Source organism: Cucurbita pepo, chromosome 5 (genome assembly GCF_057944985.1).
Source record: "Cucurbita pepo subsp. pepo isolate OVF chromosome 5, ASM5794498v1, whole genome shotgun sequence".
In the NCBI taxonomy this organism is placed as follows: Eukaryota; Viridiplantae; Streptophyta; class Magnoliopsida; order Cucurbitales; family Cucurbitaceae; genus Cucurbita; species Cucurbita pepo.
The window spans coordinates 16343554-16447149 of record NC_141802.1 but is presented as its reverse complement, the minus strand read 5'-3'; the positions used below and the strand labels follow the sequence as shown (position 1 = coordinate 16447149).

General features: G+C 36.4%; 11 protein-coding genes, 1 long non-coding RNA gene and 9 other non-coding genes across 31 annotated transcripts; 5 read left to right on the top strand and 16 right to left on the bottom strand.

The window, feature by feature from the left end:
• Positions 1 to 7963: 7963 nt before the first annotated feature.
• LOC111794549 (la-related protein 6C) lies at positions 7964 to 10915 on the bottom strand. The gene is made up of 10 exons (XM_023676581.2): positions 10203 to 10915; positions 9666 to 9747; positions 9469 to 9563; positions 9306 to 9377; positions 9143 to 9222; positions 8967 to 9045; positions 8832 to 8879; positions 8677 to 8745; positions 8461 to 8592; positions 7964 to 8376 (listed from the first exon to the last, which is right to left on the bottom strand). Exons 1-10 carry the CDS (start codon positions 10551 to 10553, stop codon positions 8134 to 8136), a joined length of 1251 nt encoding a protein of 416 aa, XP_023532349.2. The 5' UTR covers positions 10554 to 10915; the 3' UTR covers positions 7964 to 8133.
• Positions 10916 to 14690: 3775 nt separating this feature from the next.
• Positions 14691 to 17287, bottom strand: LOC111796126 (transcription factor HHO6). 2 transcript variants are annotated; one of them, XM_023678825.2, is made up of 5 exons: positions 16989 to 17287; positions 16593 to 16801; positions 16090 to 16486; positions 15404 to 15483; positions 14691 to 15296 (listed from the first exon to the last, which is right to left on the bottom strand). In XM_023678825.2, exons 1-5 carry the CDS (start codon positions 17200 to 17202, stop codon positions 15012 to 15014), a joined length of 1185 nt encoding a protein of 394 aa, XP_023534593.2. In that variant the 5' UTR covers positions 17203 to 17287; the 3' UTR covers positions 14691 to 15011. The 2 variants fall into 2 exon arrangements, with proteins under 2 accessions (XP_023534593.2, XP_023534594.2); XM_023678826.2 differs by having other exon boundaries at positions 15404 to 15480; positions 16989 to 17286.
• A 3973-nt stretch (positions 17288 to 21260) lies between these two features.
• LOC111794388 (THO complex subunit 7A) lies at positions 21261 to 26356 on the bottom strand. The gene is made up of 3 exons (XM_023676359.2): positions 26199 to 26356; positions 25500 to 26117; positions 21261 to 21512 (listed from the first exon to the last, which is right to left on the bottom strand). The coding sequence occupies exons 2-3, from the start codon at positions 26091 to 26093 to the stop codon at positions 21381 to 21383; spliced, it is 726 nt and encodes a 241-aa protein (XP_023532127.2). The 5' UTR covers positions 26094 to 26117; positions 26199 to 26356; the 3' UTR covers positions 21261 to 21380.
• Positions 26357 to 27379: 1023 nt separating this feature from the next.
• LOC111795377 (histone acetyltransferase MCC1) lies at positions 27380 to 30772 on the bottom strand. The gene is made up of 6 exons (XM_023677761.2): positions 30642 to 30772; positions 30350 to 30563; positions 30122 to 30266; positions 29065 to 29164; positions 28746 to 28974; positions 27380 to 27885 (listed from the first exon to the last, which is right to left on the bottom strand). The coding sequence occupies exons 2-6, from the start codon at positions 30454 to 30456 to the stop codon at positions 27699 to 27701; spliced, it is 768 nt and encodes a 255-aa protein (XP_023533529.2). The 5' UTR covers positions 30457 to 30563; positions 30642 to 30772; the 3' UTR covers positions 27380 to 27698.
• A 2821-nt stretch (positions 30773 to 33593) lies between these two features.
• Positions 33594 to 38773, bottom strand: LOC111795378 (uncharacterized). 3 transcript variants are annotated; one of them, XM_023677764.2, is made up of 8 exons: positions 38581 to 38773; positions 38012 to 38042; positions 36983 to 37253; positions 36810 to 36871; positions 36341 to 36530; positions 36160 to 36256; positions 34450 to 34532; positions 33594 to 33787 (listed from the first exon to the last, which is right to left on the bottom strand). In XM_023677764.2, the coding sequence occupies exons 2-8, from the start codon at positions 38036 to 38038 to the stop codon at positions 33780 to 33782; spliced, it is 738 nt and encodes a 245-aa protein (XP_023533532.2). In that variant the 5' UTR covers positions 38039 to 38042; positions 38581 to 38773; the 3' UTR covers positions 33594 to 33779. The 3 variants fall into 3 exon arrangements, with proteins under 3 accessions (XP_023533532.2, XP_023533533.1, XP_023533531.2); XM_023677765.2 differs by having other exon boundaries at positions 36341 to 36533; positions 36983 to 37263; positions 38581 to 38770; XM_023677763.2 differs by having other exon boundaries at positions 36341 to 36533; positions 38581 to 38770.
• A 664-nt stretch (positions 38774 to 39437) lies between these two features.
• On the top strand, positions 39438 to 41600 carry LOC111795509 (binding partner of ACD11 1). Its single transcript, XM_023677979.2, has 5 exons — positions 39438 to 39597; positions 39966 to 40075; positions 40219 to 40294; positions 40685 to 40783; positions 40869 to 41600. The coding sequence occupies exons 1-5, from the start codon at positions 39592 to 39594 to the stop codon at positions 41322 to 41324; spliced, it is 747 nt and encodes a 248-aa protein (XP_023533747.1). The 5' UTR covers positions 39438 to 39591; the 3' UTR covers positions 41325 to 41600.
• A 90-nt stretch (positions 41601 to 41690) lies between these two features.
• Positions 41691 to 48614, bottom strand: LOC111795510 (uncharacterized). Of its 2 annotated transcripts, none has more exons than XM_023677980.2 (8): positions 48475 to 48614; positions 47541 to 47846; positions 47374 to 47432; positions 43326 to 43385; positions 43168 to 43237; positions 42771 to 42840; positions 42656 to 42682; positions 41691 to 42028 (listed from the first exon to the last, which is right to left on the bottom strand). In XM_023677980.2, exons 2-8 carry the CDS (start codon positions 47745 to 47747, stop codon positions 41979 to 41981), a joined length of 543 nt encoding a protein of 180 aa, XP_023533748.2. In that variant the 5' UTR covers positions 47748 to 47846; positions 48475 to 48614; the 3' UTR covers positions 41691 to 41978. The 2 variants fall into 2 exon arrangements, with proteins under 2 accessions (XP_023533748.2, XP_023533749.2); XM_023677981.2 differs by lacking the exon at positions 48475 to 48614 and adding an exon at positions 48011 to 48133.
• LOC147792720 (uncharacterized) lies at positions 43884 to 48762 on the top strand. Its single transcript, XR_015421159.1, has 2 exons — positions 43884 to 44559; positions 48358 to 48762. It is a non-coding gene; the product is annotated as an uncharacterized LOC147792720 (long non-coding RNA).
• A 6569-nt stretch (positions 48763 to 55331) lies between these two features.
• Positions 55332 to 55403, top strand: TRNAG-UCC (transfer RNA glycine (anticodon UCC)). Its single transcript has one exon. It is a non-coding gene; the product is annotated as a tRNA-Gly (tRNA).
• A 181-nt stretch (positions 55404 to 55584) lies between these two features.
• Positions 55585 to 55656, top strand: TRNAG-UCC (transfer RNA glycine (anticodon UCC)). Its single transcript has one exon. It is a non-coding gene; the product is annotated as a tRNA-Gly (tRNA).
• Positions 55657 to 57022: 1366 nt separating this feature from the next.
• SIC (hydroxyproline-rich glycoprotein family protein) lies at positions 57023 to 60703 on the bottom strand. Of its 6 annotated transcripts, none has more exons than XM_087123684.1 (4): positions 60405 to 60703; positions 59909 to 60023; positions 59359 to 59703; positions 57023 to 58014 (listed from the first exon to the last, which is right to left on the bottom strand). In XM_087123684.1, the coding sequence occupies exons 3-4, from the start codon at positions 59696 to 59698 to the stop codon at positions 57266 to 57268; spliced, it is 1089 nt and encodes a 362-aa protein (XP_086979810.1). In that variant the 5' UTR covers positions 59699 to 59703; positions 59909 to 60023; positions 60405 to 60703; the 3' UTR covers positions 57023 to 57265. The 6 variants fall into 6 exon arrangements, with proteins under 6 accessions (XP_086979810.1, XP_023533683.2, XP_023533681.2 ...); XM_023677915.2 differs by having other exon boundaries at positions 59909 to 60013; XM_023677913.2 differs by having other exon boundaries at positions 59359 to 59735; positions 60405 to 60702.
• A 764-nt stretch (positions 60704 to 61467) lies between these two features.
• On the bottom strand, positions 61468 to 61589 carry LOC111796269 (small nucleolar RNA SNORD14). Its single transcript, XR_002815316.2, has one exon. It is a non-coding gene; the product is annotated as a small nucleolar RNA SNORD14 (small nucleolar RNA).
• A 68-nt stretch (positions 61590 to 61657) lies between these two features.
• Positions 61658 to 61780, bottom strand: LOC111796268 (small nucleolar RNA SNORD14). The gene has a single exon (XR_002815315.2). It is a non-coding gene; the product is annotated as a small nucleolar RNA SNORD14 (small nucleolar RNA).
• A 280-nt stretch (positions 61781 to 62060) lies between these two features.
• On the bottom strand, positions 62061 to 62148 carry LOC111796287 (small nucleolar RNA R11/Z151). Its single transcript, XR_002815332.2, has one exon. It is a non-coding gene; the product is annotated as a small nucleolar RNA R11/Z151 (small nucleolar RNA).
• A 432-nt stretch (positions 62149 to 62580) lies between these two features.
• TRNAG-UCC (transfer RNA glycine (anticodon UCC)) lies at positions 62581 to 62652 on the bottom strand. Its single transcript has one exon. It is a non-coding gene; the product is annotated as a tRNA-Gly (tRNA).
• Positions 62653 to 63753: 1101 nt separating this feature from the next.
• TRNAG-UCC (transfer RNA glycine (anticodon UCC)) lies at positions 63754 to 63825 on the bottom strand. Its single transcript has one exon. It is a non-coding gene; the product is annotated as a tRNA-Gly (tRNA).
• Positions 63826 to 64537: 712 nt separating this feature from the next.
• On the bottom strand, positions 64538 to 64609 carry TRNAG-UCC (transfer RNA glycine (anticodon UCC)). The gene has a single exon. It is a non-coding gene; the product is annotated as a tRNA-Gly (tRNA).
• A 245-nt stretch (positions 64610 to 64854) lies between these two features.
• TRNAG-UCC (transfer RNA glycine (anticodon UCC)) lies at positions 64855 to 64926 on the bottom strand. The gene has a single exon. It is a non-coding gene; the product is annotated as a tRNA-Gly (tRNA).
• A 2064-nt stretch (positions 64927 to 66990) lies between these two features.
• On the bottom strand, positions 66991 to 71708 carry LOC111794934 (cellulose synthase-like protein D3). Its single transcript, XM_023677134.2, has 4 exons — positions 70918 to 71708; positions 69864 to 70771; positions 68965 to 69775; positions 66991 to 68875 (listed from the first exon to the last, which is right to left on the bottom strand). The coding sequence occupies exons 2-4, from the start codon at positions 70730 to 70732 to the stop codon at positions 67118 to 67120; spliced, it is 3438 nt and encodes a 1145-aa protein (XP_023532902.1). The 5' UTR covers positions 70733 to 70771; positions 70918 to 71708; the 3' UTR covers positions 66991 to 67117.
• Positions 71709 to 74810: 3102 nt separating this feature from the next.
• On the bottom strand, positions 74811 to 80293 carry LOC111794933 (cellulose synthase-like protein D3). Its single transcript, XM_023677133.2, has 4 exons — positions 79843 to 80293; positions 78568 to 79464; positions 76876 to 77686; positions 74811 to 76781 (listed from the first exon to the last, which is right to left on the bottom strand). The coding sequence occupies exons 2-4, from the start codon at positions 79428 to 79430 to the stop codon at positions 75024 to 75026; spliced, it is 3432 nt and encodes a 1143-aa protein (XP_023532901.1). The 5' UTR covers positions 79431 to 79464; positions 79843 to 80293; the 3' UTR covers positions 74811 to 75023.
• Positions 80294 to 82839: 2546 nt separating this feature from the next.
• Positions 82840 to 87948, top strand: MEE50 (ARM repeat superfamily protein). 2 transcript variants are annotated; one of them, XM_023678827.2, is made up of 4 exons: positions 82840 to 82946; positions 85733 to 86404; positions 86483 to 87379; positions 87538 to 87948. In XM_023678827.2, exons 2-3 carry the CDS (start codon positions 85810 to 85812, stop codon positions 87376 to 87378), a joined length of 1491 nt encoding a protein of 496 aa, XP_023534595.2. In that variant the 5' UTR covers positions 82840 to 82946; positions 85733 to 85809; the 3' UTR covers position 87379; positions 87538 to 87948. The 2 variants fall into 2 exon arrangements, with proteins under 2 accessions (XP_023534595.2, XP_023534596.2); XM_023678828.2 differs by having other exon boundaries at positions 82842 to 82946; positions 85768 to 86404.
• Positions 87949 to 103596: the final 15648 nt, after the last annotated feature.

The window sequence follows — 103596 nt, the reverse complement described above, 5'->3', positions numbered from 1 at the left end:
TGAGTAAAAAGGAAGTATAAGAGACTTTAGCCGAGCGAACGCCGAGCGAACCCGTCGCATTGGCAAATCAAAGCGCAACTTACAGGAATTTTTAGTCAAGTAGAAAGAACTTCCAGAAGAAGAAATCAACTCGAAACGTGACGAAGACCTAAAGACAGCCGCACCTCAGATTGCAGAGTTCGAAGAAATGAGACAGTTGACAGGGATGTCAACCAATTAAGTGGGGGAGGATGTAACGGTCATGCTTGTCCAAGGCATGTCGCCCATGGCCGCATGCCCGTTACACGCCGAAACCCTTTGCCTTGTACTACTTTACCGCTTTCTTTTATTGCTTTCATGTTGTATTATTTCTTTCTTGTTTTCTTTAAGAGTGACATTTCGATATCAAGACGAGCGAGTGAAGGAAATTTCTAAAAAGACCCTTGCTGTTGACAAAAGGAAGGGTAGGTTAGATGGGTGGCCCATTCAAGAAATAATGTAACGAATGGAAAACCTAGAAACAAAAACTACAAAGAAAGGTGGTTTCGAACGAGGAGACAGCTCGACAGGCTCTACTAGCCTGATTGAGGAGCGAGTCGATGGCTTAGACAGGTCCCAAAAAGCGATGTTTCAAATGGTCACTGAGGTATCTAAAGATGTGAAGGCAGCCCTCGACGTTGTCAGGGTAGAAATGGCAAACATCAGCGCCAGAGTAAACATTGCTGTAAGGGCGGTCGAGAATCAAGCCCCTACCCGGAGGACAATGCGACCCAACAAGGTTAATCTTCCTGAGCCCAAGCCCTCCTCTGGGGCTCGAGATACCAAGGCCCTAGAGAACTACATCTTTGACCTTGAGCACTACTTTAAGGCGACTCACATTGAGACAAAGGAAGAAAAGATCACTGTGGCCACCATGCATCTAGTTAAAGATGCGAAATTGTGGTGACGTTCGAAGTATGTGGACATCCAAGAGGGTCGATGCATGATAGACACTTCAGAGAGACTAAAGTAGAAGGAAATGTCGAGAAATGTCGAGATCATGACCAGAAGGAAATTGCGAGATCTCAAACACACAAGTAGCACTCGAGAGAATGTCAAACAATTCTTGTTACTCATGTTGGACATCCGACAGATGTCCAAGCTAGATAAGACCTCTCCATGGCCTACGCTATGGCCGAACGTCTGTTCGATCTGAACAACGAGCAGTCCCAAGACACAAGGCGAAACCAAGTCTCCTCGAGTGGAGGTAATCACAACCATACGTCTAATCCTCCAAGGATGGGAGAAGGGGACAAACCGAGGACCGGAGGAGGAGATACAAGACAACCCCAACAGGGGACTGGTGTCCTAGGCAAGGGGGCCTCACAATGAGAACCACTTCAATCCGCAACCTCCCTCTTGTTTCCTATATAGAGGGAACCATAGGGTATATGAGTGTCCAAAGAAGGTGTCACTATAGGCGTTCCAAGCCGCATTAGACGCAAATGCAGACTCAAATCTAACAGCATGAAGCTGAAAAAGCGCTGAACATAGAAACTCCTCGGATGGGAGCCCTAAAGTTCCTATTTGCAGTCCAAAAGAAGACTGGAGAGCAAAGAGAGCCGATTGAAAAAGGTCTCATGTATGTGGAAGCATGGGTGAATCACAAATTGGCGAAGAGTACAATGGTCGATTCAGGAACCACCCCTAACTTCATGACCGAGACGGAAGCCAATCGGCTGAACATCAAATGGCATCGAGATTTGAGAAAGATGAAGGTCGTTAACTCTGTGGCCCTACCGATCCTCGAAATAGCGAGAAAAACTACCATCAAGTTTGGAACATTGAGTAGTCTAGTGGACTTTGTGATCGTCAAAATGGACGACTTTGATGTGGTACTCGGGATGAAATTTCTATTGGAGCATAAAGTAATCCCCATGTCTTTGGCTAAATGCCTGGTCATAATAAGATCAACCCCTACTAAACAACCTGATGGATGTTAGATAAATCCTTCATACCTTCTCTGTCGTATCAACTTGGCTCAAGTGGTTAGAGTATCGACCTAACAACACACAGGTCTCAGGTTCGAGTAGAAGAAAATGCAAAGGGCGAAAATAAGGGCGAAAATAAGCACATCGTGGGGAGTAGAAGAAAATGCAAATGGCGAAAATAAGCACATCGTGGGGTCCATCTCGAGTAGGTTGACACTCGAACTTGAGACCTGTGTGTTGTTAGGTCGATACTCTAACCACTTGAGCTATTCAACTTGATTGTTGATAGGTTGGCTCTTCTGTGATGGTATACTACCGATCGCTTCAACGAGGCTCTGTACCACTTGTTGGATTTCGATAATCGGCCAGGGAAATCCTTTCTTTAAAATAACAGGGAAGAGCATCACAACCACATGCGGTTAGTTTTCAAAAAGTTGAGAGAAGATCAACTATATGGGAAGAGGGAAAAATGCGCGTTCGCGCAACAATAAATCAACTTTCTTAGACACGTGATAGAAGCAAGCAGGGTAGGTAGGGGAGAGAAGAAAGTCAAAGCCATCAAGGATGGGAAGACCCCCTCTTCAGTGACAGAAGTGCCCTCTTTCCTTGGGTTAGCTTAAAGAACGCCATGATGGAAGGGCCATTTTTGGGGATTGTCGACGTGACAAAACCCTTCGAAGTTGAAACAAATGCGTCATACTTCGCACTAGTGGGTGTCCTATTGTAAGAGGGACACCTCACTGCATACGAGGTTCGGAAGCTAAATGAGGTAGAAAGAAGGTATGCAGCATCCAAAAAAGAAATGCTGGTAATAGTCCATTGTTTACAAGCTTGGAGGTAGTACCTCCACGGAGCTAAGTTTGTAGTCAAGACATACAACAATTCCATATGTCACTTCTTTGGCAAGAATGTGTGGCTGAATTCGAATTTCAATTCAAACACAGGCTATGTAAAGAAAATCAAGTTGCAGATGCCTTGAGTCGGAAGAGCGAACATGCAGCCCTGTGCATGTTATCTCATCTACAAGCAAGTAAGCTGAGCGGAACGATACGAGAAAGTATTGAAGAATACCTAGCCAAAGACCCGGCCGCCCAGGCCATCATGCAGCTAGCGAGAGAGGGGAAGACTCTCCAGTTTTGGGTCGAGGGCAATTTACTCTTCACCAAGGAAAATCGTCTTTACGTTCCCCAGTCGAGAAACCTGAGGAGACTCTTACTTAAAGAATGCCACAAACACCATGGGCAGGCCACAACGGGTGGCAGAGAACCTATGCCCTCCTGAGGAAACTCTTACTTAAAAGAATGTCACAACACACCATGGGCAGGCCACAATGGGTGGCAGAGAACCTATGCCTCCTATAAAGGGGTACTATTGGTCGAACCTCTGCGACGATGCGACACAGTTTAATAAGACTTGTCTTATCGGCCAACAAGACATGGTTGAACTAAACAAAATTTCAAGACTACTAGAACCTTTACCAGTCCCTTCCCGACCGTGGAAAACTATTTCTCTAGATTTTATGGCACACCTCCCCAAGTAGGAGAAATGGAGTCCATATTGGTCATCATCGACAGGTTGTGGGGCATTCTCACTAGCATTATCAGCAACCACGATCCGAGATTCACAGGGACCTTTTGGACCGAGTTGTTCAAGCTATTGGGGGTCGAGCCTAAACGTCTCTTCGAGTTATCACCCCATACTAACGGACAAGCTGAAAGGTTCAATAGTATGCTTGAGGAGTTCTTACGTCATTTCATCGATGCGCGACAGAAGAAGTGGGTACAGATGCTTGATGTTGCTCAGTTTAGCTTCAATTGCCAACAAAGCTCGTCGACAGGAAAAACCCCTTCTTGAAATTGTATGTGGTAGATTGCCACTTATGCCCCATGTTATTGACCACTCCTATGCTGGGAGAAGCCTCAAGTGTACAACTTCACTAAAGAGTGCTAGCAAACCTCTGAAATAGCACGAGCGTACTTGGAGAAGTGGGCAGACCAAAAATGAAGATCATCAGAGTTTTAGGCTGGTGATCAAGTTATGATCAAGCTGAGATCAAAACAATTTAGATTCCGTGGGAATCGGGACCAGCGACTAGTGCGATAATATGAGGGACCAATTGAAGTCATTGAGAAAGTCGAAAGGACTTCATATCATCTCCAACTACCTACATGGATGAGAATTCACCTCGTCATCCATGTAAGTAACCTAAAACCATATCATCCAAACGACGATGACCATCAACGCAACCAAGTGACACGACCTCCAGTGACGATGATCGACTCGAGTAAAAAGGAAGTATAAGAGATTTTAGTCGAGATAACCCGTCGCATTGGCAAATCAAAGCGCAACTTACAGGAATTATTTTTAGTTAAGTGGAAAGAACTTCCAGAAGAAGAAATCAGCTGGGAATGTGCCGACGACCTGAAGACAGCCGCACCTCAAATTGCAGAGTTCGAAGAAATGAGACGGTTGACTAGGACGTCAACCAATTAAGTGGGGGAGGATGTCAAGGTCATGCTTGTCCAAGGCATGTCACCCATGGCTGCATGCCCGTTACACGCGCAAAACCCTTTGCCTTGTACTACTTTACCGCTTTCTTTTACTGCTTTCATGTGGTATTATTTCTTTCTTGTTTTCTTTAAGAGTGACGTTTCGGCGAAAACATAGCTACTCCTGGTAGACATGAAATGCCTCAAAATGTACTATAGGGGGATGCGACTAGTTGTCTAATTCTCCCTCCTCGAAAAGTTATATACTGTTTAAGTCGTTATTGTTGTCTTTCTACTCGCATGCTATATAACACCATTCTCAATCTCTCTCATTCTTGCTTTCAAAACTCTTTTTTCTAAACCTCTCTCTCCCGTTTTCTAAAATCTTCTCTTCAAATCGGGGTCCGAGGTTTGAATACACGTTGCCCGGCTGTAGGCAACGTGATCCGAAGTTGGCTAACTCACTCAGTGCTAAGAGAGAGTATCGCACCATCGCCAAATCCGCTCCCAAAAAAGGCGATTATGACACTAAACATACCTGAGAGGAGTTTGATGGTGCCAAGATTTTTTTTTTTTCAAAATTATATATCAAAATTTTTATAATTTAGAACGATTTTGTAAGTGAAAGTAATTTTAAAAAAAAAAATAACATCTTCTTAAAAGTACATTACCGAGTTGAGAAACATGATATCGTTGTTCAGTGACCAAAAATGTTAAAAAAGAAAAATGAGAACGAACCTATAAGGAATAATGGAATGAGAAAAGTTAAATATACATCCATCTCAAAATATAGAGACCAAAAATGTATTTTGATTTTATGATCTATGACTTTTAAAGTGAGAGAAATTAAGAATTGGAAAACCTAAAGTTTGGACATTCAAATGAAAAGGTTGCATGAAAGGAAAGTTTCATCGGCCTAGTTTACACAACTTAAAATAGGAAACGAACAAAAGCAGTTATTAGATAAGTTACCGAGAGTCCTGAGAATACTGCGAACCATTCAAATTTATTTAAGTAAAATAGGAAACGAACAAAAGTAGTTTTTGGATAAGTTCCCGAGAGTCTTGAGATTACGGCGAACCATTCAAATTTATTTAGGTAAAATAGGAAACCAACAAAAGTAGTTATGGGATCAGTTCCCGAGAGTCCTGAGAATATGGCGAACCATTCAAATTTATTTAGGTAAAATAGGAAACGAACAAAAGTTGTTATTGAGAAAGTTCCCGAGAGTCCTGAGAATACGGCGAACCATTCAAATTTATTTAGGTAAAATAGGAAACGAACAAAAGTAGTTTTTGGATAAGTTCCCAAGAGTCCTGAGAATACGGCGAACCATTCAAATTTATTTAGGTAAAATAGGAAATGAACAAAAGTAGTTTTTGGATATGTTCTCGAGAGTCCTGAGATTACGGCGAACCATTCAAATTTATTTTGATAAAATAGGAAACCAACAAAATTAGTTATTGGATCAGTTCCCGAGAGTCCTGAGAATACGGCGAACCATTCAAATTTATTTAGGTAAAGGAAACGAACAAAAATTGTTATTGAGAAAGTTCCCGAGAGTCCTGAGAATACGATGAACCATTCAAATTTATTTAGGTAAAATAGGAAATGAACAAAAGTAGTTATTGGATAAGTTCCCGAGAGTCTTGAGAATAACCATTCAAATTTATTAGGAAACGAACAAAAGTAGTTTTTGGATAAGTTCCCGAGAGTCCTGAGAATACGGTGAACCATTCAAATTTATTTTGATAAAATAGGAAACGAACAAAAGTAGTTATTGGATCAGTTCTCGAGAGTCCTGAGAATACGGCGAACCATTCAAATTTATTTAGGTAAAACAGGAAATGAACAAAAGTAGTTATTGAGAAAGTTCCCGAGAGTCCTGAGAATACAATGAACCATTCAAATTTATTTATGTAAAATAGGAAACGAACAAAAGTAGTTATTGGATAAGTTCCCGAGAGTCCTGAGAATACAGTGAACCATTCAAATTTATTTAGGTAAAATAGGAAACGAACAAAAGTAGTTATTGGATAAGTTCCCGAGAGTCCTGAGAATGCGGCGAACCATTCAAATTTATTTTGATAAAATAAGAAACAAACAAAAGTAGTTTTTAGATAAGTTCCCGAGTCCCGAGAATACGGTGAACCATACAAATTTATTTTGATAAAATAGGAAACGAACAAAAGTAGTTATTGGATCAGTTCCCGAGAGTCCTGAGAATACGGCGAACCATTCAAATTTATTTAGCTAAAATAGGAAACGAACAAAAGTAGTTATTGAGAGTTCCCGAGAGTCCTGAGAATACGGTGAACCATTCAAATTTATTTAGGTCAAATAAGAAATGAACAAAAGTAGTTATTGAATAAGTTCCCGAGAGTCCTGAGAATGCAACGAACCATTCAAATTTATTTAGGTAAAATAGGAAACTAACAAAAGTAGTTTTTAGATAAGTTCCCGAGAGTCCAGAAATTACGGCGAACCATTCAAATTTATATAGGTCATCGACATATTGCTACATATAACACTACTTTCTTAAACTGTTTTCAAAACGTTTTTTCCAAAGTTTTCTTTCACTTCATTTTTCAAAACATATTTACAAGGAAACTAAATCATACACTATATGTGTCATCAATAGCTAAGTTAAGTCTCGAACATATTACAAGGAAACTAAATCATACATTATTTGTGTCATCAATAGCTAAGTTAAATCTCGAACCTGAAACTAAATCATACACTATTGTGTTATCAATAGCTAAGTTAAGTCTCAACATATTTACAAGGAAACTAAATCATACATTATTTGTGTCATCAATAGCTAAGTTAAGTCTCGAACCTGAAACTAAATCATACACTATTGTGTCATCAATAGCTAAGTTAAGTCTCGAACCTAAAACTAAATCATACTATTGTGTTATCAATAGCTAAGTTAAGTCTCGAACCTGAAACTAAATCATACACTATTGTGTCATCAATAGCTAAGTTAAGTTTGGAACCTGAAACTAAATCATACACTATTGTGTCATCAATAGCTAAGTTAAGTCTCGAACCTAAAACTAAATCATACACTATTGTGTCATCAATAGCTAAGTTAAGTCTCGAACCTAAAACTAAATCATACACTATTGTGTCATCAATAGCTAAGTTAAGTCTCGAACCTAAAACTAAATCATACACTATTGTGTCATCAATAGCTAAGTTAAGTCTCGAACCTGAAACTAAATCATACACTATTGTGTCATCAATAGCTAAGTTAAGTTTGGAACCTGAAAGTAAATCCTACATTATTTGTGTCATCAATAGCTAAGTTAAGTCTCGAACCTGAAACTAAATCATACACTATTGTGTCATCAATAGCTAAGTTAAGTCTCGAACCTAAAACTAAATCATACACTATTGTGTCATCAATAGCTAAGTTAAGTCTCGAACGAGTGCAATTGTGACCCGTCAACAATCAACACACAAAGAATCCTTCATCCTGAATTCATGATATCATATCTGCACTTTGAAAAATATAAGGGCTAGAAAAATAGAATGATGGGCAGCGCCACATTATATAAACCAAAATCCTATCAAACATATCCATTATTACCAAAAAAAAGACACAAGCATAGGTAGCAGCAAAATAGTCAGTTTTTTCCACCCTAATTAACAACAACCAAAGAAAGGTTTCCCTACATTTCTCTATTCATTCAAAATACAGGTTTAGAGCTCAATGGCTTGCCTCGTCCCATGGTGAACCCTTTCGTCCCATCAGGCATTCTCGGACTCTTCGTAGTGAGTTTGGAAGATGCTTCACAAACAACCTGACTACTTGATTGCATTGCTGCCGCCGGCAAGCTACAGCTACGATCGAGATGGCTATGAATTCGTCCACGACCCTTCCCACAGCCTCGTCCCCAACCCTTCTTAGCTGATGTAGAGTTCTCCTCGGACTAGTAAACCAGATATTTCATGTCATTTGAGAATTACAAACCATTGAAGCAAGGACGAATAAGTTTTAGAAACGAAATACGTACACTGCAATCGTTTATCAGTTCAGTGATATTTGGATGAGAGGACTCTTGTTCAGTGGATACAGTAGATGGTGAATCATCTTCATCCAGAATACAATCAAAATCGGACTTTCGAGTCTTCAGAACCGATTTCGGCTATCCAGAAATAATAATTAGAGTTGAACTAAGCAGGAGCATGTAAATAATGAAAATACAGGCACATCATCTTATTACACTTACCGAGCGTCTGAGCAATAGCCTTACTCGGAGCCCTTTCCTCCAGTTTCTCTCATCATTTAACTTCTCAGCCTAGCAGGCACAAAAAACGTGGAAAAGACAATAAAAAGATTGAATACAAGTAACTCGATCACCTATAGCGTACAATAGATGCATACCGCTCTTTCAGCCAACTCTGCGGTCTCGTATTCCACAAGTGCATGAAGCTTCAAACAAATGAAGTAACAATGAGAAAAGGATTTTAAGGAGAAGTGCCTTGGATATACATTATAGTAAAGGATGATTCACAATACCTTGTTACTGATGAACAATTCACCTTTAGAGCAGCACGGATTCGACTCTGGGGGATGGCAGATTCGGACAGTCTTCACACTGGTCAGATATCATCAATGAATGAAGCTCAGTGAAGACAGTTTAAACATCTAATAGAACAAGGAATAAGACTGAGTGATGATGTTAATGAAACTACCTCCCAATGACGCTAAATATCTTCTCAAGGTTGTGGTGTGAGTGATTGTCGGGCAAATTCTCCACAACGACCGTGCGGGACTGCAAATCAATGAACAAAAACATTACACCTTACTCAGCTAAAGATAAATGTTCTGCATCATTTGTACAATGGCTGATCTTACCAGCAATTCCTCTTTGTCCTTGTCCGTAAAGGGATGCTTACGCTTAACTTTCTTCCCATCAGCACTAACAACCTTCAGAAGATCAGATATGAATCACATTAAATCAAGAGTTCTTATTTTTCCAGAAAGAGTGGAAAATTGAGTGCTTAACTTAAGAACTTACAAGCTTTGAAGAGGAGCGGAGAGCTTGAACTATCAAATTGTTGTTGGTTGAGAGGGACTTCACTTTTTTGGTGGACGAAATAACAGAAATTGGAACTTCATAAAGGGAAATGAAAGAAAGACAAATCATAATTCAGTTAAGAACATATCGAAAATTTGAATTGACACATCCAGGTGATAGACTTCCAAAGATTATACCATAACCATCAGGATCTTTGCTAATGCTTTTTGCAAGAGATTCATTTGCAAGAAGACTCATGTCACTGAACTGATATTCTACCTGTAAAATTGAAATCATTCATAAGATGCTGAACTGATGTTCCAACTATGAACAACATATATGGGATTATAGTCATAGAGAAGAACTTATGCATATCAAACCCTTTAAGTTCAAAGCATAAAGAAAGAGAAATCAAAAATGTTATGAAGGAATCCAAGGAGAAAACTAATGGAAAAGAAGTGTACCTTAAGAACATTATTATAGATAATCTTGATGTGACAGACAAAATGATAACATGAACTAGTTACGAGCATGGCACATTGATCATCCAAATACAGAGTTCTAAAGGACTATCATATATTTACCAAAAAGCAAGAAGCATACATATAATCATGGTTAGGTGATTGATCATTCAGATGAACACAGAACAGGAAGCAGGATTATGGAATCAAACGATGAAATATAAGAGAAATCGAGACAAAAAAGGAATCAAGAACAGAATGAAACAAGGTTACCTGTTTGACGAGTTTTTGGTGAATATCATCAGAACGGGGACTCTTAGAGAAATTAGGGAGGGGAATGGTGGGATTAGGGATCAAATAGGTGGGTTCTTGATCGCCAATAAAGAACCAGTCGGAAGTAGCAGGAGCCCCACCAAGAAAATGGAAATAAGGATGAAAATAGCCGGTAACAGGCATCTGAGTTTGCGATCTAGGGAAGAACTCAGGCGCTTGGGCATTGAATTTGAAGGAAAGATCACCATTGCTGGTACTACTACCAACACCAGCATCGCCATTAACAGCTTGTTTGACGACCTCCATTTCAGGGTTCTGATTCACCTTCTTTTCCGGATTCGCTTCCGCCATATCTTCTCCGATTCCCCTCTTCCACTTGCGTTAATCCGAAGAAGAGTTTGGAACGCATAAGGGTTATGGAAATCTCAGTGTGTGTGTGTGTGTGTGTGTGCGCGCGCGCGTAAGATTTAGCCTGAAGTTTAGTAACTGAAATCTGCAAATCGACGCAGATTTCGCGCCCAAATATATGCATCTGGGGGTGGATTGAAAGGAGGGTAGGATTTTGTGACAAAGGGCCGTTGGATTTGAGTTTGACTGAGGATTTCGAGGTGGGAATTTCGCCCAAGTGGCTCTCCATTTTGCCATTTCTCACCAAGAACTTCCCTCCTTTCTTCCTTGTCGTCTCCTCTCTGCTTCAACGCCAATGTTTCTTTTACGGTCTCCCTAAAACGTGGCCTACAATTATTATTATTATTATTTTTTTTTTTTTCACGGTTTGAATTACAAAATTTAAATATTCTTCATAGAAGATTTGATTAACAAAAACATATGATCTATAACCCCATAACTAAATCAAATCAATTTAACCCGTTTAAAAAATATTTGGGGATAATTATAAAAAGGCAATCTAACTCTCAGAGCGAACGAATGGGATGAACTGAGATGATAGATAGAACGCTTAACTTGTTTTATGATTTAGTTAGGACTGGAACGGGACAACGCCCATGAAGCTCTGGCGGAAAGGGAAGGCTTGCCAAGCCGTATGTCCATAGATGCAGAATTCTTCGAAAAAGCGTTGGCTGACTCGGACACCTAGAACCTTGGCTTAGCAACGAATGAAGGGGAGCTCAAAGAGTTTTCTTCCTCAGCGGCTTATGTAGTGGTGGACCTTAAAGAGTTTTCTTCCTCGACGGCTTATGTAGTGGTGAACGGCACAGAGCTCAAAATTTATATTTTATATTTTGCTAGTTAAATATTTAATTTTAATTTTGTTATAATAAAATATTATAATTATTATAGTACATATATTTGAATAACGAAGGAGATGGAACAAAGATCATAATAAACTCGTAAAGTGAAAATGGAAATTTTGATGAGTATGGACTATCCAAAGCCCAATTAATTTATTAGGCCCAATTAATTTATTAGGCCCAATTATTTCATTTTTATAAGCCACTAAGGTTTGGGCCTTTTAGAGGGTATTTATATAAGTCGATAATTCGATCAATTCGGACTACCTAACCTAACTTGATTGGGTTGGTTTACATTTTCTTTATTTGGGTTGGATTAAAAAAAAACAACACGAGAACTTCGAAAATAAAGGGTTGGATTGTGAACTTTATTCGAGTTATTTAGATCATCAATCCGGGTCTCAATTGCGACTTCGACATCAACTCTTTGTCAGGTTCATGCGTTGAGGATTTGGCCCTAGCGACAATAGTCATCATAGATGCAACTTCTCAGCGCATCCTCATAAGATCTACTCGACAGGTCGACAATCTAGAGCTCCTCTCACCGATCATCATGGATTCTTGCCTCAGACTTTGTTGTACACAACAACGCTACAATCTTTTGATTTTTTATTAAGTTCATGATGGGCTTTAATGGGTTCAATTGATTTTTTTGTCGCTAAAGAAGAAAAGAAACATAATGAGATGACTTGATTCAAGTCCATTTAGTATGATGATTCAAGCCTATTCGAGTCACGAGTTCAAGTTTACGTCACGGTTGGATTAGTTCTATTGGGTTCAAATTGGTTTAGCCAAATTCAACAATCAACTTGAAAAGTTTATGGTCAACGATTGAACTTAAATTTTTTTGAGGCACGGGAAAGAAAAGGTATTCTAGTTGATTCGACAATTTAGAGACTGATTTCATTCACACTTCCTTCACAAAACTTACTCGGGACATTCAAGCTGAACATTTGGGTTGTTCAAATTCATAAAGAAATGAGGAAGATCGAGATGTAAGAATTTCGAGTTTTTAGTTTTGGATTTCCTTCCGAACTACGAGATTTTCTTTGAAATTAGATTCCAAAATTTTGATAGGTTATTCTTGAAAGGATTTTTCACAATTTCTGTGTAGAAAGCTGAATCTCGAAGTAAGAGGTCCGATAAGCCTCAAAAATTATCTTTTTGTTCCTTTGACCGGTTGTTTCCTTTCCATACCTTATCTAAAGGCATTGGATCCCTATAAGATCCAAATTTTACGGGGTCATTGAAATCTCTTACTTACATTATTTGTCCTTGCATGAGCGTCTTAGTCATATTGGGCTCTTACAATTTTGAACGACTCAAATGTCGAGATTGAATATCCTCACAGTTTACCGAATTAGAGAAAAATTGATGGATACCCTCTTTTCCAACTTTCCTTTGTCTATCTTCCTTATTTCTTTCCTCTACCTTAACCCCCTAATTAAACAACTTTGGGTGAAAATGACCAAAATACCCTTTTTAGGGTTGATAGTTTTTCTAAATATGTTTTAAAATGACCAAAATACCCTTTTTAGGGCGGATAGTTTTTCTAAAGTTTTACTATTTTTTAAATCGACATCCTCTCGAAAATAAAATTCCTAAAAGTTAGAATTTTATAGGAAAGAATCGATAAATTAACATTTTTACATTTTTTATATTCAGGAAGAAAAAACAAAAAAACCTTAAATTTTAAGATGCAAAGGAATATTCGATCCTCATATGTATCCAAATAACATCCGACCAATTGAAGAGATATAAGAGATATGATTATGTATGAACATAGGAATCTCAAATTGGAATTTGTTCTCCATGTGAGCACCAAACTACACACACTTACCCACATTTCCATGTCACAAGGACACACAAATTTCATAACACAACCACAATTATTATTATTATTATTATTATTATTATTATTATTATTATTTTGTTTTTTATTTCAAAAATGTAAACAAAACATTTTATTAAAAAGAAAATTCCATGTGGGCCCTTTCTCATTAAAGAGCCTATCAAATTCTCTCTATTATCAGAAGGACTTTTTTGTCATTTTAGAACAAAAGTAATGAGTTTGAAGTTGAAGAATAATAATAATAATAATAAGTATTTTATTTAAAATATAGAAAATAAAAAATATTGTTGAGTAAGATAAGTGAGGATCTTTCGTTTTGTCATTTTGCAGAGCCAACCATTTAGATCCATTCATTTGCAAATGCATAGAATCTGACAACTAATTTCAACACAATCCCAAATAATTTCATACAAATTTAGCTATCTTCTTATATTCACAACAACTCATCTTTAGGATTTCTTTTATTTTCTTTTTAATATATAGTTTTTATACCATTTTTTATGCAAATCATCTCTCAAGAATCCGAGGTTAAGTTTGGAAATAATATAATAATTAGACTCGAATTATTTTCAACATTATATTTCAAAGTATATTTTGGAAATTTATTATTATTATTATTATTATTATTATTTTGTTATAAATTGTATTTATAGAATAATATGATTTGTAAGAATATTTTTTTTAAAAAAAATATTTTAAGTTGAAATTTATTTTTTAAGAAAAAAATAAAGTTATTAGTATATTTTCACCCTAAAAAAAGATAATAAAAAAAATGAGATTATTATAAAAAAAAAAAAAAAAAAAAAAAGAATATAAGATAAAAACTTTATAAAAATAACTTTAAAGTTGAAAGATTTCCGTGACCCACATTGGTTGGAAAGAAAACAAACCACCTTTTACAAGGGTGTGGAAACCTTCCGCAGACACGTTTTAAAGCCTTGAGGGTGAAGCCCGAGAGAATATAGGGTGTGAAAACCTTCCCCTAGCAAACACGTTTTAAAGCCTTGAGGGGAAGCACGAGAGAATATCTGCTGTGGAAACCTTCCCTGGCAGACATGTTTTAAGGGGAAGCCCGAGAGAATACACCTTCCCCCTAGTAGACATGTTTTAAAGCCTTGAAGAAAGCCCGAGAAAATATCTGGTGTGGAAACCTTCCCCTAGCAGACATGTTTTAAAGCCTTGAGAGGAAGCCAAATATCTGCTAGCAGTGGATATGGGTTACATTTCTTAATATATTTTAAACAAAAAAAAAAAAAAAAAAAATCTAAATAACTATTTACTCAATTTTGTTTTTGAAATTTCCTTTTATACCCTTGTGTTGCATTTATGTTTTTTCACAATTAATTTATAATTAAAAAGTAAAAAAAAAAACAAAACACTGAAGGATGATAAGACATTAATTATCATTTAAAAGATCGATGGTTCGATTCTAGTTTTAAAAAAAACATAATCACGTGAAGAAATTATGTTTTTTTTTTTATTTATTTTTTTTTTTTATCGAAGATGAACTTGATATGTTCACATAAACATAGGTTTCTACAAACAATTTGTACCATTTTAACAGTGGTAGACATTAGTAGTCTTTCTACTAAAGGGGAAGGGACTCTCTAATCCTGCAAAATTTCATACCCTCTTGCTCTCTATCTCTCTCTCTCAACACCCTTTACCTTTCTTTTATGTACCTTAAATACTTTTTTTTCTAACTTCTTATGCATCTTCCTTTCCTGTTCTTTTACTTCGGCTCTTCCAGCTGTAGCTCTCTGATTTTACGTCGTTGTCGTCGTCCTCCGTGCTGTCTCCCCCTGTGGTCGACGTCCCGCCAGTCCTGCCTAACTGAAGGGGACCTTGGGGTGACCCAGATTGAGAACTGCAAGCTTTCGATGACTCGCCGAACTGATCTTCGGCCACCAACAATCCCCCAAGAACGACAATGGATTGGTTCGTAGGGGTAACTGTAGATGCTGGAAGTCTTCTCGTGTGAAGTCGGAATTTCTGGATCAAGCGAAAAACATCATTAACTTCATCGTTGTAAACGAGCCATCGAAACATTAAAATGCTAAACAGATATCAAAAGTAAGTAAGTAAGCTTTGGAGCTTGCCTGCAGATGACTCTTCACTTCATCGTTGGTGAGGCCATCCACCTGCATAAGCTCTCTAATCTGCTTCGGTGTGGCCACTGCTAAAACAAATAATTAAAGTTTGAATCAGAAAATTGATATTAACAATCAAGTTCATAGCTCTTGAGCTTAACCATGATGAAAAAAGTCTAGTTTTACATGATTTCAAGCCAACAATCATTTAGACACAAGGAATCTAATGACCCAAGCCCACCGCTAGTAGATATTGTCCTCTTTGAGCTTTCCCTTTCCGGCGAACGCATCTGCTAGGAAGAGGTTTCCACACCCTTATAAAAAATGTTTTGTTCTTCTTCTCGGTTAGAATCTCACAATCTACTCCCCTTCAGGACCCCACGTCCTTGCTAGCACACCGCCTCGTGTCACCCCTCTTCGGGACTCAACCTCCTTGTTGGCACAAGGGCCAGTATCTAGCTCTAATACCATTTGTAACAGCCCAAGCTCATCGCTAGCAGATATTGCCCTCTTTGAGCTTTTCCTTTCGAGCTTCCCCTCAAGGTTTTTAAAACTTGTCTGCTAGGGAGAGGTTTTCATACATTTATAAAGAATGTTTTGTTCCCCTCTCCAACCGACCGACGTGGGATCTCACAGGAACCTCATCAGTTAACAGATATGTAATCTTATATTTAACATTGAGCTTCAATTCTTACCCTGTGAGCCTCCAAGTTGCTGCAAGGCGCTAACAAAACGTCGATGCAACTCTGGTGACCAGCATCTCCTTTGCTTACGAGACAGCTGCTGCTGCTGCTGCTGCTGCTGCGTTCCGGTTTGTAAACTCACCGGAGCAGTCATAGCCGAAGAAGAAACAGCTCTAGTCCCGCTTGATCTCGAACCACTAGAAGCTGATTCCTCTATCGGATTCTTAATTCCCGGAGTGCAAAGAGAAAGCCCATGAATTGGAAATTCCTCCTTATCCTCCTTCCTCACAGCCATGGCTGAAGGGAACACAGAATATGCCTTCAATGGCACTTGGCTCCTCTCACTATTCTTATTTCTACAGAACTGCAATGAAACTTGAGTCACTACAGGGCCTCCTTTCTCGTTTATCTGTGACAGCAAATTCCAATCTAATTATCATCTAATTATCATCTAATTATAAAGAACACAAAATGCACAAATTCCTCTGTTCTTATTCTTCGAAAAATTCTTATACCTTAGTTTCGAATTTGGAATCTCGTTTACTATCATCCGAGTTCCAAAGCTGAACCGACCTCATCCAATTCTTCTGATCTCTATAATTTTTTCCATTTCTAAAATCTTGTTCATTAAATTCTTTTTTCAGAGATTTGAACTCTTCCAAAACCGGTTGAGTTCTAGAAACGGAACATTGCATTGACTCCTCTTCTTTCACAGCTAAAATGGCTGAAGAACAAATATGAACAATCCATGAGTGCAAATTAGGGTAAACAACAAAAAAAAAAAAAACCCCAAAAATCACTCGAAACGTTTCAATTTGAATGATATTCAAAGAGATTCCCCAAAATCCAAATCTCAGAAACAAACAATAGGACATCGAATCAAAAGCTGTAATTAGAGAAGAAGAACTCACCATCTTTCAACAGAATCATACAGAGCGGAAGCTCCCGCTTGAAGGCATCGATCTTCCTCATTTCATCCTCCAACCTTTTGACGAAATCGTTAAGTTTGATGACCCTATCGGACACATTATCGATCATCGAGACCTGTTTGAAGAAATCGGAGATCGATTTCGGCACAAAAGTGGATCGAAAATCCAAACTGAGTTCAGGAGAGAGCGAACCCATTATTGATCTCCGCTTCTCCTGGTTTCGATTTTTTGGATTAAAAATCGGAAGATAAATGAAAAATAAATTTCAACATGTAAATATAAATATATATATATATAGAGAGAGAGAGAGGAACAGAAATAGGGAATTTCAAAAAGAATAAAAATGGTGTGATATGCGGAGATTCTGATCGGCGAGTGCTCCATTACATCGCCGAGTTTTGACTGAGTTATCAAACTCATGTTCGTGTCCTCGCGTATTTGATTCTCACAAACGAGTTAACTCGTCCTTTTAACTAAAACAAATAATTTATTTTATTTTAAAAACTATAATTTTTTTTTGGTGGAATTTTAAATTTTATTTTATTTTAAAAGTTTAATTTTATTCCATAATATTCCTATTAAAAAATTTTATTTTGTTAAAATTTTTTATAATTGGACTTTTAAAATATTTTATTTTATTTTCTAAAAATTTAATGTGCAATCATTTATTTAAGTAAAAATTAATTTTTTTTTTAATTTAAGCTATGTCGTCACTCATAAATCTTCGTTATCTCTTAAATTCTCTAATTATTTTTACATTAACGATGATTTCTCCATTTTTATAATATGTTTGAAACAAAATTTCATAATTTCTATCTCGAAAAAATATAATATATTTTTTAAAAAAATAAATTTCAATATTATAATATAGTCTAATTTTAAAATATATATCTACATGTATTAGAAATGTCTATTAGGTTGGAAAAATAAATTTTTTTTATTTATTTTGTGAGGATAAGATCTTAATGATTTTTTTCGACTTATAATATTTTAAATGAAAATAACTATTTGGAGTTGAAACTTGCTGTAGATAGAGGAGACGATAGGTCAATTTGCATGGCTATCAAACCGAGTACCTTCACAATCTTAGTATAATCAACCGTTAAAATTGAAGTTCATTTAATTTATTATTATTAGTATTATTATTTTGCATTGAAAATTAGAAACATGGTCGGGACCAACACGAATGCTCAAATTCGAGAAAAAATATCACTTTGAAATAGTATTTTAAAAAGCCAGTAACAAAGTGTTTAATGGTTTGACCTAAACCACAAAATTTTGATCAATCGAGCAACAAAATTGAAAAAGATGGTGAATTAAGAAAATGGAATCCTTGGTGTATCTCGTGGAGAGAAAATTATACTCATTTTACTCGAAATAATGCAGAAATACATGAAATTGATATTTACCATGCAAAAATCTCAACAATGAACAACAAATTGAAGAACTCGAAAATTTTGATAACTATAATTTTTTATAAAGGTAAGAGGCATGATTACACGTTTTTGTTTCGACATTTCAACGTTGAAAAAAATATTTAAAAAAACTTTAATTATAGAAAAAAAAAAAAAATATATATATATATATATATATATATATATATATATATATATGTGGCGTGGTAAAAAGTAAAAAGTAAAAAATTGTATGACAAATTCCAAAAACTGAAATAGCAGTTGGGTCAATGTCAGTAATTGGTTTAGACTTTAGAGATAAGGAATCTTTAGTACGTGGGTCCCAATTGTACTGAAATTTCTATTTATAAAAGATTCTTTTTTTTTTAATTTAAATAAAAAAAAAACAAAAAAACAATGTTTTTTTAGTCTTTGATTCCAATTTCTTGTCCCACCCCCTCCCATTATTAATAATTTGTTATAATTCCAATCCAACACTATTAATATATATTTTGTCCTCATTTTCTCAAAATAATTATTTATCTATTAAATTATAAATTTATTTATTTTTTTAATTTTATGTTTCATTTTTAATCTATAAAAATATCCCAAATAAAATAAAACGTTATCGATCCGTTTAATATGTTCTTTGTAAATTTTTAATTTTGTGTGTAATAAGCCTTTAACCTATTAAATTTTTTTTAGAAAATTAAATTTTTTTTTTAGAGTCTCACTCAAATAGAAAATTTAATTTTATATCAATATAACAACTAATTTTCTAAAATTTAAATTTGTTAAAAAAAAAATTAAACAGTAGAAGTTGAAACAGATACTTTTTGTTATTAACTAAACTCGTGATTTTAAAATTATTAATTAAACTCGTAATTTAATTTTTTTTAATATATAATTTATTTTTGTCTCATTTTATATTTTTAAAATTTCTATTAAATTTATTTTGATCCTCAAGTTGAAAGGAATGCTTTATTCTAGTGGTTATAGTTAATTTGTTAATGGAATAAAACAAAATTTTATAGGACGAAGCCTACAAAACCGTCCTTCTAATACCTTACCTGTTTGGATTAAACGCATGAGAATAAAGATAAGAATCGAGGACGGATATATTATTCATTATTCGGTATACGAGTTGAAAGATGAGACATGAGAATAAGTTATTCGCTCGCTTTCTTTGTATCAATGTATAATGTATAAGATATTTGATGCCGTTGCAAAAGTAAAGATTTTCTAAATATTTTTTTCATTCTTTATTTTTTTAATATATTATTTTATTTGACATATTAATAATTCTTAAAATGGTTAAATTATTTTATATGATAATAATGTATTAAATTAGAGTACTTTGATTATATTAAATTAATAATAATTGATTTCTTAGTATTATTAATGAATTGAAATATATACTTACTTAATTTTGATTGATAAGAATAATATAAGTTAATAGAGCTAAATATATTCTTGAAAATATTAATTAATTATATTCTATTATTTTAATTAATTAAATTTAGTTTTTAAATTAATTTATTGTATGGGTTTTTAATAATCATAATTAGTTATTTAATTAAATTTTCAATCGTTTCTTAAACTAATTAAATTATATTATTATATTTTAGTACCTTAATTGGATTATATAATTAATTAAACTTAGTTTATTTATCAAAATAATCTTTAATCAATCTATCAAAAATTAAATAAATTATTATATTAGTTTCGTAATAAAAATTACATTTTTTTTCTATAAAATCAAATAAATTAAATCTAAAATTTGAAAGAGGGTTTCATGTATGTTGAGAATCTCTATGCTCACATTGAGAGCGGATTATGAGATCCTATGTTTCTTATGAGGGGTAGAAACATCTCCCTAACAAATGCGTTTTAAAATCGTGAGACTAACGACGATACGTAACAGGTCAAAGCGGACAATACATGTGTGAGATTCCAAATCGGCTAGGGAGGAGAATGAAACATTCTCTACTAAAAGCATTTTAAAAACCTTGAGGGGAAGCCCGAAACGGAATGTCCAATGAGAACAATATCTACCTTTACAACTTGCTAGTGATGAGCTTCGGCTGTTACAACTGGCTAGAAATGAGCTGGTTGAGCTCGGTTGTTAGAACTTGCTAGAAATGAGCTTGGGTTCTTACCACAGGCTAGAAATGAACTTGGGTAGTTACAACCTACTAGAAATGAGCTTGGGTTGGATTGTAGTTACAACCTACTAGAAATGAGTTTGGGTTGGGCCGTTACAGGGGTTCTTACCACAGGCTAGAAATGAACCGGCTAGCTATGAGCTTTCTACTTGGAAAAAGAGTACAACTAAATGCATATTCCAAAATGAAAATGGTATCAGAGCCCGACATCAAGTGATGTGCCAACGAAGAGGCTAAGCCCCAAAGGGGGAGTGGACACGAGAAGATGTGCCAGTAAGGACGTTGAGCCCTGAAGGGGGTGGGCGAGGACGTTGGGCCTTGAAGGGGGGTGGATTGTGAGATCCACATCGGTTAGGGAGGAGAACGAAACATTCTTTATAAGGATGCGGAAACCTCTCCCTAGTAGATGTGTTTTAAAAACCGAGAGGAAGCCCAAAAAAAAAAGTCCAAATAAGATAATATGTGCTAGCAGTGGGCTTGAGCGTTACAACCTGCTAGCGATGGGATTGGACGGTTACCCAAGCAATCGTCCTACTTGAAAAACAAGTACAACTAAATGCATATAATCCTGCATAAGGTCCAAAATTTCACTCATGCCCCTTGCAAAGCTGCTCAATTGCATGTCTTTCACGTATAATGCCTAAGAATAAAGAACAAGGTTCTACTTGATTTGATTGGCCTAAGAGGAGAATATATTGAAGATCCAACTCCATTTGCATTTTCATTTCTCAACTTGAGCAAGATTTCCAGATAACATAATAGCTTTGATATTGAGCTGTAAAAAAAACTAAGCATACAAGTTTTACAGAATGGTCTCAGTCGACAGCCATGGCTTCCAGGCCTCCACTAGCCTCGTCTACACCGATCTTATTCTCCTCACTTGTGATTCTTATTTCCTCCATTAAACTCTTCTGTTCATCCTCTATGGTATTTTGCAACTCATCCACCTGCACCGATATAGTTGAGCATTTCAAGCATCAGCTACAAAGTTTGTGAACAATCAAAGCCAGACAACAATCATTTAGCCACAATGTTCAGTTGTGTGACAACAATTCTACTGATAATTAATGAAAAAGTACACGCACACACACAATTATTGAAAAAGAAAAGGGGGAAATTGCGAGATCCCACATCGGTTGGGGAAGAGAACCTCTCCTAGCAGATGCGTTTTAAAAAACCTTGAGGGATAGTCCGAAAGGGTTCCGAAATGGACAATATCAACTAGCAGTGGGTTTAGGCTATTACAAACAATGTGAATCCTCGTTATGTTAAGATCCAAACTATAAATACGTCATGATAGAAGTCATTTCCTGAAAAAGAAAGTTAGAAACACAAACAGACATTGCCCTGGAAAGCACCGGAGCACTATGCTTCTCTTTTCCTCCAAAACAAATAATTGAAAAACCAACTCTTTTTCCCAAATCCAGGAGCAGCAGGGTGAATTTTCCTTTTAGTTGGTAATTTCTAATTTCATGACAGTCCCTTGTTGGATGCATGTTCCAGAAATCTTCATGTAATATTACATCATGTGAAGCCCTTGGGTCAAAATGCAGCAACAGTTCGTTTTAACCCTACGAAGGAGCGATTAATACATTCTAGAATGGCTAGCAGTGGAACAGATGACCATTGGATCTATTTGAAATTGGCTGCAGATATAACACTCAAATAGATGCACTTCAAGGGGTTCAGGACCTCTATGGTAGACAAATGCTTCATGAAAATCCTCAGTTGGAAGTTCAAACATGTGTGGTATTTCTTTCTAGATTTTGGATTTATGGACCTCCTACTACAAGGTTTTTTTTTGGTTTTTGGCCCGACTGGGAAGCTCTCTTTGGTCTTTGTTCATATGCTAGGGTGAAAAAAAAAAAGAATCATGATGCAGGCTATGCAGCTGGTGGCCATTAGAGAAATTTTCTAGGTGTTCCTCTTCTACCTAACCAGAAGTACGATCCACTTAAATAGGCTGATTTATGATCTCTCTTTGATTGAACTTTCTCTAGTGGTCAACTGACTTGCACCAATCTGAGGGAGAGGGCAGCACTTTCTTTGTTGGCTTCCAAAGGAGTGGACAGAAAAATTTTAACCCCAGAGTTAGAAGCCTTGATAGACCCACCTCTTTTTTTTTTCTTTTTTTTTTTCTGAAATGGAAAAAAAAAAAACGCCTCGATAGACCCCCTTCCAATCACCTTCTCATATCACTTGAGAGGTCGGAAATTCCAATGGTTGCCCTCCTTTCAAATATGAGCTCACTCTACTGCAAGTAGGAATATTGAGGTGCTTGGTGTCACGATGGTACTTCTTCATGTTGAGGATTATGGAAAGTAGTCCCAGATTGGCTAATTAGGAGGAAAATCATGAGTTTATAAGGAACACTATTTCCATTGGTATGAGGCCTTTTGGGGAAACCAAAAGCAAAGCCATGAGAGCTTATGCTCAAAGTGGACAATATCATACCATTGTGGAGGTCTGTGATTCCTAACACTTCAACCGTGCAGCCACGACAAGTCTTAAGGAGGAACTTGAACCCCATTCACATTTTTTTGTCCGGCTTTGTGGCTTTGTTGGACCTTAGGCGAGGTTTGTTTCGCCAACTAAACATAACCTACTAGGAATCCAAGGTTGTTCGGCCACACACGCCGCTCGTGCGTGCATGTTCAATTGTTTGCAACTCTAGCCGACTTACCTCTACACTGAGCCAAGTCATCCAGCTTGACCTTGCATCTACTCTAGGCCAGGATCTCTCTTAAGCAACGTCGCATCTCATCGTCATCTCGACTCCCAACAACATGACCCCATGCATCATGATGTCATTCCATACCTTAGGACAGCTCGACCATCTTGACTTGCTTGGACACATCTGTTGGGAACTGACCCAGATCATCTCATCGAAATATCTCAACATCCATCCATCTAGGTTCTCATCGAGCATTGGACTCTTCCGTGTCCATGCTAAACCATTTACGGCATCCGTTCCGAATAACGGGTGCATAATCCAACCTCCGACACATGGGCTGGAGCGCAATACTGGCACACCCATGTCGTCCAATACTATACTTGAAAAAACCCATTTCAAAGAAAGATGCCCGAGACACTTGTCTCGCAACACTCGACCTCACTTTGACACACACATGTGCCACGGGGTAGCTCGCTTAGGCCACAGGGCTTAGAGGTGGTGGAGAGCTGACACCACTCCTCCCCCTATAGTACATTTTGAGGCATTTCCAACCTTTCTCGAATAGATGTCATTTTGGTGAGTGGTCATACGGCCCCGTATATAGCCTGTCGAGTATCCGATCGACACCAAATTTGGTGAGTTTTCATCTTTCATATAAACTGAATTAACTCCAAAACTGCATGTCGAAACTCATATTGAAACCCCAACTTCTGAGGTTATCTCCCGGGGCCCTACCCGACCCTTTTCAAGCTTGTCTTCGACACTCATGTCGTCTGTCCATCATGGCACTTCTCAATCTTGACCCTCACGTGGTCGGATGGGCGCCACTTGAAGGTCACCCCTTGACTGTCTTGCGTGTGGGGATCACAACCTACTTTCTCTCAGTGAGGTCGTGACACTTGACAATATTGCAGCTTAAAGGATACCTTGTTCTTTGTATTCATATGTTGGATGGTAAGGAGAGGTAATTCGCCTTTCTCCTGTGCAAAGAGGCTAAGGAAAGAAATACGTGACTCACTCATTAGGATGAAAACTTATTTTTCATCGTTGGATGCATGATTGAATGATGCTGAAGGTAACAAGGTGGGTGAAGTCATTCTTTGCAAGAAATCTATTTTAGATCAAATGCAAACTTGAGTGACTTAACGAAGGAGGATAAAATTTCAACTTTTTGTCTTTGGGTCCGCAGCAGAAGGAAGAAACTATCATTTCCTTAGTAATCTGCTCTAAATGACTAAGCCTAGTCAATCATTTGGAGTTGGAAAGGGAGTTCATCAACTAGAACCAAAAGCTTAGTTCATGTGAGGGGTGTTCTATGCCCACATAATCCATATATTTAAACTTCATAGACAAGAGAGTTCAGAGGTTTTCAAATGCTATAACGAAGGTCATAACTTGAATTCAATTTCTAATATCGATCTCATGAGACCCGTCCACTAGGGCTAGGGAACATACTGTGTAGACCTCTCTCAGGATATGCCGATCACTGCTGGGTCGGTTGGTGAGTCACCCACCATCCATTTGCTTGGACAAGCCCAGACTTCAAATTCTTAAATCATGTGATCTCTAATACATATCGGTTAACCTAGCGTTCTCACTCATGTGTCTTCTAGAACTAGGGGTCTTCACCAAGTACTTTATTATTAAAATCGAAATTGTCGCTCAAGTCCAATATAGATATACGACGAATATTCGTCCACTTACTATACGTTTTGACTTCTTTCAATTAGTTATGAAACTAGTGGAGGGCCCCTTCCGGGCAAGGTTCCTTAGGCTCCGTCCCACCCCCCTTTCCATTCTTCCTTCCCCTCTCATTCCCACTTTTGGGCAGATTGCTTTGAATAGCGTGGTCACTCGTTCCTCGCTTGTTCCAATCCTACTAAAACAAAATTTTCAACTTCGGGTTGCTTTTAGATTTAAATATTATCAGGTTATGGTGGCAGACATTTCCAAGTAAAAGAATCCTAGCTGTTGGAGACTGAACACTAAAAATTACAACCAAATCAATTTTTCCTGTTGTCCCATCACCAAATGTAACTAGCAAACACAATTAATGGGAGCATTCTCATCCTTCCTTAAAGCCATTGTTTGGGGGTTCCATAGATATCTTAATCTTTTCCGTGCAGCAATCTACCTAAGAATCTCAAGACAACACAATAGTGCAAAAATGGTGATGGTGGAGAACCAAAATCTAAACTAATGAAGCTTCAAATCAAAAGACCCTAATATAACTATAATAACTTTGATGATGGAAACATACCACGTGCAACAGAAGAGCAAATTGTTTCTTGCGAAGCTCCAGCATCCTAGAACTAGCTGTGTTCTCCGCATCAAGTGCCGCAATCTCTTTCTCTAACTCCATAATACTCTTTTGTGTCACAGACCTGGGTGGCTGTGCTGCTATAAGCTTCCTAATTGCCTCACACTCCTCCTTGTGTTTCCTCTCAATTTTGCTTTCTTCAAGCTGCTTCTTAAGATCTTCAATATCACCCTGAGATAACAAAATTTGCCTGTTTATCTCATCCTTAAACTCATGGAAGCTCTCTTTTTCCCTAATGTTCGCATCGACAACTGCTTTACTCTTCAGCAAAGGAATTTCAAATGTGGACAGCTCTTGTAAGAAAGCTCTGGATAGCTTCTCGCAGTCATCGTAGTTATTCCCATCCTTTTCAATCTCAAGAACAAAGGAAGTGAACTTCTTCTGGAGCTTCTTCAATGGAGGTTCCCCCCTGGTGGTCGTTGTCCGGGTGAGAAGCCTGTGTTTTATGATAACATCATCTTCGAGAGGTCCAAAAGCATAATTTGCCGCCATTGATTCCCCTCGAGCAGAGACTTTTCTCCCTCTCAGCGCCATCACAATCTACTTTTCACTCCGATCCTGAAACACAAATAAAGAAGATTGAAAACCTACAAATTCAATGGAAATATGATTATCGGGAAATTGAAATCGAGAACCGACGTTGAGTGTGGAACGGAGTAGCAGTTGGGCAGATCATGGAAAGCGAAATTCAACTGTGAAGGGAGAAATCGATAGGGGAAATATTGGAACCCTAGACTCACGATGGCACTACTGGCAAGTCAGAGTGAATAACCCTAATACTAATACGAAAAATTTGACAACTGGTTGCATCTCCATAAAATTTGACAACTCGTATTATGTGCTAACACTTTGCACATCAACTCTGTCTCAAACTTCGTGCTCAACACACAATTCAGTTTTGTCATGTAAAGTATAGGTTGCATTAGCCTTCATCGTGAGGTTGTGTTTCGACGCATCTGTCTTTATCAAGTTGTCAATTCGATTCACCTTTTTGGTCTTGCGTCTTTCACTATCATGATTCATGTCACTTGTTTTCTTAAGTCACCTCGTTTATAGATTGATGTTGGTTAGTGAGCTTCTCTTATGATCTCTATTTTGATTTAGTTTTGGTCCTTCGTTTAAGTTGATTTTATCGTTTTTTTTTTTTTTTTTTTTAGTTCCATCGTTGTAACGTCACTTTTGTGTACCACCATTGTCTATCACGTTGTTGTCAATATAAGAGTTCCTCGAAGGTGTAGTCACTTATTCGGTACCTTCTTAATCCATTTTCTTCATTATTTGATCACTTTCTCCATTTCTCCTCTTAAGAACAAAAGTAGATTTATCGTTTCAGCATGCCCAAACAAAAACATAAAAAATTTCACACCCAAATAGTCAATTTCTACGAATAAACCATTGAAAACAACTCATATCAATTCTCGGACAAATATGACCTCAAACTTAAGTTTAAATAAAAAAATTTACAAAATTTCAAAATAAAAAATCTCCAATAACAAATTAGTGGATGAAAAAAGTGCAGACAACCGAATATTATTTTTTATCAAGAGGAACTATTATTTGTTATCAAGAGGAACCAAACGACATGTTGTACTCAAAATTATGACTCAAATTCTACGTCTCTCTTTTGTGTATTAAACCCAAACGACATCTTGAACTACTATCGTACCTTGGTTCCATTATAACATATATATATATATATATATATATATATATATATATATATACTTAGATTGAGGGAGGAATAGGGAAGTTTTATAATTAAAGACATTTTTAACTGAATTTTCAAAGGTAAAGGTTTAGTGCAAAAGTTTAGAGGCATGTTCAATCTTCCAAGGATTCAACAAGGAATTCTTTCAATGATGAACTCAGCAGATTGTCACAGAAGGCTTTAAGAATTAAGAATACAAAACCCTCACTTTCGTTAAAACACCACCAAAGCTCATTACATCGAGGATAGAATATTATCAATCATATCATCATATCATCATATCATCATCATATTATCATATAGGGTTTAAACATCAAAATCGAGTCAAACACATTCATATCCACTGCTCTCAACTGCCACATTCCCCTTGCTCGGCGCCATGGATATAAGGCTATCATATTATCATATACGGTTTAAACATCAGAATCGAGTCAAACACATTCATATCCACTGCTCTCAACTGCCACATTCCCCTTGCTCGGTGCCATGGATATAAGGCTATGAGATTCTTTACATTTCGGCCATTTCGACACCTTCCTTTTTTCATTCTTCCTCAGCCTTGAACTTACACACTTGATACCATCCCTTATATAACTCACCATGAAACTGACTATCTCTCTGCACGTACACGAAAACACCGATTAAAAAAAGAACAAACCTAAGCTTGAAGGTTCAGAAGATCTCTATCCTATGCAGACTTATCAGTTCAGAACATGGTAGGTATCCACATAAAATGAACTGAAACATACATTTTTCAGAGATTTCAGATACTGAAACATCAGAATGATAATAAAACAAGAGATTCCAGGTCTTTCTAGCACTCCCTCTCTTAAATCTCTTCTTTATTGTTCAGTTTCTAATGTAATTGATTTTCTTTCACCTGATTCTGTCCCTTTCGTCATTTTTTTCCCCCTTCTATCTCTTCTCCACACTCCAACATGTTCTTCATCCAGTTATTCCCTCCTTTCCAACTACCCAAAAGTGAGACCTATACTGCCAACCACCAAAAGTTTCCATGCTAACATGAACTTCAGATTTGTCAGTCTGATAATCAGTTTGAATAAGATTATTTCCAAAATTTAGGAAACAGGTCGAGATAAGTTGTTTCCTCTACGGTTAGCATGTTTCAGGTCTTTTTTAAAAGTCAACAGATTGTTGTTGAGGTCTGTAACCGCCCAAGCCCAAGCCCAAGCCCATCGCTAGTAGATATTGTCCTCTTTGGACTTTCCCTTTTGGTCTTTCTCTCAAGGGTTTAAAACGTGTCTACTAGGGAGAAGTTTCCACACCCTTATAAGGAATGTTTTGTTCCCCTCTCCTACTGATGTGGGATCTCACAAGGTCTTGGTCACTATAAGAGGCAAAGAGAACTATAGGTCCCACGTTACGTAGCATGCCATATTCAAAAGGCATGCGACCATGTAAAAGAACCAAGTAATAAAAGCCTTGTGAATTTAAAGGTAGTTGATATTGATACTTACAATAGAGAGCATGGAGATCGACCGCCATTCACATAGTAGACGAACAGGTATGAATCATAACGCTGGCCATTGATAAAGTAAAAGCTCGGCAGTCTTTGTAGGCACTTGAATGACATTTTAGTATAGAAATTGATAGCAGTACTATTGTATGAAATTACATGCAAATAAACTGCTCGGCAAGTTGGCATGCCTGAGGCATATTTAACTACCTTTCGAACAAGTGAACTAGCTGCAATTCAATACACCAAATTCCTGATGATTAGTAGACATGAAATTAGTGTAAAAAAAAAAGCAGATATACGCTATAACAAGCTTGTACCTATTCCAAGGTTTCTGTAGGCTTCCACTACCCCCAGTGTAAGAATGTATACTAGAGTTTGATCCGTGCTTGATGAATTACGCTGAAGTAAATCACATATCTACAAGGCATTTAAGAGGTATAAATTATAGATACCCAGTTTTGAGCATCCAAGACAAGTGATTTCAGCTGTCAAAGTAGCTAAAAAAACATTGTTAAGAGATCAGTGTCAAGCCAATTCTACAACTACTTAATGCTGGCTTGAAAGTACTTACAACTACTTAATGGTAACCCTGGCACAACTGTTAACAAGAATTATTCACCAAGTACACCTGAAGCTAATCATCACATGGCAATTTCTGCATTTCGAAACACTTTATCTGTGTTTAATCATATCAATGGCAGCTAATTACAGTTGAACTCAGCAAGCTATAGCATCCACCCCTTGATTTCGAGGCCACTGATTTAACCAACCATTTTAATTTCTCAACATTCTTTTAACCAGTCCATGAACTCTATTACTCTTCCCAGAAAAGGATGAAAGACCAGACTGCAAACGAATATGTTCGTTCACTTACAACCAATACGTTCTCGAAGTTGTGGAACCTCTCAAAGACAACCAACCATGTGTTCGTACCAATGAATTTAAAGTCCTAATCACTTGCACTTAAGTACAATGTTTCATATGTTTAAAGAACTAAGAAGGCCACTATAAGAATTGACACAGGGTAACACTAAGATTTGAAGATCTCCTTCAGTTCGTTCTTCAACAATGAAGACAATAGACGAACTATGAAGACATTAGATCCAAGGAATTGGAAATCTAAGAAAATAAATGATGCTTTTTCTTTAAACAAGATAAAGATTTACCATCATGAAAACATTATTTTCCAACAAGCATGATGGATTAAAAGAACTGTACAATCAAACCTGTAGAGTCAAGATGTTTAGATGAAAATCAGTACAAAAACTATGAACTAAAAGAAATCCTGTTCTAATCCAGAAACCTAAGGAAAACAGTTGATGCATAAAGGTTGAGTCACAGATTAGAAATATACAAAACATAAGCATAACCCACCTCACTGTCTTTTGCTAGAACAATTCGCGCAGTCACAAATCCAATAAGCTCATCACTTCTGCCATCTGGTCTATTACGATCCACCGCCGCCCAGGACACAATTTCACGTCCATTTACAACATTATGGAAAAACTCCGACTCATACCTAAGAAATTCGTACGCATAAGCCGATTTTACTAGCACATCACGAAATCAAAACGAACATCACGCTGAATCGAATTCACATACCTGATGGGAAACAAATTACCATGGATTTGCTCCAAAACTTCACGGTCTGAGGGTTTGATTGGTCGATAACATATACTTGGACAATCAATGGCTTTAGGTTTTAACATTGCAGAAGATTTCAATCCCCAGCAAAGAATCTATACGCTCGCAAAAGCTGACCTACAAATTCACTTTCCATTTATAAACATCAGCCTCAAACGCTATGCAATTATTCCTGTGCAAATCGAAAAAGCAAGCATGATCGTCAAGAATTCCCTCGCGCTTTCATCGGAATCAATGAAAAGTAACTCACCGGAGAGGAATTGATGAAGCTCTCAGTCGCGAAGAGAGACGGCTTCAACATTGTGGTCAATTGGATGACTTTCAACGCGCCCATTTCATCTTGTTCAACCGATAATGAGAAGATAGATTACTTTGTCGGAGGATTTATTTAAAATATTCGACAATAAAATGTTTTATATATATATATATATTAATTTTTTAAAAATTTTAAAAATACTAGAAACCGTTAATATTTTGTTTAAAAAATATTATTGGACTATAAAAAGTGTTTAAAAATATTCTTTAATCTTTTTAAATATCTTTAAACTTTTTTAAAATTAAAAAATACTTATGTTTCAAAAATAGAAAATTAATATAACTTAAAAGAAATTAAAGTTACTAATTATTTTCTCTTTTTTAATTTAATGGTATTAATGAAATCTAGTTTATCATTTTTAAAACATTTTTGAAAGCTTAATTGTATTTTATAAATAAAATATAATAATTTCTCAGAGTAAGTGTTTTTTTTTATTTTTTATTTAGACATATTATACCAAGGTATTTTTATTAATTTAACTGGTTTGATTTTGGCTCAATTTTATTATATTTTATTATATTAGTTCATGGTAGATAATTTATTATTAATTTATTTTTATTAAATAATTTTAATCAAATAAATTTTATTAAATAACATGTCTTAAATTTTAATTTTCTTTTAGTTTATATATCAATTAGTACAATAATAAAATAAAATGATTAATTATATCTATTATATTTCAAACACTTTTAATGGTAAATAATTGAATATTGTTTTGTGCTATCTAATTTCAATAATAACGATCTTGCTTTCATTTTTTAAAGTACTCGAAGTTTGGACGCTCCTTTCTAAATTTTTTGATGTTATAGTAAGAAATGCAAACTAATTAAGTAAAAAAAAAATGCATTTAAAAATTTATTATTTAAATAAATTTGTTTTAATTAATTCAAATTACTAAAACAATAGATTTTTATTAAAAAAAAAAAAGCCATTTTAATAATAATAAGAAATTATTAAGAGTACATAATCTTTTTATTAGAATTGATTTGTACATATTTTTAAAAAAATATTATTTTTTTTTTAGCATCTTAATTCTCTTCCAATTTTTTAAAAGAAAAACAATTTTTTTTTTATACAAATTTTGGTTTAGATTTTGAACGTTCTATAACATTAATTCGGTTGAGAGTTTTAAACAAAATTCATAGTAACTGATCGGATTAGAAAAATCAACCAAATTTCAAAAAGAAATAATATATATATATATATATATATATATATATATATATTAAAGTCCTGTAATAGGCATAAATACTTATCACAATATTATTTTATTTTATTAAAACGATAAGAAATTACTTGTTTTAAATATATATATTTTTTAATTTTCTATTTGAAATTAGACAGGAATAAAGCTACTAACGTTCATAGAATCATTTTTGGAATGTCGTTGTAGTATACTGGTGAGTATTCCCGCTTGTCACGCGGGTGACTCGAGTTCGATCCCCAGCAACGGCGCTTTTTTTTATACTTTTCCATTTTTAATTTGCTATTTGAAATTCCAAAATTCTATTTTCTCAGAAATAAAAGTTTGATATTGTTTATTAAATTTTCTTTAATCAAATGTCGTTGTAGTATAGTGGTAAGTATTTCTGCCTGCGGGTGACCCGGGTTTGATCCCCAGCAACAGCGCTTGTTTTATATTTTTTCCCTTTTTAATTTGCTATTTAAAATTCAGTTGGTTTTTCTGGGACCGGGTCTTATGAATTTGGTCTCCATGGCCGAAGCTCTCAACCGGTTTTTTATTTTCTTTTTAAAAGATACTTTGTTTTTTTATAAAATAAAATTTAAAATAACCTTATTTGATAATAATTAATTTTAAAAAAATTAAGCTCATAAATATTAACTATAATTTTCAATTACTTTGTTTTGTTACCTACTTTTTACGGTATTCAAAATTTAAATCAAAAATTTGAAAATTCTAAACAAAAAGTAGTTTTATAAAAGACTAAAAATTCAAATATCTCAAGAAAAATATTTGGGCTTGGCTTAATCAGAGATTCAATCTTATGAACTTTAAATTGAGAATATAATGTTTTGATTAATTGAATGATATATTGTTGTCGTTAATAAGTAAATGGTAAAGTTATCGACCACACATAGACCAATTATTAAAGAAAAATTTGTAAAATATAATAATAAAGGGAGGAAAATGACCAAAAAAAAAAAAAAAAAGGAAAATAGAGAAAAAAGAAGGAAGATGTAGAAGAGTAAGAAAAATAGATGTCACTAGGTTGATTTATTCTATCTTAGAAGCATTTACATAATCTTAGCCAAGAGATAGAAGCCTTACAGGCATGTGGAACAAATGAATGATTCGAGAATCTAATCGATCTTGATTATCCAACAAGTTTTTCAAGTTGGATTGAGTTGAATTTTGGAAAACCAAAAATTCGAGTTAGTCGACATTTTTTTTGTTGGGTCAAACCGACCAACTAAAAAATATGGTTACAACGATGTAACAATGCATTGTGACTCATAAATATTTGATATTAAGTTTTATGAGATTTTAGTTGACGATAATGTGATTTTCTTTAAATAATTTTTTTAAAAAAGAACAATCCAATAACCCAACTGCAAAAATATAGGGTTGAGTGGTGAAGTCTATTTAGATTGCATAGATCACCCACTCTCGAAATTAATTCTAAAGTTAGAATGAATAATAATCTATTAACAATATTAATCATTTGAAAAAAAAATGATTTAAAGAAATAGAAAAATAAATTCAAATATTTTAAAAAGAAGTGGCATATAAATTTCAAAGAATTGAAAGTAAACAAACTTAGAACAATTGAAGCCTGCTACACATTGTAATTAAATATCTCACATATTTGTACATTTTTAGTTAATTTTGAGATTAATTAATTATTTATTTATTTAAAGAGCATATTATTTTATATAATTGCCTATATTATTTATGAATAATTTACAGTAATTGAAAGAGTAATGAAATGATACAACCCTCAGATTGAAGTTTCATAAAACTAAATCCATGACTGTTCAAAACTTACTAAATCTTCTTCATCTTCTCCTTCATTGGCCTTCCATTACTGCAGAGTCTCTTAATGCTTCACTTCATTTACCTATTGAAACAGATGTATAAAAAAACAAGAGAAAGATCACAATTTCAGAACGATTCAAGTGATTATGGTATTAAGAAACAATAAGAGTGTGGAAACCTCTCCTTAGGAAACGCGTTTTAAAAACCTTGAAGGGAAGCTCGAAAAGGAAAAGTCCAAAGAAAACAATATCAGAGCCAGACACTGGGTGATGTGCCAGCAAGGAGGTTGAACTCCGAAGGGTGGTCGACACGAGGCGGTGTGCTAGAAAGAACGCTAGGCTCCAAAAGGGGGTGGATTGGGGGTTCTACATCGGTTGGGGAGGAGAACAAAACATATGGAAACCTTTCCCTAGCATACGAGTTTTAAAAACCTTGAGGAAAAGCTCAGAAGGAAAAGCTCAAAGAGGACAATATCTGTTAATGGTGGGCTTAGATCATTATAGAAAATTTTGGAATCTGAGTCGTTTAACTCACCATCGTAAGCGAGCACTTCTAAAATTCAAGACCCAAGCGTAAGAACCTTGTTTACACAATGGCTATGCTAGCCAAATGACTTTCAAAAATTCCAATACGAGACAAAGCTGATATCTAAAATAGTAAAAGTTTAGAACTGAAAGGCTACTTCTGCTATCAGGTCTCACATGATTTCACTAGAACTTATTAAAGCAATAGCAAGTAACTCACCGTAGTTTTGCCGCACCATGGTAAACTTGTAAATGGCTTTTACCAGGGAACCATACTTCTTGGACTTCAATGGTCCCATGTGTCTGCAACAAAATATAAATCAAAGATCATATAATCTCTTCAACCCCAAAAATGATTACAAAAATGTGTGGATTTTTTTTTTTTTTTTTTTTGGTGAAGTTGGAATAAGCATATTAATACATATTTGTGTTGTTTTAGATGCATAAATTAATTATTTCAGAAGTGAAGATTCCACACAGCATCATAATAAGCTTACTAGACCACTAAAGGAAAAATCAAAGTTTATCTTCTGTAAGTATATCACTCATACAATAACAAAAGATGTTCAAAATAACAAACAACATTACTCTATTGGAAGAAAGTATTTATTCTACTACTGGAGGAATGAGAAGAACCAAAGCACAGAATGATCATACAGTGGATGGGTCGTATTCTACTCCTAGCATAGGACGTGTTGGAGTAATAACGAAAAAACTCATTTGCAGAGGGATTTGAGAAGTAGCTACCAGAAGTCCCAAATAGACAGACAGACCAGGTTCATCCTTTGATGTCTATTGAGGTCAGTGCAAGTCTGTTTATGATTAAGAGTAACGGTGGTGTTGAAGCTGCTCATTCATGTTAGCTGTTCATATATCGAAAAAGCTTGTGAATATAAGTGTCCATATCCTCTCCAAGGTAGCATTGTTGGTGGCCGATCCCTGTCTTGTTTATCCAGCTAGCTTTTCCCCGTAGTACCCAAATTTGATTTGTGAGAGTTTGGGGATTTCAAAACAAAAACAAATGGACCTTAAGCATTCTCAATAAAAATGCCTATCTATAAAGCTAATCGTGGATAAGATATTTGGGAGGAGGTCCTGAATTAAAAAGTCTCACAAGAAAGAAATTGGTCTCTTTTGAGGAGAAGCAGGTGGAAAAGTAGTCATCGTTAAATTTTCTCAAAGTTCAAACCTCGTCTACAGAGGTTGGCATCCTGCAGAAAAAGGCCAAAAACACTAGGAAAAAGAGAGAAAGAAAAGGAAAGAAGAAGAGAAGTAGACAAATAGATCAAGCTCAAGAAGTCAGAGGGAACTGAAAATTTATGTTATAGGATGAATTGTGATAAATTCCCATACATGTGAACATTAACATGCAAGTAAGGGCTTTAGGGAAAATGGGTGGAGTTGAGAGCTTTTTGAGGGACTTGCAACCTAACATTCTATTGCTGCAGGAGTTCAAAGATGAGAGGCATTTCTTAAATCCACTAGGCCTTTTAAGCATACATGGTTAGTCTTTGTTGGAATCTTATGAAGCATGATGGCCATTCTAATTCAATTCCATTGTGGACACTTCCTAGTGAAGAGCACAAAGAAGTTGGGGTTGCATCAGTCCCTACCCTTCGTTACAAGCTGTTGATAGAAAGAAAGAAGAGATTTCTCTTCTTGTGAGATCCCACATTGGTTGGAGATGAGAACGAAGTATTCCTTATAAAAGTGTGGAAACCTCTCCCTAGTAAACGCGTTTTAAAACCGTGTGATTGATAGCTATACGTAACGGCCTAAATTGGACAATATCTGCTAGCGGTAGGCTTGAGTTGTTACACGTTTAAAGCAAGGATATAGAGGATGCTTGGGTGTTTGTACACTTAGAGCATCCATACCAATAAAAAATGTGATTAATTATCGAAAAAATATAATAAACAAAAAGACTCACATAATCTCTGTGTAGCGGATTCTCCAAGCAGGAAACCCTAAGTGACATCTTGAAGGTCCGTATACTAAAATGAGGTCAGGATCAGGCCCTCCACAGCCTAATGACAGAGTACCCGGAAGGTTAATTTACATTTAAGTAAATAATACTCTGAAACTTTCCAAGTATAAGCAAGAATACAAACCAACTGCTTTTAGAGCCTCAGTCATCTGAGATTCAGAAAAGCACTGATTGGAATCTCCACTCATGTTGGTTTTTCTCCACTTGTCTTTGAGAAGAAAACTAGCTGCTCTCGCCACGGCTTCCTTTCCATCCGACGCTGAAATGAATTCCAGAGTAAAGCCCTTACAGTTCAGTTGGAGAGGTTCATCGGTCTCCTGAATGCAATGACCAAGTTAGACGAATAATGCACCTTATTATTTCCCTTCTGGGCTTCCCCTCAAGGTCCAACATCGGTTGGGGAGGAGAACGAAACATTCTTTTATAACAGTGTGGAAATCTCTCCCTAGCAGACGCGTTTTAAAAACCTTAAGGGGAAGCTCGAAAGGGAAGGCCCAAAGAGGCCAATATCGGCTAGCAGTGGGCTTGGGCTATTACATCATCACTTACTGAACCTGTAGGTTTAAATCAATCTTTATTACAGTTGCATGTACCTGAAATACCGACGCATTCTTTACTTTCTTCAATATGATTTCCTTGGATTGTTTAAGCACCCCTTGAGCATAAATACATTCAAATAAGCATATAATTCATTGGAAAGACATTCATAAGAATTTGCAACAGTAAAAGGGAGCTCAGAATTCTAGGATGGACCCAAAATCATTACCTTCAGCATCATACAAACAAACGCTTCTAATGCCCATGGATTCTAACCATTGCAAAAGTTCAATAATTTTTAAGGTATTATAAGCTTCATCACTTTCAACAACAATGGCAAGATATTGGACCCTGTTGATATCCAGATGATTGTACTTGCGTAGGAATCCACAAGAGATCAAATAGCTTTCGAGTGTCGTGGCAATACTAACCAAAAAGTAGAATGAACTAACAATAAAGTGTAGGAAAATCCATATTAGCTGAAGCCCAAGAATTCCAATCTGTACACGCCTTGAAAAGAAAATAAATAAGAATCTAATTCATGTACAAAGAAACACAACATAAAAATCAACTTGCCACAATACAAGTTTGAAATGATTCTGAATAAAGTAAATTTGAAGTCCATAAAAATTCAAATTAGGTGGTCTACTGTTTTACCCACTCCAACCCCTCCAACCCCTCCAACCCCTCCAACCCTCCGAATAGTCCTATTTTTCCTCCAAGTCGATAAGGGGCTAAAAGATCTACTACTTCAATTTTTGTTTTAAAAATATATAATTTTGTATCTAACAGTATAAAAGCAGGGGTGGATCTATGACTAGGAGATGTCGTGCGAGTATCTACGGAACCCAAATTGTCAATAGGCTCTCCAAGCACATTGAAAAGTCAGCCGAGAGTTGCTCCGCCGACTGGAACACTTAGAGGTGCTCTCGTGTTAACCACTTACAATCCTCTCATTAGGCCATCAGTAGCATTCATAGCTACAACTCTAACCCGATTATTTTCTATTAATTGCTATACTTCACAAGTCACATTAATTTCTTGACCGGCTGTATCTTGACCTTTAACTATCAAAGCATTTGCAAATATTAGGCATCAATGCTATCTTTGAGATATTGTTTAAAGGCCCCAAGAATTCCCCAGGATCCTAGCAAGAATTCTGCTTATACTCTGATAGAATCTTAAACCTAAATGATAAAGACAGTTGAACATAATGAAAGCAAAGCCAAGCAATTCCTAGAGCAGTCCAACACTATACCTTCTGAAGCTCAACCTTGATGGTCATGGGTCTGCAAAAAGAAAAAACACAAAGATAATGATGAGAAATCTAGACCATCAAAACTCAAAAAATGATTTCTAGAAGAAAATGTTTAGAAAATTAAAAGATAATTTTAAAGGGAAAAACAAATCCAAAACAAGCAAAACAGATGATTTTGTTGAACAATCCAGCCATAGTTTCCAATTTTCATTTAGCGATAGATTTTGCTTTATTCCACAACTGGAAGTATCACAAGGATTAAACAAGATTCGCGAATAAGATATTAACAAAAACAATCCAGGATCTCAGTAATGGCGTTTGCCACTCATCTTTTCGCTCATATTTGAACTAAAATTTGTAATGGTAATATCTCAGAAAAGATGAAGAACAGCATAACAATCATCTGCATAGGCTTAATAATCAGTTACCGATGATTTCCCCATCATTCTAGCATCAACAAACATACAGTAAAGAGAGAGAGAGATAAATCGACAACAAAATTCTAAACCAGACAAGAACGAAAGAAAGAAAGAAAGAAAGTTTGTTGATCATAAAGAAAGAAGAATTACCCGAGGAGAGAAAGCGATGAAGTGAGCTGCGAAACTGAAGAAATGGGATTTAATTGGTGAGATTGTGGAAGTAATCGAAAGAGATGTGAGTTAAGAAATGGGGTTTGAACTCGTTAGTAGTAGCAATCGTATGAACTTGCTACTCATCCATTAATAAATTTTGCAATTAGTTTCAAGAAAAAATAGGTTGGGTCGAGAATTTATAGATGCCGCCCACCCTACATCCATCCAGTTTTCTCGGTTTGGTTTGGAATCGAAGTTTTTTGTTTTTTAAGGATAGAATCTAACGATGTCAATTACATCGGTCCAATTTTCTCGATTTGGTCCGGAATCGAAGTTTTTTTAAAATCTAATGATGTCAATTACACTGGTCCAGTTTTCTCAATTTGATCCCAAATCGAAGTTTTTTTTTGTAAGGATAGAATCTAATGATGTCAATTACATCGGTCCAGTTTTCTCGGTTTTGTCTGGAATCGAAGTTTTTTTTTCAAGGATAGAATCTAATGATCTCAATTACATCAGTCCAATTTTCTCGGTTTGGTCCGAAATCGATTTTTTTTTTTTGTAGGGATAGAATCTAATGATGTCAATTACATCGGTTCAGTTTTCTCGATTTGGTCTAGACAATTTTTTCAATTTGGTCTCGAAGTTTTTTTTAAGGATAAAATCTAATTATGTCAATTACATCGCTTTGGTGTTGGTAGATATTGTCTTTTTTATTTTATTTTATTTTATTAAATTTGATATAAAAATATATGGGCGAAAATTTAATACCAGTAAATTTGATATAAAAACCATTTAACTATATAATGAAAACTTCTTTTAAAAAAATAAAAAGAAAAGAAAAGAAAAAAAGGACTGAGTCAGTTTCTTTCTTTTGCCATCTGTATTATTTGCGAACCTAAACAACCGCCAAGCCACAACGCACCTCTCAATGTCATTCTTCCTCTGTCTCTCTCTCTCTCTAAGAACTTGGATTTGGAACTTCTCCGGTGGATCAGACGGAGCAGCATGGCGGTTGGTGTTCAATTTTTCCTTCTTTTTCTGTTCATTTTGCTCCTAATCTGTTTGATTTCGGGCGATTTTATTACCTCAAGTTTCATTTTGTTCTGAGGCGTGATTTTTTCTTCTTATTAACTACTTAATATAGGTGAAACAGCATGTTTCTTTGTTTTTTCCTCCCGTAATTTTGATGAACAAATGCGTGACTCGTACTCAGGAGATGGAGAATGCGTACTTCCGTTGTAATTTATGGCATAGTATTGGAATTTAATGTTTCGAACAAGAAATAAGGAAATTATTGAACGCTCCGGAAACGTCTAAATTCGTCTTTGATTTTCCAGAAACTGACTTGATTTTGGTTGTTTTTTGTTTAATCGTTACAGTCGCAGGTGAGAACGGTGAGAGTTACCAATGTCTCGTTGAGCGCGTCGGAGAAAGATTTGAGAGACTTTTTTTCTTTTTCCGGTGAAATTGAATTTGTCGAAATGCGAAAGTAAGTGTTCTTTACTACTGTCTCGAAATTGTATTTTAGTTCGTCAGGGATATGGTGATTGGCAGTAGGATTGTTACTTTTTTCTTCTCGATCAACTGTTAGTTCGTATGCGTTTTCATTTACTTCATTTTATTTTCTTGTAGGGACAATGAACGATCTCAAATTGCATTTGTTACCTTCAAGGATCCGAAAGGAGCCGAGACATCGATTCTACTCTCGGTTGATACAATTCTCTATTCTTCCCTTCATTTCAATTGTCCTTAAACTTAAGATATTCTGAATGATTTCATTCAAATATGTGCTTATTTACTTAAGCTTCCATTAGAAACTGTTTCAGGAATGTAGAACCTCTCTTATGTTATGAAAATGGCTCTAAGGTTTGGCTATATGTTTTGAAAATTACTTAGAACAGAGTTTCATTCTTCAGATAGAAGAGGTTCAACAGAGTTCTCATCCATTTATTTCTGTAACATGGGAGAATGTCTTCAATACGATTGCCATGATGTGTTCAAAATGCATAGTTAACTTGATTTCTATGTCTCATTACCAAGTGATTGTTTCTTGTTTCATCTGTTTTCTTACCTGATTAAACTATCTTGCGTTACTCAGGGAGCTACAATTGTTGATCAGCCTGTTAGCATTGCTTCTGCTCCAGATTACAGTCTTCCTGCTGTACCTGCCAGTGCCCCTCTACCAGTGTCTTCTCCAGTATTTTCTTCGATCTTAAACCTACAGTAATTTTCAATCTTGTCTTTCCAATTTCTGACATGAATGAACAAACATGTTTCACCAGTCTGCAGAGAATGCAGGCTCTGGTACTGCTGGATCTGCAATGCAAAAGGCCGAGGATGTTGTGAGCAGCATGCTGGCTAAAGGCTTCACTTTGGGCAAAGATGCCCTCAATAGGGCAAAGTCTTTCGACCAGAAGCACCAATTGACATCAACAGCCTCATCAAAAGTCCTTTCTCTGGACCAAAAGATTGGCCTTAGCGAGAAGATTAGCGTTGGCACGACAGTGGTGAATGAGAAAGTGAAAGAAATGGATGAGAAGTTTCAAGTGTCTGAGAAAACCAAGGCAGCAGTGAACAATGCAGGAACAGCCTTAATGGCTAACCGGTACGTCTCAACCGGGGCTTCCTGGGTTACCCAGACGTTTCAAAGAGTCGCAAAAGCAGCCGTAGAAGTCAGTCACAAAACAAAGGAGAAGGTTTTAGCTGAGGATCAAGCGAAACAAGAGGGAAGATCTTAATTCATCCAAGAATCGCTGCAAGTCCAAACTTGTGTAGCCCTGATCATACCCCAACATATATATCATATGTATTTGGCCAAAACAATGTGAGGAGTGAGGACCTATTCTTCTTAGCTTGCTATTTTCATCTCGGTTGATTGACATATTTTCAATGCCTTGTTTTAGTTTGTTGTATCAGGGAGTACACACAAATAAGCTACATGCTTATGTTGTAATTCAACCGTAAGAAAAACATATATGCTATGTGATTAAGTGTCCAGAAATGATCTTTATAGACATTATTTGCATACGTGTCGAAACTTGGACGAACCAAATGGAACTTGGTTTGATTGAATATAAACTCTAAATCCTTAAGACAATGCAATAGAAACAAATTAAATAGAGAATAAACTGAAATATAGATAGTTCAAAAGCAAGGTAATCCAAGAACTTCCCTACTGTTTCTATTGCATAAGAAATACGTTAACTTAGACATGGTCATCATTGTCATCATCAGAAATGGTAATAGTATTTAGAATCGCGATAGCTTAGCGCTGCGTAGATCGGTTTCATACCGTGTTGTTGGTCCAAGCATGGATGGATTTTGCAGAGCTTTCTGCTACAGAACTGAAGTCTTCAAGAATTTTGAGGTGGTAACAGTCGAGAATTTAGAAACTACAAGAGTTTCAACCCACCAGTTACATCATCAACCACTTCAACAGGACCTGCAATTCGTGAAGTACGAAGTGTATTAGTCTATACACTACTGATGTACTAATATCTCATTGGATGAATCACGTTAGTTAATACTAATTCGGGGTGCAACGAAAAACTGACAAAAAATATCACTTTAACTGACCGAAACCGATGTTGGTTTGGTCTGGAACTGGTTTGGTTTGCATACAAGGAAAACCAATTAAATTCGGTCGGGCTCAGTTTTGGCAAGGTGAACGGAGTCCAACCAAACCAGCTAGTTTCTTGGAGTTATTGCAAATGGCTAACTGCCGGATCAAACTGGCTAAACCAATGGTGAACAGTTTGGGCAGTTTGGTTATGCGTCATAGAACGGTTTGGTTCGGCTCGGCTCGGTTTTTCCATTTTTCTTTATATTTCTCGTGGTTCAGTTCCAATTTGACACTCAAATTGAAACGATACGAACCAATATACCCCAATACTAATTCAAGTAGGAATGCACCAATATGAAATTGTTCAGTAGATCCACCAGCTAAGCTAACCAAACATGAGTTAGAACAAAAACGCAAAAGAACAAAAATGTGAAAATGAGTGAATTTGATAAAGAGAAAACTCCTTGATTAATATATAATGGTTGCATGGAGAAAAAAATCACTTACCAAGAATTGCCATCACCGTTCTCGAATCTAGAAGAACAAAAATGTGAAAATGAGTGAATTTGATAAAGTTGGTATTAAAACGTCGACCCATTTAAGTGAATTTCATATAACTTACTAGGAGCAATTTGAGTTCTTCCGGCATCAATGGTAATATGAGTTGGTAGCTTCAATGATTTTGCCCTCTCCTGATGTACAATAATATATAAAAGTTTGAAAACTAAAAGAACTAAGATCAACACCTAAAAGTATAAGAATCAGAGGGAACTCAGAAGCCTCAAAGAATAGAAGAAATATAAAAAAGATCAAGCTGTATAGAATTGTCTCAGATATTATGCAAAATTAAGCTTACATCACTATCATAAATACATATGCACAAACTAGAAAAACTAATAAATATCAACCAACTGCAAATGTGATATGCTTTCGACATATACGGATAGCAAAGAATCAGCTAGATACCATAAAATCACAGTGGAATTCTTAGAAAAAGGAAATCATAGTGGAATTGTTACTTGCAAAACTAGCATGTCTTCCTCACTTTCTATTTTTAGAACCACCTTGGGTTGTGCACACATCTCCCATCTGCATGTAAATAAAATCAAATACATGAGCCGAGAACGAAGTATATGATGCCCATTAATAAAGGGAGGACTATCCTGTATATACATACCTATTCAAGGCTTTCGGTGCACGATAATGGAGCTTCTTGTAGAGACCCAAAGTTGCATGACTAACAAAAGCAAGCAAAGTAGATTAAAAGCTAGTCGAAATTCAATTTACAGCATTGAGAAACTGGGAAGTTCACAGTGCAAAGATTTGAGAAAATTAGATTACCAGTAGTTATTAAATAATGTGAAAACTTGGCCTCTCAAGTAGTAGTAATATAAATGTTTGTGTAGAATTGATGGTTCTTTCAGTAAGTATCCGCCACAAAGTTAGCTGATAATTGCAATTATGTAATAAGGGTTTTCTAAAGACGGCAGAACAAGAAAGTTAAGTCTGGTTTTGGTCCATATTATTACTTTCTTCAAGAAGAAATGCCTAAGTATTATTAGAATATGTATTTTGTATGCTTGAAAAGTTTTGAAATGAATCAAACCACTAATCATTTGGGTGTATTTGAAGTAGTAATTACGCAAACTAAAGAAGATTCAAGAGGTCTTTACGTTACATTTCCAAAAGCTAGCTAATATACAAGTTGAAACAAAAAAAAATTTAGCCCAAAAATCTTTATAATATTAGTATATCAAATCAAGTAAGGAGGAGAGTGACAATAAACATCACTTGACATTGGGAGGTGATCGGAAGACTTTTTGTTACCATTTAAAACTATTTATGTCATATCTTATTTTCTTCAATTTTTATTTAATAGGCTTTTATTGGTAGTTGGTTGTTGGTAGATGAATTACCATAATATTTGGATTTCTTCAATTTTTATTTAATAGCATTTATTGGTAGTTGGTCGTTGGTAGATGAACTACCATTATGTTTGAATTATCTTTTTGGTTTGGTTTATTTAAAGACATGTAATATTCAAGTTTGAGGATGGAATACAACAACCTTGTGTTTTCTTGAAAACCCGTTGAGTTTTATTTTTCTTTTTTTTTTTCAAACCTTGCTTTATGTTTGAAGTTAAACCAATTCATTGGATTAGTCTTGATCAAGCTAATTCTGAAATGAGTCGTCTTGAGATCTAAGAGTGACCATCATAGATTTCAAGTTTGATCTCTGAGCTATTCATCCATCTAACCAGTTCTTGGTTGGAATCATTTATTAAGTTAGCTTCATTTGTGAAAGTTTGCAAGGATCCTAGAAGGACCTCTAGCTTTGCAAATCCAGCCGTTGTTGGCGCTTATCACTTGGTATCAGAGCATTTGGTCGACGTTCTTTGGTCGGCTCTAGAGGTAAAATATCTTTACTCTATGTTATTCTTTTTAAGTCAATTTTTCTGAGTCTTCCCGGATTATCAAGGAAATGCCTCAAAGTATTCAGTTCTTGTCATTAATTTGAGTCTTGTTCAAAATTTTCAAGCTATTGATCCTAAGGATGAGATACTAGTCTTAGCTCGTGAGAGTTAATCGTTGAATTGGTTATAATCAAGCTTTACACACAAAAAAAAAAAAAAATCAAATGTAAGCGCCAACCATTGATGGATTTGCAAAGCTAGAGGTCCTTGCAAACTTTTACAAATAAAACTAACTTAACGAATGATTCAAACCAAGAGCTAGTTAGAAGGATGAATAACTCTTAGATCGAACTTGGAATCTATGATGGTCAATCTTATATCCCAAGAGAACTCACTCCAGAATTAGCTTCATCAAGACTAATCCAATAAATCGGTTTAAGATTTGAAAAAAATAAAAATAACAACCAAAGGATTTCAATAAAACACAAGTTTTTGTATTTCCCCATGATTTCCAAACTTTATTACATGTTTTAAATAAGCCAAAAACACAAGTTTTTGTATTTCCCCATGATTTCCAAACTTTATTACATGTTTTAAATAAGCCAAAAAGATAATTCAAACATAATGGTAGTTGAACTACCAACTACCAATAAAAGCTATTAAATAAAAATTGAAGAAAATAAGACATAACATAAATAGTCTTAAATGGTAGTTCAACTACCAAAGACAAAGTCTTCAAATCACTTTCCAATGTCAGGTGATGTTTATTGTTACTCCATTCTTTTCTCGATTTGATATACTAATATTATAAAGATTTTTGTTCTAAAAAATCTTTGTTTCAACTTGTACATTAGCTAGCTTTTAAAATGTAATGTAAAGGCCTCTTGAATCTTCTTTACCCTACTTCTTGTAATCGCTACTTCGGGTTCATGCAAAGGATTAGGGATTAGTGTCTCTTTAAAAAGATTTGACCTCAAATCAAGGTGTTCATTCCCTTCTTGATAATGCATGTCCTTATGAAATTACATTTCTTTATGTAATTCATTAAAGAAAAGGAAAGGACAATGGAGTAGATTTGAGGACAAATCATTTTAAAGAATAGGGGATGATATGAATCTAACCATTGATCCTTTGCATGTACCCGCATGTACCCGGAGGAGCGAGGCCTTTTCATTACATCTTGCTAGCTAATGTACAAGTTGAAAGATTTTTGGACTCAAAAATCTTTATAATATTAGTATATCAAATCAATAAAATAATGGAGTGTCAATACACACCACTTGATATTGGAGAGTGATTTGAAGACTTTTTGTTTTGTAGTTGAACTACCATTTAAGACTATTTATGTCATGTCTTATTTTCTTTAATTTTTATTTAATAACTTTTATTGGTAATTGATTGTTGATAGATGAACTATCATGATGTTTGGATTATCTTTATGGCCTATTTAGAGGCATCTAATATTGATCACGGTGGAATACAAAAACATTGTGTTTTCTTGGAAACCCTTTTGATGTTATTTTTCTTTTTTCAAACCTTGCTTTAGGTTTGAAGTTAAACCGATTCATTAGATTAGCTTTGATCACTAATTCCGGAGTGAGTCGGTTAGAGATCTAAAAGTGACCATCATAGATTCCAAATTCGATCTAAGAGTATTTCATCCTTCTAACCCGCTCTTGGTTGGAATCATTGCTAAGTTAGTTTTACTTGTGAAAGTTCGCAAAGATCCTAGAAGGACCTCTAGCTTTGCAAATCCAGCATTGTTGACGCCTATCAAGTTGTCACTGATCTCGGAAAAAATGCAAAATGGAATCTGCAAACTTCATGAAGATCTTTTACTCTAGGGAAGATTATTATACTTCCTTACCAAGTAATTTTACTTTATTAGGGCTTCCTATGGTTCATTTGGAATGAGTGGGTACTTGGAAACATCTCAAACAGGAATGGCTTAAGAAAATCACTTAACATTTCCCAAAAAAGAAGGCCAATCCATTTTCAAAAATCCCATTGGCACATGAATGAATTTCTACCCCCTGATGACGGCCAAACAACAATTCTCATAAACCATCCTGATGACATACGAAGATGCCCCAAACGAAAAGCCCTAGAATCATGGCGACCAAGCTTGAGGAAGAATTTATGGATTGGCTAATACAATAATTAAACTAAGGAAATTTCGAGCCAACCTCAAATGTGATAAAGAAAGAGGAAGGACTTGGTGAAAATCCTCATCTTCCATGAAAATAAAATCCCCTTCTAGACCAATACAAAAGAACAAATCAAGAACCTTACAACTACGAACCACCACCCTGAAGCAATGGCTAGATCAGAGGGAGACAAATTTGGATTAGGCAGGATGGTAGAAGGAGGCAGGGAGAGAAGGGAGAGATGAGAGAGCGTTACAAGATTGCTGAAGTTATGTAGATTCCATGCATCAATAATTTTTTTCGATTCTAACAGTGCCAAATTTCAAAAAAAAAAAAAAAAAGGAGCAATATTATCATCCAAAATTTTGCATTATTTCAACTTCTACTTCAAAACTACTATTATACAAAGCCTCTCATGTTATTATAGTCATTATTCTAGTAAAATTTGTTATAGGCATTTTGGGAAGTTTACTATACCAGGTGTGCAGTGCATTGTTAACCTAAACTCCTAAACACTATATGCCCAATTCTTGGGACTAGTTTTAACAAAAAGCTACTCGGGCATGTACATTATGCAAGCAGCAGTAAAATTCAAGATTTCTATGATTGTTAGCATTCAAAACATCAGGGAATGAAAGAGAAACCACAAGGTGGTAAAAAAGTACCTGCATTGGGCAGCAATTTTTCCTTTTCCCATTTTCAAATCATTTCTCACGACTAAAACCTGCAGAGATACATGAAGTGTTATTGCATTTTTTGAGTGAAAGAGAGAGAGAGAACGCCTTAGAATCATCAGAGAGAAACAGAAATAGACAGAGACTCAGAGACAGACCATCTTGAAGTCCTCGAGAATGTCAGCCAAGTTTTCAACCTCCAGTGGCTCTTTAGGCTTACCCTTCTTCCCACTTCTGCTGGATTCGTTGCTTTTGGTTAATTTGGCTTTGATAAAGATGCGAGGAGGATACTTCGAACCAATACAGTATCCCAAAACAAGGCAGCCGGCCCCAACTACAATGGCACTCAGCCATGTCAGATCCATCCAATTTAGTCTCCAAAATGCACTCCTCCAGTATTGAAGTCTAGCAAGGATAGATAATGCTGGACCAGATACCAAATTCTAATTCAAGCAATAAAAATCCTACATAGAACAGGAAAGACCAAAATTACACTCAGAAACAGTAAATACAGGAAGAAAACACCAACCAGAGGAAAGAAAAAAAAAAAACCCAAGACAGAGTGAAAGAAATAGCAGGAATTTTCTCAAATTATAAGTACAGCAAAAAAAAAACTACCAATTTTTACTTTATTTTGCTATGCAGATAGCATTAAAAACAATATGAATGTCATTTGGAAATCCAATTTTTCTGGAACGCAAATATAGTAATAATGCCAATATCTGATCAACCTAGCAAATAGATCATGAATATACAAATAACTAACTGTAGGGCATTTTCTTACACAGTAAACGTAAAAACTGCTTCAAAAGTAAGCAATCAGATTCGAAAGTACGCTTCACAAAAAAAGCTAATTAACTAAGTCAATCCAAGATGCCCTCGCATCAAAACAATCGTACAATGTCGATTTCTCAGCAAACATACATACAAACAAACTTAAAACCCTAACATTCAGCTTTAAATTAACCAATCCAGGTCCTCCATCGCATCGCAGATAATGCAGTTCTTGATAGAAACTCACGAGACGTTTGTCAAAATAACATTCTTTTCAGGAAATGAAGAACAAAACAGGTGAAAAAAAAACAGCATTACCAGGCGTTGAATGACGAAGAAGCTTTATGATTGCATTTAGCTGACGATCGGCAGCCAGAATCTTAGATCCGACTTCAGCATAAGTCCGCCATCGCTGAAGGCTGTGTTCGAGGAGGCGAACCATGCGCTTTCTCTAGTGCTCCTGCTCGAGTTACTTCTCAAAGTGCCGAGGTTTTTTTACCCATTCCCAGAAAACTGAGGATTTTACCTTCAAATATTTTTGCATAAATAGCTCTCTTTTTGTTTTTTTAGATTTCTGTCTTTTTATAATAATAATAATTATTATTATTATTTGGAAATTTTCAATTTCCCAACGTATATTAATAATTTAATTTACTCACTAATTTTAACTTAAATAATCACTAATTTCAATAAAATCTATAAATTAAGTTTAATTAATAAATTGAGTGGTCCGAGTGACTTACTTTATTTTTTATTGCACTATATAACCCGAACCAAATTTTATACCAAGTTTTTGGTACTGTAGTCGAGGATTTTAATTTATTACGTTGATATTTTTTTTTAGTATTATTGAATGTAGGTTGTGAACGGTAAGCCGTTAAGCCACATCATGGAGCAAGGTATAATGCACTTGGAGTAGCCTAGGCACGATCATATTATCGTTTAGTTGTATTCCTCTTGAATGTGCTTACGCGACTCTGCTCAAACAGACTTGAGTTTAAGATGCAATTCACCCATACGGTTAAGTACTAATACATCTTTGTTTATCTTTGTAGATGAAAACGTTGAAAGATTATTCTTCAAAATATCACGAGTTACTTCTCTGTTTTTTCAAACTGCTATTTTATAAGTTTCAAGATGTCTAATGAAGACCTCATCTATTTAAATATAGGGTGCGGAGTGACACAATCGCACTTTCGAAGGCAGCGGACTAGCGATTGTGCGGCACTCACTTTCCAGCGACAAGTGAGTTAAGCCAATTTGTTCTTGCGTCGCCTACGGCCAAGCGACGTACGGTCGAGCCTCTAGCCTCGGTTTTAAAAGAAGGTTTTAGAAAACGAGGAGAGAGAGAGATTTTTGAAAGAGAGATTTTAGAAAGAGACGTTATATAAGCAAGCAAGAGAAAGATAACAACGGCTTAGCATATATAACCTTGGGTAGGGAGAAGTTGACGACTAGTCATATCCCCCTATAGTACATTCTGGGCCATTTTAGTTCTGGCAGGCCTAGACATGATTTTCTTGAGGTGTCATACGCTCTAGAATTACAAAGGGAAAACACTAGAATGAAAAGACATGACAAGGGTTTGGCTTGTCATGGGCATGCGGCCATGGGCAACAGGCCCTGGACAGGCATGACCGTGACATCCTCCCCCACCTAATTGGTTGACGTCCCCGTCAACCGACTACTTTCATATCTTGCGATGTGGGTGGCGGCGGAGTTCAGATCTTCGGCGCGTTCCCAGCTTGTTTCCTCTGTAGGGAGATTCTTCCATTTGACAAGGAATTCACGAATCGTCCGTACAGGTCTTCCTATCTTCCTAACCCTGTCGGCTAGGATCTCTTCCACTTCCTTTGTTTCTTTTTGTTTCAGATCGATGCTCGGTCTTGTGGTTGTATTTCGATGGTCGTCGTCTGGATCAGGGTGATAGGGCTTCAAGTTGCTCACATGAATGACGGGGTGAATTTTCATCCATGCGGGGAGTGCAACTCGGTAGGAGGTAGCCCCAATCTTTTTAAGGACTTCAACCGGGCCTTCGTATTTACGAACTAATCTCTGGTCCTTTCGGCTACGAAATCTGATCTGTTCTGGTCTCAGCTTGATAAGGACTTGATCTCCTGCACGGAAATGAAGGGGGCGACGCTTCTTGTCCGCCCATTTCTTCATATGCTTGGAAGCCTTCTCTAAATATGCTCGGGCTATATCTGTCGTCTGCTTCCATTCTCTTGTAAAGTTGTGTGCTTGAGGGTTTTTTCCTGCATAAGGATGATCAATAATATGGGGTAAGGCCGGTTGTCGTCCACTTACAATTTCAAAGGGACTCTTCCCTGTAGACGAGCTTGTTTGACAATTGAAGCAAAATTGGGCGACATCTAACAATTGTATCCAGTTCTTTTGGCGAGCGTCGACGAAGTGACGTAAGTATTCTTCGAGCAAGCAGTTGAACCGTTCTGTCTGTCCATCGGTTTGAGGGTGATAACTCGAGGAGATGTTCAAGGTTGTTCCCAAGAAAGCGAATAACTCAGTCCAGAATGTCCCAATGAATCTGCCATCCCTGTCACTGATGATGCTCGACGGAATGCCCCATAACTTTACGACGTGTTTGAAAAACAGTTGGGCTGTGAGTTCCGCCGAACATAATTTGGGAGTGGGGATGAACGTCGCATATTTTGAGAACCGGTCCACAATAACCAAGATGGCGTCATATTCCCCGACTTTTGGGAGGTGTGTTATGAAGTCCAGAGATACACTTTCCCAGGGTCTTGTTGGCACAGGTAGAGGTTCCAAGAGTCCAGAGACTTTGGCTTTCTCGACCTTATCCTGTTGGCAGATGAGGCACGTCTTGGTGTATTGCATGATGTCGTCTCGCATGTTTGGCCAGAAGTACCCCTTCTTTATTAGGGCGTATGTTCTTTGCCATCCCGGGTGTCCGGCCCATAAGGTGTCGTGACATTCTTGAATGAGCTTCTTCCTCAGTTCCCCCGTTCTTGGGACGTACAATCTGTTTCCTTTGGTTATCAAGAGGTCCCCCTCAACCCAAAACTGCCGTGTCTTTCCAGCCTTAGCTAGTTCGACAACGGCTTTGGCCGATGGGTCTTTGTGTAGATGTTCCTTGATGATGTCGCGCATCGATCCGTCGATCTTACTTGAATGAATATGGGCTAACATGCACAGGGCCGCATGTTCGCCCTTCCGACTCAGCGCGTCGGCTGCTTGATTACTCTTTCCCGCTTTGTGTTCGAACTTGAAGTCGAATTCAGCCAACGACTCCTGCCACCGGGCTTGTTTTGCTGTTAATTTTGGTTGATCGAAGAAGTGGCAAGTGGCGCTGTTATCCGTCTTCACTACGAACTGCGATCCTAAGAGGTACTGTCTCCAGACTCGAAGGCAGTGGACTACAGCCAGCATTTCTTTCTCGGAGACAGTGTATCTTCGTTCGGCATCGTTGAGCTTTCGACTTTCGTAAGCGATGGGGTGGCCTTCTTGAATAAGGACCCCACCGAGAGCAAAGTCGGAAGCATCGGTTTCCACTTCAAATGGCTTTGTGACGTCAACCAACCCGAGGACAGGACCCCTCGTCATGGTTGTTTTCAGATTTTCAAAGGCCATTTGACAATCATTCGACCACGACCAAGGGTGGTCTTTCTTCAACAGCTCTGTCAATGGGGCGGCTCGTCGTGAAAACCCTTCGACGAACCGCCTATAGTAGTTGGCTAGTCCTAAGAAGGACCTCAACTCAGATACGGAAGTAGGAACCTTCCATTCTTGGATAGCTTTTATCTTGTCGCTATCCATACTGATTTGTCCACATCTGACGACATGTCCAAGGAAGTGGATGCATGTTTGTGCGAATGCACATTTCTCCTTCTTCACATCCAGCTGATTCTGCCGGAGCTTGTCAAACACTAACTTCAAGTGCACTTTGTGTTCCTCGAGGGTTGTGCTGTAAACAACAATGTCGTCGAGGTATACTATGACGAACTGATCCAGGTATTCGTAGAAAACCTGGTTCATCAACGTGCAGAACGTAGCTGGGGCGTTTGTCAAGCCAAAGGGCATTACTAGGAATTCGAAGGCCCCATATCTTGTTACGCACGTCGTCTTGGGTTCGTCCCCTTCGGCAATACGTACTTGATAATATCCCGATCGTAAGTCCAATTTCGTGAAGTACTTGGCCCCGTGAAGTTGGTCGAACAAGTCAGATATTATCGGCAGAGGATATTTGTTGCGTACTGTCACCTTGTTTAAGGCTCTATAGTCTATGCACAGACGCAACGTCCCATCCTTCTTCTTCTGGAATAGTACGGGGGCTCCATAAGGGGCCTTTGCCGGGCGAATGAATCCCGCCTTCAGCAACTCGTCTAGTTGTTTCCTCAATTCGGCTAGCTCGGGTGGAGCCATCCGATATGCATTCTTTGCGGGCGGCTTAACCCCGGGGAGGAGTTCGATTTCGTGGTCAATGCCTCGACGAGGTGGTAGTGTTTGTGGTAGACTCTCTGGCATTATGTCGGTATAGTTGTCTAATACATCCTTGATTTCCTCTGGGACAGTCTCTTCGGTGGTTGCCTCTTCTATCAGTGGTATGGCCATGAAGGTAGGTTCCTCTCGTGCGAGTCCCCTTTTCAGCTGTATGGCCGAGATCATCCGAAGATTACCTGGTTGCTTGATGCTTGCAGGTATTACTGTGGGGTTACGGTCGGTGATCACCAAGCATTTCGCCAATGGCATTGGGATGACTTTGTGTTCTAGGAGGAACTCCATCCCAAGTACCACATCGAAGTCGTCCATGCGAACCACGACAAGGTCTAGCTCTCCAGTCCAATCCCCTATTTTGAAGGGGACTCCTTTGGAAACTCCCACAATAGGCAAGGCCTCGGAGTTGACAGCTTTCATCTTCCCCGGGTCTTTTCCTACGGTGAGTCCCAATCTTCTGGCTTCTTGATCAGCAATGAAGTTGTGGGTTGCTCCAGAGTCTATTAGAGTGCTCTTGCTCAGTCGAGAGTTTATGGTGGCATCTACGAACATAAGCCCTTTCTCTATTATCTCCTTCGGTTCGACTTTCCGTTGGAGGGCTGACAAGAATTTGAGTGCGCCCATTCGGGGGTTGTCGTGATCTTCTTTCTTGTCTAGCAAAGTCTCGACTCTTGCCTCATTGCTCTCTTGAATGGACACTTGGAGTGCAGTGAGAGAGGCCCGATGAGGACAGTAGGATACCTTGTGGGGGCCTTTACATAGCATGCATTGCAAAGGCGTCGTCGGGTGGTTCTTTTGGTGGTAAGGCCCTCGAGATGTCCCCGCTTGATTGTTCTGAGGAGGTCTATCCGTCCATCCATTCGATCTGTTGGGGCTTCCATTTCGATGGCCTGGTGGTCGGTATGGTTTGCCCCCATTGTTTGGGGCTGGTGTCGCTCTTCTTTGGGATCCTGCTTCGTTCCCACAGTCCACGAGTCTTTCGGCACAGGCCATTGCGGCAGCTAGGGTTTGGACCCTGTTCTCATGTATCTTTGTTTTGGCCCACGGTTGTAGACCATTTATAAAGAAGAACACCTTGTCCTTCTCTGCTGTACCCCTGATATCCAGCATCAGGGTTGAGAATTGTCTGACGTAGTCCCGTATGTTTCCAGTGTGTTTCAGGGCTACTATTTTCTCCATTGCTATGTGTCCTGCGTTCTCGGGGAGGAATTGTTCCCTCAACTCTCTCTTGAGGTCCTCCCATGAGTCAATGGTGCACACTCCATCCTCGATGTCTTGCACCTTCGTACGCCACCACAGTTTGGCGTCGTCTACGAGATACATCGCAGCTACAGTCACCTTCTTGTCGTCGGTACAAGCCGTTGTGGCTTTGAAGTACTGTTCGACGTCAAAGATGAAGTTCTCCAACTCTTTGGCGTCCCGATTCCCTTTGAAGGCTCTAGGGTCTGGGAACCTTAGTTTGTTGGATCCTGCATTAGTTTGTCCAGCCGCGACACCTTCCACGGCTTTCATGGTAACTTCAATTCGAGTGCTCATGGCGGACATCCTTTCTTGGAGGTCGTCGACTGTTGATCTGAATTCATCAGCCAATCCATTGAACAAACTCATCATTGTGTTTTGTAGTACGTCGAACTCTTCGCCACGTCCCTCTTTGTGTGCGACAGAGCTATCCGGACTATCAGACGGTTTTGGGCTGCTCGTAGGAGCAACTCTTTCTTCGAGCGAAGTCACTCGAAACAACAGTTCTGCGATTGGCAACCCGTCTAGGCGGTTGCCCATTGCGTCGACTTGGACGACTTTCTCACTCAGTTCGGTCACCCGTGTTTCCAGGAAACGGAGGGTGTCAGGGACTTCTTTGAGGAACAGCATTTCCTCCTCTATTAGCGTAAGCCGATCGGCTTGTGCTTTGGGTGTCGACTTTGTCGTCGACATGATTTCGGTCTGTATGACGTTACGGAGCTAACAAAGCTCTGATACCACTTGACACAATCGCACTTTCGAAGGCAGCGGACTAGCGATTGTGCGGCACTCACTTTCCAGCGACAAGTGAGTTAAGCCAATTTGTTCTTGCGTCGCCTACGGCCAAGCGACGTACGGTCGAGCCTCTAGCCTCGGTTTTAAAAGAAGGTTTTAGAAAACGAGGAGAGAGAGAGATTTTTGAAAGAGAGATTTTAGAAAGAGACGTTATATAAGCAAGCAAGAGAAAGATAACAACGGCTTAGCATATATAACCTTGGGTAGGGAGAAGTTGACGACTAGTCATATCCCCCTATAGTACATTCTGGGCCATTTTAGTTCTGGCAGGCCTAGACATGATTTTCTTGAGGTGTCATACGCTCTAGAATTACAAAGGGAAAACACTAGAATGAAAAGACATGACAAGGGTTTGGCTTGTCATGGGCATGCGGCCATGGGCAACAGGCCCTGGACAGGCATGACCGTGACACGGAGCTAGCACTGCACGATGAAGAAAGATAGGACAGTAGAATATCTGTTTTGTTATGCATTAGTAACCACGAATGTTCAAGACTCCTACGTTTGTCTTTGTATGAATGTGCTAAATAGAAGTGAATATGCGTCTATTGAATGTAGTCCTCGTAGTTAGATCACCAAGGTGAGCATGTTAAAATGAAAGTAATTGCATCATACAATAACCTTATATTAAGTTTATATTTTAAAAAATTTACCACCTTAGACAAATAGCGTTTGTAGTCCAACGGTTAGGATAATTGCCTTCCAAGCAATAGACCCGGGTTCGACTCCCGGCAAACGCATTTTTTTCTTTTCTCTTTTTTTTAAAAACCATTTTCTTTTAGGGATCAGATTATAAAATAATCTTGACTAATTCAAATTTAATTTAGTTTTCATGTAACTTAAATTTTAGATTTATTAATTTATTTTGTAATAAGTTTTAATAATAATTGTAAATAAATAATTAAAAAAATGACATATCTAGCGTTTGTAGTCCAACGGTTAGGGTAATTGCCTTCCAAGCAATAGACCCGGGTTCGACTTCCGGCAAACGCATTATCTCATTTCTTTTTTCTTTTTAACCATTTTTATTTAGGGATTTCTTTTCATTGTGTAGGTCCTTTATGTAATCCTAAAATTTCACATTTTGAATTTATTCAATCAGAATATAAAATAATTTTAAGTAATTAAAATTTAATTTTAATTTTCATGTAACTTAAATTTTAGTTTTTTAATTTATTTTGTAATAAATTTTAGTATTATTCTTGACTGATTAATTTAAAAATCAGTCCAACTATTGTTCCAAACAATATTCTAAAGTTTGACTCTCCCCAAATGCATTGGGTTTTCATTTTGTTATTTTATAAAAAAATTGTTGAATGTCGAACTTTTTGAAAATAATGTAGCTCGTAGAACTAAAGTGAAGCGTTTGTAGTCCAACGGTTAGAATAATTGTCTTTCAAGCAATAGACCCGGGTTAAACTCCCGGCGAATGCAAAGTGCGTATATTTCATAAGTGCACTTCTTGAATTCAAATTGATTTGATTGCAAAGTATAATGGTGTAATTATTTAGATTTTTTTTTTTTTTTTTTTTTTTTTAAGAAGAGGGTAAAGAACTTTTAACAAATGTAGAGCAATGAATATATTCCAATATTTTCTATGTATTTTATAGAGATTTATGTCAACCTATTCATTTAGGCTACACGTTAACCGCTCACATTTGTAATCATCAAAGATTTGATACTTTCAAGCTTTATATGTACGCTCACTCTAGGCCCGAGAAACAAAAAAAAAAAAAAACATATGTATGAACAAGATATACTCTAAGAAAGAGGAAAATTATTGAATAGAGGAACTCTCGAACATTTGACAATCTACCATGTGTTGATATTAATGGTGATTCATTATAAAGCCATTATAATGAATCATACTTTGGACACAAAAAGGTTATGTAAATACATACTCAAAATTTCAAAGACCAGGTTCCACCGTGGAAGACAATATTTTTCGAAAAAATTCTTCATGATATATCTAATCCATGCATAATATCATGAAAAATGGATACAAAATGTTGGTTGCTACTTACTATTGACAATAAGTCTAAAATAAGAATCTAAAAATAAAAAATGTAGATATTTGTGACTTGTCTTACTCCCCGACATAATATATGTTTAGAATAGATTCTATTTTGAGAGAGTCGAAAAGGCACTGTCTCATTAAAAATGTTCTATACATTTGTAAACTCCGTAACATAAGTTATTTTAAAAAAATCTAAATCTGATGTTGGATTGTGGAAAAGCAGACTAACCCTGCATATTTTGCTCCTCCTCTTGTGGTTAGTTCCCAACTTTCACCATTTACTCAAAATATCAAATTCAGCAGATACGTTCCACATTAAGAAGATGATGAAACAGAGCAATATTATTTGGAACATAATCCTACTAAATTCTTTATAAAGACGAGCATAGCTAAATCATGTCCATCAGTCAAACACGGTCCACAAAACATATAGCTAACAGAAAATAGGTCATAGAACTCACAAACTAACATGGAGAGATATAACTGTCACTCTACAGATTTACCTTAAATATTACCATATTAAACCAGCGTATGGAGAAAAATTAGGCTGGGATTTTGAGAATCCCTAGTTTCAGACTTACAGTTTTACTCACCTGGTGTGTTGTTGGCTGCTTCGTTGAAGGAAGCAGCGAGATACTCGGCGAGGCTGGGTTGAGAGCTTGACCTGCCAGAAGAAGCATCTGAAACTCTTGCTTTTTTCGTATTGAATTTCGAAATCCAAGATTCTGAAGTGTTGGCAGAACTTCTCAATGGAGCAACTGGCCTCCAAATACCAGGTTGCAGAACCTTCCAGGGATCTTCAAGCATGGATGGATTGTAAAACTGTTCTGGTCTAGATGATTCGTCTGATGAAAAACGACGACCATGAGAACCAAAACCTCGTCCCGAGCCAAATCTTGGACTAGGAGTCATATTGCCACGATGACCATGGCTGCCTCCACCAGGACTAGAACTGCCTTGATACCCAGGACTAGGACTTGGACTGAGGTGATTAACCATGTCTTGCGTTTGATTAGGGTAAGAATTACCTCTTGGTCCAGAGACAAAGCTGGGTGAGATCATATCCCTTGGTAGCTGGCTAGGGAATTGGTTGACAAAAGGGCCTCTGGGGGAGTTCATCCCCCTTGGGGGAGGGCCGGGAAAGTGGTTGACATATGGGCTTCTAGGTCCACCCCACATATTAGGACTTCTTTGATCCATAGGAAAAGGCCTGGGCATTGCTGGGCTACCATGGCCACCAGATCCACTATAACCTCGTGCATAGAATCTCTGGTCAGGTGAATGTTGATGGAATTGATGAGGCGCAGAGGGAGACATTTCAGGGTTTCTCATTCCTACAACACAATATTATATCTAGATTTGGAGGAGAAAAGTGATTCCCTAACTACAAAATGCTGAAAGAACATACTCATGATGAGAAATAAAATAAACCACAACAAGCATTAAAAAAATTTATAGCTGATCGCCATATGAGATACTTCCCAATTCTCCCAGTAACATCACATAAACTTTAATGTAAAATATTAGCAAATACTAATAGGATAGATGTGAAATATTACAAAACTCATGTCTTTTATCATTTAGAAAATACTGCTTTCACGATTGCATGGCATCCAACCATGGGGAGGAATTAGAAAGTTTGAATTGGAAACAAAAATCAAACAAAAGAAGCATATTTTGCACAAAAGAGTGCTATGTAGCATTTATGTTAAATATATACATTTACCTCCCCCATCAAAAGCTTGCAAAACAAACATACATTTAATTCCAAACCACTAATAGAAACACATCTAATTGTATATCCTTAATACTCTAGACATTTAACAGTCATGCTCATCAAACCAAATAAGAACCATAAAAGGAAGAAAGACTAACTTTTATCATTAATTTTCTCAAAAGTATATGACTAGCTTTTATAATTGATTCTCACTACGTTTCTCTTAGAATCCCTCCCATAGTGGCTCGAATTAAGAAAGCGACAAAGTGTTTTATATGGGAAAGCCTGACATGAATGATGGCAAGCCACCTTTTCCTAGTTGGAATTTTCTCCAACACGCAGAAAATCTCTCCTTTCCTCTTAAAAAGGTTATGGAGAGTTCCATTGAAACAATAGCTTGTGGATTTTTTTTCCTTTTTGTGTGAGGAGCCAGGCAAGTAAAGTTATAAATGTCCCGTTTGTTTCATGGATTTTGAAAGAATTTGGTTTTAATCACAGTAGTAGAGAGGATACACAAGCTATTCTTGAGACTCTGGTTTGTTTCTGCACTGCTCCATGATGCAGGCTCTTTGTTCATAACCAGAAGGATTTCATATTCCTAATAACATCTCCCTACAGCCATCTCTATATTCAGAAGCTCTCAAAAGGTTCAAACTAGAAAGAATCGACAGTTTTTTGTGACCCTAAGTTCATTTTACAACCTCAAGTTGGGAGCACCTTCTACTAGATTTTGTTTATAGATTACATGTCTGTATTGATTTGAAAGCTTCTTTGTAACATTTTTCTATGGAGGGGAACATAATAACCCGGCACATTAGGCCATTTTTGACCCAAGTATTCGTAATTGGACCCTTTTATAATGAAGCATCCACCATCAAACAAGTAGCTCGATATCCTATTCCCATTACATGATCCTTTATTTTTTTCCATCCACAAATTATTTAAGAAAACATAAAATTACCTGGAAAATTTGATGGAACATAAACATCTGGAGAACTATTGAGGTGGGAAGGAACATAAGCATCTGGAGAACTATTGAGGTGGGAAGGAACATAATCATGAGACACAGTCTGATTCCCTCTCTTCTTGCTAGAAGAAAATGCAGCCATAGGGTTTGTGTAATAATCAAATCTTGGGGCGGTACATGGTTCTGATTGCCCTAGCATGTTAGCTGAGGACTCAACCAATGGATTTGAAAGATGATTAGGCAGAGAAGTTTCGACATAATTGGCGACATCAGCCTGCGAAGCTTCCATTCGCATTGCTCTCAGTCGCTCCCTCCGTTTCTCGGATTCTTCCATTTAACCTAATATCGTCAATTCTCAATCACTGTCATCACTGAAAACACACAACAGACTCGATCACAATGAAAATTAAAGACTCCTTCATGAACAGGAAACAAAATTCTCATAGATCTATAATCCCTACTTGGAGGTTACAAAAATGCACCCCGATTGAAATTAATTACAAAAAGAAGTAAAATTACAGAATGCATCGGATAGGGAACTTACAACAACGACCGAAGATAACTGAAATTACGATTCCAAAGAACAATTGCTGTTGAAAGAAATCCCTAGCTACTTCCTTCTCTGTGATTAACGACGAAATCCGTAGTCCTATAATATTCTTCAGCAAAGTTTCGGGTGTAAGGAGAGAAATTTCTACAAATAGATAACTTCTACAAATTATACCTATATCTATATTTTATGTAGCATCTTCGATCTTTCATATAAAAAAACATGTCAATTTCAGCCTCTAACGAAGACGAAGAATTGTAAGAATTGTAAACCCCAACGAAGAGCCCAACACAGCCAATCAAGACTCTACGACAAAGATAATAGTTCAAGAAAATCTTTAAGCAACAACGAGGTCGAGCAGGGATTAGGCTAGGAGAATGAATTCAAACTCAGCGAAGATAGCATGAATATCGGTAAGGATTTTCATGAGAGATGTAGTTTTTTCTTAGTGTCAAATGCTATTCCACATAGATGGAAATTGGAATAATACCTGTTACAACAATGGAGTCTATAAAACCGCTGCGAGGAGGCTGCGGTAGCGGCAGAGGCGGAAGAAACCACGACGGCGACACCGAACTGCTGAAAACGGTGAAGAGTCATGAAGAAGAAGAAGCATTATGGGGCGAGTTTTGTCTTTCTCAAGGAAAAAAGTGGGCTGGGCCTTTGAAAATGGGCTTTATAATTATTTTATTTTTCATTTGTTATATTCTTTTCTTAAATTAAATAAATATAAAAGTTTAATATAAATTGTATATTTATATTTTTTACTTCAATTTTATTTTAGTGTATCAAATGACCAATAATGATTATGTTATTCTCAATTTTATTTTTAATATTTAAATACCCTTAATACTTGCATATAACATATTTATTATTTTAGTTCCTTTTTTTCCTTAAAAACAAAAAACATAACAATTTTCATATTTAAAAAAATAAATTATGGGCTTGTTGCCTTATTTCTGTTTAAATTTTAAAACCTATGAATTGTTTTTTTTTTTTTTATTTGGAAATAAAATTGATTTCCAAATTATTTAAATTTATTTTTTATTATTGTTGTTAAAAAATATTTGTTTAAATTAAGTCTATTTTTACAAGTTATCATATAAACATTAATATTTTCACAAGTCTATCATCAAATAATATTAAATTATTAACAAAACAATTAATTAATTAAATTTTAATTTAATATTGATTTGTTAATAAATATAATAAATTTAATCTTTTGAATGATTAATAATTACATTATAAAAATAGGACATTAAAATTAGCTTAGTATGTTTATTTAATAAGCAATTTTAATAATTATTCTCAACTAAATAGTCTTAATAAATTTATATAAATTTCCATTATAAATAATTAATTCAAAAAAAATTAATTATAAAATTAACCAATAGCCGATAAACCATCACTATTGTAAATTTAAATCAATTAATTATATTTCAATAATTTAATATTTTAATGATGAATGAACACTAATTAAATTAATCCAATGTTTATAAATTATATTTTTCATAATTATTAATGGTAATTTGGCAAGGAGAAGATGATTAAAAGGACTCAGACATCCAAGGAAGGATAGAGCAGCATTAGCTCTCAAGCCCGGCGAAGGCGAAAGCTCTTAGGCGGCCACTGCGAATGTTTTGAGAAACAAGCCTTACAGATATCATCATTGTTGCCACAATTTTCAAATGAAGAATATGATCGAACAAACGAAAACAACAGCTATCTTAATATGTTCACAAGAGACTCAGACATCCAAGGAAGGATAAAGCAGCATTAGCTCTCAAGCCTGGCGAAGGCGAAAGCTCTCAGGCGGCCACTGCGAATGTTTCTGAGAAACAAGCCTTAAGGATATCATCATTGCGAATAGATTTTCAAATGCTAAATATGACACGAATTAAATATGAAGAAGTTAGAAGGTGAAGATCTTCAATCCGATAACGATCAAAATTTAAGTATGAAGAAGTTGAAAACAAATTTTTTGTAATCGAATCAAATCAGAAATTCTAACAAAACACAAAGAATTCAGCCATATCAAAGATTCATCATCCGCTAAAAAAACTATACGTACGAGAACACAAAAACGAATCGTCGATCAGAAAACAGAACAATACATTTGAACAAATCTGACCAAATCAAGTAAAGTAGGCTTTCAGTGTGTGTAACAGTCAGATCATTGATAGTAAAATCTCACTGAAATCCGCTAAGATTATTGGAAATATCTTCATAAGCCTATAGAATCGAACACGCAACTCAAAAAAAAAAAAAAAAAAAAAAAAAAAAAGAATCCAAACAAGTCAAGAACCGACTCCACAACTCAACCAAATTCAAGAGGATGCACAAACAACGAACATCAAAAAAGAAAAAAAAAATTAATATGAGAATTAGAAGTAAAAGGTGGAGAAAAATGCACAAAAATCTTCGGTTTTCAGAGGAAACTTGGAACTAGAGAAATGAAAGCCAAGTATGGAGGAAACGACACATTGGAAAAGAGGGGTCGAATTGTGAGTTTATAGGCCATCGACTGATAAATTAGGGTTTTTCCTGTTTTCTTCCCCGCAACTTTTGGGCTGGGCCGCAACATGATAAAAGTATATCTACTTGTCAGATGTAAGCTAAGCCCATTAAGAAAGGCCCACATACCAAAACTCCAAAAGAAGTTCGGTTGCGTTTGCCGGGAGTCGAACCCGGGTCTATTGCTTGGAAGGCAATTATCCTAACCGTTGGACTACAAACGCTAGATGTCCAAAATTATATATTTTTATTATTATAGATATTAAAATATTTATTTTCCACATAAAAAAGAGTAATTTTTATTTTCTTTTCATTTAAATACTTTTATGAACCTTATTATTATATATGTGGGATGCAATTACTTTCGTTTGGGCTTATTCACGTTATCTTTCTTAATGGTGCAGTGCTAGTTCCACACCCTATATTTAAATGCATAACGTCTTCAATAATTTGGCAAAGAAGACATGATACTACCTGAACGAGTGCATCTACTTTCAGATGTTGTACGTGTATCTCTTCTTTTCAATTTCTGACGGGTCCATCCATGATTACAGTTGGCTCATCATCGCTCGTTTTCTCCAATCACGGACACCTTGAGGTTTAGTGACATGTTCTTCATTGTCCTCTAAGTTATATGCCACCACATTATTGGATAATTGTTTAAGCGATGATGGTCCAATCATCATAGTAAGATACAAAATTATGAGGTGTAAGAAATATTTTGTCATTTGTTGTATGAGACAAATGTATTGCTAATGGTATTTCTTGGCTTATACGGGAATTATGTGGATATCGGTGAATATGGAAAGTTAGGTACTCTCATATACATATTATTTGATACTGTGCATGAAATGAGAAATGAACGAAATCCTTAATTACTCGAAATATGTAATTTTAATGTATACGTCAAACCCTCTCAATATCCCACCTTCAAAATCATTTTCACTCTCTCATTCCACACAGCAGTGAAACATACTTATATGTGAGATATTTTCTACACAGTAAAAAATATACATAAGAAATAAAAAAATTGTTATTTTTTGAATAAAAAATTGCTAAAACTTTGACCCGAAAAAATTAAGCTAGGTTGAAATCGAAACAACTTAAATTATGGCGAGAAAGCAATACATTCTTATACAAATATTCCATGATTAATATATGTATTAATTAAAGTGAATGAATTAGCATAAAATAAATAAAAAGGTTAAAATTCTACTAGTAAAATTGAAAAGTTTTTTTATTTAAGAAAATTTTAATTCAAAGGAACAAAAACAATGAAAATAAACCCTTAAGAAAAAGTAAAAAAGAAGAAAAACAAAAAGAATTGCGTTTGCCGGGAGTCGAACCCGGGTCTATTGCTTGGAAGGCAATTATCCTAACCGTTGGACTACAAACGCTAGATGATTCAAGCTTTGAATTGTTTTTAAGTACAAATTGTATTTATTTGAGGATATTAAAACAAACGGCTTTCACACAGAAATAAACTACGGGCGTTTGGGCGGGAAAAAACATGGATTTTAAATACTTTTGTTTATATTTTTCTATTTCTTTTTATTTTTAATTAAATTAATAAAAATACCGCTAAACTCTTAAAAGTTTTAATAATATTTTTAAACTTAAAAAAAATTCTATAAATATCTTTACATATAGATTGGGATGAATGGAAATCTGATTGAAAGTATAATTTAAATTTTAATGTTTAAAAAATTAGTTGAACATTAAAAGGTTTTATTAAAACTCTCAACTTTTTAAAAAAGTTTAAAAATACACGGATGGTTACTATTAGGTCTAAAAAGTAATGATGAGATTTTATGTATTTTTTAAATATGATTTGTATTTATATATATATATAATTTTTTATAAAAGTTTAAATGGGTGTGATTTTTTTTTTTTTTAAGTTTTCGATAAAACTTCTGAAAATTTAAAAATATTATTATTTTTTGAATCTTTACAAAGGCAAATTTCTATTTATAATTAACCATAAAAATATTTTTGATTTAGGGTATTAAAACTTCTAAAAGTTTCAAGATATTTTATTTAGACAAAATGCAAAATTTTATTAAACAACAATAAAAATAAAAAATAAAAAAAAAGAAATAAAAAAACAAATGCGTTTGCCGGGAGTCGAACCCGGGTCTATTGCTTGGAAGGCAATTATCCTAACCGTTGGACTACAAACGCTAGATATGAGAAATTTCTCATTGTATCCTTAATTATAGTAATTACAATTTATTATAAAATAAATAAAAAAAATCTAAAATCTAAGGTACATGAAAATTAAATTAAATTTTAATTACTTAAATTTTTTTATAATCTGATTTAATATAAAAGTAAACTTAAAATGAAATTGAAACAATTCAAAATGTGAAATTTTAGGATTACGTAAAGGACCAACAACAATGAAAAGAAAATGGTAACAAAAAAATTGCGTTTGCCGGGAGTCAAACCCGGATCTATTGCTTGGAAGGCAATTATCCTAACCGTTGGACTACAAACGCTAGGTATACCAAATTGTTTTAATTAAATATAATTATAATTTACATATTTTTCACAATTTTGGAGAAACATTAAAAAAAAGATTCCACGTGGAAGAAAAGGAATATTTAAATTTTAATTTCATCCCATCCCGAAAATTGAATATATAATATATATATTATATTTATATAATGCAATAATATTTAAAAGAATTGTTGATCTTTTTATTCTTTTTAATGTAAATACTTTTATTAATCTTTTATTTATATATATATATATATTTAAAAAATATTCTATCAACATCAATATTTAAATATTTGGTATTCATTAAGTTTCAATTTAATTTATCATATCATTTTTATCAATAATTATTAAATTTAATTAATGGTAAGTTTACGTGGCATAATATCGAGCGAATTTTAATATAGTTATAAAATGATTGTAACTCTTATTTCTAAAATAATTATAAAACAATTCAAATGTCAAGTTAGGATTGGTTTGCTATGTACATATTGAAAGTCATTTAAATATGTACTGATTGATTGTAACGATCCGACTTCTAATTCTTAACTTAAGTCGCTACTATATGTATGACGTGACGTTAACCTAAAATAAGGCATACACAAATCATTCAAACGGTTTTTTTGGGATCTCGAGAAATACCTTTAAACGAAGGGAACATGATTTCATCATTTAGGAGGAGTATCAAAGTATTTATCCAAAATAGTCACGTTCCTTCAACCAAATGGATCATGTGTTATGATTCTTATCTGCGGGACCTCACGCATATGCATGATTCTAGAAAAGGAAATTTTGAAAACTTTACGATATGGCCATGAGGGAGAGTGGTTATACGCTCCCTATGTTTTAGTGGCAACATGACAAACAAAGAAAAAACGAACAATGGCGTATGAGACGATTCATAGTTCCAGTAATGGAGCCGTGAGATTAGATTATGTATAGCTTCTGCTTTGTTTGTATAATTTTCTATATGTTTTGTGACACCCAAGTAAATGAGCAGTACATGAATGAACCAATATCACGTTTAAATTAAAGCAATTTTAAAGATAAAATAGTTAAGAAAAACTTAAAATAATTGAAAGTCACTACCTATACCAATAAAGTGCACTTTCCAATCACATGAACTCTATAGCTCAATCACAGGAATTCTATAGTTAAACATGCTTTGATTTAAGCAATTCTATATTGGGTGGCCTCTTGAAATTTTTAATAAAATGCATGAGTGAGAACAAAATATATTGAAACTTTATGGTTATTTCTCTTTTACTCGGGTGTCACATTTGCAAATAGAATGCACATGAGTGGGAACAAAACATGTTGAAAGGACTCGTGTTGGATTGTGAGGAAAAAAATGTCAGGAAGATTCAAAAAATATGTCAACAACAGAATTCTAACCTACGCGAATAAGAGCTTAATTGATTTCAAACCTATCGCATTAGACAATCAAGCATATCAACATTTTAAGAAGAACTATGTTTAATTTCATAAATTAAGTAAATGTCAAATGTTTAATTTGACTTATTCTTTTGTGGAGATTAAAAGGGGATCGAGAATAAATCCCGTCCACAAACGTCTTTTGTCGGGAGACTATAAATACCCACGATATGTTATGTAAAATTCAGATTCGGATGAATGTAATTCAGATCTCAAATTGAGGCGTTTCCCTTAGAAATTGTCATTTCTAAGTTTCAAACAATTCTTGTGGTAGAATTGATTCAATCAAGCCTTGATCAAGTTCGACTGTGGAGTGACTCAATTTAGAACAAGGTTTCCAAATCTTGCTTCTAGATCTTCGATCATAAGAGGTAATCTAATTCTAGCTCGTACAAGGAGGTGTTAATTACTTTGATCCGAAGGTTCTTGCTCCAACAAAAACTTGAATGGTTAGGCTGGAGATTAGGGTTGACTCATCAATAATTCACTTTTAGAAAGTGAGGAGTAGATAACCTAACCATATTGCTGGGCCATTGGGTGCCGAACAACCTATTATCATAGCTTTGTGATATAGATCGTACATCTCTCTTTTAGTCGGGTGTCCCATTTTCAAATACAACGATACCCAAAAGTTACCCAAAAATGAATTATTATAGATGGTAAAAATTTGCAAGAATTACAACAGAAGAATGTACCTAATTCAAGTTTATGAAGTGAAAGAATTTTGGGAGACAAAAAAAAAAAAAAAAAATTAAGTGTTTAAGGGAATGTGAATGAACCTCCAATTTGGTTAGTTCCTGATGGAGGACTAATGGCTACCCAAAGAAGAGATATGGTGATAGCAATAAGCCCTGACCACACAAAAACAATGGTAGGTGTCCTTCCTCTTCTTCCCATCAGCCCTTTGGCAAAGGGGTAGAGATGAGCCAATACCCAGAAGCTAAAGAAAACGCCACCGATCAGTCGGCTCCATTGCGGTATCACACTGTATATCGTTCGGCTAAACCCGACTGCTATTGCTATTAAGTTCGTTATCATGATCGTGATTGGTGGTATCATTAGAGATGTCCATTTCACTATGTAGAGATCAGCAAACTCGTCGTCTACGTCGTCACCTCCCGATTTCGATGTCAAAGTGAACGATATTTCGATCCCAGCAACGACTTTTAGCAGACCCTGAAGTACAGCAGCAAGATGTGCACTTGTACCACCAATCAACCAGAACTGCTCATTCCTCCACCACTCTTCTAATTCAATACCAGACCATCGGATCTCGAGCACCGCAAGCATGCACAACGTTAACGTGATAACCAGAAGGTATGTAAGGAACGTGACGTTAAGCGTTTGGACGATGAACTGACCGGAGAACAGCGACAGTGCTGGTAGAAAGCAATATACTATGAGGAAGATTGAAGTGAATGGATATATCCCCACGTTTAAGTATGCTATTCTTTGTAGAAGTTTCATTCTTGGACTAGCTAGGATGGCGTTGTTGCGGGAGAAGAAGATCTCGACTGACCCGGTAGCCCATCGGAGGACTTGATGCAGCCTATCTGTTAGGTTGATCGGAGCTGTCCCACGAAAAGCGTCTCGTTTCGTTACGCAGTACACCGATTTCCATCCTCTATTATGCATCCTATATCCAGTGACCACATCTTCAGTAACAGATCCGTAAATCCATCCAACACGGTTACCCCATTCGGTCTTGTCTTCGTACCAGCAAGAAATGACACTGATTGCCTCTGCAACTGTTGAAGCATCGAGGAGATCACGAGGGATCGTAAGAGCACCCGGTGGACGTCCGTTCTTCACGGCAGGGTGATCGGCCAAGGGGCGGCCTTGAAATTCAGCAACCGGGATTGAATCAATAAGGAAAGTAGAGTTCCCAAATCTCTTAGGAAACAAAGAGAGATTCATTTCTTCATCATCAGAATCACCCATTCTCAAAGCTCTGCTCTCTTCCGGTGTGCTCGCGACGGATGTATGCTTTTTTCGTCCGCCACAACAACAACTACAAAAACCAGGGTGATGCTCTTTCGATCGAGGTGGATCGAAACCATATAGGGCAACCCTTCGAAAGAGACATCCTGTTCCGACGTAAACTGGTCCTTGAAGCCCATCAAGAGCTCGCATGTTAACATCGAAAAACACAGTGTTGTGATTCGCATATCGATCGGAAGGATCAATGCCCTCGAACCTTTGAGGGAATTGGACATAGCAAAGGCGATCGCCTCCACGATCCATCATGAAGCACATTCCTTCTCTCATTGCCTGAGAGTTGTAGATATAGTGGTCACAATCGAGGTTGAGAATGAACGGACCATTCGACATGATTGCCGAGGCTCGAACTAGAGCATTCATCGCTCCTGCCTTCTTGTTGTGGTCATAGCCTGGTCGTTTCTCTCGAGAAACATAAACAAGTAAAGGAAGACGAATATCGACCTCGGAAGTGTCGATAAGTTTCTCATCTTCAACATTTCCATGAAGAGGTTCATCACTAGGTGGCTTCAACATCACCTATAACAAAACAAGATAGACACCTCAGTGAAAAAAAACGATCGAAATCCCTATTTAAACAATGATCTTCGAGTAGGTTCGCGTCGTACCTGTATGATACCGGCATGGTCACCCTTCGAGTGCTCAGATGATGGCTGCAACCAAGTCCCTGGCCAATGCGTGCCATCAGCCATCCATGTCGCTTTAGCGATTTTCACACTCTCTATCGGTTCATCAGCACCAATGTTCTGTTTCTGAAGCTTCATAGCTTTGATTTCTTCTCGTGCATGATAAGCATCCGAGCGACGACGAATAGAGTCAGGAAGTCCATTAATACGAACTTTGAACTCGTCATACTCACGCTTAACACGTCTACGATCCTTAACAAAGTCTGGCTTAACTTTGTTCTTGAATGGATCTCTTTTCAAACTAAAATAAGACTCGGGATTGCGCGGTTCGATGCCATGTTTTCGACAGAAAGGAACCCAAGTATTAGCAAAACTTGCAGCTTCAGCCATGGCCTCGAAAGTTAAAAGCGCACCTCCATCATCAGAAACATAACAAGCAAGCTTTTCAACCGGGTAGTCTGCAGCTAGAATCGAAAGGATCGTGTTCGCAGTTACAAGAGGCGGTTCTTTCTCGGGATCTGCAGTAGAAACAAAGATATCTATGCCCGGTAGATCAGATTTTCCGGTAGGATTACTCGGACTAGGCGTTTCGAATTTCTCCGTCAACACGTTAAGATCAGTAGCTCTATTGATTGGGCACAACTTTGGCAGCTGATCAAGCAGCCAAGAAAAAGCAAACCAAATCTCACAAACTATAGACATAGCCCACAACCAGTACGCATCAGTGTTCGGATGGCTCACTCGCCAAGCCAAGAAGAACCCGAGCACGACCATTCGAACAACGATCAAAAGTCTGTCACAACAATGTTATTCAACAATAAGTTGGGTGAAATCCCATAGCATGCTAGAATATCAATACCACTTATAAACTAAGAACATACCGATACGGGCTAAGAACAGCAGCAGGAATCTTCAACTTTCGAGTTAGGGGCCGCCACGGTTTATTCATAAACTCCATAGGCTCGACTTCATCAGTATTACCATTTTCAAAACCCTCATCCTTTGGCCATATAGCATTCCCATATCCATAAGTTCCTCTCGTTTCGAATAGCCATTTATTATGATCAAATTCTCCAACCCCCGTGTGGCTTCGCATCAATGCAGATTTCGTCGACTTCATCAACGATAGCCTCCTCTCCATCTTCGACATTGTGGCTGGTGGAGGAAGCGGAAGCGGTCTTCCATGTTCAACAGCAATTTCATCAAGATCTGTGTTTTTATACGGTTCTTTGCAGCCTGGACAAATCCCACCACCTAGTTTAACAGCATCGACATAGCAATCTCGACATATCTTGAAATCGCATTCACAAGGGAGTATATCATTTCCACGTTCATCGCTCATAACCTTTGCATCACAGCCAGGTATAGAACACGAAGATCCTTTCGTACCCGCCATTTGAGGATGTGTTGCTTCAGATTCAATCACTTTATCCATTAAATGAGCTCGTGTTATGTTATTGAACCCACCGGTAAACAGCGAATTCGATACGTATTGTTCTTCAACCTTCTGTGAGATTGAAGGATCCATTGGTTGATTATCAGGCGTTGGAGGAATGTGCACAGTATAGTTCATAAAGTCACCACTCCCAAGCTCGCTATCGAGATCATCCCTCGAGTAGCTAATATAGCGACCGGAGGAGGTTCTCCGACCGAATGTCACAGTAGGTGGAAGAGGAGGCTTCTGTGCTTCAGATGCATCAGAAGCTGTTGACAAATTTGAACGGTTTGGCTTGAATGACTTTGACGCCATTGTCAAACTCAATACAAGTTCTTAAGTTAAATCCAGCAGCTGCATAACAAAAAACAACATCTAATGTCCGAAAACGCCACAAACAGATCAAAATCAAACAACGATGCATAATGCATTGTATGATCGAACAATCTCAAACCCCAAAAGGAAACACATGTTTATGAAAGAATTCAATAAAAACATACCTTCTCAGCGACGAGTAGAAGAAACCCACTTCAGAGAAGCCTAAAACTGGATCAATCGGAGCAGATTGCCGGAAAAATCTTACTCCAAATGGATAGATTAGAAGAAACCCACTTCAGATAAGCTAAAAACTGGAAGAATCGGAACAGATAGCAAGAAAAATCTTGCCCAAATGGATGGATTAGAAGAAACCCACTTCAGAGAAGCCTAAAACTAGAACAGATAGCCACAATCGGAACAAATAGCAAGAAAAATCTTGCCCAAATGGATAGATTAGGAGAAACCCACTTCAAAGAAGCCTAAAACTAGAACAAACGGAACAGATAGCCAGAAAAATGTTGCACCAAATGGATGAACTCAAGGGCTTCACCATTGCCCCATTGAGAACGGAAAAGCAGAGAAAAAGAGAATGAGGGTTGATCGTGAGGAGGACTAAGAGCACTAATAGGGCATGATTGAAGGAAAAAGAAGAAATAGTCAAGATTGCCAACACTAATCGACCATGATTCCAGGGTATCCTTGAATTATTCCATTCCCATATCAATTTTATATACAAAAAATGAGAAGAAACGTCACCGATGGAGGAAGCTTCAGGTGGGCTCAATGAAAACAGAGGTGATGCTCTGTTTTTTGAGAATTAAGAAACAGTAATGGCGGAGATGAGTTTGATTCGGGTTCGAACCATATGGATTCCGTGAAGATTTGGGTTTGAATATTAAATTAGAGGAAGGTAGTGAAGGAGGGCATGGAAGAAGTCGTGAGGTTTCTCTATCAATGGTAGGTTTCACTGTGATGCAGACAACGTGGAGAGAAAAGTGGACTTTTACTACGCGGAGGGAGAAACAGAGCAAAGGAAAGAACAAGAAAAAAAAAAAAAAAAAAAAAAAAAAAAAATGCAAATAAGGAAGGCGAACGAACACAGGCGGTGGAAAATCTTTAAATTTTCAATAATTTTAATTTGGAAAATTAATCATTTATTTTATTTTGTTTCCTTTTTAGATTAAAAAGTGTTCATATCATTTACTTTCACCATTTTTTTTCTTTTTTGAATTGGTAGCCTTCGAGTCCCGATCTTCGCTTGGGTCGATTTTGAAGTTTTTTTTTCGCTCACATCTTCAAGAGAGGGGCCGAGTACATACACGAAGCGGTCCCGAAAATTGCCAAATCTGTTCTTTTTAGTTACAAATATTAGAGTATATTCAAACTTTGATTTGTTTGTGGGTTCAATTACGTCAAGTTGAAATGCTATTCGAGTTGTAAATGTGTCAACCCTAGACAACACTTATATATTTATTTTTAAATATTTAATTATAAATTAAACACAATTAAAAAAAATTAAGAATAAATAATAAAATCAATTATAAATATAAATATAAATTCAACGAATAAAATTTTTATTTAGATTGAATTAATCAAATTTTTTTTAACACTCTTACTTTAGAAAATAAATTATTAAAATAAAATATAGAAAGAATTTTAATTAGTCCATAAATTTAAAAGTTATTTCTAAATCTACCAATAAAGTTATTATTATTTTTTTTGGTTGAAAATTAATTTATAAATTTAGAAAGTAAATTAAAATGAAAATAAAATAATAATAATAATTGCATTGCATGTGAGGAAAGAAAATAAAAAGAGGGAGAAAAAGAAGGAAAAAAATGGGAAGCATGATGACTAATGAACAGGTAATAATTTAATTAATTTATTATTATTATTATTATTATTATTATTTAAAAAAAAAAAAAAAAAAGATTGTCAGGAAACCGTGTCCATTCCATTGGCCTGTGTGAATGCCAGCTGTTCCATTGTCAAAACATGCTTTCCACCCTCCATCTCTTTTATTTATTTATTTATTTATTTTTAAATAAATTATTTATAATGGTTTAAATTATTTTTTTTTATATTAAATTCGTGTCCAAGTTATTTTGTGATGGTTAAATTGTAATTTAAATACTATAATAATAAATATTTTTAATCTAATAATTTATTATTTAATAATACGTAACAATCCAATTTGATTTTAATTATGTTCGTGTATTTTATTTGAATTTGTGTGAATTTTTGGAAAGTAAGTTCGGGAAAGATAGTTGGCATTGTTAAATAGCATCGTAGCCTTTATCGAGTGAAAGTCAATTCATGTTACGACGCTTTCGATGATTTTTTTTTTTTTTTTTTTGGTGAAATTTGTCGACTCTCTAAGTATGTTAGAAATATTTATCCTAACGGGCGTGACAAATCTTTAGACCCGTTTTCATTAATTCATAGTGATATTTTGAGGCCTTTCTAAAGGTCGTTGGCTTGTAACTTTTACTAATGACCATACAAGCTAACATGAACATAAAATATACGTGCATGCTTGTGTGTGTAAGATCACGATGTTTCATTTTTCTTTCTCCAACACGTCCAAATACTGGATTTGATGTCAGCATCGTTAGTCAATTTATGCATAACTCTACAAAGAGCCTAGGGAGGTTGTATACCAAATTAAGAAGACTCTCGGGAACTGAATATTTCTTATAAAAACTGATTCGAGAAATGTTGAGATTTATATCGATGCAAACCCGACATGTGATATTACAGATCAAATATCTACTTCATGCTATTGCTCTTCTATGGGATAATCTCGTAACATGAAGGAGAAAAAAAAAATTAGTATGTGATTGCAAGAAGTAGTGTTCGAAGAGAATTTAGATCTTTTGCTCACAGAACGTGTGAAGACGTGTGAAGACATGTGGATTGAGAGAGTCGTACGTGAGTTGGGTGGAAAGAATTCATTTTATCATGATAAGACAAAACCCGTTAAAAATTGATCAACACTTCATCTTAGAAAAGGCTAATAATGAAATAGTTCGACTCGGTTGAACTATTCTCACCAAACCGTTGCCAATACAAAATTTCTTAAATGATAGTTAATATCGAGTAATATAGACATGCCATTTGTGACGGTTTCTTAGTTGAAACTTTAAAATAAAAAATTTATCGTGTTGGATTTTCTTTTTGTTCAAATTGACCGTTACTTGTTTTTGTTTGTGTTCATACCAAATGCTATACCTAATAATTTTGAGATATTGAAATAAGAATTGGTACATTGTAAAATTAATAAATAAATTCACAAGAAATTGACATTTGAAATATTGGTAATGCTTATCTTTAATTTATTAAGTTTGATGATGTATATCCCAAAGACATCATACAGATAAATAAAATAAAATTATACGACAGTTGTCAATTTAATATAGGGGAGTCGTCTCATCCTTCATTGCTCAGAGTTTCATGCGGTTTTACAAGGCTTTACCTGTTCCCGACATGGATACGGGACTTCTGTAAGAGAACAAGAAATTCTCATCACAAGAAAACGCAAATCACGCAAAGCCCACCCAAGTTCATTTTCTGTAGCTACTAGCTAGTCATCTCAACCCCTCTTAGGAAACGAAGGTGAACAAAGCACGTGATGTAGAGGGGGCCCACAAGCACCCGATTTGCTCATTCCTTCTTCGGTAAATTCGACCTCCTTTTCACTAGTGTTGACGCAATGCGCATGTAAATAGGAAAAATCAAGTTCTTAACTTTATGTGAGATCCTGTATGAGTTAGGGAGGAGAACGAAGCATTCTTTATAAGGATATGGAAACCTCTCCCTCTCCCTCTCCCTAGTAGAGGACACGTATTAAAAACCTTCGAGAAGTCTGAAAGGGAAAAGCACACAATATCTACTAGCGATAGGCTTGAGCGGTTACACTTTAGCTCATAGCTCATTGAAAAAAGATTAGAAATTCGAATTTTTTCGAGTATAATCTCTCAGTTATCAAAGTTATATCTAACAAGTCCAAGTTTCTAAACGCAACCGTGCAACGTTCAAGAAACAAACTTATATTGTAACCCTAATCACTCAAGGCTATATTCATGTCCTCTAGCATTTACTTGATCAAAATGGTAATTCAGAGGCTAAATCAACAGAGAACAAAAGAATCAAATGGACGTAATAATCTATCACAGGCTGCTCAAAATCCAAGACGCTATCAAAAAACTTAGAACTACCCATCAGAAACAGCACATGAAGAAGAACTAAAGAACATTGCTGGATTGATTGATATCAAAACAAACAGCTCTCAAGGGAAAGAGAATGAACCTCCAATATCATTTGCACCATTTGGGGGATTAATGGCTACCCAAAGAAGAGATATGGTGATGGCGATAAGTCCCGACCACACGAAAACAATGGTCGGTGTCCTCCCTCGTCTTCCCATTAGCCCTTTGGCGAAAGGGTAGAGATGAGCTAGAACCCAGAAACTGAAGAAAACACCACCTATCAACCGGCTCCACTGTGGAATTGTACTGTAGATGGTTCGACTGACTCCGACTGCGATGGCGATCAGGTTGACCATCATGATCGTGATGGGTGGAATCATGAGGGACGTCCATTTCACAATGTAGAGATCGGCGAACTCGTCATCGACGTCGTCACCAGCTGATTTCGATGTCAAAGTGAATGAAATCTCAATCCCAGCAATGACTTTTAGCAGACCCTGAAGAACAGCAGCAAGATGAGCACTGGTGCCTCCAATCAACCAAAACTGTTCATTTCTCCACCATTCTTCTAATTCAATGCCAGACCATTTGATTTCAAGAACAGCAAGCAGGCATAGAGTGATGGTGATGACTAAAAGGTACGTCAGGAAAGTAACATTGAGAGTTTGAACAATGAACTGCCCAGAAAACAGGGATAGTGCAGGGAGAAAACAGTAGACTATTAGGAAAATGGAAGTGAACGGATAGATTCCGACGTTAAGATAGGCGATCTTTTGCAAAATTTTCATTCTCGGACTAGCCAAAAGGGCGTTATTTCTAGAGAAGAAAATCTCGACTGACCCGGTAGCCCATCGGAGGACTTGATGGAGCCTATCAGTGAGATTGATAGGAGCGGTTCCACGAAAAGCGTCACGTTTCGTTACACAGTAAATCGACTTCCATCCTCTATTATGCATTCTGTACCCAGTGACCACATCTTCTGTGACAGATCCATAAATCCACCCGACTCGTTGTCCCCATTCGGTCTTGTCTTCGTACCAACAAGAAATGACACTGATTGCCTCTGCAACGGTTGATGCATCGAGAAGCTCACGAGGAATGGTGAGAGCACCAGGCGGGCGTCCATATTTCACAGCTGGGTGATCGGCTAATGGGCGTCCTTGAAACTCTGCAACTGGAATTGAATCAACTAGAAAAGCAGAATTTCCAAATCTTTTTGGGAACAAGGATATGTCCATTTCTTCATCATCAGAGTCGCCCATTCTCAGGCCTCGATGCTCTTCCGGGCTACTCGCAATCGATGTATGCTTACCCCGTTTACCAAAGCAACAGCTACAGCAACCAGCATGCCGCTCTTTTGATCGATGTGGGTCAAAACCGTAAAGGGCAATCCTTCTAAAGAGACATCCTGTTCCAACATATACTGGACCTTGAAGTCCATCGAGAGCTCGCATGTTAACATCGAAAAACACAGTGTTGTGATTGGCATATCGATCTGAAGGATCAATGCCCTCGAACCTTTGCGGGAACTGAACATAACAAATACGATCCCCTCCACGGTCCATCATGAAACACATTCCTTCTCTCATTGCCTGGGAGTTGTAGATATAATGGTCACAATCAAGGTTGAGGATAAATGGCCCATTTGACATAATAGCTGACGCTCGAACTAGAGCATTCATGGCCCCTGCTTTCTTGTTGTGATCATAGCCAGGACGTTTTTCACGAGAAACATAAACAAGAAGAGGAAGACGGATGTCAACCTCAGATAGATCAATTAGTTTAGTTTCTTCGGCAGTTCCATGCAGTGGTTCGTCACTCGGAGGTTTAAGCATCACCTGCATATAACCGATTATTAGCAAGCCTCAAAAATATCAGGGAACAATCAGCAAGCAGATGGAATATAATATTGCAATGAGCTGAAATACGTACCTGTATTATACCAGCGTGATCGCCCTTGGAGTGCTCGGAAGAAGGTTGCATCCACGTTCCAGGCCAATGTGTTCCGTCGGCCATCCATGTTGCTTTAGGGATCTTTACACTCTCCACTGGTCCGTCATCAGCCACATGTTGCCTCTGATGCTTCATAGCTTTGATTTCCTCCCTTGCATGATAGGCATCAGATCGACGACGAATAGAATCAGGAAGGCCATTTATTCGAACCTTGAATTCATCATACTCACGTTTCACACGTCTCCGATCCTTAACAAAATCTGATCGTACTTTATTCTTGAATGGATCTCTCTTCAAATTGAAGTAAGACTCGGGATTTCGAGGTTCAATATTATGTTTTCGACAGAAAGGAACCCATGTGTTAGCAAAACTTGCTGCTTCTGCCATGGCCTCAAAGGTTAGAAGCGCACCTCCGTCATCCGAAACATAGCAAGCAAGCTTTTCGACAGGATAATCAGCAGCTAAAATCGACAAGATAGTGTTAGCTGTGACAAGAGGGGGTTCTTTTTCTGGGTCAGCAGTAGAAACAAAGACATCTATTCCTGGAAGATCAGATTTTCCAGTAGGATTACTAGGACTAGGTGTTTCAAACTTATCCTTCAGTACATTAAGATCTGTGGCCCGGTTAACGGGGCAGAGCTTGGGCAGTTGATCAAGAAGCCAAGAAAAAGCAAACCATATTTCACAAACAACTGACATTGCCCACAGCCAGTATGCGTCAGTGTTCGGATGCCGAATCCTCCAAGCCAAAAAAAATCCAAGAACAACCATACGAACAAGAATGAGAAGCCTGTGAAGAAGGGTATTGCAAAATAAAAGTTAATCGGTCATCGTGGGAACGGAGTAATGAATATGAAAGTTACAAAATATTACAAATAAAACGAGATAAACAAATTACTTGAGGACCGAAAACAAAATTTCAAATCATAATGCGAATCGAAACCAAAATGGGTAGTCTAACTGTGAGACCTCATATCAGTCGGGAAAGAGAACGAAACATCCTTTATAAGGGTTTGGAAGCCTCTCTCTAACATACGCGTTTTAAAAACCGTGAGGGGAAGCCCGAGAAGGAAAGTCCAAAGAGGACAATATCTGCTAGCAGTGGACTTCGGTCGTTACAAATGGTATCAGAGCCAGACACCGAGCGATATGCCAGTGAGGAGGGTGGGGTGACATGAGGTGGTGTGCCAGCAAACACGCTAGGGCCCGAAGGGGAGGGGGTGGATTGGGAGGTCCCACAGATTGGAGAAGGGAACAAGTGCCAGCAAAGACACTGGGCCCCGAAAAGGGGTGGATTGTGAGATCCCACATCGATTGAGGAGGAGAACGAAACATCCTTTATAAGGGTGTGGAAACCTCTCCCTAGAAGACGCGTTTTAAAAACTTTGAGGGGAAACCCGAAAGGGAAAGCCCAAAGAAGACAATATCTACTCGTGGTGGACTTGAGCCATGGATGACTGATGCACTACTCGTTACCTGGACTACTGTCACAGGCCATCAGCTGACCATATCAAAGCCACACATAACTTTCCTACTATATTCGAATCGGGAGCTTCTTCGATTTCAAAATTTATACAAAAGTTTTGGCCTCGACTCCAGAATCGAGAGTGAAATTACATATTCTATAAGGTATAGAATGAAAGAGCAATCAGTAAGAAACAGAGATCATACCTATACGGGCTGATAACAGCAGCACGAATTTGAAGTTTTCGTGTCAATGGCCTCCATGGTTTATTCATAAACTCTTTCGGCTCGACAACCTCATCGTCTTTATCATTTCCATTTCCAGCAACCCCATCCTTTGGCCATATAGCATTGCCATATCCATAAGTACCCTTTGTTTCAAAAAGCCACCTATTATGATCAAAATCTCCAACTCCCCTCATGGACTTTGTCGATTTCATTAACGACAATCTTCTCTCACTCTTCGACATTGTTCGTGGGGGAGGAAGTGGCAATGGTCGCCCATGTTCGACGGCTATTTCATCCATTTCTGTGTTCTTATACGGCTCCTTGCAGCCAGGGCAGATGCCATTCCCTGATTTAACAGCATCGACATAGCAATCTCGACATATCTTGAAATCACACTCACAAGGAAGAATGTCATTACCACGTTCATCACTCATAACCTTTGCATCACACCCCGGGATTGCGCATGAAGATCCTTTCGTGCCAGCCATTTGAGGATGGATTGCTTCAGATTCAATTACCTTATCCATAAGATGAGCTCGTGTCATACTATTAAACCCCCCCGTAAAGAGCGAATTCGAGACATATTGCTCTTCAACCTTCTGTGATATGGATGGATCCATGGGCTGATTGTCAGGTGTTGGTGGTATATGCACTGTGTAGTTTGTAAACTCACCACTCCCCAGTTCACTATCAAGATCATCCCTCGAATAGTTAACGTACCGACCAGAGGACGTTCTCCGAGCAAACGTCACAGTCTGAGGCAATGGTTGCCTTTGTGCATCAGACACATTAGAATTTGATGACAGATTTGAACGGGTGAGCTTAAATGACTTTGAAGCCATAATAAAACACTAAAAATGATTCTTCCTTGAGATTCTACAGATCAAAAATGCAAAAAATATAAGCCAAAACAAGAATCATCACAACCAAGAGTTAGATCCTACCACTCAACAACTAAGAACACAGATATAAAAAACATTCTCCACCACATCATAACTCAAAATCACAATAAAAAGTAGATCCTCGATCGATCTATTAAAGCTTCTTAGAGAATCTCACAAAAAGGGTCAAGAAAGTGCTGTACACAAGGCTTCCAAGAGCAAAAATGGCGGAATATAAACAAAATCAAGAACAAAACGGTAATGATAATGGGAAAACAAAGAAAAACCCATCAGAGAACTCAAACCCTGCTACATTATCTCAACTTCAGCAGCCAAAAATGAAAGACCAAGAACACAAAACACGAAATCAAACCTCCAACGCTGTCTATTAGCTAAACACCAAAGATCGAACAGATCAGCCGCGTCCGCCGCGTCCGCCGCATTCAGCCGCCGGTGATAAAGAAACCAAATCCAAACCACTAATCTCTGCTCCAGAATGAAGTAAGAAGAAGAGGAATTAAAGGAAGATTCAGAGCGAAAAGTGGAAATGGGTCACAAGCAAGCATGAGGGGGAAACACTAATAAAGCATGATTAGAGAGTAGAGATGATTTTGGGATTAATTTAATCGGCTTGAAATGAGATTAAAGTTGAATGGGTTTGAATTTGAAGAAAGTCGTGGAGCAGATTAGATGAAGAGCCGGCGTTTGTTTACCGGTTGCTATCAAAATCTACCATTCCGCCATTTGGGTTGCTTCAAAAATTAGTACAGAATTGATTAAATTACAATGGGAGTGTGGCATGCTTTTTGTGTCCTCGGTTCAATCCGGACAGGATGGAGAAGAACGCGGAGATTTAATACAAACTTTTTTGTTTTTTGTTTTTTTTTTTTTTTTTTTCTTTTTTATCAAAAAGTTTAATAATTAACGTAATAAAGTACTATATTTTTTTATGAATTGCACATGGTAATTCATAATTTTTATTTTTATTTTTTAAATATTTTCCTCACGCTTTAAATAATTTATTTTTTCAACTTTTAATTTTTATATTTTTAAAATATTTGTTTTAATCGAATTTAAAAAACGATGTTTCGTCCTTTGTTTTATTTTTGTATTTCATGAACTCAACTAATAAAAAAAAAAATTATTTCCATTTTTAAAAAAAATATTTTAAAATTTTAAAATTTTTAATAATATCCTTAAACTCTTCAACGTTAATATTTTATTTTAAAAATAATCTTAAACAGTTATGAAATATTTCCCAAAAAAAAAAAAAAATCAAGGATAATATACATCTTTTTATAATTAAATTGGATTGCCTTTTTTTTTAATGTATCTTTTATAACTTTTCTAATTTGTTTTAAAAAATATCCATAAATTTTGAAAAGTTTTAATTAAATTTAATATATATATATATATATATATATAACTTTCAAATTTTCATTGATTTTCTTTAATATATTTAAAACGTTTAAAAACATATTTACTATTTGAACTAAAACGCCAATGTATTAATATTATTTTGGAAAATTTATGAGTACTTTTGAAACGTGTTATTAACCGTAAGAATATTTTTTTTTTAAATTTTTGAAATTTTAAAATATTATTGAAACTTTTAAAAGTTTAAATAATTTTGAAGAGGAAAGTATAATTATTTTTATTAATTTAGCTTAAAAAAACATAAAAAAAAAATAAAAATATATAATTCTTATAGTTTCAAGAAAATAACAATTTAGTTTTATAATTAAAGGTCGATACATAGTGTAGAAATTATTTATGGTAGTTTTATTGAATCATTAGAATTATTTTATGATATGTTATCCTATCTTAATAATATTACAATTTAACCATAAATTTATAGGTTCAGTGATAGATCTAGCACTGGATCTACAACTTATTAATTTCTTTTTTTATTATTATTAAAATAGTAATAAAAGAAAACCTTTGCTTCAAGATCCAAAATTAGTTCATGTGCATACTTTCTTCTCTTTTCTATCTTATTAATTAATTATTCTTCGATTCCAACGCAATATTAAATTAAAAATTTAGAAATTTATTAAACACGAAATTAAAAGTTTTTAAAATAAAAAATAATTGTTTTTTAATTTGGTTAAAAATTAAAATATTAGTTTAGTAACTAAAGTTGACACTGATTCATTTAACTTGAGACCGGAGTCCTAAGACGAGATTACATTTTCAATTCTCATCCTACCTAATTTCCTGCCCCACTTAATATATATATATAGATTTTTATAAATTCCACTTCCCATTAGAACTCCAGTCGTCAGTCCAATTTGGTGAAATACCTTCCTGCACCTAATTGATCAAAAAGTTCGCGATGAGTGGCACGGGCTCTTTTTTTATTTTTAGTGTTGTTATGGGCCCGATAGTCGATACATAGACGGAGGCTTGCATCATGCTTATTCTGGAAGTTCTCGCTCCTTCCCCTTGGTCTCGCAGCTTCGCTCCTTCACCTATCGGTCTCATTTTATATATATATAAGAAAGGACTTTTTAAAATTCCAATCAATTTTATATCTTAACTTTTCAATAAAAACCTTGATTTATTAATATGTTCTTTTTTATATTAAAAAAATATTATATTGAAAAATAAAAAATATACTGGAAAAAATTCTAGTAAATTCCCTGCTTGGAATCTCAACCTTGATTCCACGAAAATAAATGGAGACTTTCGTTAGGGTAAGAAATAAAATAGGTGGTGATGATAGAAACGAGAATGACTTTTTCGTCTCGGTCTTGTGGGTATCTGTACGTATGTCGCTCTTTAAATGATAATAATAATAAAAAGGGGTATGATTGTATCTTTTAATAGTGTCGAGGTCAATTATTTTTAGGGAATGTGAATTGATGAGATGCATATTAGAATTTGTTGGCTACCCTTTTTCCTAGAGATGTGTGTCATTCAACCATCTTCCCCACGTTGTGGGGTACACAATTTGAGTTATAAATGTAATAACTTAGTTATAAATGTAATAGCTTCACTCGCGTCTGAGCAAAAAGTGTCACAAGTTAATGGAACTAAATGTCTGCACCAAATTTAAACAAAATTTAGATCAGTATCAAACTAAATAATAGAAAGGAAAAAAAAGCATAGCAAACGATAGCAAGAGTGAAGAGCGTACGAGAGCAAACTAAAACGATAGCAAGTCGACCTAGGAATGTGCAAGATTTCTTAATATATTTTATAAAATTTTATTGTGTTCGAGTTAACTTCAAATTTTATTCAATGAACTTGAAACTTCAACCGAATTTATTCGGGTTCGAGTTCAGAAAATTAACCAAACCCAATTAAACTTCTACCGTTGGAGTTGGGTCAGTTCAAGTTTAGGGGGTTAGGGATTTAAATTTTTAACCCATATTGAACACCCCCCTTAGACTTTCTTTTTCAATTTATTGGAAATTCTTTTGCACGAGAAAGCTTCCAAACTCTCCGGCAACACTCCAGGACTTCCCCGGCTAGGTATGTTCTTCTCTTGATGTTCCATGTGACTATGATTATTTGGATGCTGTTACTGAGTATTAGAGAATTCTCCCCAAAAGGTTCTTGGATTATCTCATTTGTCCTCCCAAAACTCTTCGACTTGCGAAAAATCATACGTTTTTGAAAATGTTTTTCCACAGCCTATAGATTGCTTCAGTGCTCTTCGAATGGCCAAATTTAATTTTGATCTCCTTCTTCGTAAGGGTGTTGTCAGGCTGAGTATATCGCCGAAATCCAAAGCCATTTGGCTAAGAAACCTAAATTTCTACTTCTCAATTCGTCCACTCCCAAGCCCCCACGAATTTGAAGGGCTGTAACTTTTTTCCAATTGATATTAGGCCTCCTTTGTGTTCCTGTTTGCAATTTTATTTGGTTCATATGGAATGTTAGGCTTCCTTTGGAAACCATTTTACTTTTGTTTTATGCTCCTAAAATTAAGTTTATAAATGCTACTTCCGTCCCCTGTAAGTTCGTGTTTCTTTATGTAGAATTCTACTTTCGGTGTTTTTTATTATGCAGGGCTTGATATATCTGTAACATCCAAAGCCCACCCACCGCTAGTAGATATTGTCCTCTCTAGGCTTTTCCTTTCGGGTCTTCTCTCAAGGTTTTTAAAACTCCTTTGATAGGGAGAGGTTTCCACACTCTGCTTCGTACTCCTCTCCAACCGACCGATGTGGGATCTCACAATCCGTCCTCCTTCGGGGCCCAGCGTCCTCATTGGCACTCGTTCTCTTCTCCAATCGATGTGGGACCCCCCAATCCCCACCCCCTTCGGAGCCCATCGTCCTTGCTGGCACAATGCCTTGTGTCCATTCCCCTTCAGGGCTCAGCCTCCTCGCTGGCACATCGCTCGGTGACTGGCTCTAATACCAATATGTAATAGCCGAAGCCTACCGCTAGCAGATATTGTCCTCTTTGGGCTTTTCCTTTCGGATTTTCCTCTCAAAGTTTTTAAAACGCGTCTGCTGGGGAGATGTTTCCACACCTTTATAAAGAATGCTTTGTTCTCCTCCCCAACCGACGTGGGATCTCACAATATCAAAGGTTTATATGAATTTTTGGTTAATTATTGAAAATTTTGAAATTTAAATTGACAGTGAGTTATTCATGCGGAAGACAATACTGTAAGGGAATAACTTGTTTAATTTATATTAGTATAAGCAGAGGAATATTTAACGTATTTTTGACATGAGCAGTTTATGAAAATTTTCCTGAAGTCTCTCTAGAGCTTAGGCAATGAGACCTTCTCTAACTCTTTCTCTTTATCCTTGTCGTGGATGTTTTGAGTAAGCTTGTGCTACTTTGAGTGAAGAAGTGGGTGGTTCAGGGGCTTAAGCTGGGGTCTGAGCCCATCTACTTGTCCCATAATGTAGCTTGCACATGATATCCAATTTTTCTGTTTGGAACAAGAAAACTCTTTGTTAATCTCAATGTTTTATTGTCATTCTTTGAAGTCATGTAAGGGTTAAAAGTTTAGAGGCTGCAGGCACATAGAGATGTGTTTAGAGGAAGTCTCTAAAAGCGAAGGCCAAACTGTAGGTCACTTGACCTGTTCTGAGTTGACTAATCCCGAAAGAGAGGTCTTTCTTTTGAATTATGAAATCACATAGGTTAAAAAACTAGTCGAGAGTTCCATCGTTGGTATAGGTTGAAAAGCAAGTCAAGAGTTCTATCTTTGGGATCAATTGTTGTTCTTCTAAACTTCGGTCTTCCTCTATGCTTTCCTTGGATTTTTTGTACCATCTCTCTGATAGAGAGGCTTTGGATGTCGCATGTCTTCTTTCAATTCTTTAGGGGTGTTGTGTTCTTTGAAGGGGGAGGGACACTAGGTTCTGGACCTTGGATGATTCTCCTGTAGTTCTTCCTTTAGGTTGTTGTCATGCCCTTCCCGCCCCCCTTCTGCCTATGCTTTCTTCTTGCTCCCCTCTGTAATGGCCCAATGGCCCAAGGCCACCGCTACCAGATATTGTCTTCTTTGGGCTTTTCCTTTCGAGCTTTCCCTCAAGGTTTTTAAAACACGTCTGCTAGGAAGAGGTTTCCACACTCTTATGAAGAATGTTTTGTTCTCCTCCCCAACCGGTGTGGGATCTCACTCCCTCTCTAGAAGGTGAAAATTCCAAGGTAAAATTTTTTAGGTAGCAGATATTGTCCTCTTTGAGCTTTCCCTCAAGGTTTTTAAAACACATTTGCCAGGGAGAGGTTTCCACATCCTTATAAAGAATGTTTCGTTCTCATCCTCAACCGATGTGGGATCTCACACCCTCTCTAGAAGATGAAAATTCCAAGGTAAAATTTTTTGTGCGGTGGTTTTGTATGGGAGAATCTACACTTTGAGCTACGTCTAGAGACGTTCCTCTATGTTATTTCCACAGTGGTGCATTCTTTATAGGCTTTAGGACATCTTTTGTGGGGTTGTTCGTTTGTTCCATCCCTTTGGTCCTGTTGGTTGGATTCTTTCAATTTATGCTTGGTTTAGCTTAGGGACTGTCTCGCGGTGATTTGTGAGAAGGGCACTGTTTTGTAGCATGCTATTTTTTTGGTGTCGTGGGGGGTTCGACTGACTTGAGACGAATAGTAGAATTTTTAGAGAGGTTAAACGGTTTTGTGACGAAGTTTGGGAGTTGGTGAAGTTTTATGTCTCGTTGTAGGCATCAGTCACTCGACCCTATTGTAATTATGATCTTGGTTTTTAATTTTTTAGATTGAAGTCCCTTTGTGTAGGTTATGAGACATTCTTATTGATGCCTGTACTTGAATTTCAGATTCTGACACAAATATTTCAACCTTTGCCATTCAGAAGCAGCCTTGTTTGTGGCTTACTAAGTAGTTTTGTCGACAAATGAAGAACTCAGCATCATTTGAGCAGTCTATACCTGAAAGAATTACTCAACCATTGTTCAGTGCATCAAACTCTTGCACTCTAGAAACATCCTTAGAAACCCTTATTGAAGCTTCCAAAAGTGTCAATTTCGCTTCTCAGAATATCCTTCCTTGTGTGCTTGAGTTGATTCAGTGTCTCGATTACACTTCTAATAATGCTCTTCAATTGTCAGCCTTAAGGCTCCTTAGAAACCTATGTGCTGGAGAAATTAGAAACCAGAATGTTTTTATTGAACAAAATGGAGTCGGAGTCGTTTCGAGCATTTTGCAAAATGCTATGCTTTTGTTTGATCCCGATCGTGTGATCATTAGACTAGGACTACAGGTTCTAGCAAATGTTTCATTGGCTGGAGAAGAACATCAACAAGCAATTTGGCGTGGATTGTTCCCCGACAAGTTTGTTTCACTTGCTCGTATTCGTTACTGTGAGATTTCGGATCCTTTGAGTATGATTCTCTACAATTTATATAGTACAAACACCGAACTGGTCGCATCGCTCTGCAGTGACGTCGGGTTGCCTATAATTGAAGAGATTACAAGGACAACATCTTTAGGTAAACTCGTAGATTTTCTAACTCTTAGATTTCTTTGAAATGTCGTGTTTTAACACTCCTTTTTTGATGTTTTTTCAGTTGGTTTTAAGGAAGATTGGGTGAAGTTACTTCTTTCAAGAATCTGCTTGGAGGAACCTTATTTTCCTCGACTTTTCTCTGCATTACGCCCTATCGATTCTTCTAAAGATGGCGGCGAAGACATGTCCTTTTCATCTGAACAGGCATTTCTTTTGACAATCATATCGGAGATATTGAACGAGCGAATTGGAGATATCTCTATTCCCAAGGATTTTGCGTCGTGTATACATAGAATATTTCAAAGCTCCATTCCTATTATCAGTTCCACACCGATATGCGAGCGTAGTCTCCCAACAGGCACGACTGCAGTCGACGTTCTTGGCTACTCGCTCAATATTTTACGAGATATTTGTGCGCAGGACGATGGTAAGGAAGGAGAACGTAAAGATGTCTCCGAGGATGCAGTTGATGTGCTTCTCTCTCTCGGACTTATCGATTTGCTTTTGGGCATACTTCGAGATATCGAACCACCAGCCATCGTTAAGAAGGCAATTCAACAAGCAGAGAACGAGAATAGAACAGATCTTCCAAACACGTCGAAGTCGTGTCCATGTCCATATAAAGGGTTTCGAAGAGATATCGTTGCTGTCATTGCAAATTGCTTATACAGAAAGAAACACGTACAAGACGACATTCGAAAGAAGAATGGAGTGTTTGTGCTATTGCAGCAGTGTGTTGTTGATGAAAACAATCCATTTTTGAGGGAATGGGGCATATGGGCTGTGAGGAACTTACTGGAAGGGAACATGGAAAACAAAAAACTTGTAGCTGAATTGGAGGTTCAAGGGCCTGTAAATATGCCTGAGATTGCTGAACTTGGTCTTCAAGTTGAGGTGGACCCAAAAACAAAGGCCGCTAAGCTTGTCAATGCCTCACGACCATTTAAAGACAATTAAGGTAACAAACTGTGTTTCATTTGTGGGTTTGGACGCTTGTTTTTAAGGTTGAAATGTCTGTCTTGAACTGAGAGTTTTATTTAAGGTTTCACAATTTGCATTTTATGTTGAATGTTATAGGACTGGTGCCTAGATCACTCTCTTATTACTATTTTGTAGGAATGAAAAACGTGGTACATGAAGAAACAAGAACCAACGCAAGCTTCTTCTACTTAGCGCCCACAAATATTGCCCGAACTCTCATTATTGGGCTTTTTCTAAACCAGATACAGAAGATTTCTTGCCCGAATCATCTATTGGAGCTATCAAGCAGTCTAGTTTGAGCCTTTGGTGAGGGTCACAACTTCAGTGATGCCAACACTCTTCGCGGTATCAAGGACTCCAGCTCGAGTTCCATAGTTGTCGATGCCGGTACTCTTGGTAATGTCAAAGAATCTAGCCCCATCTCTAGCAGCGGTGGCCATCATTAATGATCCAGCTTTTTAATGCTTAGACAATGATCGGGGAATAAATAGTGATTTTATTATTATGAAACTACTTATATTATTAATATTATATTATATTCTATAAGTAGCTTACTTTTCGTTCTCAACGTCCAAAAATCATATTATGAACCTCTGTAATATGTGGAATATTGAATAATATGTCACTAACGTATGGTAATACAATTGATACCATGGAGATATATGATTGACCCCGAGAAGGCTAGCACATTCCCACTAAGTCCACCCCCTTTGGGGCCAACATCCTTTCTAGCATACTGCCTCGTGTCTACCATTTGTAACGGCTCAGGCACATTCCCACCAAGTCCACCCCCCTTTGGGGCCAGCATCCTTTCTAGGATACTGCCTCGTGTCTACCATTTGTAACGGCCCAGGCCCACCACTAGCCGATATTGTTCTCTTAGGGCTTTTTCTTTCGGGCACCGCTAGAAGATATTGTCCTTTTTTTTTTTAAACACCCTTATATAGGCTTTAAAACGCGTCTGCTAGGGGAAGGTTTCCACACCCTTATAAAGGGTGTTTTGTTCTCCTCCCCAACCAATGTGGGACATCACAAAAGGTAAAAACACTTAATATAATCCTAAGTCCAAGAGGTCTCTATTTGCAATGTTATCGTCAGCCGTACAGGGGTGCATTGCCTTTACTTGAAATAGAAGTAGAACACGACTTGAGTCTTTTAAGAAATACCCAGTGACCCCACTATTGGGGTCAGGAAATGCAAACACATGCTACTCGTGATCTAGGGACCTATCGTTAAAACCATCATAAGGGTGGCCCTCAATCTGGCAAAATTGGATGTGTAGTACTTCCCTACCCACGATTCACGCATGCGAGCGTGGATCCCAAGGCGGTTTGCACCCCCCTGGACCCATCATAGTCAAGCTAGTAGCCCGTAGTGATGTCCGGAGGTCAGTAGACCCCTAAGTGTCATGCGAAGCAGGATGATGATGATCATCATCATCATAGTGTACGAGTCCATACTCATCATCATAAATGGGGAAGTAATCCGATGTATATGTACACACAAAATGCATGAGGTCCCAATAGTTTTCATCTCTATGACACAACCCTATACTCCTCCACATATTACTCTAAGTACCATGCATGCATTGACCTTCATACGATCATCATCATTAACATTAACTAGGGTTGTGTCTTAGAAAAATTGTCATAATGCATCATGACATTTAATACATGTATATAATCATAATATGGAATAACGTCATATTATGTCATCTCATCATCATACATCTTACATTGCCATGTTATTATGCATCATCATCATCATGTTATCATATCATGTCATCGTCTCATATCAAAATATACATCATCACATCATTATATAACGTCGTCACATCATCATATAATATCATCACATCACCGTACAATATCATTACATCATCATATAACATAAAACATAAACAACATGTGCAAGGGCAACTAAGTACATGTCGTCGTACATAAGACAAGTCTTCCGACCGAGCCGATAGTAAGACACTTGGTTGGTATCAGCCAACGTTCTATCTAGCTCTAAATTTGCTTGCATTTATCATTCAAATTCGTTCTCATAAGCTTCACATATTTTGAATATAAACTTAATTTCTTTTTATTTTTTATTAATATCTTTTTTCCTGGTTGTTAGAGTCATTTATGAGATTGTAATTTTATTCGGCAACATTCTAATTGTCTCCAACTGTTTATCTTGTTTTTGCACCTTCCCAATATATATATTTTTTTTAATTAATACCTTCCTAAATTGTCTCTATAAATATCTTTCAAAATTGGTTATCTATCTTTTAGCTAAACTGTTGTTTGAGGTGATATAACTTTGAGCTTCGTTTTAATTTTTTTGGCTCAGGAAGGCCACAACTTCATTGATGCCAATACTCATGGCGATATCAAAGACTCCAGCTTGAGTCACAACGTTGGCCACAACCTAGTTGTCGATGTCGATCCTCTTCGTAATGTCAAATCACCTGGCCTCAGCCCTCGCGCCAAAGGCCATGGATGTTGTTATTCTCTTTTAAGTAGCCATTATGAACTATAAGCATTAGTTCATAATTCACAAGTCACTTGTCAAATATTAATCTTTTCAATTCATAGGCTTATGGAGAGAGATTAAATATTTTGTAGTCCAGTCTTATATAAACTAATTGTATAGGATACTCTCAATCACATATCTTCGTGCAAACGACCCTTAAGTTATTTTTTGAACATGATCGTGTCATATGTTAATTACAAATTATTCCGGATTCCACATATTATAGAGATTCATAATCTGATTTTTGGACGGTCGAGAACCAAAAGTGAGCTACTTATAGAGTATTTGTATACTCATTCCTGCTATTTTTTTTTTTTCAAATGATACATGAGCTTACTCGGTATGGGATGAGTGTTATCGGAGTATTGGGACTATGGAGTTGAAATATATCAGCATCTTTTGTAGATTCTAGAACTCTTAGATTATGTGAATTCTACACTGCGAAACCATTTTACGAGCTTTATACATGGATTGACTAAAATTATCTACTTCAAATGTTAAATCTAAATATTTTATGGGATCCCTAGCGTTTTTTTAATAACATGCACTATTTGAGTTTTATGAAAAATATAAGTTGTTTCATATTAATAAAATCGCTCTTTATTCACTGTGTTAAAAGCGATAATTGTCTAAACATTAAAAAGCTCGATCATTAACAACATCCCTTATGGCCACCGCCTTTCGGGCTTGGGCCAGATGCTTTGACATCAACAAGAGTATTGGCATCATTGAAGTTGTGGCCATGATGACCACCGCCTTTCGGGCTTGGGCCAGATGCTTTGACATTAGCGAGAGTATTGGCATCATTGAAGTTGTGGCCCTCACCAATGCTCAAAGTAGACTGCTTCGGAGTTCCAATGCCAATGGGTGGTATGGGCAAGAAAGCGTCCGTAGTTGCTGCACTCATCGTACTGAGAGACCTTGCTTCTACCAGTCCAAGCAAATTTGCATTGCTTAGCAACGAAAAAATCAAAAAGATGCTCAAAGTCTTCATCATTATAATACCAAATAGGAATATGTAGCAAGAGAGAAGAACCAAGTTGTTGTATGATATGAAAAACCCATTCTTTCAAAACATATTTATAGACACAAATTAGGGACGTACGAATTGAATAAAAAATTATTTATAAACACAAATTAGGAAGGAAGGTGCAAAAACAAGAAAAATGGTGCATAGTTTTCAGAGATAAATTCGGAGGTTGCCAAATAAAACTAAAACGACCATCTTATCTTGAGTTAAAAAATTCAGGACACTATCTCTGAAAACTACAAGGTTTTAGTTAATTGAAGATAAGATGGTCATGACCATCTTACGAGTTTACTCAATATTCGGAGGTTGCCAAATTTTTTAACGAATGGAGGATTGACTTGAATAACAAACTTATGTCATTATTTTAAGTTATGGGCATCTCATGCATTTTTGTGTCATATGCATTGAGATATTTCGCCCTTATGATTAGTACAGATGCATACCTTACTACATTTATGTTCACCATGATATTATGTGGTCTCTTTCACTCTGTAATGTCTGATAGCTCATTAGTGAGTGCTAGCTAGGTCTAGGGTACGTATACGAGCCTATCTATTGGGTCCATTTGTGCATGCTTGGGTCGTGTATAGGGAAGTACTACACCCCAACCCTGCGCATTATATTTTTAAAATGATAAGTCCCACCATATCGCATGTGGTTGCATTTGTTGGCCCTAACAGATCTTTCTCTTTCCTTTCTGCTTTCAAGACTCAACCGAAAACCTTTTCCTTCTTGCTTGAATGGTAAAGTGGCTTCGCTACTGAGAATTGTGGGAGTTTCTAAGGAAAGCTATCTTCTCAAAGTCAAATCAGAATGAAAAAGGATGGAGTTCCAGCAAAACCCTTTCTAAGGATGAGGACAGTAGGGAGTTCGCTCGAAAGAATTGGCCAAGCTTTCGATCACTCTATTGTTAGATCCAAGGCACGTCTGAATCAAGCTCTCGAACAAAGTATGCACCAAACAAAGAGAAGTTTTTGATTGAGGATGGTTTAGGGTTTTCTGCTGGAGCCATGATTTCCGTCTCTACAATGGTGATCCAATGCATGCGCCTATGTTGGGTCTCGCAACTCCATCTACTGTCTTCTTCTTTGAGTTTCGCCTGTTTTCTATCGTCTCGACTTTCGGAATTGGCATGACCCTTGAAGGTCCTACGAAGCTTGTCTCACGCCCCCCTCTCACAATAAAGCTAGGGTTTGTGTAGAAATCGGTCTTATCAAGAAAAACCTCCCAAATCGTGTTTTGATTGGATCGACTGTGTATGTATGGTTCACTAGCAAGAAATCGTTGATTTTGGATTGAATACCTAAGTTCTGCACGCATCGCACGAGGTCATGCCCGTCACGAATGCAAAGTGGCAAATAAGGAACCAAGTCTCAACCCGTCACCGAGAATGTCCCTTATTTTAGGAGGTAAAGCTGCTGAGCTGAGCTCCCTGATTGAACGAGTGATATGAACCAAAAGACATCAATCATACAATATGTAAATGTAACCTAAAGTAAATAAAATGTCTTAAAATACAATAACTCTAAATTACTCTAAATTGTAACCCACCCAAAATTTATAACAATCAAACTTCATTCTTCATTGAAGTATATTGTATGATTGATGTCTTTTGGTTCATATCAACGAGGGTTGAACTATCTCTTTTCTTTCACTCGGTAATTAGGATGGATAGGAAGTCAAGACGAAAGAAGAATGATCCTTCACCGGAACCTCAAACATTTTCCTATCCTAGTTTACTGTTCAAGAATCAGTTCAGGGAGAAGAAAATGAAAGAAGAATTCTCCTTTACAATTCTAAATCATAAGGAGAAAGCCGAAAGCAAGATGAATGAGACGGAACGAACTGAACTCAATCACCTATCCTAGTTTACTGTAAAAGAAAGAAGAAATGAATTAGCAGCAAAGACTCAACCTCAAATCTTTTCCTGGGAGAAGAAAATGAAAGATGTATTCGACTGAACCGATATGACCTGAAAAAGAAAGTGTTGAAAGTCGAGACTGATGATTCATGATCCTGAACTATTCTTTCACAAGGTAAAGCTCATGAACCTATTAGTCTCATTGCAACCACATGCGATATGGTGGGACTTATCATTTTAAAAATATAATGCGCAGGGTTGGGGTGTAGTACTTCTCTATACACGACCCAAGCATGCACAAATGGACCCAATAGATAGGCTCGTTTACGTACCCTAGACCTAGCTAGCACTCACTAATGAGCTATCAGACATTACAGAGTGAAAGAGACCACATAATATCATGGTGAACATAAATGTAGTAAGGTATGCATCTGTACTAATCATAAGGGCGAAATATCTCAATGCATATGACACAAAAATGCATGAGATGCCCATAACTTAAAATAATGACATAAGTTTGTTATTCAAGTCAATCCTCCATTCGTTAAAAAATTTGGCAACCTCCGAATATTGAGTAAACTCGTAAGATGGTCATGACCATCTTATCTTCAATTAACTAAAACCTTGTAGTTTTCAGAGATAGTGTCCTGAATTTTTTAACTCAAGATAAGATGGTCGTTTTAGTTTTATTTGGCAACCTCCGAATTTATCTCTGAAAACTATGCACCATTTTTCTTGTTTTTGCACATTCCTTCCTAATTTGTGTTTATAAATAATTTTTTATTCCATTCATACCTTCCTAATTTGTGTCTATAAATATGTTTCATAGAAGTGGTTTTTCATATCATACAACAACTTGGTTCTTCTGGTATTACAATGATCAAGACTTTGAGCTTGGTTTTGATTCTTTCGTTGCTAAGCAATGGAAATTTGCTTGGACCGGTAGAAGCAAGGTCTCTCAATACGATGAATGCAGCAACTACCGACGAAATCTTGCACATACCACCCATTGGAACTATGAAGCCGTCTACTTTGAGAGGTGGTGAGGGCCACAACTTCAATGATGCCAATACTCTTGCTAATGTCAAAGCATCTGGCCCAAGCCCGAAAGGCGGTGGCCATAAGGGATGTTGTTAATGATCGAGCTTTTTAATGTTTAGACAATTATCGCTTTTAACACAGTGAATAAAGAGCGATTTTATTAATATGAAACAACTTATATTTTTCATAAAACTCAAATAGTGCATGTTATTAAAAAAAACGGTAGGAATCCCATAAAATATTTAGATTTAACATTTGAAGTAGATAATTTTAATCAATCCATGTATAAAGCTCGTAAAATGGTTTCACAGTGTAGAATTCACATAATCTAAGAGTTCTAGAATCTACAAAAGATGCTGATATATTTCAACTCCATAGTCCCTCTACTTTGATAACACTCATCCGATATCGAGTAAGCTCGTGTACCATTAGAAAAAATAAAAGTAACATGAATGAGTATAAAAATAGTCTTTAAGTAGCTCACTTTTGGTTTTCAATCATCCAAAAATCATATTATGAATCTCTATAATATGTAGAACCGGGAATGATTTCTAATTAACATATGAGAGGATCATGTTTAGGAAATAACTTAAGGGTCTATAGTAGACGGATTGTAACGACCCGAAATTTTCTACTTAATTTAAGGTCGTTACTATATACATATGATAACTCTTTAAAAGTAGAGTCATATCAAGTCTTTTTGTATTTAATATGTCACTCGTATTCACCATTTTCTCATTATTTACCTCATTTATTCTACTTAGTGAGCATAAAATCGTTTATTGCGGTCCAACATGAAAAAAATATGATTTTGCATAAATCGATTTTAATTATACATTTAATTGAGTTATGTGGTAAAATTTCAGACATTTATGTTGAACCATGAGGGAGTAGCAAATCTGGAAATAAATGGGGGATGACATGGAAATTTTAAATCCACGTCAGCAGTCCAAGTGGGTCATTGATTAACCAATGAGGAACATGTATGTGGACAACTTATTCCTTTTCAGCCCTAAAGGCCCACGGAGTAAGTGGACAACTTATTCATTTTCAGCCCTAAAGGTGAACTCATGCTCAATATAAAAGGAAAAGAAGACCAAGAATAGAGAGCCACATTTTAGGGAGAAAATCGAATTACACAGCAGCAGCCTCTGCAGTGAAACCAGAAAAAAAGAAGAAAACCCTAATCCAACAGCTATTGACAGCTGTGAAACCAGAGAAGAAGAAGAAAACCCTAATCCAAACCCTAATCCAGCAGCTATTGACAGCTGTGAAACCAGAGAAGAAGAAGAAAACCCTAATCCAGCAACCAGAGAAGAAGAAGAAAACCCTAATCCAAACCCTAATCCAGCAGCTATTGACAGCTGTGAAACCAGAGAAGAAGAAGAAAACCCTAATCCAGCAGCTGTTGACAGCAGATGGAAAAGGAGACCAACAAGGATTGATTAGGGCAAAGAGGTGGACGTGAGAGCTCAAGAGAAGGGAACTTCCATTGACGAACGACAACAAACTAGGATAACTCTCTATTTCCTTATTCTCTTTCCTTATTCCATCAATTTTACATGATGAAGATGCGGATTCCTCTGTTTAATTCAGTTTGGATGGAGAGCTAAACTTAATAGAGGAGGCGAGAGAGTTTTATATAGTTTAAGTATGTTGACGGTATGATTTTAGTTTATTAAAGAGTTGCTGTTAATGATTTACATGTACGTTTAATTAGCTACTTTACACATACATAGTTGCTCTCTTATTCGGGAGAAGAGAGGGAGCAATGAAATCCTCTTTAATACTCTAGTTCCATAGCAAGGAGACTTGAAGGGTAATAGAAGGGTTACGAATAATTCTTCTCCTAGAGTCTTGTTCATAGAAATTACAACGATTATGGAAATAATCACCATTCATGACCCTCGTAAGTGGGCTTCAGAATCTATTAAAAGGAACTAAAATCTACCACAAAACTCAACAACTTATCTATTTAATCTCTCTTAGCCGAACCTCCTCATTATAGTTGATTTTCTCATCATTTTCTGAGAGAGCAAGTTTTTCGAAAACATTGAATGCGGAAGACTTCATTTAAAATTCCATAAAACATAACATTTATCTTAAAACACAGCCATGGACTTACGTGTTTCGAAAACATCTTTAAAACGACACAACAAAAGACCCGAAATAAAATAAATAAGCATTTAAGTTAAAAATATCCTATTCTAGCCTAAGTCTAAGAAAATAAATACCACTATCCTATGCATGTGCCATAGTCTCGAGTTGCGACGCCGTCGTCAGCCGTACAAGAATGCCTTGTCTTAACCGAAAAAATGTAATAGCACATGGCTTGAGTATTTAAAGAAATACTTAGTAAGTGACCCACTAATGGGGTTAAATGCAACAATGACATGCAATGAGATGATGGAACCTATCTTTCATTCTATTTTCCCTACGGTGCTGTCCTAACGGGTAATTTTGGACGTGTACCATATACTCTACACACAGCCCATACGTGCGAGTATGGGCTCACGAGTTAGTTCGTACACCGCTGGGCCACCTTCCTTATCCGGTGGGCATATTCTGGGAGCCCTTAGACCGGACACCTGCTAGAACTAGTAACTGTCACGACAGCGCTATGCAAAACATAACGATCGTTGTCCTGCCATTGGATGTACACGTCTGTACCCTCGTGATGGGATATGGGTATCCCCCAAATGCATGAGCACACATAATGCATGAGGTCCCAAAACTTTTCCATTTTCATTATCCTTTAATACAACCCCGCTAGAATTATGTACATATCGTATCATTTTCATATCATATCAGATATCGTTCATCATTCACATCATATCGTTTCTCATTCTTCAATTCTCAAATCATACATAATTCTAACAGGGTTATATTTCATGTCATTTATCGTAATTTCATGTCACTCATATCATGCTGTATACACACAATTTAAAAGAGACCTGACATAACGTTCTATGCTTTTAACATAACATTTCACCATATACACATCATACCATGACATATTGCATCACAATGTATCATACCATAAACAAGTCATAACGTAAACACTTCATAGTCATATCGTTCTCTAACTTATCATAGCCTTAACGTTCTTATAACTATCACAGACATATCATTACGTGAACGTACCTTAGTCATATCATCACAAGAACGTATCCTAACGTTATCGTTCTATCAATCATAACGCTATCGTTCTATCAATCTATCACAAACCTATCCCTTTCTACCCATAACCTAATTGTATTCTTCCATCAATCTCTCTTGTCCATATCACTCTGGTATGTAACCTAACCTTAACGTTTCATGAATGTATTTTACTCCTATCGTTACATTTCGTTTTGTGCATCTTTCTCGTATCCTATCTCAAACATATCCTTGAACACATTGTACCGTAATTATTATCATACAATTCACATATTATAACATAACATAAACATATTATAAGCATATTGATTCACAGATAATTCACACATATCAGTATATATGACACGTGCAGAACCACAGGCACTTGTCAACATCAAATATAATCATGCCGATAGTAAAGCCACTTACCTGGTTAGTTTAAGTCGTTGTCACCAATATATCCTTAATGAAAGTTCGATTCCGTCCTTTGAAATCCAAGTCAACCTATGTGAGCCCATGACATTAATTTCAAGTTTGAACTCTATAAAACTATTTCTCTAATTTACATTGCCATGGTTAAATTTTGATATTTACTTACACGAAATTTAATGTAGTTCCTTGCCCTCTGATATGTCCCGTTTTACTTTTTAAATTCTGTTCAACAAATCTTTCCTCAATCTTCCCTCTTCCTCTCTAATTATTTTCATCTATTCTTACTTCCAAATCTGCCATTTTTATTTTTATTTTTTTCTTTTTAGTTAACAGTATTCTGATTTCCATCTCTATTTCATTTTTTCTTATTTCTTTTTGTCTTCATTTCTAATTTGGTTAACAGTTATATTCTTAGCTTTTAATTTAATCTATTCATTTGATTATATTATTTTTCTATAATTTATATAAAATTATTAACAATTAATTTATATAAAATTATCGACATCTAAATCATTGCAACAATTCAGCAGATCTAAAATATAATTGGTTGTGATTTCCTAAAACCCATACAAAATTCTTTTCCTTTAATCTCTGATTCAAAACTAAATAATTGTAATCGAAGATTTAACCTACTACTATTAACCTCTTCAAATGACATATCTCTTTCGGCGGAACTAAATCTGCTTAAACTTTTGTTTTTGTTTTTGTTTTTTTTTTTTTTTCTATTTGTTTTTGTAGGAAGGAAGAAATTCTAATGTGGGTAAATCTGCATTGTTTTTAAGAAAGTAATTCATGATTTGTTGCCAGATTTATTTTTAGGGAAGGAGTGGGGGAGAGATTGAAGAAAGGAGGAGGGATCTGTTAACAAATTTTTTTTTTTTTTTTAATTTTTATGATTTATTTTTTTTATTATTTTATTATTATTATTATTATTATTACTATTTTATTTTATTTTTCCGGTTGTTACACCGATAAATTTGGGTGTCGGCAACACAATTGATACGACCCACTTTGTAATTGTTACAAATGATTTGATACAAATCGTTCGTATGAAGATATGTGATTGAAAGCGTGGAAAACCCTCCATGGAGGACTAAAGCTACTCTTAGGAAGAGAGTGGGAGAGATAGAAGAGTCTATGCAATCTTATATATGTCGAGGCCTAACTTAACCACCGAGTGGTCAAGAACATGATTGTCAACTTTGGAGGCACCCATAACTTCATGACGGAGACCGAAGTGAAACACTTGAATATCCTTTGGCACTGAGACATAGGACAAATGAGTTTCTCATAGTGAATTTTAAAAGTAGTGGGCATGCTTGGGTCGTGTATAGGGAAGTACTACACCCCAACCTTGTTCAGACTGAAGAAAAAAAAAAACCTAAGATAATGCCATTATATTTTTAAAATGATAAGTCCCACCATATAGCATGTGATTGCATTTTTTGGCCCTAACAGAAGGGCTACCTACAGATGGTAGTGTTGTGATAAAAGTTATTAAGCCAGAATTAAGATATCTGCATTCATGTCTATTTGGTAACCCTTGTGTTAGATAAGATATTTAATTTAAATACACGTTATTTATATTCCATCTCTTTATTTTATCACAGTATTGTTTGACGGTAGGTTGATATTTTGTAATTTTATATTATTAAAAAGAAAATATCATGAATGTTTTAACTCAAGATAAGATGGTGCTGGATGAGGTTTTAGTTTTATTTGGCAACCTCCCAATTTATCTCTGAAAACTATGCGCCATTTTTCTTGTTTTTGCACCTTCCTTCCTAATTTGTGTTTATAAATAATTTTTTATTCAATTCGTACGTCCCTAATTTGTGTCTATAAATATGTTTCATAGAAGTGGTTTTTCATATCATACAACAACTTGGTTCTTCTCTCTTGTTACATATTCCTATTTGGTATTATAATGATGAAGACTTTGAGCATCTTTTTGATTTTTTCGTTGCTAAGCAATGCAAATTTGCTTGGACTGGTAGAAGCAAGGTCTCTCAGTACGATGAGTGCAGCAACTACGGACGCTTTCTTGCCCATACCACCCATTGGCATTGGAACTCCGAAGCAGTCTACTTTGAGCATTGGTGAGGGCCACAACTTCAATGATGCCAATACTCTCGCTAATGTCAAAGCATCTGGCCCAAGCCCGAAAGGCGGTGGTCATCATGGCCACAACTTCAATGATGCCAATACTCTTGTTGATGTCAAAGCATCTGGCCCAAGCCCGAAAGGCGGTGGCCATAAGGGATGTTGTTAATGATCGAGCTTTTTAATGTTTAGACAATTATCGCTTTTAACACAGTGAATAAAGAGCGATTTTATTAATATGAAACAACTTATATTTTTCATAAAACTCAAATAGTGCATGTTATTAAAAAAACGCTAGGGATCCCATAAAATATTTAGATTTAACATTTGAAGTAGATAATTTTAATCAATCCATGTATAAAGCTCGTAAATGGCTTCGCAATGTAGAATTCATATAATCTAAGAGTTCTAAAATCTACAAAAGATGCTGATATATTTCAACTCCATAGTCCCAATACTCCGATAACACTCATCCCATACCGAGTAAGCTCATGTACCATTTGAAAAAAAAATAGCACGAATGAGTATACAAATACTCTATAAGTAGCTCACTTTTGGTCCTCGACCGTCCAAAAATCATATTATGAATCTCTATAATATGTGGAATCCGGAATAATTTGTAATTAACATATGAGACAATCATGTTCAAGAAATAACTTAAGGGTCGTTTGTACGAAGACATGTGATTGAGAGTATCTTATACAATTAGTTTATATAAGTCTGGACTACAAAATATTTAATCTCTCTTGGTAAGTCTATGAATTGAAAAGATTAATATTTCACAAGATAATCATAAGTGACTTGATCTTAATCTTGTGTGAATTATGAACTATTGCCTATAAAACTTGTTCTTTGATTTGCATGGGTGAGAGTGAGTTTTGTAGCCGATTCAATAAGTCTATTACTCTGGAGACTTAATCAAACACGGAGTTAGGTAATTTGGAGAGATAGAATTCACTTCTTCCATATAAAAGTAAGTGGATGAGTAGTTCCCTAACGAGCTGATACTAGAACAATAGAGCCCTACTCTTATGTTTGCTTACCACATATATATATATATATATATATATATATATATATATATATATATATATATATATATATAACTTATATTCTTATAATTTGAAAGAGCTAATTTTACTTTAAAGTATGTATAAAGCTCGTAAAATGGTTTTCTATAATCTACGAACGCTTATATATTTCAATTTCATAGTCCCTTTACTCTGATAACACTCATCCCATATCGAGTAAGCTCATGTACCATTTGACAAAAAAAAAGTAGCACGAATGAGTATAAAAATACTCTTTAAGTAGCTTACTTTTGGTTATTGATCATCCAAAAATCATATTATGAATCTCTATAATACGTAGAATCGTGAATAATTTCTAATTAACATAGGAGAGGATCATGTTCAAGAAATAACTTAAGGGTCTATAGTGTACGGATAAAGTTGAATGTCTTATCTTAGCAACACAATTGATACGACCCATTTTGTAATTGTTACAAATAATTTGATACAAATCGTTCGTATGAAGATATGTGATTGAAAGCGTGGAAAACCCTCCATGGAAGACTAAAGCTACTCTCGGGAAGATAGTGGGAGAGATAGAAGAGTCCATACAGTCTTATACATGTCGAGGCCTAAGTTAACCACCTAGTGGTCAAGAATATTACTCTCAACTTTAGAGCCACCCACAACTTCACGACCGAGATGGAAGTGAAACACTTAATGATTATATTAAGATTTGATTTGTATTCCAATTTGGTTTCTTTTATATTGTTTTATTATTTTATTCTATTTTATAAACTTTTTTTTAGATTAAAAAAAAAAAAACCTCAATATTTCCTATTATTTTTAATCACATTATTTATAATACGAATAAATTAATACTATTTATATATTTTATATATTTTTAAATACATAATTTATAATATGAATAATTAACGTAAACTAGCTAGATGGAAAGTAAATAATTTTAAATATCGAATTTATAAAAAATTATCCAAATGTTTTGATCTTTACTGTCTATGAAGCTTTTGGATTAACATTTATTAGAGGTGAGAGGATTATTGATTATTTTAGGAGTGGTTTGAAATTAAAACGATATCTGCATAGATGATGTTGATGTTGTCGTGATGAAAATAATTAAACAATTAGGATATCTGCATTCATGTCTATTTGGTAACCCTGAGTTAGATAAGATCTTAATTTATTTAATTTGAATACAGGTTATTTATATTCCACCACTTTATTTTACCACAATATTGTTAAATATCATGAATTTTTTAGCTCAAGATTGGATCGTCATGGATGAGGTTTTAGTTTTATTTGGTAACCTCTTAATTTGTCACCGAAAACTATGCACCATTTTTCTTGTTTTTGCACCTTCCTTCCTAATTTGTGTTTATAAATAATTTTTTTATTCAATTCATACCTTCCTAATTTGTGTCTATAAATATGTTCGAAAGAAGGGGTTTTTCATATCATACAACAACTTGGTTCTTCTCGTTTGCTACACATTCCGATTGGTATTATGATGATGAAGACTTTGAGCTTCCTTTTGATCTTTTCGTTGCTAAGCAATGGAAATTTGCTTGGACGGATAGAAGCAAGGTCTTTGAATACGATGAGTGCAGCAACTACCGAAGCTGGATCTAGTTTGAGCGTTGGTGAGGGCCACAACTTCAATGATGCCAATACCCTTGGTCACATCAAGGACTACAGCCCGAGAACCAACGTTGCCCACAACTTTGCTGTCGATGCCGATACTCTTTCTAATGTCAAAGCATCTGGCCCTAGCCCTGGCGGCGGTGGCCATCATGGATGTTGTTAATGATCCAGCTTTTTAATGCTTAGACAAATGTCGCTTTAAACACAGTGAATAAAGAGCGATTTTATTAATATGAAACTAACTTATGAAAAGAGTGCATGTTATTAAATAATGCTGGGATCATTTGAATTAGATAATTGTAATCAATTTATGTATAAAGGTCATAAAATAGAGTTCTAGAATCTACTAAAGACGCTGACATATTTCAACTCCATAGTCCCAATACTCCGATAACACTCATCCCATACCCAGTTAGCTCATGTACCATTTGAAAAAAAAATAGCACGAATGAGTATAAAAATACTCTATAAGTAGCGTACTTTTGGTTCTCGACCGTCCAAAAATCATATTATGAATCTTTATAATAATGTGGAATCTAGAATAATTTGTAATTAACATATGAAAGGATCATGTTTAAGAAATAACTTAAGGGTCGTGGGTGTAAGAATATGTGATTGGGTTTATATAAGATTGTACTACAAAATATTTAATATCGGTTTATAAATCTATGAATTGAAAAGATTAATATTTCACAAGATACTCATAAGTGACTTATCTTACTAAGTCCACTAAAGATTTTAGTAAGTGTAAAATAAGGAAGAATAAAAACATGTACTATGTCTATAAGACCACACAACCTTAATCCTCTCGAGAAAACCCTAATAGAGACACTTAAATAATTATGTGAAAAAACTAAGTTACCTTCAATATTTTTCAACTAAGGAGTAAGGAAAATTATTTAAAATAAAGTTGTCACTACATACATGACATGCCTAATATGCGTAGAAAATTCATAAATGTTCACAAAGTTCATTTAGAATAAAAAAAACACGATATCGAAATTAAGAAAAGAAAAAAAAAAGGAAAACCAAAATTTCGATTTGATTTGCGAGTTGACATTTTTTTTTTGTTGGGTTTACTCGACCAACCTTAAACTAAGGTTACAACTCAACCTAACCCAACCCAACCCGACCCACCTTACTTTTAAAAAGATTAAGAATATTTCAAGTGAGTGTCCGATATTATTAATGTGTTGTGATTTGTAAATGTTTGATATTTGAACTCGATGAGATTTTAGTTATTAATATAACATGTATTGCGGAGAAGTAAGATTTTTTAAAAATTTTAAAAAAACAATACGACAACCCAACCTAACTTGAAAACCGAGGTTGTGAACTCTATTTGGATTGCTCAAATCACAAACCCACCAACCCAAAATTTCTATTTTTGCAACCGA

Bases quoted from the DNA above. Each gene is read 5' to 3' on its own strand.
- LOC111795509 (XM_023677979.2), top strand. The intron at 40,295-40,684 runs GTTGATACAATT...TGCGTTACTCAG, and splicing joins AGACATCGATTCTACTCTCG to GGAGCTACAATTGTTGATCA. The intron at 40,784-40,868 runs GTATTTTCTTCG...ATGTTTCACCAG, and splicing joins CTCTACCAGTGTCTTCTCCA to TCTGCAGAGAATGCAGGCTC.
- LOC111795377 (XM_023677761.2), bottom strand. From the start codon at position 30,456: ATGTTAAAACCTAAAGCCATTGATTGTCCAAGTATATGTTATCGACCA. The intron at 30,267-30,349 runs GTATGTGAATTC...CGAATTTCTTAG, and splicing joins GGTAATTTGTTTCCCATCAG to GTATGAGTCGGAGTTTTTCC. The intron at 29,165-30,121 runs GTGGGTTATGCT...AATGCCTTGTAG, and splicing joins TTCTAGCAAAAGACAGTGAG to ATATGTGATTTACTTCAGCG.
- LOC111796126 (XM_023678825.2), bottom strand. From the start codon at position 17,202: ATGGGTTCGCTCTCTCCTGAACTCAGTTTGGATTTTCGATCCACTTTT. The intron at 16,487-16,592 runs GTATAAGAATTT...TTGCTGTCACAG, and splicing joins ATTCCAAATTCGAAACTAAG to ATAAACGAGAAAGGAGGCCC. The intron at 15,297-15,403 runs GCAAGCTCCAAA...CGCTTGATCCAG, and splicing joins AAGTGAAGAGTCATCTGCAG to AAATTCCGACTTCACACGAG.
- LOC111795510 (XM_023677980.2), bottom strand. From the start codon at position 47,747: ATGGATCTGACATGGCTGAGTGCCATTGTAGTTGGGGCCGGCTGCCTT. The intron at 42,841-43,167 runs GTAACAATTCCA...ATTGTACATCAG, and splicing joins AAGACATGCTAGTTTTGCAA to GAGAGGGCAAAATCATTGAA. The intron at 42,683-42,770 runs GTAAGTTATATG...TTGTTCTTCTAG, and splicing joins AAGAACTCAAATTGCTCCTA to ATTCGAGAACGGTGATGGCA.
- LOC111794933 (XM_023677133.2), bottom strand. From the start codon at position 79,430: ATGGCTTCAAAGTCATTTAAGCTCACCCGTTCAAATCTGTCATCAAAT. The intron at 77,687-78,567 runs GTATGATCTCTG...CCTTCTTCACAG, and splicing joins GCTGTTATCAGCCCGTATAG to GCTTCTCATTCTTGTTCGTA. The intron at 76,782-76,875 runs GTACGTATTTCA...GGTTATATGCAG, and splicing joins ATCACGCTGGTATAATACAG to GTGATGCTTAAACCTCCGAG.
- LOC111795378 (XM_023677763.2), bottom strand. From the start codon at position 38,038: ATGACCATCAAGGTTGAGCTTCAGAAG. The intron at 37,254-38,011 runs GTATAGTGTTGG...AGGCGTGTACAG, and splicing joins TCAAGGTTGAGCTTCAGAAG to ATTGGAATTCTTGGGCTTCA. The intron at 36,257-36,340 runs GTTTGTATTCTT...CTCTGTCATTAG, and splicing joins TGAGGCTCTAAAAGCAGTTG to GCTGTGGAGGGCCTGATCCT.
- LOC111794934 (XM_023677134.2), bottom strand. From the start codon at position 70,732: ATGGCGTCAAAGTCATTCAAGCCAAACCGTTCAAATTTGTCAACAGCT. The intron at 69,776-69,863 runs GTATGTTCTTAG...TTGTTGTGACAG, and splicing joins GCTGTTCTTAGCCCGTATCG to ACTTTTGATCGTTGTTCGAA. The intron at 68,876-68,964 runs GTACGACGCGAA...GTTTTGTTATAG, and splicing joins ACCATGCCGGTATCATACAG to GTGATGTTGAAGCCACCTAG.
- LOC111794549 (XM_023676581.2), bottom strand. From the start codon at position 10,553: ATGGCGGAAGCGAATCCGGAAAAGAAGGTGAATCAGAACCCTGAAATG. The intron at 8,593-8,676 runs GTAAGTGTAATA...ATTTCTGGATAG, and splicing joins GGCTATTGCTCAGACGCTCG to CCGAAATCGGTTCTGAAGAC. The intron at 8,377-8,460 runs GTACGTATTTCG...CTGGTTTACTAG, and splicing joins AACTGATAAACGATTGCAGT to TCCGAGGAGAACTCTACATC.
- LOC111794388 (XM_023676359.2), bottom strand. From the start codon at position 26,093: ATGGCGCTGAGAGGGAGAAAAGTCTCTGCTCGAGGGGAATCAATGGCG. The intron at 21,513-25,499 runs GTATGTTTCCAT...ATATCGGTGCAG, and splicing joins TTGCTCTTCTGTTGCACGTG to GTGGATGAGTTGCAAAATAC.
- MEE50 (XM_023678827.2), top strand. From the start codon at position 85,810: ATGAAGAACTCAGCATCATTTGAGCAGTCTATACCTGAAAGAATTACT. The intron at 86,405-86,482 runs GTAAACTCGTAG...ATGTTTTTTCAG, and splicing joins TACAAGGACAACATCTTTAG to TTGGTTTTAAGGAAGATTGG.
- SIC (XM_087123684.1), bottom strand. From the start codon at position 59,698: ATGGAAGAATCCGAGAAACGGAGGGAGCGACTGAGAGCAATGCGAATG. The intron at 58,015-59,358 runs GTAATTTTATGT...ATTGTGTTGTAG, and splicing joins TGTTCCATCAAATTTTCCAG to GAATGAGAAACCCTGAAATG.